At 39.0% G+C, this 144179-nt stretch overlaps 1 protein-coding gene across 1 annotated transcript; it reads left to right on the plus strand.

The window, feature by feature from the left end:
- Positions 1-23347: 23347 nt before the first annotated feature.
- On the plus strand, positions 23348-81188 carry ERCC6L2 (ERCC excision repair 6 like 2). Its single transcript, XM_074166373.1, has 19 exons — positions 23348-23366; positions 26432-26856; positions 29925-30044; positions 31535-31728; positions 33230-33391; positions 34622-34829; positions 36261-36401; positions 37952-38065; positions 39325-39444; positions 45536-45607; positions 46768-46913; positions 51864-51959; positions 53335-53434; positions 56678-56830; positions 58153-58233; positions 59868-61062; positions 61781-61935; positions 78181-78365; positions 80213-81188. The coding sequence occupies exons 1-19, from the start codon at positions 23348-23350 to the stop codon at positions 81186-81188; spliced, it is 4662 nt and encodes a 1553-aa protein (XP_074022474.1).
- The last annotated feature ends 62991 nt before the right edge of the window (positions 81189-144179 follow it).

Consider the following 144179-nt stretch of genomic DNA (forward strand, 5'->3'; position numbering starts at 1 on the left):
ATACCTCTTACAAATAAAGGTTCACCTTTTAGAATCACATACTTCATGAATGCAGGGTCATTATGAGTGAACCTTACTGCATTCCTTTCTTCTGTCTTTCAGATCCACTCAGTAAACAAAGTAAATATGCATAACAGAAAAAGGACATGTAACTTTAACTCCAGTTAAGGAAAGCATATAATTTGTATCTTCATTACTGTTTAAATAACACACTAGGTTTTATATAAAGTACAGAATGAGCTCTGCTTCATACCAATTTTTAGTATTTTTATAGCACAGATCTTTTCCATTTTTCCTTAGGAAATGTTTATGTTTCCAACAATATTGAAACTTGTTCAGGATGGCCAACTAATTTTTGTGTAAACAGTAAAAATAATCATAAGACATCATGCTGGAGGTCTGAATTACCACCCAGTGCGTATCTTATTTTTAGATGTCATTACTCATGCATTTACATTTTTTTATATATACTTTTGGATTTACTTTCAAATTCAACTCTGCCACTCGACTTGCCTGCCATTTTTGTATGTCAACTGAACCAAACTGCAGTTCTCTCTCTGACAGAGAAACATCTTAAAATTTTTCAAAATAGAGCCTTGCTTCAAATGTTTTTTTCTCCTGAAACCTCAGTTCTCATACTGTTGAGAGGTAAGGGATTTTTAGGCACTATACCCTGCCTGGAGCATTGGGCAGTTTTTAGCAATTAGGGTCAATTGTCCACTCCTCCACCCCAGGAAAACTACACCACTAATAAAACCTGTCCAATGCCTTTTGGATTTTATGTGACAATATAGTTTGAGAATGACAGAAGAAAGACAATGGTGATAAATTCAATCCAGTAACATTATTTGCCAATGTAGGTGAAAACAGAATTCACACCAGTTTCCTACTAAAAGTAGTAGGAGATCTGACATGAGGATGGGGACCATTGACAATCTCTTACAGTATTAAGCATGAGGAATAATACTGAGAGACTAGGCTTAACAGTGAGTAAACACTTTCAAAAATGAAACTTGAAGGCACAGAACAAGTCACAATTCTTGATCAATATAAAGCATAAATATTTCTACTGTATATTCAGTTAACAACGGAGAATTTTACTTCTGCAGAATTTTGAAAAGCAAACTTTTTATTTCCTAGTGTATGGTTTGTAATAGGTAGGGAAGATGTTAGTTGAATAGTCACAGATGACTATTTTTCCCATTTTGTTGGATATAGTAATAATATATAGTTTTTAAAGAATAATCAATTTGGGAAAGTTCACTTAAGCATATAGATGTTTGCACAGCATATACAACACAGAAATGTTTCATGGCATATTTTCATATCCAAGGATTCAGATGTTTTCTGTGTTTATCTGTTCCATGTAGTGAAAAGAAAGAAGAAATCATCAACGATCCTTTTCATTAAATGTCACTCACATGCAGCTGAGACGGGTATGCACAGCACTCTAAAATGATACTAAAGAAAGGTATGAATGCTCACTCTTGGCAGGTCACTGCGAGTACTTCTTTTTTCCCTCTTGATATTTCAGCTTACACATCTGGCCTCCAGAGCAGCTCTCTTACAGGGTCATAGAAAACTCTGTCCCTTTTTGGATACTCCCCAAAAATAAGTCCAAAATAAGCACAAAAGCCCAAACTCTTTTACCACTCTTGGGCCCAGATTTTTATTAGACTCATCACTACTGCTAGACTCTAAAAATGCTTCTGTCCTGCCCAGGTTCAGGCAAGCCTAGGTTGGTTTTTGGCTGCTAAATAAGTAATCATCACCTATCAAGCTTCACCTTTCCACAGGGCGCAATCTTCCTTAGGTCCTGGCACTCAGCCAGTGCTTTTACTCACACAGTAACAGATTAAAAAACCTGTCTTCTTCCCATTCTTAAAGAAAAAAAAAAACAACAAACAGTGCTAGGCTTTTCCTTTTGACTCCTCCAAGAAGCTTAATATTGGTCTCAGCCACTCCAGAGCTAATTAAGACCTCCTGGGGCTCGTCGTGTACCTCTTACATAATGGTGATAAATCCACTAGAGTTGTCTGAACCTTGGAATGCCTAATTCAAGAAACATTAAGATGGGATGTATTTTTTCTAAAAGAAAAAGATGTTTCTATGAGAGGTAAAAATGATCCACTATGCATGGTTCACAACACAGATTTTGAAGCAAATAATTTCAAGAAGCATCTTAAAGTGTATAGATTGAATTTATACCATATATACAAACATACTGGGGGAATATGCAAGAAGGCATGGAGGAATAAGCATTCCAAATACTTCACTGTACCAAGGAAATTACAAAGACAGGTGGCAGTAATTAGACCAAATAGCTTTGATCCTGGTGTTAGCTGAGACTGACAGGAAAGCTCTAACAAGTAAGAGTATGGGGTCACAGAGTAGGTGTACAAAGGCAACAGTCTAATAAAATTTTCTGACATTGTGATTGTTGCTTGCTGTTCCAATCATGGTGTAAATTAGAACTAACACAGAAACGTGGTCTGGGAAGCTCCAACTCTGTGCAAAAACTCTGGCAGCATAAAACTCCATACATAGCAACAACTCCATAAAGCACAGCAAGATCCACCTATACTGGCATTTGTAGACACCAATGTGCTGATTTGCCCTAACAGATCAATTTTTACTATCAATGTTTATCATGTAAAACAGTGCTTCAGGCTGTCAGTACCTTCCGTATCCAACTTACTATGCATGTGGCAAAAAAAAGTAAGTATCTCCACTGTAATCTCCATTGTATATAATCTTTTGTTTGTTTATTTTGCTGCTTACTGAAGAATTACTACATATTGGCTTTGCCAGCTCCACTGCAGATCACAGGATTATGTCACTTGATTCTTAAATGCAACTGAATGCCTCATATGCTTTTTCCTATTGGTGGACAACTGTAATGACAGGTACCTTAGCAGGAAGCATTGCAATTGTAAGAACAAGTACTGAGAAGCCATGAACATTACTATTAAATGTTTTGCCAAGCTACTTCCACATGACGCATGCATCATTCAAATAAAAGAACAAAGCCAGAGGTTTAAGTACTGGCCCTCCAGTGTTGGCTGGCTGCTTCCTATATGTGAAGTAATTGTGGATCATAATATATCATAAAGTTACTCAGTAACAGAACAGCTTCTTTCAAACATGTTGTGAATCTATATAGAAAAAAAAATAAAACCAAACTGAAGTTCTTGGGATATTCTTAGCCAAAGAATGATTTTGTATAGATCAAAACAGCTCCTCACCAATACTTGAAATGGAATGCCCTACAGCAATTCATACTTACAACATCTTGCCTATACATTGGAAATATTGTGCCATTGCAGACTCCACTTTTCAAATATGACTAAAACAGTACATTATGAACATAATGATAATTAAAGAATTTATTAATTTTTTATATTTTTCTTGCAAGAGTTGGCATGGCTGCTTCTGACCAAAATCCAGTCAAGAGTATCTAATTATCTGATACATACTAAATATTTTATTCAATTTGATTAGCTGGATATCATATGGACTTCCTCACCTATATACTTGGTTATAGCAAGGAACTTATAAACACAGTTAAGGAAAGACATATATATGAAGCCTTTTGCTTTCTGTGATATGGTATTCATGCAGTTTACTGAATGGATTTCTCAGGAGAAATTTATGTCTGCTTCTAGTCTGTGTTCCCAAGAGAGGTCCTGAAAACTAATACATCAAAATAACCCAGGTTTTTTTAACCTGGTTAATTAATAACCCCCTATCCTCTATTTTTGTCAGTTATCCATCCCTCCTGGAAGCAGATCCTGGCTTTATTCTTCCATGTTTTCCATGGCTAACAATGCTACTTTTGAATATATAATATGCATATCCATGTGTGATAGGATTATCCTACAGCTGTATATAATGTACCTAATGATTCAAGCTCTTTTCTCCCCTAGAATCAACAGTCTTATATCCAAACAAGAAAAGACCATTTCAGAGACAGACAGCATGTGTTCAGTTGTTGCTCTAAAATACATTGAAGTTTGTGGAGACAGTCTGAAATCGGTGAACATTTTAAATGTGCAAGTTTTCCCTGAGGAAGTAGGCAGGAACAGCAAATATCAGATGAATACACTGAAATGGAAATTATGGCTGTGCCAAAGGTAGGACCCTTATCCAGAGAAAGAAAAAAGGGAAAACAGGCTTGAATTATGCCATTAGTAATGTTTTTTTCTTCTTGGTTTAAAACATTGTTAATATTAAAATGATCCTTTTATTTCTATATCAGACTAAAAGGAAATTAAGACTGAAGGAACACTCATGTCTGAGCAATCTCTACATCTTCCATTGCACGTTCCAGATAAAGCTTTTGGGTTTTCCTCCCACTTTTCCCTTCCACACATTTTCATGGTTGGTTTATCATTTAGTGTCTTTCATGAGAATAATGTGGCATGGATCCATTGGAGGATTGCTTTCAAGCCTTTTCTCTTATCTTCCTGTACTTGGGTGGTCTCCATGTTAAGTCACCAAGGATAGGAAGGCTTTCTTCTTGAGCCTAGGCATGTGCTTTAGCACTCCACCTTCCAAGTGGGAGTTTTTTATTAAAGAGAAGGAGCAGACACTTCAAACCAAAATTGAGAACTTGCTTGACGAGAAGCAGAAAAGAGACACAAGATTGGACAGTGCACTCTATCTAAATGGGGTGTTGCCATTTCCTCTCACTCGACACTTAGGTTGCCCTCCCAGATCTTGGTGTTAAATATCAAGCAAGTGTAGAGTGATTTCTTTTGGCTGCTTAGTTGGATTCTTCTGGAGGCTATATGGCACAGAATATGAAAGATGAGTTATTTGATGCAGAAATAATCTGTATGTCTTCAGTTTCTAATCTGAAAAAAAATCTTTAACACTTGAATTCACATCTTTATAAATGTGTATAGCCATAGGTATTCTAACAGTATGTATAAAGTTTGGGTCTAGGGTCTGATAAGATTTCTAATGAAACACACCTAACTGAAATCAGTAGGAGTTGGCCCTATGTCTTCCAATAAACTTTAGATAAGAGTCTGCTTCAGCTGCTGACAAAGCCATGAAGAACTTGAACAATGCTGACACCAAATGTTTAATAATTATCAGATCTTCTCAGGCTGCTTTTAATTTCATATTTTAAAAGCACAGAGCAACTTCAAGCCCTTCAACCAAAAAAAGTTTAAGGAACAAAATGTAAGCTGAGCCACAAAAGACTACAAAGCTTAGCATTGCAAAAGGTAATAGTCAAACTTTGGTAAATTGGATAAACAACAATAGACAGCATATTCTCTCTAGTTAAAGCGCCAGCAAACACTTCAGTAAATTGCAGAGACCACAGATGTGCTAAGTTTTAGGGAGGCCAGAATGGGGTCTTGGGGCTGAATTTGGCACAGCAGATCCTTCTCCCTCTTCCCACAGCAGTGTCAGGATCCTGATGAAGGCTGCAGCCCTTTTCCCCAACCAAAGCAAGAAAAGGGGTACAAAGTACTCCTGCTCCTCATGTTTCAACGCTTCTATTGCCCTGTTTCTATTGCCTCATTTTGTATAGCCTGCCTCTGACTGTCCTAAAACCTTACAATCTTTAATGTTTTTCCTACAGGTATTCAGAAATAAACTGTCCACTACATAGTCCAATGTCAAGTCAGGGCTTACAGTCTCGCTACTTAGCCTGATTGACTAGCCCTCACAAGATTAAGGTTGGGTGGCCTTCCTATGAACTTGAAAGATATAACTGAAATAATAAGTAACAGTGCCTCAGGAAGTAAGGAGAAGGAAAAGCAGTGTTTCCTTCCTCATATTCAGGCACTATTGCAACACAGAAAAAAAGTATTCCTTAAACAAAATACAAAGAACTCCAAAGCAAATATCTCAATTGCACTGTATACCTTTTTTTCTGGGCAGCTTTCAGTTGAGCTGGGAGATAGCACCAATTTTTGTTTTCTGAGAATGTCGTCAGTTCTACATTAGGAGCATGTCCCTGGGGGATAAAATTTTAGTATCATTTACATAGAAAAGGAGCCGTTATCAACACAAGCTGCCTTTCAAGAAGCAAAGTACATAATTTTTTTTACCATCAAATCTTCTTTGGTTTATACTTTTGATAATACCTGTCAGATAATACCTGGTGCTGGCAGCAAGTTGAAATTTTAGTGTGTGGTCAAAAGGAAGAACTGCCTTAACTCATGATATGTGGCATGGAATCTATGAAATGGACTTTGTCTCCTCAGCACCTGAAATTTCTAAAAGTTATCATTATACAAAACTATAATTATCAACTAAATCACGGACCACTGGTGATTCAGAAATTCAGATATTTTGTGATTCTGTCCTCGTTTGAGGTAAAACAGAAATAATTTTCTGTTCAGTAATTTTACCTTTTTAGCTGGGCCTCTTCTAACTAACTAAACTCTGAAATTAACAGCATATTGTTCAGAAACTGCTCACTCTCATAGTGATAAGACCTGATTATAGCAAGGAATGGTATGCAGAGAGGTCCTTGCTTATACTTATTGCTATAACAACCAAGGTCAGGTAAATTTGTTATTTGCCCCACTGGAGGGTCAGAAGTGGAAAAGCGTAGAGGGAGGCCCTACACCTGTAGGGAGGAGCGGACAGGACAGGTGACCCAAAACTGACCAACAGGGTATTCCATCCCATCTGCATCATGCTCAGTATAAAAGCTGAGGAATCAAAGGGTCAGCTCTCTTTCTTCAATGGCTGACATCTGAGGAGGACCCTGTCTGTTCATCTGCCTTTGATCCCGACCCGAGCATTCCTAACTCCAGATCCGGAATCCAGCTCCTGTCCATCACCGAGTCCAGCCTGGGACTTTCCCCTGTGCCTGCTGGTGACGTGATCATCATCCTGAGAGCTTGATACGGTTTTGTATATACTGTATACTTTTTTTTTTCACTTTTTTTTTCCTTTTTCTTATTTATTATTTCATTATTTATTAATATTTTCATTAAAGTAGTTTAGTTTTTTCTAAACTCATAAACCTCTTTTATCTCTTCCTCTCCTCTCTTTTCCTTAGAGGGGGGAGGGTGGGGTCATTTGTCGTTCTGATTGGTCAATCTGGTCAAAACCATGACAGATTCACATCTTGAAGGGGTTGTTTTTCCACAGAAAATAATTTCCACTTTCCATAATATTTCCAAGTGTTATTCTATTTGGCACCATGAGCACAAGACTAATAGGCCCATATGCCCAATTGGTTCATATGTGCTCCACTGAAAAGAATTTTTGTTACTTTTAGTCACAGAGGCCTCTTTTGAGGCCTACCTTGCTGGACAAGAAGCATTTCCATTGTCTGGAGAATGCCAGATGCATTGAAGTTGGCCACAAATAGATCATCTTCTGCAGTAAGACAGAAGCATTTACCATAAAACATAATGCAGCCTAACATTACCAACATTGTGGATCATAAATTCAGCTAGAAGTGATTCTCCCTGTTATTCTTCAGGCCCCATGCCCATATTCTTGATCAGCAAGAATCTCTCCTCCATTCCTGAATCTTGCCTCATTCTTCAGGTTTTTGGCAAAACTAGCAGTTGCCCAAAATGGACTCCTAGAGCCCCTGGCAGAGGATTTTTTACTTGTATTTTGCACATGATGAACAAAATATTATCTCATAGAAGCCAACACTAATAAAAAGGAGCCTACCTTCATATGCAAAAAGCTTTGATGAGTGGCACTGTGTTATGCTGCAGTGCTTTGTTTCAGGGCTGAGGACCACCTCATCCCTATCTACTCGCACAGGTCTTGCAGGTGTGGCTGGTGTAGTGCTGTCTGTGCCTAAGAAGTCCTGGTGTATCAGCAAAGGGTCTGCAGCCAAAAGTGTGTGATAAACTGTAGAACATGAAATGGATGACAACAATAATTTTAGGGCACACACACCACATGCGCCCCTTCTTATCTTTTTTTCAGGTCAGTGAGAATAGCTAATGCAGTGATGAAGTTCCAGAAGCTGTGTTTGAATTATAGTGTCCTTTGGGGACAATAAATGTCTTCCAGCTCAAATCCGTTTCTCAAGAGGGAAATAAAAATTGAAGCCTCCACATGCCACACGAAGTGTGTCTGGATTCTGCCTGCCGAGATCTAGAGCGGTATGTGTTTATTAGATGTAGCAATGGAGAACATTGCAGGAAGCTGAAAATGTGTTTTGGAGGGTAAAAGACCACTAACAAAAATAAAAGTCCGCCAGTATCATGCTACAAGATTGATGTTTACTATTATTCTCAGATTATGTGGTAGGGAATATGACTGCATCTTTCAGCTACCAGTTGTCAGTTTGAAACTCCCCCAACCTACAGATACTTCATAGAAGAGGAACTGTTGTTTTTGTCCTGTTTTGTGGTAAGAATTATCCATCCTCAAAATCTAACAATGCAGCTAATTTAGTTAACCTAATTAAATAATTTAAACATTTTAGTTACATATAAGTAAGATCTGTTAGGAATGTATAGTCTACATTCCTTGCTAGGATGGAAGCTCCAGCCACTTCACTGGGCGCCTCTGTCCATGGTGCCAGTCCAGGCACCTCCTTACTCACAGTCTGATAGGTAAGTGACAGAAGAGAAAATCAGAAAGTATGGATACTTGCGGATAAAGTATCGGAGGAGTCTTAAAGACACAATTTAAGATGTCTCTTTAACCTTCTGGAGATTTAAAGAAAAATAAAATTGCAGCCGTTTGTCTTCTTTTTCTACAACAAATGCTTTAGAATAATGTTCATGTTACTCTGCATGCGGTGAAAACGGTTTTGGTCCAAAAAGCCTACAACATAAGCAGATAACAGAAAAGGCCCAATAACAGATGACATGCAACAAGAGTAGAATGATACAGCAATGACACTGAGCCTGTGACTGTTTTCTTCAAACAAGTTCTTTGGTTTTTTTCTCTTTCCGTATTAATTGCCATATTGAAGAAATGATTGAAGTAATAAGATAAATGCAGTAGTATTAAATGGGAAGAAAATGAAGCTCAGCAAACTCAAAAGCCACCTTTCTGCATAAAACTCAACGTAGCAGAAGGTGTAACTTTTAAACTAACCTTTTTCTGGAAAGTTCTTGCTCTAATAAAACAGAAGCAAATTGGCAAGACAACATAGGCATCTAAACAACAAGCCCACTTGTGGAGATACCATCCCTTCATCTTCTGTGAAAGAACACAGGCCCTTAAAAACTGCATTATAGCTCCATCTGTAGGAAGCTTGGACATAAATAATTTTGTGAGTCAGCAAATATATGTACGGATATGTCTCTCAGCTGTGGAATTTCTTGTACCTATTTTTCAAAGCCTGCAGTCTCTAATCCTAGCTTTCCTCTGGTCCTGAGAATCCTTCCTGAAGGAAAACAGGCAAAAGGGAAGGCAAGTAAGAAATAAAAGTGGGATCATAATCTATGTCTTTATCCAGTTAACCGAACTGTCTTATATTACTCAAAGTTAGAAAAAGACTTATGAAATACAGGACTGTGCTGTGACTGGAACTCTTTTCAAGGTTTAGCTCCTGCACCTTAAGCACTTTTATTTGTCAATTCCAATGTTAAGGCAGTGTTTTAAAGTGGCAGCCAGTTATGACTGTTCAATTAGAATAAATGTGGGTTTTTTTCCTCAGGGAAAATATGAGTTCTGTAGGAACCAGGCACACTGACAAGACTTTTCTCCCTCTCTGAATGCCCGGGCCTTCACTTACTCTATGAGGTCACAGCTATGATGTAACTGAAAGTAAATACGCAGCAATATCAACAAACTAGATAGGTATTAGCATACTGATCTAAGAGTTTCACCTGTGACTGGATACTGAATAATCTAAGCTACCTTTAAATTGGCTTGCTTGGGTGCAGTTATCAGTATCATTTCAACAAGACAGAGAACAATGCAGGCTGCAAAGCCTATTGGAAAAAATACAAAAGCCCACCATTGCTGGGCTCTTTTCTGGTGTGGCTGAACTGCTACTTGATACAAAGATTAGCTGATTTAAAGCTAGGTCACTGTGGACAAGCTGAAGAATGTATTTCCCAGTACAATTACTATAATACAGCTACATGTGGGTTCTCTTCTAATTTAAATACAACCCATACTGGCAACAGAGTACTTTTTTGGGAATAACTTATCCTATTTACCTAAACAAATTTATTCAGTAATTTCTTATCAAAATATATTGTTAGAAATCATAGCGCTTATATTACAATACTGGGAGAAGTTTTCTGTATACATGTAGATGAGCTGTTTTTGTCAAATGAAACTGCATTTGTTAAATGACAGTGGCTACTTTCGGTGTTGTACTCATTGAAAATTATCTGTAAACTAAGTAAAACAGTACTTCATTTTCTTAATCTTTTAGGCACATTCAATCCCAAACAGAGTGCAAAGTCAGTCACTGAGCAATATAGTCTTTTCTGGTTGTGTTATGGAAATGGCTACACACACTTTAGTTGATATAGGAGAATGACTTCTCTGCTTATATAAGATTGTTTTCTTGGCATGAATGATGTTGTTTCACTGCAAATTTTTATATGATGTATTTCTGCAGGTAAGCTTGCAGCTGAGTTTGGGGTCCTTTGACTTCTGTTTGAATCTCAAACTTTTAGTAGAAAACAACATACAACCAGTAAAAGTTGATCTTAGAATTTGAGTTTAGCAGTGTAAATCTGGAGTTTAGGAATGAGAAACTAAGAATCAAAGGACATTTTACTCCTGGTTACTGTAAGAATTCTTTTTTCTCTGGGACAAGTTTTCACACAACCTCCTCATATTTGATTGCTTAGTTGTGAAATACTTTGCTGCTCTCAGTATGTGCTGCAATATATTACTGATTAGGTACCAAAGATGCTGTGACAGAAAGTATTGTTACTATTAACTGAAGTACTTGAAAAAAATTAATTAACAATTTCATGCAGTTTATGGTATATTTGGTTTTCAGTTACAGGTTTATCCTGTTACCTATTTTGCACTAGTACTTTCTGAAGTTGGTAATATAGCAAAGTTGTGTGGTAATCACATAGTTGTTTTCATAACATACTGCAGTTTGTTTGGCATTTGTAAGCTACAGTGTCTGACAGCAATTTGAGATTTCCTGTAGGCATTTTTCCCAGTGGCTAGGTTTGTTTCTGGTGAGCAACTCAAAGGCACAAGATCTGTTTCCTTTCTTATTGCAATGGAGACAGCACATTACCATCAATCCTGATCCCTGAGAATACTGTAATCTAGATTTACCCTGCAGGAAATCCCCTCTACTGAATAAGATGAAAGCAGTTCATTTCTCATGAATAATCATTCCTCATCATTTATGAAGGGGGAACAGAGTGCCAAATATGATGTATGAAACAAATTATACACCAGGAGATTTTGACTGGCTTCCACAGATCACAACTTTAAAGGACCTCCGATAACAATGAATTCTGGTTGTTTCAGTGCGAGCTGCACGGTGGTTCATAGGATAAATTAGTATTCAGCTATGTGAATGAAAAAAACCCACAATGGTAAACTGAATTTTCATTTTTCAACTATTTTTTCACTCATGAAATGTAATTCCACTTCATGAACAGCATTTTCACATTAGAGATATAAGAAGCATACACACAAAACTAGGCCAGATTAAGAAACCTTAATTGCAGACCTCTTTCAAATAAATGTAAACCACTTAGATGGATTTTAACTAGAATTCAGTTTATTTCTGAAGGTAGAATTCAGCTGGGCAGGTCTGGTTTTCTTATGTCCTGTCTAATACTGAAATTCTTTCACAAGTCCATCAATTTGCTTGATGTAGTAGAATTCATTTAGAAATGCAGGAGGGGAAGAAAGCATCAAACGCTACAGAATGGATGTCAGCATCTCTAATTAGATTGTAACACTCATAATTCTGTGGATTCATACAGATGTACTCAGAGTCTTCTAAATCTAGGTATACCTAGATTTATAGGCAGACTTCATGGAAAAGGCAAAAAATGGCTGATTGCTCTGTTTATGGTTTTCATCTGAAATAAAAACATTATAAATGTAATATATTCTTATCATACCTTAGAGACTGTAGGCTTCCGGACCTCTGAATGTCCCATTAGAGTACGAAAATATACAAAAGTATATTGAGCCGGTGAGTGGCACGCCAGTTGTGTAGCAATGGAAGACAAAAATCTTTCTAATGCAGTTTTACCTGCACATTTTATTGCACTTTATCAAACACATCTGTCAATAAAAAAACCCATAAATTATTTTTCAGACTGATTTCATTGCTGTTTAAATGGTACCTAGCCTGGAAGTATTACAGAAAAACAGCTTAAAATTACAGAAATAAATCTCAATATAGAGGTAAAGGCTTACATTCGAACAACCCCAGGAAATCAGTTGTACATAAGCATGGTACATCGTTTCTGTTGTTTCTGCAAACCAGCACTGCATCCAGCAATGCTTAGCAATTCAGCACTATATATTCTTGAAAGAGAGGGTCACATCAAAACCGCTGAGCATTTCAGGGATCCAGTAATACAGACTGATTTCTTCTTATTTCAGATATGGTTTGTTTAACTGACAAATTGGATTTTATTTCCTAGTCAACTATATCTTTCAATGACCGATCATCATCCAGCCCTGAAATAAATGTTACCTGATTAAAGTAGTAAAGGTTAAAACATTTAAAACACATGCTGCAGATCTCAGAAATCAAATCAAGATGTATAAGGGTAAGAATTATTAGAGGATTTATGAAATCTGCCCTGAACAAGTTAATTCATCAGTTTAGCCAAAGGCCTGTCAATGAATTCAAGCGCTTTAAAAAAATGGAACATCTGTTGCATATTTAAAGGTTCTGTTTGTATGTGAATGTAGCGGATTATTCTTTCTGAGGCAGGATACACAGTTTACATAAATGTATTTGGAAGTTAATTTGGAATTGGTCTCATGTCCTTGAGGAACAGGGGTAATCCACGGAGGATTCCAGCAATCACTAGTCCTCGAGCCTTTGGAGTAATTGAGGAGAATTAGATCTTGAGTGAAGCTGCAAGATACATACATAAATCTGACATTGTCAAAACAACCTATTACCTCACAAGAGTTGAGAGCAGCCTTCCTTTTTTTTTTTTTTTTAAGGAATCAAGATTACATGGCTTTTCAGAAAGAAGGTGGAGGTCTTTCTCCCTGCTGTGATCTTTCTGAGACGACATAATAACCTAGGCTCTCATTTGTGCTAACATTACGTACTATACTCAATCATGTTTAGAAAATCACTTAAGCTAAAGCCTAAGTCCACTCAGCTAAGTCTGTTGTGAAAGGATGGTACTGATCAGAAAAATGTGCATTAAGCAAAAGTTTAAGCCCTTAGGTTTTTTCTTCTGTATACAGATATTCTATAATACAAATATTCTGTTGTAAATGAACACCCCGGATTCTGTAGAAAACTGACTTGACTGTGCTACTTTGTAGTGGGGATATTAACTTCATATACATACAAGTATAAATTAATACAGCCACCTACTAATCGAAATTTTCTAATATTTCTATATTTTGCCTAAAGTATTTTTATAAAACATTACAAGAATGCACAAAAATGCAAATGCTATTCATACCGTCCCGACGATGCAGAACCTCCAGAACCTCAAGGCAACAATTTGGCTTAGAAGATCTCTCCTCTGCCTCATCTTTATGGTGGCTGCTGCTACTCAATTTATTTTTATGGCTCCAGTAGTTGTAGTAGTTAGATTATAAACATCAGTGAAGTCATAATAACAGCACATCTGTCTTAAAATAAAATTATTCCCTCCCACCTACACACATAAAGCTGGGTACAAGTGAGAAGTTAATATCTTCTTTAAGACAAAAAAAAAGACATGCAATATGAGTGACTGCCTGTGATAAGAATGCACTTGGGAACATTTTTTCTGCTATTTTTTTTCTCTTTAATTAAACCTATGACTGCAGATATGGATTTTTTTCCATGTCCTTCTTTTTTTTTTTTTTTCTGTGAAGTTGATGGAGTACATATGATAACTGGACTGCGGAGTCAGTTACTTGTGTCTTATACTTGCAACCCAAGACCCACACGGGCAGAATCAGCCCCTAGGACTGACCCAGAAAGGACTGCTGAATTTGGAAAGGGCTTGTAACCTCTGGACTGGCAGCAATCATGAATGTTGTGGGAGTACCTTGGTAAGCCTGTACAGAAGCACAAGCAATTGAATCCTGTGGTTTTGTCTTTCTCTCTGGATTTTTTTTTTTTTCCTTTTTGGCTTTATTTACTTACTATACTTAAATCATGACTCTTCTTTGGTTTTGGAGGGCAAAATGAAGCATTCAGCATAAGAAAGCAACATGCTGAGGAAGGCAGGTCCTTTGCTCAGTGCTGCCCTATTGATTACAAGTCTGCAAGCAATCATCTTTAGAAGCACAATTATTCTTCCAAAACTCCAGTAAATGCTCCCATTCTTTGACCCTGGTCTGTTTCTTAAACTGTGCTAGCAAAAATAGTAATTTAAACCTAAATTAATAGCAAATATTACCAAAAGGATAGCAATCTGTTCTGTTCAAAAATAAGAAAAACACATTAAGGTTGGGGTCCAATTCCAGAGTAAGACTGAATATTTGGGTTTTATTTGGTTTTAAGAATTATTTTATAAGGAAGCCTACTACCTGTCTTTGAGATAAATTAAAGCTAGAAAAAACACGTATGTTTTTAACAGTAGCAGTAACTCCTTTTGTAAGCCATATTGTTTTTTTCTGTGGTTTACAAATAACTTACTCTGTATGTTAAGTCTTGAAAAAAATCTGGTATCAACTCAGATTTTACTGGATAAAGTGAATCAGAGAAAATAAGAGGAGTTCAAAGTAACTGAGAATTTGCTTACATCTGAGGAAGCCATGTATATTTGATTTGGACAGTAGAAGCTATCATGGGATATGAATCAAGTTTACTATTCTGTGCCTTTACTAAGTTTTAATTGTTGATACTTGCATTTGGAAGCCTTAATTACAAACTTGGAATGGGCTTCAGTTTGTGTGGGAGCCAGTGACACCACATACGCATGTACTGATAGATAGGTTGTTTTAAATAAACCTAACAGAGATGTTACCTATTACAATGATCAGATTGTAATTGTAAGTGTCACAATTGTAAGTGACATTAACCAAATAAAAGATATGCATTGCAACTTGCTTTTTCATTTAATATTTAATGTATTTCTGATTATTCCTTTTAATTAAATTAAATTTAAATTTAACTGGCTTAGTAATTTATTTGATGCTTTAGTATTTTAACTTCAGTGTTATCCATAAGCAAGGAACTGGAAAAGTCTACCAGTAGTATTACTAGTATTGCAATTTGTTGCTGGTGTCACAAAAAGTTGGGGTTTTGTTCGGTTTCGGGTTTTGGTAGTTGGGTTTTTTTTACATAACAGTAAACAATGGGCAGGAGCTCAGACTTTCTCTAAATCAAAGATATGCTTCACAGTGCAGCTCCCATTATGTTATGAAATGTCTCTGTGCTTGGGTTACTGGTTTCATTTATTTGTTATATTGAGAGTTGATTCAGCAGAAATAGTCTCTGACATACTGGCCCCAGACGTTTGTGGTTTCTGGCACCAAAGACACTAGGATCCTCCTAGTAAAAGAGGTTAACTGAATTCAGAGTTGGGGAAAAATCCTCCAGGAACAAAAATATCCCTGCCTTCCACATGAACACGTACCATTTTTACATGCTTTAGGGGAACTGACCGGTGAATTGTTTGACAAGCCCCCAGTTTAGCTTTTCTAGCTCCAGTTTACATCTTTAACATATTTGTACACAGCTGTAATATTCCCCTAAAAACTACCACTTCACCAAGTTACCCTGTTTTGCTGGATGTGTTGTATAGATAACAAAAAGCAGCAGCACAGGAAGTAGCTGGTATAAAGCACTGCTTTCTACTCAGTATTGGAATAGGATTTTTTGTATAAACAAGAGTCACATCTTTTTAACTGAGCTTCAGAGTTGCTTCCTAATATGGTTTTTTGTGTTTGTGTGTATGTCTCTGCCTGTTTCCTCAAAAGTGTAACATGAGGTAATTAATGGGGTAAATTGCCTAAAACAAGTGAGAAAGGAAAAAAAAAAAAAGATGTATGTTTAAGAGGATAACTACATACAGTTTTTCTTTATTTTTGGATCATCATAGGAGCCTAGCTGGCATCACATTTCCAAGATAACCCTACAGTTTCATTTGATTAGAAATGAGCTTTGGCTCAGTTGGACCTGGTGATTAAGAAGGATGGCTGTTTACAAGGGTTGTGTGTTCCAGGTTTTGTGATTTTAGTTATGAAAGCTGCATGTCCCAGTCTCCCAAATCAGATCACATTTGCATCTTATCTCCTTAGGAGGCTTTAAATCATTAGTTGTTTATCTTTTAAGGACAGCTTGCCAAGCTACACCCCCCAAAAAAAAAGAAAATAAAAAACTGTGTCTTTCCAGTTTTAGTAGATTTTCCCCTCTCCTTCTGCATGTGTGGTGCTTTTAAGTCTTTCCCTTCATGCTTTGCCGTCAATCAAAACTCAAAAATGTGAAATTAACCCTGAGGAAGCAAATACTTCTTATTTTTTCCTCAAGGGAAAAAGGGATTACGGGAACCAACCTCAACTGTAATCTCCATAAACCATTTCTATGACTGCTACTCCTAATGGAAAGCTCTGTTCCACTTCTGAAATAATTTTTATTTGTAAAGTGAAATGTGTAACACATAATAAAAGATCCTCTGAAGAACAATTATGCTGATTTGGTTTAACCAGACCCAGAGCATAACTGAGACTGGTCCACAGGCCTTTCTAATGTTCACATAATTTTCTGAAACATTCAAAACTGCCCTACACAAATATCTGTTACAAATCCAATGGAGCTGACAAACCTCATTATTCAGTTCCCACTCCAGACAATCATGAAATCTGAGTGTTGCTGACATGATCCATTTATATACAATATTTATTTAAGGACAAAACTTTGCATTTTCCTCAAGTCACTCTTTAACCAGACACTTGAAGGAAATGAATCAATACTTCATAACACTTGTGGAATCAGTCTCTGAGGTTTATTCAAGCTGAATAACACATCATCTGGCAGACAAACTTTAAAGGACAATTTTGCAGCAGGTTATAAGAATTATATTACCCTGGCTTCTAAGAGTTAGTAAAATTTAGGACTGGCTAGACTCTTTTTTGAGAATGAGTTAACAAGACAAAGGACATCCGATTTATTGAGTTAAATTCTCAAGGTGTTATCTACTTTTTATGTGTTGTGCACATGCTAAAGTATTGTGCAGCATCTCCAAATGTCCTTAATCAGAAATTTCAAGCTTTTATTTTACAATTGATGACATAAAAGAGACTTGAAGATCTTACCAGTCATTAAGAATAACTGGAAGATGAGACTGGAAATATGCATATAGCTAGGTAAGTACTGGTGCCATGTCTTTTGGCACTAGGCTACAGGATAAACAAGACTCTGGCTAGTCAATCTACCTGGTATTTAAAGCTCTTAATTTTTAAATAATAGACAGCATAAGCAGTTAGCCAGAACTCAGTTTGTCCTACAGACTTCTTCAAAGAATCACAGAATGGCTGAGCTTAGGATCAAATAATCATATAATAGTTTGGGTTGGGAGCCCTTTAAAGGTCATCTAGCCCAACCTCCCTGCAATGGGCAGGGACCTCTTCAACTAGATCAGGCCCTGTCCAACCTCACCTTGAATGCTTCCAGGGATGGGGCATCTACCACCTCTCTGGGTAACCTGTTCCAGTGTTTCACCACCCTCATCATAAAAAATTTCTTCCTTATAGCTACTCTGAATCTACCCTCTTTTAGTTTAAACCCATTACCCCTTGTCCTGTTGCAACAGGCCCTGCTTAAAAGTTCATCACCATTCATTCAAGAACATCTAGTCCAATCTCAAATTAGGGTCACCTAAAGCAGGTTGTTCAGGCCTAAGTCCTGTTGGGTTTTGAATATCTCTAAGGATGGGGGTTCCATGACCTCTCTGAGCAACTGTGGCAGTGTGTGGCAGTGTTTGGCCACCCTCGCAGCTTTTCCTGTTTGATGACATTTCCTGTTTCAATTTGCGCCCATTGTCTCTTGTCTTGGGCACCAATGAGAAAAGTATGACTTCATCCTCTTTATACCCTCACATTAGGTATTTAGGCACACCGAAAAGATCTCCCTTGAGACTTCTCAAGGCTACACAATTGTAGCTCTCAGCCTCCTCTGGTATGGTCAAATGCTCCAATCTCTTCATCTTCATGATCTTGGACATGATCATGGACAGTATGTCCATGTCTTTCTTGTTGTAGAGATCCAAGAACTGGACATGGCACTTCAGCTGTGGTCTCACCTGAGCCGAAAGGAGGGGAAGGATCACCTCCCTTGACCTGCTGGGTAAGAGTCTTCCTAGCACAGCCCAAGACACTACTAGCTTCCTGTGCTGCCAGGGTGCACAGCTGACTCATGGCCAACTTGCAACCCGCCAGGACTCACAAGTCATTTTCTGCAAAGTTGCATTCCAATTAGCTGATCCCCAGCCTATCCTGCTGCATGGGATTATTTCACCCCCAGTGCAGTACTGAATTTCATGAGATTTCTGCCTACTCATTTCTCCAGCCTGTCACAGTCCCTCTCGGATGGCAGCACAAGCATCTAGCCTGTCAACCACTCCTCCCAATTGTGTATCATCTGTAAACTTGCTGAGTGTGCACTCTGTCCAACCATCCAAATCATTGACGAAGTGGCCAGTAAGTGGCTCCAGTATCAGACTCCAAAATACTCCACTAGTAATGGGACTGCAGCTGGACTTTGTGCTGCTGATAATATTCCTTTAAGCCCTGCAGTTCAGCCAGTTTTCAATCCACCTCACTGACCATTTATCCAGCCCATACTTCATCAGCCTCTATATAGAGGATGTTACGAGATAAAGCAATGAAAGCCCTGCTGAAGTCAAGATAAACAACATACACTGCTCTCCCCTAGCCCACCAAACTAGTAATTTCATTGCAGAAGGCTAATGGGTTGGTCAGTCATGTGTCTGATCTCCTGAAGTCCAGGGTTATGATCCTACTATTTGTCTTGTTCCCCTCTCAACATCCTGGAGTGCACCTGGTCACTACAGACCAGGCAGAACTCCATGCATCCCTGCTGCTCTTACATAAAACACCAATTCTGCTCCCCACTGTCCTGCCTCATCCTTCCTGATCCAGGTCTGTCTATAGCAGCACTTCAGTCATGTCAGCTATCCTCCCATGTCTCTGTGATCGCAAAGAGAGTAGCCTTGCAGCAGCACACAAGGGCTCAAATGTCCCTTCTTTGATCCCTGTGGGGCATGCATTAGTGTACACACTTCAGAGCACCATTGGCCTGATTTCCATGACAAACTCTGAGAGTTTCTTGAATACTGAGTAATGTGTAAAATACTGTGGCAAACAAACTGCTGGAGAGAAAAAAGGCCTTCCAAAATGTTAATTCAGTCACATCACATTACTGAGTTTCTCTTTGTAGCACTTATAATGCCACCATACTTAATTAATACCACTCAATTGAACCACTTCTTCTATTTTCTAGTATAGAATTAAACAACTGACTAACCTGCATTTTCAAAAATTCTAGGTGCCTGTACTTTCCTTGGGTTTCAATTAGACTTGCAAATGCTGAGCGCATCTGAAAATCACCAGCTTTGTCTTCAGACATACTGACTTTGGAATATGCTGTAAATGTAACTAAACTGCCCTTTTTAGATGCGCATCAATTAATTTATCTCTTCTCTCTGTCAAAGAATAGAACAGGAACGCCACAATGTTACATGTGAAATGCTTTCAGGGATATAGCACATATTTAAAAAGTGCTTATCGCCATTATCCTATTCATTTTGGTTGTTATTTGAGCCTAACACTTCTCTTGTGAAATCTACACTGAGTCAAATATGAGCAGAGCTCAAATTTTCATATGGCGTTTGGATATATTCAACTTTTCAGTAATGGTAATGGCCTTTCAAAATTAAATCCTTCTACAAACCTTTCCCTGCAGAAACATGGTGTGAGATATTTTTGACATACTAGCAAATAACTTCTACCTTGAGCTAGAAAGATTTCCTGGAAGAAGGACTTTTCTACTCCAAAAACTTTCGAAGATACATGACCAAAGTCATTCCCTGACTGAGTTATGAGTTATGAGCCAGCTTGTTTTCTAGCTTTTTTTTTTTTCAAAATGGAGTAAAGATACAGAAATGTCTTGTAATCTGTGAGAAGAATTTAAATGGTCAGAGGAAAATTACCTGTTGACATGGTAACCAACTGCTCCTGTTAAGGGTGTGTTCCTCCCTTTGTTCTGCCTCCTTGAGGGAAGAGTTATAATAGTGTGCCTAACTGTAGTGGGGACTCATCCTAGTACCTTCACTGGGATTTTTAGGTGCAATTCAGCTAAGCCACTGAGGTTTTACCACTGACATAAAAGCAGAACAGGATCCTTGGAGTGTAGGCAGATTTTAGTGCTTGTTTATTAGAAAAATTTAAGTGTTTAAGCAAGAGTTTAATCTGTTTCTTATGTCTGTATATTTTGAAGTCATAATATTGTATTTGTGACTATAAAATAACAGCTGTACTCTGCATGAAAGAGTCCTTAGTAAGGACAAATATCTCAGCAAGAATCAAATGCAACATAGTATTTGTTAAATAAACACCTTGTGGTATAAATAACCATTTATCTTTAAACATGGTCCGATTTAAAAGCTTGCCTTAGAATCAGAGCCTATATTCTCACTGATTTTTCTAAGATGCTTTGTGGGCTGCAGTGTATTAAGTATCTGAGATCATGATACTGTATATATACAGTATTTTGCCAAATTTTTAAAATTGGAAATGTCATCCTCTTTTCAGCTTTGGTATTGTGATGGTATAGTTCTTGCACATCATTCCTTTGGAATGAATACAGTTAAGTACTTGACTACATGTACATTTTTAAAACAATGTAATTTATTGGTTCTATATTACTTTTTATTTTTGAACAACCTCCTCCAACATATATGATGCCCGATATTCATCTAGTTTATTGTTGCAGCAACTGTATTAATGCTTTTATGCCTGCTATTCTCCCATTACTCTAATATAACTGGCTAATCAAAACCCATACATTTTTCATTAACTTCTGTTAGAACAAGATTCTGGCTAATAGCACACAACTTAAAGAAGCAACTTAATATTGCTCCAGGTTGCATAAGCTTTCATTACTCTTAGAACTGCCTGCATGTCAGCTGCATGCAGAAACAGCACGTAGACCCATGAATTAGAAAATTTATTGGCTTGCCTTGTTTCTGAAAATATTGTAGGATGTAGAATTTTGATTAGCCAGTCTGACTATCCATCTTCATTGTATGGAATTTTACTGCACATGCCAAAAAGATGTTTTCTCTAATGCTTAATCCTTCCTTAACATGTCATTAAATTGATTGAAGTTATCAGATAATTACAATGACAGACACTCATCCCAAACTTATGTCTCCTGCATTAAAAAATAATAAAAGCTGCTTTAAAAAAAAGATTTTGTATGATATTTATAAATTCTTAATTTTCATAAGTGGTACTACTTAGTATTGCACTATTAAAGGCACATTAAAGCATTTTGACAAAGTAATAGCAAGGATCTGGCAACTCACGCCCTTCATGCAGCATTCTATTAAATTGCTACCAAGGTCTGAGGCAATCTGGATAGATTTCTTGGTGGGTCTGAATTTTTTCAGCAAGAATATGATGGTTGTTACTGATTGAGTTTACAGTTTGCAAAGTACTACTGCATTCAGTTAAGCTCTTCTGAAAATGGGCAGAGGTAGAACGTGGGCCGCTCTGCTTCAGCCTCTTCTCCAAATATAAAAACTTGCTGCGCATCTGCTTCACACCATGCTGAAGAAAAGGAGACTCAGGGGTCTCTTTTGGCTCTCTACAGCTACCTGAAAGGAGGTTGTAGAGAGTTGCGGGGGTCAGTCTTTTCTCTGAAGTAACAAGTGATAGGACAAGATGACATGGCCTCAAAGTATGCCAGGGGAGGTTTACGTTGGATATCAGGAAAAATTTCTTCACTGAAAGGGTTATCAGACACTAGAACAGGCTGCCCAGGGAAGTGCAGGAATCACCATCGCTGGAGGTATTTAAAAGATGGGTAGACGTGCTGCTGAGGGACATGGTTTAATGGTTGTCAGTCTTAGGTTGATGGTTGGACTCTGCAAGGTCCCTTCCAAGTTAGACAATTATATGTTTCTGTGCTCCCATTACAACACTGCAGCCAACTCCTCTCTACTACACCAGACAGGAGGCCACTGCTTGCCAGCGCACTAGTTCCACCTTCTGTTGCACCAGCTGTTCCCCCTGCTTCTTTACCTGCACAATTTCCCAGAAAACAACTTTAGATTCCCTTTTTTTTCCCCGTTCTCTACAGACTGGTACAAACAAGGGTTGCATTAGGAGGAAACCCAGTTGCAGTATGGGTAGTACGGGTCAAGATCCATTCATTCCATCTGGAGTGGTGATGCTCCACACAGGCTACATTCAGGGCCACTGTACCGCATCTGTCCCATGGAGCACATGTACTCCACCACCACACCTACCACACTCCACCTCGGTCGTTTCTGTGCAAGAAACAACTTAATCTGGGGCTCCTAACACGGCCCCAGGGCGCCCTCCCGCCTTCCTCCACGCCCTACGCTGGCCTTCCCTAGGCAGTCGCCCCACCAGCATCTAGGGCCGCCCTCCGGACCGCAGCTCCGCAGCTACCGCCTGCCCCAGAAAATTCCGCCACCGCGGGGACGTCAGGCTTGACAGGGCGCGGGCCCAGCCCCAGGCCCCGACTCCTCCCCGCTCGCCTCTCGCGACACCGCCAGCAAATCTCGCGATACTTCCCTCTCCTTCCACTTCACCGCTGGGTGCCTGAGAGCCGCGGCACCGCTGCGCAGCTCGTCTCGTGCTCCCCGCCCGGGGGACTGGCGGGGCCCAGCCTGCCGCGGCGGGTCGGGGACCAAGGGGCCGTTCGCTCCTGTCCCCGGGTACAGGTCCTGCCCTCCCGGCCCTGATCGGGGCCGGCAGTGGCGCGGCGATGGCGGGGGTGGCAAGCGACGGTTTCCGTCCCTGAGAGGCCGTGACTGGTCGGCGCCACCCTGGGCGTCCTCAGACCCTTCCCCGTTGTGCCTTGCCCCCCGCGGGAGCGTGTGGTCTCCAGCGAAGGGGTGCGGGCGCTAGACCGGCCCGTGCCCCCCTCTTACTGTGGCGGTAGGCCCCTAGAGCGGCGGGCCCGGCTGGCTTCTGGTCCCCATCTGCCCCCAGGTGCCCTCGCTCACCGGCTCCGTGGGGCCTTGCATGGCCATAAGTTAAAATGGGTGATGATGTCCCAGGTAAGCATCTTTTGTCTGTCTTTCCAGAGCGATGTTCAGGCGCTTTTCGCCTATTCGCGCTTGCCCAGGTGGAAAAGAGGGCAGGTGTGGAAATTGCTGGGTATGCCTGAGCGCATATCTCTGTGCCGTGGTCCTGCGAGGCCTCACCAAAGAGCGAAGCGGAAGTGCGTGCGTGTCAGAAGTCTGGTGGTGTGTATGTGTTAGAAACGTTCAGTCAGAGAACTCTAAATCGGTTCTGTTTCTCAGAAGCATTTGTTTCTTGGGACAGGTGGAAACACGTGGTTAAGTGAACTTAAAATGTCTCTTTTTGGAAGACAACATTTTAGGGTTTTTTAGCCTCTCATGTAACAATTTTGTAGTTAAAGTTTGCAATTTAAGAAGGGCAATGTTTTTGCTTTATAGTAGCCTTGAATTTTGCTTTTACAGCCATTTATTAGAGTGTAAAAAAACCTTTGTACTGTGCACTAAGTGGACAAACCTCAATAGTTAGAAAGCATTCATGGTACTTCTGCGCTCTCTTTTTGTAGAGGAGTACTTGTTGAAATGAACTAATGTGTGACTAGGCCATTAGCAGCATCATTTAGTACGGTCGATATATTAATGGCACGTTTTGTTCAACTGTGATAAAAGGGGTAAGCAGGCATCTTAAATACCATCTTTCTTCATTGATGACAAGTGTCCAGTACCCATGCTACAAAGCCCAAGAAGTTAGTGAATCAGGCTAGTTAGAGGAGCCATTTTTTGCTTTGACTTACACAGTACTTTCTGGGGTCTTGCAGCAGTGGTGTTCTCAATATAATTTGTTTGCTTTTTTCTTTCCCTTTTTTCATTCTCTTGTTTCTCACTAGGTTTGCAGGTTGGTAATACTGAAACTGTTGTCCAATGTGATTTATTCCGCTTTGCACCTGGATCCCTAATTTTGACAAGTCATATGCAACTCATTAAACTCAAGTAAATGCTTAGTTAAAAATAAAGGCACTGTCATCTTAAATTGTAGTTTTAACTTGAGAGTCTTTAATGCCATCTGCCACTTCAGATATTACTTGAAAAGAAAATAATTATGGAAACGTTCCCTTATTTTAAACTTTGTTTTGCATATTTAACAGTGTGCTGCATATAGTTGGTTTCATTGTTTCCGTCTTATTTATTTTGAAAAATTGCTTAAAGACTTAGATGCTACTGGAAGAAGTTCATGTGCACATGTTTTTGCACAGATTTGAGCATGTGTGAGAGACAGTACAAACACCTTAAAATTTAAATATTAGTTATGTATGATTTGTTGAATATACTGTCTGTACTTCACCCTTTGCCTCAAAAAGGTACATTTGAGCTTCAGGGTCTCTGAGAAGGTGTGGAGCAGCTTATGTACAGGTCACAGAGCGTGGGGTTGAACTTATCAAGGATGATGGGGCCATTATGAAAGATCACTGAAAAAAATTTGAGACTACTGGAGAGGTCATGGTTTATGGTCTTATTAATATAAGAACTAATGGGCCATCAGTGTAGGTTATGGGATCCAAGTTCATAGCAGGCAAAAGCTTGTCAGGTATTGGAGAGCAGACCTGTGAAATTCATAGTCAAAGACACTGAATGCAAGAAATCTGCATGTTGATGAAGGTGGAATACAGCTACTTGAGAGAGAGAGGTCCACTGGTGTTTGCTAAACAGACAAACTGTACCTGGCCCAGGAAATCTCTGTTGCTAAAAGAATACTTTAAGGACAAAGAATTTTAGAAGAGAGTTATTCTGTATGCTTATACTATTTTTATTGTTACCTGGATGTCAACTTACAGCCAATGCTGGTTGCAGAATAATGGGCTATATGAATACTTTTATTTTCTTTTAGCATATATAATTTTGTATTTTTTCTTAAATGAAGTATAATTATCACTGATTTAACTAGTATGTTATTGGTGCAAGATTCTCTTCCTCCTTCCAATAAAAATCTTAGGTGCCTCTCACTCCTGATAATAACTTTCTCAAAAGTGGCAGAACTTACTCCAACAAGTAGATAAGAAACAATGAAAGTTCTGAAGTGAATCATCTACTTTCCTCACTTTTTTTTTTTTTTTTTTTTTTTTTGGGATGGCTTGGAAGGGGAAGGTTGGAAATTGTTTCCACAAACACAAAAGACCAACAATTCCTCAGTTCAGATCTGGAAAACTTTGTGTGCAACTATTATTTACTATGTCTTTCTCTTTTTACTGTGAAGGCCTTTTTTTTTTTTTTTTTCTGATAGAGCTATTTTGTTGGGTTTTTCTTTGTCAGTACAATGTGGATTCATTTGATACACTGCTGTTCTTGTCTTTCTCTGTTAGCACCCATACATACCATTTAAAAAATAATTTTTGTGTATGAAATGTGAAACTGAGCTGAAAACGAAGCATTTCAGTCATCTCTGTTGCTAATTATTTGATACGCTGTATTAAGGCTGTAGTGAGACCACATATAAGAACAGATTTTAATAGTTCCAGACTGGACAGCCATGTACACAGTTTACTGAGTAACTAGCCACTTTGATGAACAATATCGGCAAATTATATGTTACTAATTGTTCTTAAAGTACACTTGTGGTGTTTTTAAACATAAGTTTTTTTAACCTGTTCCAGACTTTGTTAGGAGAAAGGTGATGTTTTCCTATGTGATTATATTTGTAACTGCAGTACGAATATAATATCAAAAGTGTATCTAGTATAGAAGGCATTTTTTGACCAGTTTGTGGTCCGTTTACTGGACCCTAAACCTGCAGGCATCAGCTTCTCAGTGTTTGATTGTGTGAAAGCACTGTGGAACGACAATGTATCAGAATATGGCTTTTACAGGATATTTTTTTGTATAGACTTTCAGATATTTATAGAATAGCAGCACTTCAGCAAATTATAATTTAATATCTAACTCAGGATTTTGTTCTCAAAAGTAATAAGTATCCTAATTCTACTACTACCTTCAGTAAAATCTTTTAAGTTGTATGTATTTTGTCAAATTAATTTATATGCAATGTTTTTTTAGTGTGACTTTCTACATTTGGCCAGTTTATCACTATGTGTGTGTGTTTCTCTTTATAGATAATTGGCATATTGGGGAAAAATGCCTCACCCCTTTTTTTGAAAATGGAGAACTTCACGAAGGAACAATAACCTCTATTGAAAAGGACAAGAATGGAAAAACATTTGCTGTTGTATCATTCTTGGAGTCCAAAGAAAGGAAAATACTAATAACTGAACTTTGTAGAGTCGAAGCCAGTAGAGGATCCTGGAAAAGCTTGATATTTGATGATGGTGATTTGGAAAAGCCTTGTTTTCCTGACCGAAGTCTTCCATCTCCTGCAGTTCCTTTTAAATTATCCGACAATGGTGATTTTATCCCATATACGATTAACAGATACCTGCGTGATTATCAAAGGGAAGGAGCCCAGTTTCTGTATGGACACTACGCTAATAAAAGAGGGTGTATTCTTGGAGATGATATGGGCCTTGGAAAGACAATCCAGGTATTTTTTTTTATTTTTGCACATTGAGAGACTAGATTTTTTGCGTTTTTTTTTCTCTGAGATGTAAATCTTTAAAAATAATGTATAACCTTAGTGGAACTTAACCTTCCTTTTCTGTTGTGGAGTTGGAGGAGGCAGGATGCAACCATCCAGGACAGCATGTAGAGCCAGGAACCATTGCTGTACTTAAGATTCACTTCTGATAGGCCACAAAACTGTATGTGGACTGTTTTAGTGTAAGCATGGGCAGTTATGGTAGTTAGAATGCTAGTATTCATTTTATGTTGAAAGTTTTATGATACCCAAGTAGCAATCCTCAAAGTGATTTGCATTGGAGTATGCCCAAAACTACTTACAGCTCTTATCTGACTGTAGTTCTTTTTCCTTTTTTCTATGGGAACCGATAGTTTGACTGTACTGGGAACCAGAAGGAGCAGACACACTTACTCCCATCTCTGGAAAAAGTGCTTAGATGTTCCATGTTATTTTTATTAGTCTTTTGGAAATACGACTTGGGTTGATGAAAGGACAAAGTATAGCAAAGTATTTTCCATTATGCTTTGAATCAGTGTGGCCCAAATGATTTATTTATTTGACTAAAATTAGGGGGGTTTTATGTTTGAAAATTCTTTTTCAGCTGTCTAAGTTTTAAGTAAGCAGCATGAATCTTATGGTGGCTAGTCTTTGTCCCCCTCTGTCTTCTTCCATGTGTCAAATGCAAGCTCATTCCTACACTGACAAATTCTGGCTGTAGTGTCTATTGCCCTTGTATTTAGGAGAATGTTGACAGACACCCATCAGAGCAAAGAAGTGTTATTCTGTAGCAAACTTGACGAAAGGAATGAGTGAACTAAACTGGCAAAACAGCTATGTACAGAGCGTTTAGAAGTGTGTCATGGATTTGTGTAGCTGCTGATGATCTGTTAACAGATGTTTACTAAAACTAAACTGCATCCACTTACCTTGTGTTTTACTTAACCATGGCCATGTTTCTTGTCCATGTCAGTTTAAGAACCTGGTAGCTGTGGAAGTTTGTTTATGCTCAGAACTGCAAATACCTGATTTCATATAGCAAGAAGCATCTATATAAGGTAGCAGTAAACTGGGGGTGAAGGTGTGGAATTGAGTTGTCTTGCTTCCATTTCTTGTATTTTTTGAATCTCAGAACTGATTCTGTAATAACATGGTCACTTTTATCACACAGTGACTGTGTTCTTGTGTGGAATTCACATCTGACAGTTACTTCTTTTAATAACAGTGTCAAGTTTGCAGAAGGAAGGTAGACATTTTGAATGTCTATATTATTTTTTTATAGTATGAATGTCTATAGTATTTTTTATAAAACACTGTTTTTCAAGTTCAGTATGGAAAAGGCAGTTCAGTGGATATGAAGTAAAAGAGGATTTCACTTGTTTATAAAAGATTAGTATGTATGAAAGAATAAATATTAGTTGAACTTCATCAAGTAGCAAGTAACTGATTTAGTCTTACAAAAAATTTCTTTTATGTTTGTCAGTTGGCTGAACCCTATTCTTTCTAATTATAGGTTGATTTATGAGATAAAGACTTTTCTCAAACTTTTGCATTTTAATATTCTTTGTACTTCTGAACACATTTTTGCTTAAATGTCCTGACTGGCTCTTTCATTTCAAGCTGAAGTTGAGGTGGAGGCAAGTGAATGATGTTGATTCTTAACGTGATTGCAGTAAGTTAAAGTTTCCTATTAAGGCCTTTAGGGTTGTTTCCTGCTTTTTCTGGAAAAGCCAAACGTTTCTCAGCAGAGTTGCCTTTTTACAGCCTTTTGCTATTGTTACAAATTTGTGATGCATAATTCTTCCAAAAATGGAGGATCTGGAGGACACATGGAGATTTTATGTTTAGTTGAATTTTATTCTTATTCTAGAAAGGATTTAAAAAAAAATAAAGTCAAACAACATGTGCAAACTTGCAGTTCCCCTTAGCCTCAGTTTATATGAAATATTATGTATAAAAATATTTGGCTTTCTTTTCTTCTACGTATCTCTTTCCCACCCTGCGGCCCCATATCTGATGGGTTTCCTCTGTCTTCTGCTTATCTACCTTTTTTCAGGTGTTTTACCTGCATTTCCTGCACTCCTGGCTGGTTCTTTTCCCAGCATCGTTAGAGGGGGAAAGCTCTGGAAATTTCCTCTTTTTTAGAAATTAACAGATGACAGCTTTACATGTGCCCTGCTATGAGCAGCTGTGTAGCAGCTGCAAAAGGAAGTGGCTGGAGCTGGCTGCTGAGAATAAAGGGGGCCTGTTGAATTTTCAAAAGAAGGGCACCTCTGATGATGCGTCTGGTTCTTGCTGCTTAGCTCCATGGATATGAAGTGGATTTTATGGATTTGAGTGTTCTGGCCAGATATCTCTGTGCCTTTTTCCCATTTTGTATTACCATGGGAGCAGCCTGTGCGGGGGTGTTTGTCCCCACTATGATATATTATAGTAAATGTCTCCTCATAATCAAAGAGAGATCACGTTGACTGGTTTGAGGCAATTGAGAGAATGTAAGCCTAAACACAACAGAAATAACTGGCTTTCAAGTTAACAGGAATTGGAAGGAATGGAACATACAGAAAATGACATATTAGTTAAAACCTCTAGTTTAAACCTCTTCTTCCTTTTGCAGAAGTAGTGTTGGGAATATGGTTAGCAAGTATATCTTCCTTCTGTTTTATCATTGAAGACTCGGGTGCCTTGAAAATGGAGGAAAATGGCAAGGCATGCCACATCTCTAATTTTCACTGGTTCATTCATAATCTCTTCTGTATTTTTGGGACTCCTCCACTTAGAGTGGAGGGTGAAAGTGTAAAATAGAGCAATTAGTTGCTCTTATCATGAATTCAGGATCCTCCAAGGGAAGGGGTTTCCATTTTAAAAGCAGATTGATTTAAACAAGCAAACAAAAAACCCCAAAAAACCAATCCTCCAAATCCTTTCGAAATACCATTCAAATTTTTGTCCTAAATGTTTATTTTTGGTGGAACTAATTCAATTTCTGTTTGTATTTTTCTACGTAATCACTAAGAATTGTTTTCTTTCTCAAGGTGATTTCATTTTTGGCTGCAGTGTTGCACAAAAAGGGAACACGTGAAGATATTGAAAATAATATGCCAGAATTTTTACTGAGGACAATGAAAAAAGAACCAAAGTATAACCCCAAGAAGGTACAGCTTTTAGTGATACAAGCTTAACGATTTTCGTAAAAGGCAATACTTGGATTTGTTTGTTTGTTTGTTTTCTTTAGGAGTTTTATGTATATTCCTTTTTAATATTCAACTACTTAGGTAGATTAGGGGTTCATGGCCTTCCTAGTAGTGTTAGGGAAGCCTGCAGTTTTCCAGATAGTCAAGTGCATTATCTAGCTGTTATTGTCTAATCTGTTACTACTGTTGATCTGCGCTAATACAAAACGTTTGAAAGCACCTGGATGAGATTTGTGGCTAGAGTACTTTGAAAAGCCCATGTCAGTAAGTAGAAAATAATATTTTTGTGTGATTCTATTTCTAAAGTACCAAAAGCACATGTGTATATATTCACATGATATTTAAATAATTAAGGCAAATGTGTATTTTTGGAAAATTTATTGCTAGTGTTCGTGTGACGTCGCATATTTTCTTGAATGACTGTAATAATGTCAGAAATAATGCTGACTGATAATCTAGGTAATTAAATACAGCAAATAGATACATGTAAAAGTTCTGCGTGAACGAGAGAAATCTGGAGATCATTTTAGTTTTACTCATCACAAGACCCAGGCAATTTCTGTTTTCCATGGCTATCTTTTATTTTATTGGAATAATTGGAATATTTAACTGGAAGAGTGGTTCATGTGACATAGCTTTGTGAATAATGGATACAGCTTCCTCAGGAAAGATAGGCAGAGAAGAAGACATGAAGGGTTAGCACTTCACTAAAAAAAAAAAAAAAAACCCAAACAAACAAACAAAAAACCAGGAATACTTCTGACTGGGAATAAGAGAAGAATTTAACTTTGAGGATAATTAAGTATTGCAACAGGTCACAGAGAGGCTGTGAACCGCCCCATCCTTGGGGTTTTTGAATACCTGAGGAGAGAAAGCACTAAACGTCTGAATTCAGTGTTGCCCCTGCTTTGACCAGGAAGTTGGACTAGAAACTTACTGAGATCCTTTCTTGCCTCATTGATTTTATTATTCTCTGATATTAAATGAGTTGTGTGAGCTGTCTTAACTTTTTAAACCCTTTTCAGGTCCTTCTATTTTGAAGTCATATATTGACTAGACTTGTGGATTGAAGGAAGCTGCTTACCCTCTTCATCCTTTTATTTGCTCCATATGTAAAACATTTTATGGTATACATATGCTATAGCAAAGCAAAGTCAAAGTATCTCATGTGCAGTTGTTAGAGTATAATTTGATTAAGTTGTACTACTTTGGTAGCCTTCATAGTATTACAGTATTTTTTCTTTTGGACTGTTTACATAATCTGAGTAAAGTGATTAACTTTTGAATTTATATTGACTCCAGATATTTTTTTCTACGATGCTTTGAAGTGACAGAATTAAACAATTCAAACTATAAAGCAGTAAAATAAATCTCAAGATTTTGACTTTCCTTATCGAGAAAGCACTGTGTTGTAGTTTTTCGCAAATACTGTAACAGCTATTTGTTTTCAGACTTTCCTCATAGTGGCCCCTCTTTCAGTGCTGTACAACTGGAAGGATGAGTTAGACACATGGGGGTACTTTAAGGTCTCTGTCTTACATGGCAGTAAGAAGGATAATGACTTGAGTCGCATCAAGCAAGGGAAATGTGAGGTTGCTCTTACAACGTATGAGATACTTCGCCTATATTTGGATGAATTTAACAGGTAATGATTTTAATGTATTTTTCTACACACAGATTTTTAACTGTCTGTCTAATTTTGCATTGTTCTTTGCAAGTGCTTACTCTTTCTGTGTAATGTATTTACTGTTAAATCCAGTGACTCGTTGTGTTGAAGAGGAGAATCCGATTTAACTATCTTTGCATAGTTTACCTTATCCTACCTATGTAGTGGGATGCTTGGGAGAAGTTTGAGTAGTTTTCATAAAGCTACTTTTCCTGTTAACCCATTCATGAAGTGTTCTCTAAAAGATGCAGGAGTTGCCTGTCTGAAAACTGGCAGTAGCTAAAAGATACGGAGAAGATATTTCTGTCTTTCAGTGCAATGTAAGGAGAAAAAATCATGGAATTTTTAGCAAGTGTTCAAAAGGTATTTTCCTTGTTATTTGCACTTTGCAGCAGCTTGATGAAATTCGAGTCCTAAAAACTTTGAGATATGTGTATATTTGTCTCTGTGTGTAGTTTTAAATACCTGATGCACTTAGCAGAATCAAGGTCTTTCTGACAGCAGATTGTATTAGAAATCCTACTTCATTTGCTCCATATCTGTCGGCATTTTCAAACTAGGAGTGTTGCCTTTTCTTTGGTTATGTTCAGAAGTACTTAGCGTCTCGTCTGATCCTAGTGGTCCTCTTTCCTTATGTCATCTCAGAAGCAGGATACAAGTTGCATGAATATCTAGTAGAAGCAGCCTGCCCTTAGCAGCTGCTGTTGTCAGTGGCTCTGCAGATCTTGTTGTTTTAGGTGTTGGGAAATGTCCTGGCCCCTGTGAGTGTCCTAGTGTTCTGGACAGGTGTCACCAAAACAATAGATCTCCGTCTCCGTCCACATGCTGGTCTGGAAAAGAAGCACAGATAGGAGAAGACTAAAGGAGTTGTGTTACCAGTACCCTAATTCTTTCGGTCCCTGCTTCTAGATACGTTCCTCCTAGTCGCAAAATCATGAAATACTAAAACTCCTCTGCATATTGGTATCATATAGGTACAAAAGAATTGAGTGATGCTTTCAGGTAGGAAGCCATGCATATTGAAATGCTTTCAGTATACTTGCGGTTACGCTGGATAGGTTTTGTTGGAAAAATAAGCATGTCTCTGTTAAGCGTGTTTCAACAGCTTACCTTCAGAGATTTTTTTTTTTTTTTCCTAAGTCTTACAAGTGAGTAGAATTGGTGTTGGTAAAATGTGCTGGAATGATTGCTCCAGAGATTGGAAGCTACTTTCTTCACAGAAAATTTGACAGTTAATGGTAGTTTATTTATTTGACTATATAGTTTAGCCATTATACCCAACTATGGCAACTGAATTTTCTAAACAAACAGAAAATAAGGATGCTGAGTAGTATAATACAATGTAAAACAGGAAAACACAAAAGTAATAGTGTTTCGTAATAATTACGGCTACATGTATGGCTCACTTTACTTTGTATGTCTATGTGGGTTGATAAGATAAGTAGTTTCAGTCAATACAGTATTTCTTCTTGTTCTGCAGTGTAGAGTGGTCTGCTGTGATAGTGGATGAAGCACATAGAATCAAGAATCCAAAAGCTCAAATAACTCAAACCATGAAGTCATTAAAATGCAGTGTTCGCATAGGTCTTACTGGAACCATTCTTCAAAACAATATGAAGGAACTTTGGTGTGTTATCGACTGGTAAATAAAGTATCTTTTTTTATGATTTAAACACCTCTGTATGCTAACCGTGCTGTGGGACTGGGATGGAGCTGGGTGACTTGTACCCATCTGTGTCAAAAAACAACAACAAACCACAACCCCCCCCTAAAACCTCCCAATGTTTTGTGAGAATTTAAGTATGTTTTTCAGTAGATATATTGCAGGTAAGCTCCTGGTAGATACATCTGCAGTGTTTTGCAGTTATTTAATAAATTTGGAGATCCTCTTACTGTCTGGCTTCTTTGGGGAATTTGAGAAGCAGTTATAATTATTTTCTTCCCCCCCCACTGTGTTTACCATTCTTTAAAGACACGATTTTCTTCTTCTTTGTCTCTCCTCCCCACAGTAGACTGAGAATCATTACACAGTTTCGAACAATGTTGTGCCTTTACTCCGTCCGATATGTGCAGGTCATTCTGACATATTTGGAAGTTGAAAGTACTAGTATTTTGCTGTTTTTCAAAACACAGAAGTGCACATATTTGGAAAGCAACAGTCTCGTCCAGGAAAACTTTTAAAGAGGGAGAGGTGAAAATAACCCTGGATATAAAACTAAACAGAAGACTTACTGGGGATGATTTGTAGAGGGGGCAAAAAACAAACATGTCTTAAATATATTAGGAAATACAGACTGAATTGAAATACCAGGAAAGAAATAGTTTAACAGTAAGCTTAGTGTTGTATCCTATGCTGATATTAATAGATTGTTCCAGTATGTAGTGCTGCCAGTGATTACCAGTTTCTTTTTCCTGTTGTGTTTCTTAAGATTTTATATAGTAAAGTGCAATATCTGCATAACCTGATTTTAATAAAAACAGTAAAAATTGAAAACATGACTGCTTAGCTTCCAATTTAGGCTCCTGAACAGTAGCAGCCTTGTAGTTAGAGGTTCTGTATACTTGTGACTTCTGTTGCTCTGCTGAGCTTTAGTTTTTCTGGAGATAGCAACCCTTTACTAAGGAGACTGTCTTAACATTTGAGGATCACAGTAAGTAAATGAAAAAATGGCATGTCTGAAAGTAGTTTATGTTTCTATTTACATACACAATTTTTATTAATTCCTCTAGTGATTGTTAATTTGAGATCTCTTGCTGCTAGCCAGAAACAATTTATGGTATGCTTTTAATCAATGGAAAAGGATAAATTGCCTTCGAGTAAAGAAAATGATCTTACTCCTTCACACCCTCCCCCACTTTTGTTTTTTAATAGGGCTGTACCAGGACTTTTGGGTAGCAGACAATATTTCAAGAAGAAATTTTCTGATCCAGTGGAGCATGGCCAGAGGCACACTGCAACTAAAAGACAGCTAGCAACAGGTCGTAAGGCCATGGTGAAGCTAGCAAGAAAAATGACTGGCTGGTTTCTGAGACGTACCAAAGCACTTATCAGTGATCAGTTGCCAAAAAAAGAAGACAGAGTAAGAGCACCGGCACATTTCAGATAGAATGCTGATGGATATATCTCTTCTTTTTTTTTTTTTTTTTTTTCTGTTTCTTCATGCCTTTAATAGTTTACCTTTTTCTTCTGGACTTATGAATTTAATAAGAATCCAGAGCCTTGCAAAAAAAATGCATATGCAGTAGTGTGCTTTTTCCACATAATTACTATGATTGCTTGTTCAAATGGAGTTAAATCAAGCATGAAAATGCTCAGCTAGACTTCTGACAAGGGATTTACACGTCTGTTTTATGTGCACTTTTGTATTTATCTGTGCAAACCCAACATATGTAAATCTTTTGAAATTCTATGTAGGACTTACGAATTTGCAGCTTGACACCTCATATATAGAACATTGTGCTTTTCATTTTTAACTCCCTCATTTTTGATCACTAAATAAAAGAAAATCACCAGATCTAAAGCTGATTGTTGATAGGTCTCTAATCCTGTTCATCTAATGGTATTGTAAACATTATATAAAGTGATGATACTTAGGACTATAGCTAAGAGTTCTGATAAATTCCTATTAGATATATTGATGCTTTTCTTCTAGGTGTACAAAAACATTAGTTTGCACCTGGTTCTGTTTTCAAAATTTGGTATTTATTCTTCATCGATAGTATATAATAATGCCATCTAAACTGTCTTCTGAAGGAAAGATTAACACAAATGTCAGTCAGTTGCTTTTCTAAACCTAGCAGGTTTTATTCTTTTCATTCTCTTGTTAATGTGAGTATATGTTCAAGTTACTGCTGTATTATTATAGCTCAGCGTGGTGCTGCAGCTGTGTGGGTGGCCTAGGTTAAGGAATGATCTTGGGATTTCTGTCTCCTGCTGCTTAAGACTAAAGATGTCATGCAGATGCCACCCATGGCCTCTAAGAAGAGGGATAAGAGTTTTGGCCAAAGCAGTGTATAGATCCTTGCCTTCCCATTGCTTATTCTATTTGTCCTGCCTGTGGTAGTGCCCTGCAACAGCTAGTGCCTAAAAAGAGGAAAGAAAGGGTAAATCAAGCAACTGGCAAAGCAGAGGGGAATACTTAATTACAATTAAGCATTTATTTCTCTCATTTTTCCCTCCTCCTATCCCACAACAAAAACCATACTGGAAGGTTTGTAGAAACGTAACAGCAAGTTGTTGTAGCTTGATACTGATAGTCTTTGTAAAATTTTGGAAATAAATAACTATATAAAATAACTATACACACATTTTGACTACAATTTCATATTATTCTGGTGTCAAGGTCCAGATTTTTTCATTTGGTAGTAGAATAATTTAATGTAACTGTTCGAGCAAATATATTCTTGTTTTCTACTTATTTTCAGTGTTTTAAGTTTTTTGATGCAGTGCCCTCTGCTTTTTGTTCTGTGCTGCACATAATTTTCTTCTGGGGGTTCTCTCTCTTTGGCAGATGGTATACTGTTCCCTGACTGAATTCCAGAAAGCGATGTACCAGGCTGTGTTAGAGACAGAGGATGTAAATTTAGTATTACGAGGAGGAGAGCCCTGTAGCTGTAACAGTGGCCGTAAAAGGAAGAACTGTTGTTACAAAGTAAGAGCTTGCACTTTTTGGATTTTTGAACATAGTCTTTCTGGTTTGAGTGGTAGGTTTTTCTGAAGAGACTCTGCCAATGAAGAACTTACTGGAACAGCTGCATAGGCCGTCTGTTCAGGAAATCCCAAGTGGAAACGTGGGTGGTTACATCACAAGCATGATGGAGTTAGGCACTTTGGGATTACAACAAAGCTGCTTTGCATACCCTGAGCAGGTGGTGCTTATTTATGCAGTAAGTTCTGGATTTGTTGTATTAAATGCACCTATGAAACACTTGATGTTGGCAAGGATATAGCATTGGGATGTTCATGTATCAGGCATGCTGTTCCCATACACTTTAGGCGGTCAGTGCAGAATTTGCAAATCGGAGGCATCCTGGACCCAGCAGGTTGCCTGGACTTTGCTTGTGTCATAACTGCAGTTGCATTGTGTCTTTCTGTGCCACTAAATGGGCTTTGCTTCATTGGAGGGAGAACTCCTGACAGTAGCCATAGAGCACAAACAGAACTTTGTTCACCAGTAGCAGCTCCGTAGATTTCTTCTATTGTCTCTGGACTTCATTAACACTCAGTTAGTCTAGCTTTATATTTGTTTTGTCTGTATCCCTCGGTAGGCTCAGGTTAAGCATGTCTTCTTAACGTTTAGAAGCATATGTCTCTTTTAAAGTGTTTGGTTTGTTGTTTTTTTTTCCAAATGATGTAGCTTATTCAATCTTCTGCATATTTCTTTAAAAACAGTCCCTCTATCAGCCTGTTTAATATTCCAGGGATAGTAGTGTTAGTTCTTTGCAGGTTTCGGTTTTCGTGATGTTTTGTAGAAAAAAAGTAAAATACTGTTGAACTTAATTCACGAAGGACATTAGGCAGGCCTGCAAATACTTAAGTGCTCTTACAGACTGTCTTATTCCAAAGTTAACTGTGAAATTTAGTAACACGAGAAGGGAAAGGAAAATTAATGTTGGTCTAATAGGCCAACCATAACCAGAAAAATAGCTGATGCTGTTGCTGCTGCTGCATTGTAGAATGTTTGAAGTTGTTTGAATTATATTACTTGAGGTGTTTATAAAGCTTTATACTTTCCTATTGTAAAGTATACTAAAAGAAAGAAAACTAAAGAATTGTAAAGAAAACTAAAATTAGCGGTTACAGGGTAGGAAGCCATTCAGACCTGGTTTGATTTATATTTAGATCAGTTGTAAAGTTACTGTCTTTTTGTCTACCAAGGAATTCATGGTTATCTTAGTAATTTCTGTAGATAGCATGCTATCTGAAATGTTTAGCAAACTATGAATGTCACTGTGGGTTTTTTCTCTTTTTGAAAAGATATTTTCTGTCAATAGGATCACAAAGCTGAGGAAAAAAACATTGCTAAATTTTTGTTAGAAATACATGCACAAATCATGTATCATATTGTATCTCTTTGGGATCAGTTATAGTACTATTTAGAATGGCTAAGCCATTAAACCTTGCAAGAATAGCACTTACAGATTATTTCTTATTTTCAGGAGTATCTGTTTGCATAAGCATTCTCTTTTTTTTTTTTTGTAGGTAAACGCTCATGGTGAAACAATTAGGTCACTGCGGTTTAGTTACCTGACAATCCTACAGAAGGTTGCAAATCATGCTGCACTGCTGCAGACGGACAACAGTAGCAAGCAGCAGGTTAGTTTCAGAAGTATCTAAAAAATACTTATGGAAAGTGGGATGAAACACTTGCTACTGGCCTCCTTTTTAAGTTTTAACTAACTTAAATTAAGATATTTTGCAAAATTCCTTTTCCATGCAGTAATTCAGAATGTAGCCCCTATTTAATTGATAGAGACTTTACACAACAGTATGTTCATTTAGTTCATGCATATCTGAAAATATGGGTTATAGAAACATTGAAGAGCTTTAGGGGGAAGAGTTAATTTCTAGTGGTTTCTAATAATACCATTTCTGTTCCATTTATGACGAGTGCCTAGTAAGAGGAATGTCTTTGTGCAAATAAATAAATAATAAGCAATTAGAATGTGTTTTTTTTTTTCTCTAGTATTTTATATTCACTGCTGATTTTTTTTTTTAAATAATAAGAAACATGTTTTAGTAGAAAATGCTCAAGAGAACAGTATCAGTTTACCTTGTTACTGTGGCGAGTAACCTACAGGATCCATAAATGACAGTTTTTGTTGTAATAATATTTCAGAGTTTAAACTGCCACTGAAATAGAAATATATAAGTATTTTGAGACTTACTGTCTTTTATGGCATATATAATTACTAACCCCTCAAAAATCTGCTGAAAAGAACTACTGTTTTGTAGTATGTTGTACCTTTGCTATTAAAGTCCATCACATGCATTGATATTGGGTGAGCGATGTGATCTTTTCTGCTCTTCTGGAAAAGTAGACTTAAAGTGTGTGGTTCTATTCAGGTTCAGAGCTATGCAAATTCTAACAGTGGAGCTTTAATGTGGCTTTTGAACAGTTTAAGTGCATTTCCTGCATTGTTTTTTGTCACACCCATGGGACAATATGCAATTTGCATATTGGCTTACCATGCCAGAGGGTCAAGAAAAATGCTGGTACACAACTGTTGGGTAGTGCAAACCTCAAGCCAACAGTGTTGCTGAGACTGACAATTCTGTCTAGTCTGATTGCAGTCAGTCTGTGCCCAGGAGAAGACATCTTGGGCATCTCTTACTCTAGTACCTGAACTCTATTGTTTCAGATTAGGATCCTCTTCCTTTTTCAAATGAAGCAAACCAAAACACCCAGATGATGTTTTATCTGGCACTTGTGCAGTGAACTGAATAAAAACACGTAACTTTTTCTCCTTGAGTTACTTCATCAGATTACTTGTTGAACTCCTTGTATGGCTTACTGATGTACCGATGTAGCTCTGATTTTTAATGCCTGTTTAAACTTTCTCCTTTTCTTACAGGAAGCACATATCAAACGTGTGTGCAGCCAGGTGTTTTCCAGTTTTCCAGATTTTGTGCAGTTAAGCAAAGATGCAGCCTTTGAAACCATTTCAGATCCAAAGTACAGTGGAAAAATGAAGGTAAACCGGTTCTTTAGAGGGAGAACAAGATCTGCAGCTGTAGTATATGGATATAGGAAAATGTACACCTAATAGTTGTGGGTTTTAATCATTCTGTTTATGGTAGTGATACCACAGCAGAGATCTGTTGTCTTGGATCAGGGTGCCTTTGGGCAAAGACTTGATAAGAGTGATCTGTGATGCTAAGATGGCTTAAGATGTTAGCTTCACATATTTAGTCATGGAAATGAACTTTGTAGTCAAGGAGGTTCCATGAAGCCATTGACTCAGTGGCAGACAAATGTTTGGGGAAGAAAAAGAGAGCAAAACAAAATCCTTATGGACTTAATGATTTGTGCACACCTTCAATATTGTGGGTTGTTCCCGTCCCTTCTCTAAAAAAGCATGTGTTAGACATTGAAAAGGTTCAGAGAAGGGCCACAAAGAAGGTCAGTGCTGTAGGACAGAAGCAACTGAGTAGGCTGGGACTCTCCAGCCTGGAAACAATGTCTTAGGATGAATGTGAGAAGGACAATCGTGTAGCATGGAACTAGTGAAGATGTGCTGAGTGCTTACTGTCTCTTTTAACCTTTTGGACATCAAAACAAGCTAATGGGAGCCAGGCTAAATATGAACAAAATAAATATGTTAAGTTTAAATCTGCAAAACTTTGTGCCGTAGAATCTGGTTTCAGAGGGGAACAGGTTGAATAACTGAAAAAGATATCTAATGTAGCTAATTAAAAGGAAAATGATATTGGGTTTAGGAACACCTGAGCTGAGGGTAACTGGAAGGTGAGAAGCTATGCAGAATGGAGTATACTGTATTTTTGATTATTTTCTATAAACCTGGATATTCAGTTGATGGTTGGGACTGGAGGGAGGCAGTGACCGGACCATGTTTTTTGTAACAGTAATGGTTGTTACCACTTTATTGATTTGTTATGCGAGTGACATCTTCCTTTTCTATTATTACATACATGTGAGAGGCCTGCATATTACCTTTGTTATATACACTTTGTTCTCCAGTGAAAATCAACTTCCTTGCTAAATTAGCTATCGGCAAATATGTACTGCATACCTGTAAAAATTAAGACCATGATCTTCAGTGGTGCTTATGAAGCTCTTCTTTTATTGGTTAAAACTAATTTTGCTTTCTCTAGAAATTTTTCTCTTCAAGTATGCTATTGCATGCTTCACTCCAGCACTGCCTTATGACACTCGATTATGTGTTTTTTGACACAGTAGTGAATAACACAGGAGTGCAAGAATGCCTGAGTTAAGGCAGAGGTTCCAGCATTATGTGACTTTAAAGTCTGCTGTTTAAAGAGCTGCCCGTTGGGAGGAATCTGTTCCAAACTGTGGCCCTAAGTCTGAGCTGCTTCTGGGACAGCATAGACTGCAGCGTCTTCTCAGGAATGCAGCTGGCTGTGGCTGTGTGGGTTGGGTGTGACCTTGCTGGTAGCAGTAAGGCTCTTGTCATGCTTGTGTGGAGTGGCCTTGGGTGGTAAGGAAGAAGGTTCTGCTATATTGCAGTGCCAGAGTAAGAGCATAACCAAGGTGGCAAAAGAGCAGAGGCTATAATCTTTTTAAGCATACTGAGCTTGTGCTGATGGCTTCCTATTTGATGAGATGTTAGACAGGTTGAACGTTTACTTTTGATGTTGAGAGATCCACATGGTTCGAAAAATTTGTCTCTGAGCTACTGGTAGATAAGCGCTAGGTCAATTTACATTCTGGATAAATTGCCCAAACATAAGTAGAATCATAGAATAGTTTGAGTTGGAAGGGACCTTTAAAGGTCATCTAGTCCAACCCCCAAGTAGACGAGATGAGAAACGCGTGATTAAAAATAATAAGCTGCTAGCATGTTGGGTTACTGCTGTTGGGTTTTTTTATTTATTGTTAGTGAATCATCTGATGCTCATCTTCATTCTGTCTCGCTAGAGGATTTCCTGATTGTGCTTTTTATTTAATTTTTGATCTTTTAGTTTGTTATCAGTCTGTACTGATGAATATTCTTGTATTTCAAGATTATTTTTTTTTGTAGATTGTAGGTAATTGGGGAAAAAAAAAAACCCCAAACCCAAAAAAGAAGAAAAAAAAGAACCCACAAGCCTCCCCCCCCCCCCCTCCAATAACCGAAACCCAAATCCTAAATAAGCATATATTCTTGAGAAGAGCTTTGGTATGGATAATTTCCTTTTTAAAAAAAAAAAAAAACCACAACACAAAACTGCAGTGTATTCATGGGAAAAAAGTAAGAAATGAAATGAAAGAATTGCTATACTTCTTTCACAGAACATTTTATTACTTGACCTTTAAAAAAGTCAGATCAGACATTACACTGCAGCAGTAGTAGGCAAAGGTACAAAGCAGTATGGACCTTTCTTTCCTACAACATAAGAAACTATGATCTGGTATTATTAGGAGGGGTTCTGCTTGTTTGGTTTGGTTTTTTTTCCTTTTAATTATAGAATGAAGCCTTTTCAAATGCTACATTTATGACAGCCCAGTAGACTTATGGAATATTTTTTCACTGTTGGTGACCTTTGGTTTTATATATGTGATGCTTTATTTTAGAAATCTATGGTGTCTATTTCAGTCCCTTGCAAACTGGATAGAATTTATGTAAGAATTATTGAAAGAATTGCTTACTTTGAGGGAAATTGGTCTTCAGTCTCTTTTAAAGGGAACTTGAATTTTGTCTCGGTTCATGAAATATATCTTAGTATAAATAGAATATTCTGAACTGTGTGCTGATGCCTCTGTGCCTGGAAGGAGGAGTTTTATGTCATGGGCCAAGTAGCCGTCAATGAAAAATAAGGTGGGTTTTGAGTCCTTTAAATTTGACTGTAGAATAATTACGATGCCAAAAACTGGTTCATAAATGTCTGTGTTATAGTGGCTTTTTTTTTTTTTTTCTCCTGCTGACTGCATTGGAGGTTTGTCTTGTGAGAAAATATTGTCTAACTCTTATATCTTCTATTCTGAATTTTAAAACAGAAGCTGTTTGGGCTGATTTTTAGTTTTGTGCTCTGGAGGCAAAGTCATTCAAAAGGTCTTCCATTTAGAATGTCCTCTTGCCATCAGAAAGTGATCAGAGGAGAGTCAACAGAAACTAGAATTTGAAAACTACTTTATATATTTTAACGTGTTTATTTGGAAATAAATAGACAAATTTTAGTAAAATGTTTTTAATACTCTTGTCCCACTACATATACTTTACATTTTCTGTTCTATAAATAAATTCTAGAAACCAATTGGAATAATTTTGTATCTTTAAACTGGTAGTGTAGACTGAATAGGTATTATTTAGTCTTTTAAATTAAAATTCTCCACAGGCTACCCAGAAATTTTGGCACAGGTGATTATTCTTTTGTAGATGAGCATATTTGCAGAGGAAAAGTTCGTGGTGTTTATTTAAATGTATTTGGGGCAGGGGAAAGGCTGGGATTTGTCAATTAACTTCATTAGCTAAGCAGCTGTAACTATCTTGAAGGGCTGAAAAGGTTAACTTATCTCCTAAAATACCTTCTATTCTCTCACCAAAGATAAAACACATAGAGAAGCATAGCTTTTTGTACTGTGGAACATGCCAACTGCCGCCAGTAAAACTGGAATTGCTTGAATGGAAGTGTGAGAGTGTGACATTCTGGTGTTTGTGTCCTACCTTGTGTTGTGGCTGCAGTCATCTCTACATGTTTTGCAAGCTGTAGTGTTTAACTGTGTGCCACTCCAGGTTTCCTGTTCTGAATTTAAGTTTATAACAAGACCCTGGAAAAAACAGTTCCTATAACTCAAATGTAGGTATCCCATCAACACTTATACGTGTACAACTAATACATCCTCATTATGGTGGGAGGTGAGTGATAATACAGTGATGTGATCTTAACTTCAGCTATTTTTGTGGAATTATCCCTTCATTTTCAATTATACTGCAGAACATACAGTTTTCAGAAGACTTTGCTTACACTTTATATTGCAAGGTCAATTTCATGTCTTGATTTTAAGCTTGGAATACTTGAATATGTGAAAGTTGCATGAAAGGAGTGTGCTACCTTGTTGGGAAACCACTGTTTTCCATCATGCAGTAAGAAAGTGGGGACCTGCAAAGTGTGAGGACAAGTAATTCCTGCTTTTAAAACACAGATTGGAGACTGCTCACACAGAAATATTAGGGACTGCTTGGAAATGAATTAAGAAAAATGATTATTTCTACAGTTCTGTTAAGGTTCTGGCTCAGAGAGAGTCTATATGCTAAGTGAAAAGTGCTATTAAATGTCTGGGCATTTGAAATAACTTTATTTTTTTAAAACTGTGCATACAATATTTCCACAGACATCCATTTTTTGAGTTTTGGAATACTGTTCTTAATTAGTGTAAATCTCATAGGAATAACTATATTAGGTTGATTTATTTATTTTGCCTGGGATGATATTATTATTTCAGTAGAAAAATGGAAGGCTCTTGGGACACCTTGCAAATAATAGTAACTTCCACTCTTAAACATAACCCTGACCCAGGCAAGCATGGTTTAGAAGTCTTAAAAAAAAATAATTGGACATCTGTATACAAACAAGGTATTCTCAGATGTGAGAGGTAAAATTTCATCACAGTCAAACAACTCACGATATGTAGCAATGGGGAGATATGCATTCAAATCCATGTGGACTCTTACATGTTACTCTTGCTTGAGTATGATCAAGTATTTCTTCTCAGACTAACAACTTTCAGGCTAACACTCTGGTGTGCAAGCATAGAATTTATTTCTCTTTGGTGCAAAACCATTCATTACTTTTCCTGTTCATCACAGCTCTTCTTTTCTCCAAAATACCTAAAATCCCAATGGGCATGACATTGATCCATTTTATTTGAACAGACTGGGTGGATTTCTTTGTGTGTTCTCCTATAGGACACTCATTATTCAACCTATACTTTACTGTAATAATAACAACAATAATACAGTAGCCAAATTCCTTCTACTTTAAAAGCATGTCACTGTTTTTCTTCTGTTTCGTAATATAGCTAAATAAAATGCGAATACAAGTCATTTAGCTTTTGTTAAATTACCTGATACGGACTTTTTCCTAAGGAAATAAATTGTGCTTTATATGTTGTTGTACAATGAAACCAGGCAAAAATTACCTTGTTTGTACCTTGTTTTCACTTGTAACTGGCTGGCTAATACTTACAAAAGGGCTTATAAATGATGTAGAATTACTGTTTTATATTCTAGATATTCTCCAGAACTGTAAATTTAATAGAAACATTCCTTATTATTTGGTTGTCAAAGATTTGTTAGGCTTTTAGTGAAATCAGTGTTGATTAACAATTTATGTATTTATCACTAAATAATTGTAATTTTTAAATATTTGTTGCCCGGTGGGAGAAAGTTGCAGACACAGTACAGAAAATTCCTCTTTCCCCTTTGTGTATTGCTTCTGCTCTATACTCTGGAGCTGCCATTGCCAGATGTGGACATGGTTCTTTTGAAAGTAACAGTATCAGTATTATACACAAGGCCCTGGATTATTTGCTTCCCCACCAGAAGAACATTGTGTGTGGGCGGATTGTTGGCATTTCAAGGTCCGTGCAGAGGCTGGGAAGCTGGATCCTACTGTAAACAGCAACAGATGAGAGTGGGAGTGGGGAGGAACATACATCTCACTGATTATTTTAAGAAGACAAGTTCCAAGGAGTTTTAAACTCAGATGTAGTACAGAAAACTTAAACAGACCTTCCTGTTTTCAAGGAAATTGTGTGCATTTACTAAATGCAAAAATTCACAAGCTGAGCTAGTGCGTAAGATAAGTTACATTTTGTTGCAGTCTATGCGCTGACACAAGTAGCTTCTGGATTTACCTGTTAGTAGTCTTGATTGCCTTGTTATAGCAGGATTTCCATGTAGATGACTGAAAAATGCATGAGTCTGGCACCTCCATTACCTTTGGCAGATTTATTATGTTCGTGTGTTTTTTATTATGCCTCTGTTTGGCTTTGCAAACAACTAATGACAGTGTGGCCTGTTCAAGGCTGAAAACTCAACTAAGTGTACATGAGATGACCTGAAGATAAAACCTCTTCATTTGTATTCTGTGGTTTCATTACAGGTCCTTCAGCAGCTTTTAAATCACTTCAGAAAAAACAAGGATAAAGTTCTTCTTTTCTCCTTTTCCACGAAGGTGAGCTCCATGTGATTTTTATCAATTAATTACAGCAGTAGGTTCTGAAGCTTAAAGCACTGAGGTGGCAGCTGCCAACCACACTTCCTTTCTCTCTCTGCTGTGGGAAATGATAGAAGACAGTGTGCTGTACTCCAAAAGCATGTTGAATCCTTATTGTGATGGGAAAACAAATGTAACACTCTGCTGCCTTTCTTACAGTTTTTTAAAGTTTTTGTATTACTTCAGGTGTAGATAGCTCATAGTGAGCTCAACTCTTATGTGTTGAGTTAGAGCAGTGTCACAGTAAAATACAACTGAAGTATCATACGACCTTTGTGTTAGCACTGAAAGTAGTTAAATTACCTCTGTTCTACTGGCCTTTGAACATCACCAGTGATGAAACTTCAGCTTTGAGACTTGTTACACCAGATGGTTTGAACTGAAAACAGTGTTTAATTGGAGCAAGAGATGTATGCACACTTCACTTTTAAGGGACTTGCGCCTTGATTTTCATGTTAGAGAATAATGTGTTTCCTGCAATGGTGCAAAAGGAATATGGTTTCATTTTCTTAAGTATTTGTAATGATAGCGTTAAAAAGTATTAAAAATAATAGTGTGAATGACAGTTCAGATTCTTAAATATTCAATAATTTTGTGGCTCTAAGGCAGACTGCAAGTTTAATATTTAGATGTTTTAATAAAATGCTCATGTCTTGGGCTGTATTTCACGATATTTAAGACCAGACTGACTGCTAGTTACTGCAATCTCTTTCCCTTTCTCCCTTTGAACTCTGGCTGTACATACTACCCTGTTCTCTGTGCTGGCTGTGTTGCTCAGTTACCATACTTCAAGTCATTGTAACTTGCTAAGATGGTAGGAAACAGTTTAAGTTGCCTGCCTGCTTATTGGGCTGAACTCATTCAGCATCACTTAGAGGTGTGGCAGGGAGCCAGGGTTGGAGGATTGAGTGAGACCACAACAGACCAACATTAACCACTTGAGTGCTGTAGAATCACAGCTAAAGAGTGTCAAAGATGTTGATATTAGAATGGGGAAGATTACTCTTATTTTCAATGCTTGGTCTATTGAAAATATATTTGAGAAGCATGGCCTGTAAGATTATGTTTAATTTAAAAGGTAATGGTAAGCACTTAACCTTTTTTATTTTTCCACCCAGTTGCTAGATGTGCTGGAACAATACTGTATGGCTTCTGGGCTAGATTACCGAAGACTTGATGGAAGTACAAAGTCAGAAGATAGAATCAGAATTGTAAGAGAGTTCAACAGCATTCAAGAAATTAACATATGTCTTGTATCTACAATGTAAGAAAATTTAATTTGTCTGTTTCCCTCTCCCTTTTTAGTGTTTAGTAAATAGGTTACTCTACATTTTACTTGATGACTTGTGAGGGATTACTTTGAGAAAGTGTGTTGTTCTCTTGTCTGTTAGTAAATGTAGACTCACTGCTGTGGACTGAAGCTTCTTAAAGTATCTGAAGACTTCCTCTCTTCCCCTCTCCTCTGCTTTATGAGGATTGCTAAGATCTGAAACAAGTGGGTCTTCTGAATCCTAGTTTTAAATTTTCACTTGCTGTAGGAGTGAAGAAACATGAAATGCTATATTCAACTGAAAAATTATCTCTTAGTGTTACTGTAATTTAATAACCACATTAATTGATGTATGTCTATTTAAAATACTTCAAACAATCCTTTGTCTTTTAAAAACATTTGCCTATGAGATCTGCTTATCAATTTATGATGGATAGTGATGTTTTTTTTAAATAGAGCAATATGTTCAACTGAAATTTATGAAAATATGATAGCCCTTCCCCTGTTACTTCCATGTTTCCTCTTGGATGAAGTTTGTTTCCAGGCAAGGGCAGAAAGCAAATAAAGAAAAGCTTTAATCTTCCTGTCCAGCGGACAACTCTATGAAACATGGAAACTTGCTGTTCTTGCCTATACGGTCACTTTGGTCCTTCTTTACTGAAAATGCATGTGTTGAAGTTAGATAGGAGGATCCACTACCTCTGTTTAATTAGAAGTTAGATATAATCTTAAAGGCTGTTACATGTGAATATCAGAACTGTCTTCAGGTACATTCTGGTACATGTGGGAAGAGGTGTTCTGTTGGTCACGCACATTTGTAATCTCTGTCAAATGTGGAACCTGGCCATCAGTTTCCCTAAGATCTTCATGGGTCCCTGTTCTTGGTCCCTGAAGACCACAGGGAATTACTGCATCTGCAGCATTAGGAAAGACTCTAGTTTGTGCCTCTGTCAATCTAGTTTAGTTGTGTAATTATAACCTTTTCAGTTCTCTTCCATTAATTTACACAGAAATAAAAATGAAGATCAGATAAACAGAAAGGACTTTCTCCTTTCTGCTATTAGAGTTTGTGATTACAGAGATTGGTGAGCTTTCCATGCCTGCTGGTGGTGCTTGAGATGAGACTTTATTCTATTGTTCTTAGAGTTTCTTATCTTAGTGAGTAAACAGAAGGAACAAACAATGATGGGATTGCAGTCATTATAACCAGTGTTTACTAAGAAAAACAGAAGGTGCCGTTCTTTGTGTAGTTTATCACAGATAACAAAAAATTGTCTTTTTGCTTGCTCAATAAACAGTAATGGAAGCAGCTTTAATTTTGTAATCCTTTAGAAATCAGAAAGTTATTTATCCGAGTTTTACTCTACAAGAGATTCATCCTTCCTCTTACTTACATTAGGCGTTAGGACTTCACAGTATATTCTTTATTTCTCAACACATAGTAAGTTGACAGTATTGGGTCATACTCTTCTGTCTGTACTTTCTTGCACAGTTTTTGGCTGACTGTTCTGTGTAGTCAGCTTGTATGTATTTGGAAAGTCCCATTGTTCAAAGAGGCAAATGTTGATTTTCAGCTGCAAGTACTTGCACAATCTTTTGGCTGCAAAGATGCATTCTGCAAAGGATGAATTCCCTGCATAGTGATCTTGAGTCTGCTATTACATTCCACTGGTGCAGTTAACATGCAACTTTAAACAGGAAGCTCGAATCTATAAATTAGTGAGTTACAGTGCAGACAGTGGTGATCACTGTTAAATTTATAATATTCCTGTTTCATATTACATTTTTTTTATACCAGTAAAATGCTGTTTCTGCCTGGAGTTGCCTGTGTATAGTCCACAGGCATTTGGCAATCCTGATTTTAATTCTTGGTGAGTTTTTTGAGAAATAGGACCTTAAACAATACAGAAAAAAAAAGCAACCCAAACCAGAAACCTGTCTGTCTGCATCTATGTAGCTTAACCTCAAGTATTGCAGTTAATGTTAAGATCAAACATAGTCATGTAGCTATCCATAATACTTTTATGAATAGCTATGATTAATATAGCTATATGGATAAATATATTTTATGGCTCTTGAGGGAAAATAAAAATTGATTTCATCAGAGCTTGTAAATTCCATCAAACCAGTAGGTATAGACTATGATTTTGGCCTTGAGCTTTATGGCAAAATAGGTGTGCATCTGTTGGAACTTCTAGGGTTGAGGAAGTAAAGTCCGTTTCAGAATACTTCAGTACTGTGCTGGTATTGCTGAGAAAATGTATGATTATTTGGAAGAAAGGAAGGGGATTTTTGGTCATGCTTAGAAACATTAAAATAATTGCTAGAGTTGCTATAACTTGATAGGAAAATGTCAGAACTTGCAACTCCATTGATGCTGCTTAGCCTCAAGAAGGGGAGCTGTGTATGTACAATACTGAAGTCTACACAATCCTGTTCCATTGCAGTGCTCTGGAAGAAATAAGAGCAGTAAGAGTTCCCATCTTTAAAGCTAGAGCACTGGGTTTTTCCCTCTAGTCTTTCTCTAGATTAATTCCTACAGATTACATAATAAAACTGAGAAACAGAAATAAATTTTCATTTATAATTAAAAAGAAGTGCTTAGATGATGAAGAGATGATGGTTACAGAAATTTGTAGACAGCTTTTATTGTGAAACATTACAGTATGCACTTCCATTATTCCTGTAGCGTTCTCAATTACTGTCCATTTCTGGAGTGCTGTCCATTACTTCGTACTTTTTCAGGGCTTCACGGGAATTCTTCACAGCTATGTTTTAAATAATTTTTAATGTGCATGTAGACACATTCAAAGAACTCTCAGCCACAAGATTTCACTGAAGCAGAGAACTTATAAACCATAAAAAACTTAGCTCAGTAAAGAGAATTACATAGTCACAGCTTTCATGGAAACTTTGCTAATATGATACTGTTTTGTAACTTCTGAACGTTGTGGTATTAAGTTGTCAGTAACAGGATATAAAACCAAGCTATTTATTTAACAAAGTGTGCAGTTTTAAGATGATATTTTGAAAACTGTTGCTTGGAACAGAACTGTTATGAGACATTTCATGTAGGGCTCTTCAGCTGTGTTACACTAATTTGCATGGACCATCTTGCAATAATGACTTTAACCTCTGGTTAAAATGATATTTAAAATGGAAGATACACAATGCACAAACTACTGCATTCATTCTGCCCCTGAAGGACGTAGGAGCCATTCTTTTTCTGTTTTGGAGTATCTAAATTTTTGTGGCATACCTAAAAATATTGAAAAGTAAAATCTTCATAAAGCTAAGTATCCTGTTTAGTTAATTTTCATAATCTGTCTGTCTTACTGACACTAAGGCTTTGCACTGAGGTTTAATTTATGTTTCAGTTCCAAATATTGCAGTTTTTTTATGAAAAAACATTTGGAAAAACATCTTGACTTACGTTCAGTGTGACTGCAGTGACAGTTTGGTAAGATGAGAGGCTGAATTCTCCCCTCATGAAAAAGAAATACATGAAAATTTCAAAATACAAGGATTTTTATTCAGCATTTCAAACTTTGTCAGCGCTCATCCTCTGGAAACCTCTGTTAATATTGACAGGTTCCCACATCCTCTCCACTTCCAGATTTAACTAACCCAACACCACACCCCACCTGGAAGGAAGAGGCCACAACTGTATTTACATTAACAAGGATTCCAGGAAGACCAAAAGGTGGCGGGGCTCCATAAGCTTTTGGTTTCTGTCTTCATTTATTCACATCCCTGTAAATGTTAACTTTCCAATCGCTTTAAACAAGCAGAATCTAAAGTAATCTGTTAAAACCAGGTGCTTGGTAAATTAAATTGGATTGACGTTTTCAGTTTTGTGGTACCTCATTCAGAAAAAAACCCTTGAAATTAGTGCTATATGTCTATGTCAGTGTAACAGATTGTTGTAATAGTTAAATTAACAGTAATATTTGCCATGTGCTTGTATAAGAACTTGTTTTGTAGAAACGTTGGTTAAGCCAGCTGAAAAGAACTTTTAGTATTTGCTTGTTTTGCAGCTAGAGAGAAGTGGTATTTTCCTCACTTTTGTTCCTGACAAATAGTCCAACTGTGCACATGCCAAACTCCGTGTAACTGAGCAGTTTTGTTAGATTCAGCAAGGGCATTAGTTAGCTACCTCAGGTTAAGCATATCCTCAAATTCTTTGCTGGCTTGCAGGCTTTACCCAAAAGCACAGTACAGCTGTTGAATGTTTGAGACGATGTAGCTGGCATCTCTGTGACTCCTTACCCCCGCAGGAGACAATTTTCTTACAGTCATTTTTTTTCCTTGTAATGACAGCTATGAATGTTGCTGATAGGCAGCTCTGTGATCAACTGTATTTTTAACAGTTACCTCGCATGCTGTACAAATATACTTGTGACTGCTGTTAATTCTTAAAGATTTTAACACTTATACTAGACTGTGACTATTTTAGTGGAAGCTGCATAGCATTATGGTCAAAGTCATCTTCTGGGTTTAGAGGAAGCAAAATTTAATGCAGACTTTTTATGTAAACTATAGTTTTCCTGCTTCTAGAATGTTAACTAGCATAAAAGTAGTTATGAACTTTAGAATAGTTATTGGGGGAGTTGGCCTGTGTAGGGTTCAGCGAGTATGAAATCAGGACTTTTACTATAGTAAGGTGATAGCAGTCCGTTATGACTCAGCTGGTCATACAGTTTGTAATTGTCTTGCTACTTAGGTGAGATGACTGCATTTTACAGCAGTGGTTATTTAAATACTTGGTCCTTATTAATGTTGAGAGTAACACAAACCTGTACCCCACTATTTTCAGTATCTCTGTTGTGCTCTTTTTTATGTTGGGGAAGGGTATGCCAATATGGACTTAATACACTGGAAAAAAAAATTGTTCTGTTTTCCTTACTGTCAAATATTTCTGTGTTTTCATTTCTGTGTTTTTAGGGCTGGTGGACTGGGTCTTAATTTTGTTGGTGCCAATGTTGTTATATTGTTTGATCCTACATGGAATCCAGCAAATGATCTTCAAGCTATTGACAGGTACACCCCCACATACAGAATCTAACCCACATCATACTCTTCTTTTGCTTTGATCCTGCAATTTAATTGTCCAACTAAATTTTCCTAAGGGAAGACATTTTTTACATAGTTTGACTTGCCCACAAGACAGTAAGAAATGTCTAGCTAGATTAGTTTTTAGCCTTGTTCTTGCTTTTAACCCTGAATTTCACTACTAATTTTCCATTTTATTTTTGTGGCACTGTAATGGTGGGCTCATTAAAACTAATATAAAAAAAAAAAAGGCCATAGTTACTGTAACTTCTTCGTAATCTCTGCAACAAGTATGTGTGTGTATGGCCGGATGGCATTTTTCCTATGTTTATCAGGAGAGAGTAGATTGTAATTGACCCTGGTTCAAGTGATGTTTTGAATTCCAGAATCCTGTAAGAAAATCACTTGCGTTCTTTTCTGCTTCACCCTTGTGGAGATCAGTGTCTTTTCAGCACTCACTTCCATCTCAGATATTACGCTATTGGAGGATTTCCAGGAATCTGGATTTTTCTTTCAAGGTTTTTTGATCATACGTTTCCGTAGGAATTCAGGATAGACTTTTGAATAGCTAAAGTAAAGAATATTGGAAGCCTTCAAAATTCAGTAGATTTATATATTATCATGACTAGAAATAAACTTCTTTCTGTTGTCCTGTGCAATTATGTAATTCCATTTTAAGGGTCTTTCTAACTTCGAAGAGGTGTTTCACCTGTTCTAGAGAAATAGATGTAACAGAAATGTGTTTTGTTCAAAGGGACTGTCTTTAAAGAATCTTTATAAGACCACATTTCTATAAATTGGTTGACACTCTTGAATTTTCAGAATATAATCTGTTAGAAGCCTTGGAATTTGTCTTTTAGATAGAACACTGCCTGTTTTTTAGGTGTTCTTACTATGCTGTAACTTGCAAAGTGCTTTATAAAGTTAAGAAAAAACACACTGCCTGAAGTAATCCATGATCTAACTCCTATATAATGCAATTAGGAGAATATCTTGTGAAAGAGCAGATGGAGACAGAGGGGGGGAAAAAACAACTGAGAAAACATAATGCAATATGGATTTTCAAGAGATGGGAGACAGGCCTTGAGATACAAATTGAGGAGACAGCTATTTCAGCCAGATAGGCCTGGGAAGAAACTTGGAAAACTATGGGTAAAGGAAAAGGGAATGAAATACTGAGGAAAATTTGGAAAAGTAGGGGGGAAAAACCCCGAAAAAACCACCAACTCATAAATGAGTTGATTTAGAGTACTCCTGCTTTATTGGAATGCATTTATTTTTATATTTATTTTACTACCCCTAAGAGCGCTTTTTTTTTTAACTGATAAAAAATACAGTTTTAAATATTCCACTGTTCTTGCAGAGCTTATAGGATCGGCCAATACAAAGATGTTAAAGTGTTTAGACTGATATCCTTGGGAACTGTGGAGGAGATGATGTACTTGCGACAAGTTTATAAACAGGTAAAGTTCCCAAACTATTTTAACTGGGAGCTCTTTTTAACTCTTTCAGTTACTGAAGGCTCAACTAGCCTGTAGCAAGATTGTAGTTTACCTTGGGTTTATGATATATGATGTTACCTTAACTTATTAAGCGGAGCTATTTCATTTAGCAATTGTTGAAGAATAAAAAAGAATATTTGTGTTCAAGTTTTTTTGTAACATTTGACAGTTTAGTTGTGCAATATGCATTAATCAGGTTATACAGAGAACTATTTTATTTCAAAACTTGTAAAATATACAAGTTGTATTTAATGTCTGCATCAGGTTGATTCAGGCAGCTTTTTCTTTTTGAAAGGCTGGAGAAAGCAGAAATCTTGCTGGTGCTGTAGAAGAAAAGCAAGATGACGTTAGTACTCTCTTGCCTTTGAAAACTTGCTTATGAAAGGAGAGGGGAAGCAGCTTGTAGTTGGTGCTGTTATGAAGATGATAAGTGATACTGTCTGCCAGAATATTCAGCTTGAAACAACTGCTGTCTCTACATTTTGCTACTTCTATTGATAGGTTTAAAAACCTAAGAGTGGTAAAAACAAAGTGTGTGGTTTGAGGAACACATAATCTAGCAACGGCTTCCTAATGAGATCAGAATTAAAACAAAAAATAATCAAACATGAACAATGAAGAGCAGGCTGCAGAATACGAAACTAGGTGAAATATGAATGTGTCTTTCTCGATACAAGTTAAGAAATAAGATGATTGGCTTTAAGTTAAGATAGGCTTATAAACTTGGAGAAAGGGAGAAAATTAGTGAGACAGAGTTGTCCTGAAGAATGCGTTGCATAGAAAAGGCAAAGTACGTCACCTCAGCGGGCTTCATGAAATTTGATTAATTAACCTAGTAATTTTAATTTTTGGCCATAAATAGGAAAAATTTGGTACTGAGTCTTCAGTGACAAGCACCCTCCTGTAGCTGGGTCATTTACCGAGGAGGAGGTTGGAGGCTGAGCGAGTAGGATATGCAATAATAGACAGATTGTCATTATCCTCATTCTTACTTGTCACTTAAATCTGTGTAAGGTTCTAGGATCAAGTATTTAGACACAGTATCTGATTTCACAGACCACGAAGTCAGAAACCCCAGAGCTGGAAGATCAAATCTTGAGCTGCTCTCAGTAATGTCTATGGCCTGCTTTAAAATACCACTTTCAAAAGTGTAACAGTGGTATTTTACCTGACATACATTCAGTGTGTTGTAGAAGGCAAAACCAATTGAAGTTCTGTTTAATTTTGACAAAATTATCTAAACAAAAAAGAGGAAACTTGTTAAAAAGAACTTAAAAGTAGTAGGTGATGGCGTGATGTGCTCACAAGTAATTGAGCAATTTTCAGAGACTGTATCAGAAGCTCAGAATGAAGAAGACTATTGTATTAATAGTTGAAATCACATAGTAATGAGGTGAGTTAAATATAAAACACAGTAAGTCCAAAAACTACTTTTGAGGGACAGTGGTTTAAAAACATAAAAGCTAGTAATTTAGTTTTTGAACACATCAGGAGCAGGAGTTGTATTGCTCTATGGGCATTACTTTAGCAAAGCTTAAGGAGTGTTCATTGCAAAAAAACCCACTTGATTTGTTCTTTATGTCCACGTTCATGGAGAAGCTTAGAAAGCATTTTGTTCCAAAGGTTCTCTTGTGTGAAGAATGTTTGTGGATTCATTTCAACAGTAAGTATCAGTAGGAGAGATCTCTGAAAGACTAACAAAGTGATCAATAGGAGGTTATGATCAACTATATTCACTAAAATCATGAAGGGGCGAGTTGTGCTTCACAGAGGTCTTCAGAGTTGGCTATCTTGTAGATAAAGACGTGGATTATATTGTCTGCTTAGATTTCTAGAAGGTATGTATGAAACTTCTTGAAAGGCTCTTGTTTTGTTGTGTGTGTTGTTTTTTTTCAAGTTGACTTGTGTTTTTCCAAGTCGAATAAGAACCAATAAATGGGGTAATTTTAAATCTGGGAATTCATTTTTTTTCTTTGGTCTACACTTGGATTTCATTCTGTGCTACTGATACTTGAGCACAGTTAGGAAATTTCCAGTAAGTTGTGAAGAGTTACCTGCTGTTGAAAATTTCGGAAAGCATGAGTACATGTGGATGTGTGGCTTTTAGTGAGCTATACAAATGTGCTCTCAGAGCTAAATGTTGTCATCCGTCCTTTTCATGAAAGGAATTTATCTGAAAATGCTTTATGTTTGCAATATGTTCTTACTGAGGGATCTATTTCCTTTCAAGATTGCTGAATTTCTTTTATTGGTGGTGTTTAGTTGTGTGACCTAGCCATATGGAATTGCAGAGTCTAATATAAATAAAATTGAAATTTAACATAATAGAAACCTGAATAAGTTATATTTGTAGCCCAAAGTATGCTTTTGTAAATACCATGCATAATTCAAGAAAGAGTAAACTATGCTTAGCTAAAGTTAAATTAGAGTTTGACTGTATAGTTACTAGTCTGCATAATTCAAGAGATGTGCTGTCTAGGAAAATACCTGTTCAGTGCTAGAACTAGAAGCGAGTAGAAGTGAAGAATTACCAACTGCCAAGAGACAGTTACAGAAAAGATTTCAGGTCTGGTGTCCATAAAACCATGTTTTTGACGTTCTTCCACTTAAAGTCAAATATACCAATAATGTATGTGTTGAAACTTTCCAGTCATAGGAATGCAGCTAAACCTGCCTGGCTTCAAAATGTTTTCATTCTGGCTGACAAACTATTTATTTGTCTTTCCTTTTCACCTGGAAGATTTTTAAGTCACTTCTGTTCAATATATTTAACAAGAATGCATGATAATTAAAACATTCATAGATAAAGTAATCTTCTGGCTTTTATGTAGTCCTTTCCAAGTAAGCATGCAAGGCAAAGGACTATGAAAACATATTAAGAATTTAATGTTGAGGAGAGATGAGCAGTCAAGATACAGAAAAGTGTCAGTAGTGTGTATAGTGGGTATCTGAAAATAGACAACAGTGAAGTAAAAGACTTGAAATACTTTTTTTTTTTTTTTTTTACTCCTTAAAACCAAGCAGGTTCTTATTATACCACAATCTGTTATACCAGCGTCTGCCAGGGAAATTAAAACAAAATATCCTCCCTTAGGAATTTCTGCCTGCTCCAACTAAAGCTGTGTATATAATGTGAATGCCAGGAAATTCTGACATGTTGTTGGCGCAAACACATCTGAAATCTCTTGTGTTGTTCTGTTTTAGCAACTTCACTGCGCGGTGATTGGAAGTGAAAATGCCAAGCGGTATTTTGAGGCAGTGCAAGGATCAAAGGAACACCAAGGAGAGCTTTTTGGGATCCATAACCTTTTCAAACTTAGGATTCATGGGTCCTGTCTTACCAAAGACATCCTGGAGGTGTGAAGTCCTAGCTTTTTAATTCTGGATATTAGTTTTACATTTTTTTTCCTTTCCTCATGAGATACTTCCATTCAAAATTATGACAAAATACTTTATAAACAGAGAAACTTAAACAGTACCTATCTATGTAGTGTCTTAAATGAAATAGGCATGCTAATTTCTTGTAGACCAGATAAATTTCCTTAAATCAAACCAAAAAAATGCAAGAAGTTTGTATTATAATTTCCAAACATTTTCTAATGTATTTCTTTTCCTAATGAAAATGCTGTAACTTATTATTGTGGTACATTCACATACTGTCAACATTGTGCACAGATACCTTTTATTCATCAATAACTCAGAATGACCTTTTAGAGCCAAAATCCTGATCATAAAAATATTTTTTTATGATCATAGTAACCTTTGTATAGTACATTTTGAGATGTCAAAAACTGTTCAATAAAATATATTTTATCATGCTAGATTTAAAAATTTTACACGGTGGAAGTAAGTAACTGAGGCTTCCTATTTTAAGATTAATTTCTTAATGAATCTTAAATCGTCATCTCTTAATGATTAATTTCTTAACAGTTACTGTATAAAGAATGTTGGCACAATTCCGTAGCATATAGTGCACGCTGGTTTTAAGTATATGCGGTATGATACCTTTTTCTGTCCAGCATGTTTGCTGCAGTGAACTTGCATCTGGAATTTATTGCAGCTTTCTTCTTCCCATCCTGCCTTTTATTTTGTTATTTTGCCTATACTAGGAAGAGGCTGGGGAATGTGATATAGCAGTATAGAGGCAGCATCGCCAAAAGAATGATGTGGTGTAAAAACACATACTTTGGGGATATTAAGCTCAAAAGTTCTCTAAATTAAATCTAAATTAAAACATGGTAGACCAGATATTAAAGTTAAGAATAAAGTTAAGAATATATAATATAAAGGGTTTTTTTAATATATATGTAGTAATAGAATATAAGTATATTTATATTAGAAATAGATAATATAAATACTATATAAATATATATGGTATATAGTAATATAATATAAATTTAGTATATATATAATATAATATAATATAAAGTTAAGAATTATTTAAACAGTGTATGCATAAGATCCTCCCAGTTCATGCAATATGTTACTTTTCCGGCAGGTTATGGGTTAGATCAAAGAGCAGTAAGTGTCAAAATGTAAGTCTTAGTCTGGACTTTGCTGATTGTACTTCTGGTGCTTATATCTCTGTAGAAAAAAAGAAAAAATTTTTTTTTTCTGGGCCTGCCTTTTTTAGCTTGAACAGACACAGTTTTTATTCTGTACCTTCTTGATTGTTTTAGAGGGAAGGGCGAGTAGAAGCAGGAGTCATGACAGCAACTACGTGGCTAAACGAAGAGATTCCTCCACAAAGCTCAGAAAAGGTAAAGTGTCTTTGTGGACTACAAACCACAGCATGACAGTCCCTCTAGTTCTTGGTAGTACAGTGGCAAATGTGGACGGTATGTTGTTAGGCTGGTAATGCTTTTAGCCTAGATTGCACTTGCCATCTTTTATTGCCTCCTTGCCCTTGGTTTTACACACTGTAAAACATTAGATAATGACTTGCTGTCTGTCTTTAAAGTGGAATATTCTGAAATCTGGTAATACGGTAATCTGTGATCTTTACAACACTTTGATATCCTCAGTCTGAATGAAGGTGTTACTCAATATGCTGTTATTATAGAGCAATATTTTTTACTAAAGCATTCTCTGTAGAGTCTTCAGAGTGGCAGCCTTATGAGTGACAGCCTTCTGATCAAGAAGTCAGTTGAGAATCTAACACCTACTGTTTAGAAGATATTGGATAAGGACTTATGGAAAGGAGTACAATCGGTTTAGAGGGCTGAAAGCTTGCTTCAGATCTCTGTGGAAGACATGGGGTATTAAGTTAATGTAATCAGACAGTGATTCCCAGCAAATCAGTGATCTGTTCAATGCTGCCTTTTTTTTTTTTTTTCTTTAATATATCTAATAATTTCCTTCTGGCACAAGATTTTTTTTTTCTTTTCCTGTAAAGGCTTGGTTTAATGGGAGCATTTTTGTGAATGTTTTTTGACTGAACACTGTGTGCAGATGATTTGGGAAACAAACAATTGGGTCTACAATATGGTATGGAAAATATCATCAGATTAGATCACACTGAACAACACTGAAAATTAGCCAGTGTCTCTTATGCTTTTTGGAAACTTCTGTGGGTAAATCTCTGTATTAATTTAAATCAGGGTGCCATCGCATTGGTCATAACCTCACATTGCTAATGTATCACTGTGTGGTCGTGCTCTCAGAGTGGATTTGGTGACTAACAGTAACTTTTTTAGCTTGTGTTAAATGCTTTTTAATAAGCAGGGTGGATATCAAAATTAATATATTAATTTTAAAACTTATCTTCATGTACAAGAGTTTAATATTTACCCTTCTGACTTTTCATTTTTTAAAATTCTTAAATCTCAGTAGCACACAGTTTTGGAGTTGTGTTCTAGAATTCTGTAACTTCTAGAGGTTTTAAGGTTCCCTGGAGGTAATTTTGGTTTGATTACAGTAGGCCTTAACTAATTTTAAGTGCGGAATGTTATGTACTCATAGCTCTTTTAAACTATGTTAACCTCTATGTACAAGGAGGTTTATTATTTTTTTTTATGAATATCATTACACACCATTAAGGTTTGAATCATGAAGTCCGTTTTCAAACTACCTTTGAAAAATGACAAGTTGCAACAAGATCAGTATAAACTAGAAAAATAAGGGTGTGGATTGTGAAGACATAGGTTGTTTTAGCAGTGTGCAGCATATACAGTCTCATATTTTTGGTTGTTTTCATTGTTCTGCTAAAAATCTTGTTCTGACAATGACTTTCCTATCATTTCTCTCTCTTATTTGTTTTGCATTTGCTTGCTATTTCTGTATTTTTTGATTGTGTATCATAGCGAAAATCCACTTCTTTACACTGCTTTAGAATTAGATGTCTTCCTTATATTATGTTTTAAATACCTTTGCTGTAAATTACTTTCATTTTTAGCATGAACAACTAGACTGCAAAGAAGATAAAGACCCCAGAAACATTCAAGCACAATTAAAGAGAGAAGAAATGGATTTTTGTGATGACTTTAGTGACGATGATATTCTGGAAACTTCTGTGAAAAAATGTGACAAAAGGAAGCCTTGCAATGCAAATAATTCAATGGTAACAAAAGGACAGCTTTCCTTAATGCAGTGTGGATTCTCTAAGTTGTTGCAGAGAGAAATTGAAACTACCAAAGAAGAGTACAATAGTTATAACTCTTATAATTCAAATTCTGATGATCAGACTATAAGAATAAATGTAAATAGCAAGCTTAGTAATTTTCAGAAATGTCAAAGCCGTGTGCATGTTTTGGAGCATGGGAAAGCTGCTCAGTCACCAGGTGGAACTGATAAACAAGATACGCGTAGTACAGACAGCTTTGTTTTATTGGGCTCTGAGGAGGAAGGGGACAGAGAATGTGAGGATAGATGCATTTCAAAGCAAAGTGATGTCGTCATTGAAACTGAATGGAGTTCTGCAGAGAATGATGATGTCATCTTTCCTACCCAAGTTCCAGCACATCAGCAACCAGTGCTTACTAAAAAAGTTGGAATTTATAGGTCAGCATCTGAAAATTGTGAAGACTTAGCAAAAGAAAATGATGGGTTGGTATTTAAGGGAGAGAGTAGGCAACATGGATTCCATAGTACTGAGTCAAATTTCAGCAAAGTCATGTCTTCAGAAGACATCAAGAACAGCACAAGAGATTTGAAAGGGGCAAGCGACATAAGTGATGAGTCCGATGATATTGAAGTTTCTTATAGTTCTGAATCAAAGCTAAGAACTTCCAGCTTTCTGAAATGGAAAGACAGACGCGCCCATAGCAATGGACTACGTAGCTTCTCCAAATCTCTGCTACAATCAAAGAAGCCCAATAGAAAAGAAAAGGAAAGTGATTCTCAGCGTATAGATGAATTTTCATCCTCTGAAGATAACTTACCAGTTGAGAAAATTCATGCCAGACAGAGAAGCTATAAGTGTAAGAGACAGGGAGACAGAGTTCAGTTTGGGTCTAAAATGCTTCATCCTATTCAAGATACCTCTGTTGCACAAATGAAGTCTAGCAATTACGCTGTACGTAGAACTTCTGCAAGTAAAGCTGAATTTGAACATCAAGAGCAAAAAGTAGAATCAATGGACAGGTATTTAGGTAACTAGTAATTTAATTTAATTGATTTTATTTCAACTGAAATAGTAGCATATGTTTAATTTATCGTTGTTGGTAGGTTTTAAGTTCTTCCTGCTTATATATGTTTTTGTTACAAGATACTAATAAATGCTGTGCTGAATTATTTAGTAATGTCTTTCTGTAGTTCTCTTTTTTACCTCTTAGACTTACTTTCCTGTCTTCTGAGGTATAGGTTACTTTAATATTTTGTTAAACACCTATTGTCTGCTGAAAGATGCTAAGACTGAAGATTTATTAAGAATTCACAACAATTCTACGTATATGAAGTATAAAACCTTAAGTCTTGACAGGACTGTTAAGGTTTTTTTCATGTACATAACTTTCTGTTTGCGTGATTTGGGTATTTGAAATACCATGTAGAAGGTTTCATTCTGTTTGAGACTTAACTTTAATATTACAGCTATTAAGTCATAGATGCTTTGAAATTTCTACTTTATCCCTCTGAAAAAAACCCACATTGAAACAGAAGCAGTATTAAACTGCCGGGATAAATCTGAATAAGTGTAATGATTGTTGTTCATTTCGTAGAGCTGAGAAACTTGGTGCTGAAGGAAATCATAACAAATTTTACAACTTTAATATAAAACCTTTTTAAATTACAATATCCTCCTTCAGTATAACTGTATCTTTCATGATTTTGGAATAAGTCTTTGATTATATCTTTTTCCTACTATATCAGATGGTGTTCAAGAAGTGGCATATATTCATTCAAATCAGAATGTGGTTGGATCCAGCAAGGCTGAGAATCACTTGAGCCGGTGGGCAGTGCGAGATGTATTTGAGTTGAAGCAGTTTTCCCAGCTCCCTGCTAATGTAGCAGTCTGTAGTGCCAAGGTAAAGAGAAATGTTTAGGAAATGTTGTTTTTACTGTTTTTATTCTCTTTTTTCATCTTAGAAAGCTCTAACAAACTTGTTTTTTCTGTTAATGGCCACCATGTATGATCAAAGTCACTGAGCATGGGAAGAGGAGGATGCTCAAATGGAGGTCTAGTTAATTAGTTTTGTCTTTTGTGTTTTGGGTTGGTTTGTTTGGTTTTTTTTTTTTCCTTTTTACATTAGCCAGCTCTGAAAGAGTTGGGAATTAAGCAGCAGAGCACCCTCTGTGGGATTTTTCTGAGAGAAATGGTAGGATTAAAGATTGGGTGTTTGAGATCAAATTCTGTACCAGTTGGTCCTGGATCCATTTAACAAAAATCCACTTGCCACGTTATATGCTTGAATCCCTGTGGCATATAAAGTCAAACATAAATCAGTTTGCACATCACTCTTTTTTTGGGAGGGTGGGGGTGCAGTTGCCATAGCGGGTTAAAGTAATGGTCATTATTTTCTATGTTTAATGTCTGAAATGTAAAACTAGTGTTTACTGGAAGTGCTCATTTGCAGCAACAGATACATTTTATGCTTTTTGTTTGTCATGCATCTTACTTAATTACATTTGGAATACATACAAATCTGGAATAAATTCAGGTACAGCTTCCAGGTTTTTGTTCTTATTTCATAGTGGTTTTAATCTATGATGATTATCTGGACACTTTGTTGTTTGACTTGTAACAAACGTTTGCCATTTCCTAGACTGATTCTTAAGTTAAACCACAAGCACAGAATAAGTAATTGGAGAATGTGCAGTTTAGTATTTACAAACATATTAGTAATCACTACAAAAATTGTAGACAGAACACTAAGTTGTTCTGGGGTGTTGAACATTCACAGTGACTAAAAGAATTTCTTCCAGAGTTGTTGATGTACTGTATTTAATTAAGCCATTAGCAGGGATGCCAAAGAATTTTTGCACTGGGAAGATCAAACCAGACTAACCAGTAAAAGTGAGGCCTTTTCAATTCTAACACATTTGCATTAGAATGTCCCATATTAACAGAAAAATTGGTTAAAAAGAGTCAAGAGTATTGTGGAAAGGTCCTTATTTTATGGCAATGGCAGACATCATTAATAAAACTAAGCATCAAGGAAAGCAAACTTTGAAGAGAGCAATTTGAATACGTGTCTGTTCATCAATGTATGTTCAAAACTAGTTTATAGAACTCATTTGTATTGTTCATGTAACTTACATCTCATTATTTAGAGTTGTGTGACTGCAACTATTACAAATTAACCTCTCTAGTCAATTTTTTGAAGGTATCTGTTTTTCTCTCAGAAGCGACAGTAGTATCCATTTTCTTGGAGATTTAAGTAGGAAGAAAAGCATCAATAATTATGGAGAGGGCTGCCTCTTCCTTTGCTTCCTGTTCTTTCTTTGACGTAGAGGCACTAATCTAGAAATAATCCCTAGATGGTTGCCTATTCTTAAATGTGGAGCTTTGAATTTTTTGTGCTCGGATTAAAAAAAAAGAGAGATGCCAGATCTTCAGAGACAACTTTGAAATATGATCTATTTAGAATATTACTGCTACTGTTTTCCTTTCTTCCTTATTTTATTTTTATTTTAAAAGGTGTTCTATGGAAAACATAATCATTATTGCTTTTCTGCTCATCGGTCTTTGTTGGTCATTTTTCACTTACTTGCCATCAGTTTAAGCCAAGACATTCACTGTCAGAGCAACTAATTGTGTAATAAGGAGAATGCTGATTTCAAATGAAGTTTAATAAAAAAGTTCTTCAACAGATAAAAATAGCATTATGTGTAATATTAAAAATACAGCTGAACACTTTAAATTTCCATCATTATTTTTGGTAAATAAAATTATGGTACTAAATACTGGAATGTTGATTGTAACCTGATAATTACTGAAAGAAAAAGAAAACTTTTGTCAGCTGAAGTTTGTCACTAGTGTTGCTTTCTAGCATCATTGTTCTAACTGTTTCTCAGAAATCTTTTAACTGCTCCTGCTTGCTCTGGGTATCAATGATCACATTCTTAATTAGAAGCTTTTTTTACAGTGTATTTATATTGAATCTTTATTTGATAGCATCATGAGGACTCCTGAATAATGCCCTGATAATATTTGTGTCCCTTTTTAGGCACATTTAAGCAAGTTGTCTTATGTCTAAGTAAGAGTGATCAAAAAGGGATCTCTTCCTCTCATTTCATACATAGATCTTTTGGGGACAAAAGTAAAATATCCTTTGTGCTGTTCAGTTCACCTGTGCCAACTGTCTTCCTGCTTTGCAGTTTTACTCTGCAATCTGTCTATAATAATGCATTTCTGACTTAATAGAGTTTAAATAATTTTTTTAAGAAATGGCTAATATCTCTGGGAAAGGAATGCAAGAACACTTAAAAGCTAGCAAAGTACTTCATTGAAGGGGATGAGCTGTAAATTAGAAAATACAGCTTTTCCTACAAATCTTAGTTGAAGACTGAGTGAAACATTTTTGCTTCTTGCTTATATATGAATCCAGAATGACAGGTGTAATGATGTTATAATAAGTTAGTAGGAGAAAGTAATAAATACTAAGCAAAAGTAATCAATTAAGATAACCTTTTGTAAGAACATTGACATTTTACTGACTTCTTGCTATTGATTAGTCATCTAATCCCACTTTGGCTTCACTAAATGCCCGTGAGCTTTAGGTTAAGTTCTTTAATTTCAGTAGTATATTTATGGAAATGAGGTGAATATGAGTAGCAGCAAAAATAAATTGATGGAAAGCAATATAAAAGAAGTTTTCCTCCTGGTTTTCTACTTGCAGTAGATAAAAGGCATATATATTAGGTTTATTAGTCCTTCCTTTATTGCTGAAGCATGGCAACTAATGTAGTCACTTGAGTTGCAGAAGCTGCTTAAAACTGGAGCAGGCTGCAAAACCTGTGAGGACTCTTCCTTCAAAGTGAGAGAGTTTGCATGGGAAGATCCTTGAGAGCCAAGGTAGAAGGGATGGGAGGCAGGGAGTTTTGTTCCTCAAAAGAGAACTTTGAAGGTATGTAGAACATCTTATTTAAGACCATAAGTAACTAATGAGTACGTAAGCTTTCATTTAAATTGGTTATAAAAAGTGTAAGATTTGAGCTTTGGGATAAGAAAATATCATCTTGGTGATAGTCTTTTTCCTTAATCTGACTTTAGAACATCTGTGTTAGATTTGGACTGTTGGCACTAATGTAATTCATAGTAAAATCTCTCTTAACCTTTTAAACTGTAGGTTTCAATCAAGCATTTTTTTTTTAATCCAGTAATAAGTAGTCTGTCCTTAATGTTACCTGTATTAGTATTCCTATAGCCCAGCTACCTTTTCTCTGAAGTAACAGAACATACTATTTTAACCTGCTATTGTTCTGTACCACGAAAGACTTAAGGAAACAAAACCTTGGTTCCTTGTATGAGAAATAGGTCTTGCTATTATTTCTGCTGTTCTTGCTTGCTTTGTGCTCCAGGTTCCATAACAGTCCTGGTACCTGGCTTCAAGACTGCTGCAGAGCCTTTGACTCTTCTTTCTCTCAAGGTGGTAGGGAGCACAGTTATACTGTTTTTTTTTGTTTTAAAAGGAATTGTGCAAATTGACCAGTTTAGTTAGAATGTTCACGTTTATAATACTGCATGCTTGTTCAATGTGTATTTCCATAAATTCTATATGACTATCGAAAACATAGTTAGGTAACAGCAATCAGAATATGAAGTCTTGATGTCAAAAAATAAAAATAGAACATCATGAGAGCTCTTACAACTTTTCAGCTATGAAAGGTGAGATAAAATCTAAAACTAGTAAAAGTATCAGTATAAAGTACACATAAAGTAAGAAAGAGAATAAACCGTATTTTGGTTCAATATCATTAGTCAAAATAAGTCCTGTCCAGCATCTGAATTAAAGAAAGATAACTATTTGAAGATACTTTGTATATGACAATAGTAGAAGCAAACAAATATGACAGGTTTTATCACATGATCCTGAGGAAACTAAAGTAAATTGTGGTTTTGGGAATATATTCCCTTTACCGTTGCATAGAAGTGCAAGAAGATTCTGTACCTGTAAATGAGTTGGAGTAGTGTTTTCAATTAAGAGAGATACTGTTGTCTTGTTATAGAGGGATCTTTTGTAAATAGTCATCTACAGTAGTGGATATCTGTTTATTTTGCAAGTATAATCAGGGAGGGACTTAAAAGATTAACAACTACTCTTTCTTAGATAGACATGGTATTTATATGCTTAGTATTTAAGGGATATCTAGAATTACAGTAAAAATATTCTAAAATACTACCAGCAGTTCATGAATTGTACATATTATCCTGTGTCTGAAGATTATCCGTATTCTGACTGTTTACCACAACTCATAGTGTCAGATCAATTTAGGTTTTGAGAATAAGGGACAGAAGAGCAATATGCTAATTGTCCCTCAAACAGTTGATGTTTCTGGTGGTGTCGCTTATGTGGAGCGCACTGAGGCATCAATAATTAGAGATGTTTAAGAGCCTTGGTAATCAAAACAAAGCCAGGGATTTTTTTTCCATGCAGAGATGTGGCAGACAACGATTCCTGAAGAAATTTTGGAGATACAGATTACACATCTTACCTTCCTCTGTAGTCCTAAAAATGTATTGTACATCCCAGAACCTAAGTGTCTCAGAAGGCAGTCAAGTGTTTCTTTTTGCCTCTATTTGTAATCTTTCATAGCAATTCCTAAGCATTAAGGCAGAAATTATGGTCAGTTCTGCGATACCTCCACGCAGAGATAATCACACCAGGCTTCAGTATTTTAAACATCTGAGGGTAGAAAATGTGTCTCATTTAGTGTGACAGATATGCACACCATTAAAAATTACTGAGAGTTGGTCCTTATTGCTTCCTTATGCATATGACTACAAAATACACTTGATCTGCTATTTCACAGAAGATTATTAGTAGCAGTGATTTTCTGGTTTCTTTGTAGAAGTCTGAGTGAGGAAAAAATATATGAAAAATTAATCTATTGGAATAAATTACTTGGTTTTCTGCATAATTTTGTGTGTAGTTTTTAGGCTTGCTTAATGTCATTGAGTCATCTTTGTTCTGAATTTTAGTTTCAACTCAGGTCTTCTGTTTGCACATGCGTTTGCTTAATGCAATGTTTGCACAAATGTTTTACGTAAGTATAGAATTCTGGAATAGGCTTTCTCTAGTCCCTATAAAGCTGAATTTGTGTAGTATTTCTTCAACAGAAATCGGGGGGGGGCTGGTTAGAGAATGGGGAAGACTTTAGAGAAGGCTTGGAGGCTTCACAAAAACAAAAAATGGGAATGGGAGACATACTAAATTTAAAAAACTGATGATGTCTCGCATTAGAGCTAATTCCACTTTTTAATATGTGGAAAAGTATTAGTCACAAGAACTTGTACTGTACCTGTTGAATATGTGGAGTCTTTTTTCAGTCAACTGCATGTTTTCAACTTAAGTTTACTTGAAGTTTTACTGAAAAGAAATGTACAAAGACAGCCATTCAATTGAGGATTAATCACTATGGCAACAGAAATGTGGTGACTGAAAAGGGGGAGGATGTATTCTCCCTTCAGCTTCCTGCCAGCTGTCATATTCAACCTCTGCGGCATGAATTCAGGCCAAAATATAGACTGTGACCAGCTCTAAGAAACTATATCTGTATTTTTATAAATTGGTACAAGAATCGCACTATAAAAGACGACTTAATCCTCTGAATTGGATGACAGACATTTGGCACTCTTGCCAGTGTTTGACGGAGAAATAACAGGATGCTTTGTAGTAAAACCTGGATTAATGGTGAACCCCTTTTTATGTTATTGCAATGTGGTGTAAATGAGAGAACTAAGCATGCTGTCAGCCTAGGAAAAAACATGCCCTTTGTATCTCCAATGCAGATTTAAGTGCTGTTGAGAGTACTGTAAATACAAAAGTTGTGTTATTAAGAACTCCTCTTTATCATATTTGTATTACATTGACATTTTGTAGATCATTTAAACAAAGACTTTCTATCAGTTACAGTAACTCTGATTGCAGTGTGTTTGCACAGCTTTCAGATTCAACAAGTTCAGATAGTTGTTTACAAAGAGTAGGCTTTTGGGAAATAACATTCCATTATCCTTGCTTTTCTAGGATGGGGGATGCTATTCAGTTTTAAAATAATTGTTCCCAAATGACTGGTCTGTAATGCTGCTTTGAGTTTACAGTTTCAGCTTACAGTGGGATTAACCATTTCAGTATGGCTTTTGTGGTGTTGTTTTTTTAAATGCTGCGAGCTCGTATGTGGCATTCTGTGAGGCATATAGTTGTATACCCATTGTGGTGTACGTGCATGGCTTTTGGTTTTGCTGCTGTTTGACGGAGGGATGAGAGGGCGAAAGAAGATAGGTGCAAGTCATAGAATCATAGAATCTTCTAGGTTGGAAGGGCCTTCAAGATCATCTAGTCCAACCATCAATTTAACTCTGACAAAAACAAAACAAAAACAAAACAAAACAAAAAATCACTAAACCATGTCCCCCAGCACTATGTCAACTCATCTTTTGAATACCTCCAGGGATGGTGCCTCAGCCACTTCCCTGGGCAGTCCATTCCAATGCTTAATAAACCTCTCAGTGTAAAAATTCTTCCTAATATCCTACCTGGACCTCCCCTGGCTCAACTTGAGGCTGTTTCCTCTTGTCCTGTCACCTGTGACTTGGGAGAAGAGACCGACCCCTGCCTCTCCACACCCTACTTTCAGGTGGTTGTAGAGAGTGATAAGGTCTCCCCTCAGCCTCCTCTTCTCCAGGTTGAACAACCCCACCTCCCTCAGCCTCTCCTCATAAGGCTTACGCCCCAGACCCCTCACCAGCTTCGTTGCCCTTCTCTGAACCTGCTCCAGCACCTCCATGTCTTTTTTGTAGTAAGGGGCCCAAATCTGGACACAGCACTCGAGGTGGGGCCTCACCAGTGCCGAGTACAGGGGGACGATCACCTGAGTCCTAGTCACCACACTGTTCCTGATACGGGCCAGGATGCCATTGGCCTTCTTGGCCACCTGGGCACACTGCTGGCTCGTGTTCAGCCGACAGTCAACCAACACCCCCAGGTCCTTTTCTGCCAGGCAGCTCTCCAGCCGCTCTTCCCCAAGCCTGTATCACTGCGTGAGGTTGTTGTGACCCAAGTGCAGGACCCGGCACTTGGCCTTATTGAAACTCATCCCGTTGGCCTCGGCCCATCGATCCAGCCTGTCCAGATCCCTCTGCAAACCCTTTCTACCCTCCAGCAGGTCGACACTCCCACCCAACTTGGTGCCATCTGCAAACTGACTGAGGGTGCACTCAATACCCTCGTCCAGATCGTTGATAAAGATGTTAAAGAGAACGAGTCTGAGTACCAAGCCCTGTGGGACACCACTCGTGACCGGGCACCAGCTGGATTTAACTCCATTCACGACCACTGTCTGGGCCCAGCCAGTTTTTAACCCAGTGGAGAGTACTTCCATCCAAGCCATGGGCAGCCAGTTTCTCCAGGAGGATACTGTGGGAGACTGTATCAAAGGCCTTGCTAAAGTCCAGGTAAAAAGCATCCACAGCCTTTCCCTCATCCACCAAGCGGGTCACTTTGTCATAGAAGGAGATCAGGTCCTGGCTGGGCCGTCCTGGCTGGGCCCAATCACCTGGGCATCCTTCATGCGCTGCATAATGGCACTCAGGATGATCTGTTCCATGACCTTCCCAGGCACTGAGGTCAGACTGACAGGCCTGTAGTTCCCTGGATCATCCTTCCGACCCTTCTTGTGGATGGCCATCACATTTGCTAGGCGCCAGTCAGCTGGTACCTCCCCAGTTAGCCAGGATGCTGGTAAATGATGGAAAGTGGCTCAGTGAGCACTTCTGCCAGCTCCCTCAGTACCCTTGGGTGGATCCCATCTGGCCCCATAGACTTGTGTATGTCTAGGTGTTGGAGCAGGTCCCTCACCACCTCCCTTTGGATTACAGGGGCTTCATTCTGCTCCCTACCCCTGTCTGCTAGTTCAGGGGTCTGGGTACTTAGGGAACCCCCTACTCTACTACTAAAGACTGAGGCAAAGAAGGCATTAAGTACCTCAGCTTTCTCCTCATCCTTTGTCTCTACGTTACCTCCCATATCCAGTAGAGGATGGAGGTTCTCCTGAGTCCTCTTCTTGCTACTAATATATTTATAGAAATTCTTTTTATTGTTTTTAACATCCAGCGCCAGGTTAAGTTCTACAGGGGCTTTGGCCTTTCTAATCTTTTCCCTACATAACTTTACTACACCTTTGTAATCTTCCTGAGTGGCCTGCCCGTTTTTCCAAAGGCCATAAACTCTCCTGTTTTCCCTGAGCTGTGACCCTATCTCTTTGTTCAGCCAGGCTGGTCTTTTCCCCCAGCGGCTTGCTTTACAGTGCACAGGGATGGCCTGCGCCTGAGCTTTTAAGACTTCCTCCTTGAAAAACACCCAGCCTTCCTGTACTCCTTTGCCCTTCAGTGCTGCCTCCCAAGGGACTTTCCCAACCAGGGTTCTGAACACGCGAAAGTCTGCCCTCCGGAAGTCCAAGGTGGAGGTTTTGCTAACCTCCTTCCTTACCTCTCTAATAATTGAAAACTTGACCATTTCACGGTCACTAAGCCCTAGATGGCCTCCGACCACCACATCTCCCACTAGTCCCTCTCTGTTTGTGAGCAGTAGGTCTGGCGAGGCGCCCCCCCGGTTGGCTCACCTACCAGTTGTGTCAGGAAGTTATCTTCCATACACTCAAGGAAGCTCCTAGCGTACCTTCCCTCTGCTGTGTTGTATGTCCAGCAGATATCCACAGGCTTCTGCTGAAATAAGCAACTACCTTAGCTTTGAATTCTGAGATAGTCTGATTGTCTCCTCTCATTCTCAACAGTAATAATAACTATATTGATTTTTGGTCAGATATATGCCATATCACTTTCTTGCACCAAATAGGAGTTCTTTTTGTTAAAGAGTCAGCAAATTAAATAAAGCTACTCCCAATGAGAAATTCTTGCTCCGTTACCTGATTGGAGAAGAAACAGACTCAGAAGTAAATGCAAAATAGAACACAATCCATTCTCAGTTGACTTAGTAGTCAATTCTTCACTACCAAGCAAAAGATTAGAGTTTATGGAATGTCCTCAGTCTTGGTTTATCCAGCAGAAAAGCTGGATATGACAACCAGGGGAAAATAACTACATATTACTCTGATAAAATTTATTTACTTTTATCAGCAGGTATAGATAAATATTTGTCTCTCGATGTCGGCAGAATATTTTGGAGTAATTTTTACCCAGAATAAGTCTTACATTTTTCATAGCTTGAAAAAGATTTCGGGTATTCGTCTCCTATGATACAATCAAGTATTAGATACCTTTGTATTCAGAGTGAACATCCTGAGTAGCTTTGTTCAGTTCAGAAAGTTTGGGTGTAAGTGTGATTGTCCTGGAGCGTTCTAGAATTTTAAGGTAGGTTAGCTTCATTTTCTAAGACAATTGAGGTACTGACCGTTAGCTATGCAATTACCTTTAATTCTCATTCTGCATTCCTATTTTGTTAGAACCGTAGACAAATGTAGTCTGAGAGAGACTGCTTTTCAAGGGAAAATTAATGTCTACATCAGAAATAATTCTAAAATATGATATGATTCAGGCTTATTTCAAACTGTGAAATGTGTAAGTCGCCATACCCCTCTGAAGTACCTAGTTTCTTCAGTAGTCTACACTCTGTAAGTAGAAGAGCAATTATGGTTTATTTCAGGTGAAGGTGAAATCAGGTGAAGGTAGAGACATTCTCTATTTGCTAACTTTTTTTGTTTTGTTATCTTGACCATATGGACCTCATTTTTAGAGAAACTACATGAAATTTTATGTGTGCACTATTATACTTTATATTCCTTGGCATGCAGAATAATTTAGGAAGAAATTCTTGTTTGATGTGTGTATGTGTAGAAGAGAGAAGGAAACAAGACCACATATGAACAGTCAGGTAGCAAACATTTCAAGGTATTTATAGATGTACTGACAAGTAGACATAGGTAAAATAAAAACAATATCTAAGAATACCATATGTTCAAGAAAAGCATATAGAAAGATCTTAGTCATTCGTAGATATTATGGGGGGGGAAGGAAAACTAACAGGGAAAAAGATTAACTAAAATAATTTAGACTTGTAATTTGGTTCACTGTAATGCAGTAATTATCACCTGATGGAAATAATGGCAATCATCTGAAACCCACTGCAACTCAGTTATCTGGAGAGTCATGTGTTCTCTCAGGTTTTGAGGGGAGTGGGAAAATACAAAGTATAATATGGCATAAGGGTTTGTTATTTGCTTGCAAAGTATGTTTTAAGAGGACGGACATAATGAATTCACTGTTTCATGCTTTTGTATGATTTAGGTGACACGGCAGCTAGAGATTTGAGAAGGCCTTTCTTGTTTGTTTTAGAAATGAAAACAAACAGTGAAACTGTGCAATGGAAAGTATCCTGGATATCTGGCAGCAGTGGTTTCATGCGTGCCTGAAGAGAAAAACCTCTTAACTCTGTTTCAGCTGTGAGTGGGGAAGTGCTGAATCTCTTTCTCCTTTTTTCTCTACTGTTCTTACTCTTAGCCTCTGCTCAGTTGCTCTCCCTTATGTTTTCATCTTGCTATACGTACAAAGATGAATATTGTTCTCTTTTGCTTTGCTTGAAGGGGCTAAAGAGAGGAAAAGGGAAATCACAGGCTTAAGGTGACCGGTCATCTCAAGTCATGTCTGAGGATGCTTGTATGCGGATTAGCATTCATTGCTCCAGAGTGCAGAGCCACCTCTTTATGCCTGTTATAGGAAGAACAGATACTGAAATTTTGTACCGTCAAAGATAGACAAAAATTGGTAGGTCTATATAATTTTTAAAACCGCTGTAACGGTGCGGCAAGAGACAGATTGTCACTTGGAGCTAACAGATCCAAGAGTTGTTGCAGATTCAAGATGGAACCTCTAAGTAGAAGTTAATGCTGGATTGTGGCACGTAAATTCTTGCTTGATGTTCAGCTGCATGTCTTCATTCTTCTTGAAGAGCGCTACCCTTAAATGTGAACTGATGTGGGACTCTAAATCTGCAGATTCTGCCATTTTTGCTGGACTCTTGATTACAATCTGTATTTGATATGTAACTCAAATGGAAATTTGTTATTGGTATTCAAAACTTGTTATATACTTTTAAGAACTAGGGACATCCCTGACAGAAGAAGTAGTGGTGGAGGAAAATATCTTCTGTGGTAGGAAGATATAATGCATTTATGTTGAAAACCTGATAGACTAAATGGAACATAAAAGGTGAAAATGAATGCTTTCTCCAGTGTATTTTTTTTATGTGCGGTGAGAGTCCCTAGGTGTTTTGTGAATATTTTAAAAACTATTTTCTGCACAACTATGTAGTAATCGCTCTTGTTTCCCATTGCAATATATAGAAAGCCTCTTCAGAGTAAGTGCAGCAAAAGAAAAGGGAATAGGTTAAGACAAGTGTAAGACAGGAAGGAATGACTGCACTTCTACATGTTGTATTCCTTAGTTTGCAATAGCACTTCACAAATACATTTTACTGCACTTTCATTAACTTTATTTCTTTCCATTTACTGGGGTATTTTCTGTACTGTAACCTTTTTTCACCTAGTTTTTTGAATCCAGAAAATGTTGCCTTCTACTATCCAACTTTCATCTGTAGCCCTTTGTTTTATATGTATGCCTTTGAAAAGAAATTGTTAATTTCTTTTGTGCGCTTCCACATTGTCAAGAAAGTCTTCATACAGAGTCCAAAGTTGAATAAAACAGTAAAAATGTTACATTCAGTAAATCAATAGAATTTTTTTGGTTTTGATATCAAAGGAATTATCTTGCTGTACTTTTTTTCCCCTGCCAAGATACCAGTTTGAGAAAGGAGAAAATGTGAAGAATGCACAAATGTATAATGGTGTTAAAGATAATTCAGTATAGATGCACCTAATTTATCAGGTGACCAGTAAGTATATGGTCAAGTTTAAGTGAAAATTTTCCACTTTGAACAGTGGAAATTTCATAACATGCACTGCAAAGGCATAATGTCTTCAATATAGTTAAACATTTAGTAGACTAATTGCTTTCATGATTGCTGACAATCTTTTTGTAAAAATTCTTTTAAATACAGGTAGCAGGTACTGTATGCTATATTAAGTATTTCCTTACCTTTACATCATGTGTATTTCAGATCGCTAATCAGAAGATGTGCTATGCAGTGCATGAAGAGTATGTTTTAACACAGAGTATGTATGTATGTGATGGTACAATGTCTGGAAAGAATGCCTTTGGATTTCTATGCTGTGATTTTTAGTTGTCATTCAGAATAATTTATTCATAAGCATGTATTTGAAACTTTTAAGCATATTTACATTTTAAAGTGAGAGAAAAACATGCTATTACTCATTTAGGCACCAGATGGAATCTTAATTCCAGCAGAAATAATTCATGTTGCTATTTGTGCAGTTTGATTAATTTTTTTTTGACTATTTTTCTTCTCCCTGTGTTAAATTGGTTAACATTTTTCAGTAGTTACATGGCTGAGCCATAAAGCAAAGCCAGACTTGCTTTTTGGCAAAACAGTTGGATTTTTTTGACAAAAAAATGTGTCTTGTTCCTCTTAATTTTTTTCTCTCTCCCCCGTCTCTCTCCCCCGTCTCTCTCCCCCGTCTCTCTCCCCCGTCTCTCTCCCCCGTCTCTCTCCCCCGTCTCTCTCCCCCGTCTCTCTCCCCCGTCTCTCTCCCCCGTCTCTCTCCCCCGTCTCTCTCCCCCGTCTCTCCCCCCTCTTTCTCCCCTCTCTCGTCCTCAGATATGCTTATCTACTAATCACTACCGTCTTTTCAGTTTTCCAGTAATGATTTGAAAATGCTGTAGTCAGATCTTACATCATTAAAATGCTTTTTCAAGAAGTTCAGCAACGCTTATACTTACCTAAGTATATAAATTAGTACACAGTACTTTAAGTTAAACAAAGTATACTTCCACATGCACAGAACACATCATGTATGAAGAATTTTTGTTTCCTTTATTATTCCATTCTTTTGGTTGTAACACTAGTTCATAAAGGGTATGACATTCAATAATATAAATAGATTGTTAAATGTGCTAGTATCAGTAGTGTAAGAACAAGAGTCAGCAGCTCAGTCTTGCTTTGCAAGATTGCCTTATGCGTATGGTATACCTGATAATTCAAATGAACAAGACCAGTGCAGTAAAGTCAACATGGAATTTCATGTAGGAGCAAATAATGGGGGCACACACACACACGCTAGTTTGGTAGAGAAAGTGCTTGACAAATTGAAAATAAAAAAGTGAAATGTTTATCATGAATTAGATGTCAATCAGTGAGTTAGAAGGCAAACATTGAATCAGAAAGCAGTTAGCTCTGGGAGGGAAGAATTAAGGCGAGTAATACATGAAGCCAAAGTCATAAGGAAGCAAATAGTGTGGGATGTTGACAGTGCTGGAACGCTGACTGAAGTTTTCACCCCTGTCTAATGGTAACGTTAGTAGAAAGATACGGGGAATATTTTCATCTATACATGTGTCAAGTTTATCTCTATGTAGAGCCTCATCTGTGTATCACTCAGAGTAACAAACTTGAGGTTTGATCTTTAACAAACGTAGAGACGTCTTAAGGAAAACTGAAATAAGTGGTTTAGTTTTACTGACAAAATGTTTACTGTTTTTTATAAAGAAATTATTGGATTTGGGATTTGGGTGTTAGATTTAAGTTGGCAAGCTTTCAAAAACATTTACAAGTTCAACAGAGCCAATTACTGTGTTTTAACCTAACTGGGTGCCATTGAATCAATTGGCTTTGCTCCTGAGAAGCTGAGAAGTTTTTGAAGAGTAGCTCACAGTGGCCATGGGCTTTCACTGGCATTAGCTCCTGAGGCTCTTGGGGTAACTTGTTTGTAGTAACTTTTTCTACCTTCAGAAAAAAACTTTGAACAGCCAATTTAGGTAAAAGAAGAGGAGCTATTTGTGTGTATATGGTGGTATTTTGCTGTTATTCTTTCAGGTTTGGCAGTGTGGGTCAATGCACTTAAAAGTTTTGTACTTCCAGAACTAAATATGCCATTTGTGACTTTATTTGCAATTAGCAGTACTTTTTACATTATTCTAATTCTCTGTAAAGACAAGCAATTTTACAACTTTCAGTGTGTTTACAAGATTTGGCTTTTTTCCCAAAGAGATTTTTAGTCTTCTGTGTTTGAACAGATGTGTAAATCAAAGTGTTACTGCCTCATACACTTCGGTCTTGTTTAATAAGAGGTAGATGGATGCACATTTATGGAGGTCTAAAATACTTTTAAGACAGGCATTGATATGGTTAGGCTTGTATTCTACACAAATTGTGCTTGCTTGAATTAAACTCCGCAATCCTGATTTCCTGACAGAGTGACAAATATGCTGGGTCTTATAATAGTGAGATCTGGACGCTATAAATATTTTTCATGCAAAAATTCCATCAAAATAAATATATTTTAAAACTAGCATTGCTTTCTCCTTTCAAAATACATTTTTCAAGTCAAGTTCTATATTACCTATGTGTATCTTTAAAAAAACCCAAAACCAACAACAAAAAAAACAAACCAAAGGCATTTTAAATGCCTACAGAATTAGTAAGATAACTGTAGAATATGCTATATATCACATCTGCTAATTCAATCTTAATTTCGTTACTATCGTAACATTATTATTGGGAGATGAGTGTGGGTTTTTTTTAAATCTTAATTGGGGCCTTGGTCTCAGTTTTGTATAGTAAAACTTTTAGTAATGCAGTGAATTTTTAATCTTTGAAGTTGAGCATTTAGCTTAAAGAATGAAAACTTATGCCTGTAGGTCCCTTACTATTAACATCTCTCTCTTTATGCTAGTTTGAGGTTACTTGCCAATGTAATGGATTGAGAACAGATGTGATATCCTAAAGCTCAAGAACATTGTGAATGGCCCATGGAAATAAAGGAAGCGGACATGGATCAAATAGAAACACATTGGGAAGAAAAATTGTAGATCTAAAACCAAATTTTGAGCTGCAGATGACAAGGTGTGAACACACTTTGTGTTTTCATCTCTCAAGTAGTGTTTGTAGGGGGATTCAGGATATCACTAAGCAGTTATTCTTTCCCCTGATCTCACTTGTGGGGGGAAAAAAAAAAAAAGTAATACTGCTTTTCTGTTTTTCCCCGCTCTTCAAACACATAATTTAATTTTCCTGTATCCCCTGGCTTGCCTTTTGGGAGAGGCGAAACTTTGTCAGGAATTTGTGAGAATTTCTGAAAAGTAACTAAGGTATAAATAGGATTATATTTTTGTGCAAGTTGTTGATTGTCAATGCATGATGAGTTGATCTGTAACAGGATCTTCTTGAATTTGATAGAAATATTAGCTTTCTTTAACCATTACATTTAAAAGTGTAATCTTACCAGTTTTATCAGTACTATAATGGAAGTGTAACGTAATTTTTTTTCTTGTGTTCAGTTACAGGTAAGTATAGTGATACTTCGTCAAAAGCATATTTACAACTCAGAATAATTGTGTATGTGCATGTAGAGATTGTGCTATTGACAAAAATAATTCTACCTTAACTTTGGTATCTTTGAATGGTGTTGTGATTATTTACAGTTTTTCTTTTAGTGTTAACTTGTTAAAGTACCTGAAGAGTTCTGAATATGTACCATGCAAAAATTGTGTAACATACAGTAATAAGCAAGCAGGAAACAGTGAATCCAAATAGTTCATTAATTTTGATACAAGATATCTTCCTGCATTAATTTATCTATTAAGACTGCATTAACACTTTCTATTTTATAGTAATATTTGGAGGTTGTAATATTTATAGTAATATTTGGAGATTTGGATCCTGTGGTGCAGAATTAAGTGTTTGTATAACCCCTGTTTATGCATTTAGAGAGCTTATAGAGCTCTTTCATTTAGCCTCACAACCCATTTGGAAACATCCCAGCTTATTCTTAGAGAAGACTTTCCTTCAGTGTCCCTGGAAGTTTGTGACTGAGAAGGGAGTTTTACACTGCAGTTCTGAATCCCATTCTTGGCACTATAACTATTGAGTGCTAGCTAAGAGTAACAGAATTGGACACAATAGAGCTCATCACTATGTCCCAGACACAGCTGTTTTAACAATTTCCATGTCTGATTTTACCAGAAAAATGAAGAAAACCCAGAAGACACAGCAGAGAACAACATCTTTAAGGGAGGGCAAGAAGTGTTGGTGAACAGTAAGCAGCACCACCTGTATGTTATGCATCCTGTGACCCAGAAAACCAAAAAAGTACACAGAGTAGGTTCAACCACCTTCTTGATTGGAAAGACACCCAAAGAAATCCGCAGGTGAGACTACTTCAGTGAGATGGAAGTGAAATTCTGAGCTTGAAATGAACTTACCTATGGGCAGTTGCTTTTATCTTTGTTTCACCCGTACTCAGACGATATTGATGATTTTCTGTGGCAAGAGCAGAACTAATGGGAAACTTCCACTCACTATACAAAGAGTACCATAATTGATTAATAAAATCAGTTGAACCCACAAATCACTTTTAACTGTTGACTTAATGTGTCATATATTACATAGCTGTGCAGATGTCATCACCACCAGTATTCGTGGTCCGTGCACCATGCAGTACTACAAACAAATGTTTAAACTGTATAGAAGCGAGAAATTTTACAGTGAGCTTCTGACTGCCTACTGGTTTTGCCCAGCTCTCATCACTTCCATTGAAAGACTGTTAAAAAAAATTGACTTTGTATTTATTTTTTAACTTGAGGCTCAATATTTTTAATATGTTGTTTCTCTCCTTATGTTTGGAAGGATAGTAATTTTTATGTCTTCTTTTTTTCCTTTTTTCCCTCCATACTATTTCTGTTATTAATATAAATACTGAAATTCCATTGTTACCTAGATAGAAGTTCAACAGCAATAGCCAATGTAGAAATAGAAAGCAGAAAGCTGTAGCTAACTAGGCAAACCTATAGAACTGGGATTTGGTATATAATTTTAATTTAGCCATGAGACAAATGAATTACCATATGAGAGTTGGTATCTAGGTAACATCTCTAAGTGTTCGGGATCTGTCACATTAGCCAACTGGCCTCAGCTATCCAAACTGTTCTTGTTGAAGTGCCAGACTTGCTTCCTACTATGCCTACTGAAAATTCTAAATATTTAAGAGGCAGGTAGAGGAGAGCCCCTCATGTTAAAAATATACAAAATTATAATCATAGTTATCAATAATTTCCTGAGGTAAAAATTTTCAAAGGCAGTGAGGTAGTTAAGGGTGTTATTCCAAGATCCTAAGCCATTTCTAGCAAAAAGCTTAAGCACACTCACTTAAAGGCGAAGCAGGTCATCTGTTAGCACCTTGCTCGCAGTTGTACTTTGTTGTACATCTGGATCCACTGCGCAATGAATTAAGATAGTTAGGTGCCTCAGGTTGATGTATTGTAGTTGTAATGCTGAGCGGGAAGCTGTCTGCAGTCACCACACACAAATGATCTAGCTGGAACTAGCCAGTCAAGCAGTGTTTGAAGCTAAACAGAGTTAATTCTCACTGCTACTGGAGCCCTCATACAGGAAAGGCAACATGTTTCATACCCGTTCTCTGACAAGGGAGCATAAACCCACCTTTCCAGCCTTCCATTTAGGTTACCTGATCCCAAACTATGACTGACTTGATTGGGATGTTCTCCTTTAGGTAGAGCTTAGCCTCTTAGCAGAAACAAGTATTCCATAGCTCACTAGATCGAGGACGGAGGGGACAATCCCTGTTTCCTGTGAATGTGTTTATCCAGCTCTTGTTTAGCAAGTGTTTTAAAGGAGTTTAAGCAACTCCTTTGTGGGTTTTTTTCCCAAAGAAGTCCTCTGCTGTCTGTCCATCTGTGTCCTTCTGAACTCTGGCCCTTTGGTTACGAAATCTTACCTACACTGAAAGTCAGTAAATCTTTTAAGTCATAAGCTGAGGAAATCACACTGCAGTTTGGGATTCAGAAGTCACTTCAGTTCTAAGGTCATTATTCTTTCTTCTCTTTGCTAATAAATACAAACAAAGGTACTAATAAGGAAGTCACATTTAGTGATTACTTTCTGGGATATGAAGTACATGAGTTGAAGGAACTGGTTTAAAGCTGGTTTTGTTTCTAGTTAAAGGTGTCAATGCATTTTTCTTTCTTGAAAATCACAGGAGACAATTTGAGGAAATGGTATCCCACTTTAATATGGGATCAGTGGAAGAACTGGCAGAACATATTGCAAAAGCTACATCAGAAACAAGGCAGAAGATGTTAAAGGAGTTCTATGGTTCCAAGCATTCAGAGGTGGAGTCTTTCTTCCCAGTTGAAATACCAGCACAAGCTTCACATGACTATGAGGCAAGAGAATTAGGTACAACACACTCTGGAAAAAGAAAACCCATTGTTAATCTTCAGAAGTCTAAGTCTAGTTCTTCATCAGCTAAAGGTCTACTTCTGAGCGGAACTACAGAAACACAGAGCCAGCAGAGCCATAAGGGAGATGGAGAGCAACTTCACAATGACTCCTACATGCAAGATATGTGTGTTGATGCAAAATATAAACAATCGCCCAGTGTTGCTACTCAACATATTGAAAGGAGAAACAGTCAGGCATTCAAGGATTTTATGGTATCTGGCTCATTAAACAGTAGATTAGAAATAATTGAAGTGCTGTCTCTAAAAAGTTGTGAAGGACAGCAGGACTCCAGAGGAACACAGCTGCCAAGAAAAAGATCCCTGTCTCACTCAGAAAATGAGGAGAGAAAAACTCAGACTTGTAAGAAAAAGTCTTTTGTGGACTTACTTGGAGATACCTCTATTCTCAATGACCTCTTCAGAAATGATGGAGACAGACCTACAGAATCACCAAAGAGATTCCCTTCAGGGCAGGTAGAAAAATCAAAGGAGAGACCAAAAGACTTCTGGGACATGCTAAATGAGCAGAATGAGGAGAGCCTCAGAAAACTCACAGATACAGCAGTCATAGAGAAGCTATGTGAAAGAGCATCTCATCCCCCAGTGACAGAAGAGAGAGAAATGTGTGAAAGTTCTCTTTGGAAAAAAAATGAAAATTTTCTATGGAAAAAATACAGTCCAGACAATTCAGATGAACTATCCACTGCTACATCTTGTAATGTAGTAAAATGAAACTTTTCTATGCAAGTTGCACTATAATTATCTTAGTTAAACATTAAAATGTGCACAACTTCAGCAGTATACAGCAACATGTGATACCTCCTTGAAATTAGAGGTGAAGTGATGAATTCGTATTTATGATGATACAAATTTACATTTTACAGGTGTGAATATATATGTACTTACATATATAATATGTAGTACATATGTGCATCTATAATACATATATGCTATATATTATTGTAAGCTATGATATATTAATTTTAAATAAAACTTTTTAAAATGTTCTGAGTGCACTTTGCTTTCTTGCATCCTGATTTTATTTCTAGACTCAGTAGCAGTACTAAGTAATATTTGCCCTTTACTTCTGTTTGGATACCCTCAGTCATCTCAGCAGAATCTAATGATATTCAAAGGATTTGACAATGGTACTCCATGTATTTTCTGAGCTATTGGAGACTCAGGGACTTCATGAAAGAGAGATGATGTCTTTGTCTAATAACTTTTGATGGATTTTTTTTCTTCTATGACTTTGCTTAGTTTCTCTGATGCTGTGGAGCTTCTAATTATCTTCACTATCCTATAGCAGTTAAGTTTCTCAGCTTGCTTGATGTGAAAAATCACTAGTTTTTGTTTGTTTGTTCTTTTCCAGTGCAAGATCTACAGCACATTAAGTGATGTTAGGTGTCAGATTTCATCTTTCGCTACACTTTAATCTCCCCTTTTTTTTTTTTATAGGCTTTTTTCATGTCTTTATGAGGTGGTGTAGTCTGGACAATACTTAGGTGGTGTTTAGTTTCCTATGCAAGGAAAGAAGAACAGGAATGGTATTTTAAAATAAATAAATAAAAAATACACTGTTTCCTAGTGAATTTCAGGAAGAATCTAATGTCATTCAGTAATTCAGACTTACCATTGTCTCTGTTTCATGTATTTGAGTATCTGATAGGGAAAAAAAAATACGGTTTATCCTGGGAAAACTTAGGTTTTCCTTGGCTTAAATGTAACAAGTTTTGTTTTGAGAACATTGTATTCTGAAAAACTTTTAAATACATTGTTGTATTGCATATGCAATACTACATCAGTTTGCTTCAATATGATACTTTAATCATTTCTGCAGCAGGGACAACCTATGAGTGTGTCTTGGGGACACTTCACCAAGGGTGTTGCTTACCACATTTGAAGAATGCAAATTAGACTAGGCACAGCAGTTAGCTACCTGAGGACATTTCAAGAACTATGGGATCATAGAATTATGGAATGGTTTGGGCTGGAAGGGACCTTCAATTATATCATCTAGTCCAACTCTTGTGCTGTGGGCAGGGACATCTTTCATGAGACCAGGTTTCTCAAAGTCCCATCCAACCTGATCCTGAATACTTCCAAGGATAGAGCATCCACAACGTCTCTGGGAAACCTGTTCCAGTGTCTTGCTACCCTTACACAGAAAAACTTTCTTCCTTATGTCCAATCTAAATCTACCATCTTTCAGTTTAAAACCATTGCTCTTTGTCCTGTCACTACAGGCCCTAGTAAAACATCTTTCTCGGTCTTTCTTATAAGCCCCCTTTTAAGTATTGGAAGGCAGCAATAAGATCACCCTGGAGCCTTCCCTTTCCCAGGCTGGACATCTCCAACTGTCTCAGTCCAGCCCTCTGACCATTTTTGTGTCCCTCCTTTGGACCTGCTCTAATAAGTCCATGTTTGTCTCAGACGCCAGAGCTTCATGCGGTACTCCAGGTGGGATCTCATGAGAGTGAATAGAGTGGGATAACTACCATGCAAAATTGACGCCCGGAGGACTCCTGTAGCGATCAGTGACGGTTAATTATGAAGGCTCAGTTAATCACCCAGTTTCAAGTTGGACCATTTTCTCAAGCCGCTCCATTACCTCATTTGTGCAGATGACCAGCAATTCAAGGAATAAATAATGACCCGAGTACACTGGGTGTGCACAGCATTCATCCCTTCACCACTGAAAGAACCTGTGTTACTGATCATATCCCACTGTTTAAGTCTGTTGCCCTTTGAGCCTACTTTCAGGTAGGCAGCAGGAGGCAATTGTTGACACATTCCTGATGGCATTCTGTTTTTGTCAGCAGGCTATCTTGTGGCACACAATGGGCCTTAATACAGGTATGGACACAGGAATGTCTGTTGGTTCTACTGTGAAGGCTGTTGAAGAAGCAGCTTATGCAGCAGTCTATGCTTGAGGGAAGCACTGGTGCCCGTCCCTGCTTTATGCCACCTCTGTGAGGTAGGTAGATTTCTGTCAGCGCTGGGTATTGTGCGTTCCTCTGGCTTTGGCGTGACAGCTGCTGGGTGCCTGTTTTGGCTGCTGTGATTCAGCCCAAGCGAATGTATTTACATGTCTTACGCATTTGACTTTATCCTCAGCACTAGAGTTGAAACGGGTCTGGTTATGATCATAGCACTTCTCACAACATCAAATTTGTGTGCTATTACTTCACGCTTACAGCTTTCAGGGCAAATAATTTTTATGTTGGGCTTTTTAAACATTAGTTTTGCCCAACAGTTCACTAGTGCTACGCAGAGCTGCAGACCCAGGCTTTCAGAATAAAGATGTGTAAAACTGGGATAAGGCCCTAACTTCTCTCTCTGATGCATGTGTCAAATGCATGTGTTACCAAATAGAATAATGGATAATAATTTTTTTTTTTACCCAGTTGTGAATAAACACAGGCTGCCCCCATTCAACTACTTATATAACAGAACATATGCATTCTTTGTCTTAACATGGTGAGGAACATGACCTCCAGGTTCCACTTAGCATTTTGGATGTAAAACATAGATAAATCTATAAATCTCTGAGAAGATAATAAATACTTTCCAAGATGTACTTGGGGTGGGGGGGAAAGCTGCTGGATCTCATTTTTATTGCAATACTTAATATAATATTAGTATTTCAGAAAGGAAGGTTCACTTTGCCAGTTGTTGAGAGTATGCAATGCATATATGGAGTAAGGAATTTCTTCTACATATTGACAAGTTATCATCTTACTCTTGAAATGCTGGCTGTAACAACATTTTTAAATGAAAACTTCTTCACAGGCTGAAGAAGTGGTTATTAGATAAGCAATGTCATATCCCATTTGCTGAATAGTCTGTCACATTTCTCAGTGTTACGGGATTGTGTGAAGGAGTACCTTATCATAACATATAACCAAAAGAGTCCAAGGCTTCATGTTGCTCTGGAAGCCTTAACCCTAATCTTTGATTTTTGTAAGCTTTGAAATCTCAAATATAATGCTGTATTAGTATAGGGTTTTACATTCGGTATACTGTATAAATTGTTTTATGTGAAGGGTAAATGTTATGAAATTTTCAAAGCTTGGACACTGAAACTGCACAGCAGCAGTCTGTGAACAGTGGTGGTTTTTGTGGTCTGGATGACTGCCCATTGGAAAATAAGCTTAAATTTGATCTGGAGCAGCTTCTACTTTAGGTCATGGGAAGCTGTTGCAGGCTTTGCTCTGTCTCTGTGCTAACCATTATGTGCTTATTGTAAGTGGAAGCCATCTAAAAACTTAATTGGGTAATCTGACTTAACTACCTGGAACAAGGAGCCCAGTATTTAGCATACATGATAAAGCTGTAAGAGGCTTGGTCTTTGCAGACAACTAACATGAGTAAGATAAGTGTGTTCCCTAACTGTTTCTCTTACCCCGAATCTATGCTGTTACCATTGTATTCTCCCCAGTGGTATTTAACATACAAACTGAAACTAAGGATAGTCAGCTGGAGCAGCTTTTAAAAAAAAGTCTCAAATAAGAAAAAAAAAAGAAGCTGTAAAACTGTTAGTTATTGATACATTTGAATTATGTACAGCTGAAGGAAGTCAGCTTAAGAGAGGGAATAGGTGCATCCATCTTGATGTTAAGAAATAGGACTTAAATTAAGGCCTTTTACGGGTAGCATCATTATTGGTTTTCTTTCCAGCAGTCTTCTGCTTTGAGAGACAAACTCCCACATAGCTAAAGAAGAGAAGATTTGGTGGAATGAAGAATATGACCACCAAATACACAAAAAGGCTGTTGTACAAAGTCGCATTGTGTCCAGAGCAAAAAGAGAAGAGTTAAGTGGCTTAAACTGCACCAAAGGTACCTGGTTAGATAACAGGAAAACTCTGAAAGGGTAAATGTTGTATAATAGGTTACATAGTGCCAGTATTGGAGGTCATCAAGAATGGGGAAGAAAAATATCTGTTAGAAATTGCACAGGTAAAAATGATCTTATTTTAGGCCAGAAGGAGGGACTAGTAACTTCTCCATCTGAAGGCCAGAAGGGGCTAAATAAGCTAGTTTATTTCAGTTGATATCAGGGCACTAGAGGGAGGTTTCACCTGAGGCACTAGTTTGTCAGTCATGGTCTAAATGAGTGGATACCAGGGAGGGAAAAATCTGATTGAGTTAGGCAAGATTTCTCAGTTTACTTCTTTTAGAAGAGCCTCAGAATGGCAGAACTGTATAGGTACAAGGCTGAACTGCAGGGCTGATTCCCAAGTACAAAGCTTCATCATTGTTCTGAAGTGATCAGGTAATTATATTTCTCATCTATAAGGTGATGATGTGCATAAATCAAGGCCTCTGTAGAAGTGCATATTTTATTCATATGTATGCCAAGTACTGATAATATTTGTGTAAATGTATTTATCTGCATTTAAACTGAGCTGCAGGAAGATGTATTGAAGTAAGATCTATGTCACTGTAGCTTTCTGTGCAAATTTAACATTTGTACTAAGTAGTGTCACCTAAGCCATAAATTTTGTGTCCTAAAGATCTGTGTATAAAATATTTTTGTCATGTGTGTATGATTTTGAAAAAAGAATCTGAACAAATTCAAAAGGGAAGAATTTGACCTATATTTGAAGGATATGGCTTCCCCATTTGAAGGCATATCCTTCAAATATTAAACAGATAATTTTTGTCTTCTTGGAAATCTGTGGTTATCATTTTGTTTGGCTTTGAAAATGGTGGAGGCATTGGAGGATGCTGTGTTTGGGATGATGGCAGAGCAGAGTTCATACAGCTTCTGTGTGCAGGTTTCTGCGTGGTTACAGGGAGGCACAGGCCATTTCTTTTACTCAGTGAGGTTCCTATGGGTCTGGCTCTGGGTCCCTGACTAGACTATCAATAGTAATGGGTATCAGTAGTTCGCAGTACCTTCAATGGAAATTCTTTGGGAAAAAAACCAGGTTGCCAGTGAAATAGCAAGTAATCTGACCCTGCATATGCTAACAAATACAGCTCTGTCAGCAACCTGTTTACAAAACTGTCACAAGACCTAGTTAAAACAGTGTGTGTCCTGGGTCTGATTTGCAGTATAGTTTGGACCTTAAGCATGTTTTGCAAACTGGAGCTATGCTTATAACTAGATTTGGGGATAGCCATGTGGTACACAGATTTCATATTTGGTCTTGGAGAGGGAGAATGAATAATTTCAGATAATGAATATGTTTGAGAAAGTCGGGGTGTGCATACAAACATTTTGTGAACACAGTAAGACAGTTTGAAAGCATATATTTGCGCAGCTTTAGCAGGTCATGACTTGGAGCACTGGAAGGCAGGCTGACACCAGTACCATGACTTCAGCATAGTAAGTGAAATAGTGTTAACAGGAAGGGAGATAAATTGGTAACAGCATAGTCAAAAGTATCACTGGATAGCTCAAAGATGAGAATACAGTTACTACGTATGAAAAAGATGGTGTAAGTTACTTAAGAATCTTAACAGCAGAAGGAGGAGAGGGTTTTCTTCCAAGGAAGCGTTTAACTGCCTTTGCTGCTAGGTATTTTTCTGTTCATGCAGGGCCCTGCGTATTTTATTCAGTGCATACCTTCCAGCTTATGCAACAAGTGAGGTAAGATTCTTATGAAAACTCTCTGTCCTTGCATTTGCACATTCCATGATTCAGTACATCTTGACTGGTGCATCCTATAGAAAAAGAGTAATTACCGTCTAAGTAGACATCATGCCAGCATGTACATTCCTGATTAAGGCACCTAAAAAGTAGATAACTCGCTTAAGGTAACTTAAGAAGTTGAGTTTCTGGGATCTAAACTGGATGTTTAGATGTGCAGATAAGAGAGGTAGGCAGTGATTCAGAGCATTTAAGAGGAATGCTTGTTTTCCTATAGATCACATGTGGATCATAGAAGGATCTTTATGATGCTAAATATATGCATCTCGTGTGTGATTCTGCCAGGTAATTCTGAAAGAGAAGGAAAGTATGTCTAAACAAGATGATTGGAAGCTTCAGAGTTGTTTGATTGGCATCCTAACCTCTGTTTAGTTGGCATCTGAAAAGCTGAATTTCCTTTTTCAAAGACGAAGTTAAGATTGTGTTCTAAAATGAAAGAAGTAATGGAATGTAGGTATGTTGCATGTGCACGATACATGAGGACAGGTTATCTCAATTGTTCTCTGAGTTTGCTTGAGCTGAGAAGATGGAATCGAGTGGTCAGAACCTGACCTTGTGTCTACATGTTGTACGACTGGATTGGGATTGCACATGTAATTTATACAAACGACCATGAACAGACCTGCTGCGCTAAAAGCATTATTTTCTGAAAATGCACAAACACAGCATAATTACATTAGAATGTGCACCGGTCTATTGTAGCAAGTTCCAATGCCTGAACATTGATAGTATATTTGATATCAACATTAGCAATCCCTAACTCTATACCCATTAAAGACAATGGCAAAGCAGTGGGAACAGCTCAGATGCTAAAAAAATACCAGCTCAACTGAGAATAAATCTGTGTTTTACTTCAACAGAACTGTTTATACTAAAGGGATTTTCTTCCCCTATGGTTTGATACTAAGTTGTTTCCATCAAGTGAACACTCATGTAAACATGATCTCCTATATCACCCTGAAAATCATTCTGTGCCAATTACTCTAAAAACAAATAACAGATGTCTTTATATTGTTGGAGGTAAATGCTCACAACTGTCAGCAGCACTGTCCTCTCCATGATTTGGGCTGCAGTGGAAGTTCCAGCACAATTTCCGGTTGTTCTGGTTTATAATTCAATGGCAAATAAAACAAATTCATACTGTGGTCTAATTGAAACATTTAAGTACCTTGGAGAAAGCTGTTTTGCTTAAAACTTGTCTTTTGTGCTCTGGTCTTATCACCTCCGCAGTAGATTCAGATACGAAATTGGCTTGGTCCTTCTACATACAGACTTTGTGCTGGCATAGCTAGTGTAATTCATGCTCCTCTTGCCTCTCCCTCTGCCCCTCACTGTTTTGTAGTTGCAGTTATATATGTCACTAGATTATAATCCACTACTTCCAATTTAAGAATCTTAGACTTGGAGGGACTATCAAGGAATATCTTCTCTTTAATCAAATATTAAGGTTCTGTTCTGCTTCTGACATGTCACTGTATGCAATATTTGACAAAATCAGAATCTAAGTTACCTTGTAATGGACATTATTACTTTACAATACTACATGCCCTGATTGTTAGGGGTAGATAATATATTCTACTATATACAAAATAAATTGTGTTTATACTCTCTATATATATGTATAGTATAAATTACAATTATATTGTAGATTATCTGTACAATATAATCTACTTCTGACATACGTGGAGAGAAATTAGGATTGTATGAAATGCATATTTTAGGCCTGTGGCAAAACAAATAATAGGTATTTTACCTACTTACTCTTGTTTGAACCTTGTGAACATAGAATAATTTTGTGGTTCTATCAAACTGTTGTAACCAGGTGATTCGCCATCTTACGGCACTTTGTTTCAAACTCTAAAACCTTAGGCTGCTAAGAAAACATTGAGAAATTGTAACTTGCACCCATTACAATTACCTGAGTTATGTGTCATTCATCTCTCTGATTCTTTGTAAGCTGCACACGTTAACAAGGAAGAAAAAATGTAGGAAAAATGTACTTGGCCTAGACATTGGTGTTTCTCTTGAAACATTTCTGGATATGTATGACTCTTCATTAATTGTATCTCATTGAAAGAGATAGAAACAGTAGGAAGACACTTAAAGGGAAAAGTTGGGCTTGCTATTGCTTATGTAATGGAAAGGTTAAAATCCTCAGTAATAGTGAGGAAAGCTGTTTGAAGTTGTTTCTTTAATCTTTACCCTTTGGTTCAGGCACTCTATATATTAACATTTGTGAATACCGGTAAAAGGAGGAATATCCTAGCTAGTGACTGAAAAAGCCAGAGACATGGAACTTGTTTGGACCTCAAGATCCTGATGTCCAGAATGTAAAACTGCCACCCTTGCCCCAAGAAAGGTAAAAGTTCAGGCCTTTTTGCAATGCTGCATTGTTTTCTCTGTGTGGTTAGGTATTTAGGCTGTCGTAGTAGGTTCAGTGTGGTTACAGGTTTTCATCTCATACGTGAAGTCTTAGCCTCTACCATGAGAAGAAACAGCTGTCTCCTGGTAGACTTGAGGATGATGTGTCTGAAAAAAAGATCATGGTAAGAAAATAATTTCAGAAAGTTTAACGGAGTTTAAAAAAATAGAACAAGACATTTTTATTTTGCTTTTGGAAATCCCAAGAATCATCTTAACAGAAGACTGTGTTTAAGACTCAGAGCAAGCAATAAAACCCTCTGTAATTGAGTTGCTGTAGTTTAAGCATGTCAACAGTTTATCTTTTGTTATTCCATTCCTTCAGAGGCGAGAAGTGGGTGTTCAGAAACACTAGGAAGCTGCAGTGAGTGCAGAGAACTTCCATTTTTAGCCTTGCAGGATTACAGGGTAACAGACATGAAGTCTGTGATATGCATCTGGCTTTATCTTTTGGTTTTTTTCAGGCAGGGAACAGGAAACTTTAACTAGAAAACTTTATAGCTACCCAGTAGTTTGGTTTGGGTGAGTTGAAATGGTAACCACTGTATAGCTGTGGCTTCTTCACAGCTGCAGAGGCTGCAGCTGATCTAGAGGTGCAACCTTGAATTTCTTCATTCTTGGCTCTGTGCTGGGACAGTTATCAGGAAAAACTGCAAGTCTGAAATGGAAAGAAATAAAGGAATCTTTCCTGAAATATGGTGTCCTCTGCAGAGGAAAGAGGTGATACCCTTGGGAAAATGTATCAATGACCATACAGTTAAAGACTATCATAATGCATTTACACCAGTTTGTGTAAGCATTTTTAATGCTGACATTTTCTAACTTTTGAGTGTTTTTATAAATTTAATACTTCTAGCACAGTTTTCACAATATGTATTTTGAAAATTTGAATATAAAACCGAAAAGAAAAGGAATTCTGTTACTCAGAAGTGATTGATCCCAATGTGGATCATCATCAACATTTAGAATCAAAATTTCTGTTACTTGACTGATTGGAGTCGCTAATGGCAGGAAGTAGTAGGTTACAGTCTCTTCTGTGGACCAGCCAGTTAGGGGAAGAAAAGATGTAATTGCTAGTAAATGTCCCAGAAACTAGTTGGAAACAAAAGAGCATTCGCATTTGTGAATTCTTGGTTCTATTCTACAGTATGGGGCAAGTGTGTATTTAACACAATGGATCATTATGCTCTGGCTATTCTGCTCTCCTGTTGCATCTGTCTCTTGGGGTCTGCTCTGCTTTTCCATTTCTTTCTTGTTACCCCAAGATCTTCGGCTTGTTTCCAAGCTAACCAGTTTCCTAAAATGTACTGCGCAGGCACCATCAGCAGTACAACAGGCAGAATTTCTCAGCTCTCAGTCCTGGTGCCACAGCAGCTCCTGGGGGCCAGGGCTAGAAATTGCATGCAAAATCCCATAGTGTCCCATGGATCCTTTTGTAATTGGGAAACTGCTCGGTTGATCTGTTGGAAGGATGCATACCCAGTCTGGTTATACACATGGAGGAGGTGTGCGAGGCTAAGGTCATCTTCTATTTCAGTGGAACATTCAGAAAATAATGGTGCTACTCTCTAGGAGACTTACATGGAGATGGAACACAGATTTTAGAATGTGGCCAAAATCTGTCACATTTTCCAAAGGCTAGAACCAGGCTTGACCCTGACAGTTTGATTCCTCACAGTATGATAACCCCTTTTCCCTCCCTCACTATCTCTCCCGAAGCATGCAGACGAAATAGATTTTCAATGAAATGGCTGTAAGAAAAACATGGGGAAAAGGGATATTGCTCTCCTTTAACCCCATTTTCAGAACAGCTGTACTATTTTAGTTGAAACTTACCACAAAAATTAAGCCTGACGAAGACACTCAGCATGGAAAATTTCATCTTAAGCACTTAGAGTTTGGCAAAGTTATAAACAACTGAAAGAAGGGTCCTATAATGGAAAGTGCTAAGCAAGCTTAACTATTGGTGGAAGTAACAGCCGTGCATGTAATACAAGTATAGATGTGCACTTGTATGTGTAAGCGGATATAGAATATTCAGGATGATGGAGGTAGATATCCATGTTTCAGTTGAATGATGATATTACTGATCAGGTACAAAGCAACAAATGAGGTACAGAAGCCAAACTTTGCCTGTTCATTTTAAGCTCTGCAGAGGCAGTTCAACAGGCATGCTACAACTGTAATATGGGAGAACTCCTTACCAGTTGAACATAATGAAGCCACTTGTTTTAGACCACTATAAAGGAAATACTTAAGGTTAGTTGAGCAGGGGTTTGGCCAATGTCAGTGTTTTATGTGTACTTGCTTGCTGTAAGGCTGTCAAGAATTAAGCTCTGGAGATGACACTGATGCAATGGAGTAACAGCTGTGGAAAAGTTTCCCCTTTGCCTATTTTGTGTGTAGTTTGTTCTCACCAGCCATGCAAAATAGTTCCTATGCTTGGGAGAAGACAGAATGTGAGTTTTTTATATGCAATAAACTTATCTGTCTGTTTTACTTCACTAGATTATAATGGAAAGTAGTATTTGAAACATTCACTAATTTTATCTTAACTAAACAAGGAGTGACAGAACCAACATCATTCTTTAGGAAAATTGTGGGGAGGGCTTTTCCTCATCTCCCTATGCAGTAAAAATAGCTTTAATATGTCAGCATCAGCAGTTTCTCCTCCTGAAAGCTATGTTTAGATGGCATAGACTTCTTGCTATTTCTCTTTGGCATGGTATGCACATACTGTAGTAATCCATTTTTTCATCAGCTCGTTGCTAATAATGAGCCATCTAAGCTCTGAAAACCTCCCTCTGCCGTTAGCTGTAGAAGAATGCTTAAAGGATTTAGGGATGTCAGTCATCATCTTGTTTTCTAGCAGGAGTGTGTGTATGTGTGCGTGGAGATGAGGGGAAGAGAGCGTGAGCTGGAGTTCAGAAATTACCCTGTGTGTGTGGTCTGAGGTTATTTCTCATTTCATGAAATGCACGCTTCATTCCTGGCTCAGGCAAAACTTGCACGTCACTGAATAAGTCCCTTATCCACTTTCCAAAACACTGAAAAGATTTGAAAGTGCTCTGTGGGTGGACTGCTGCTATCAGCAAAAGCAAATAAGCTAACCTATTTAGCTAAGCATTTTTAATACTTAAATAGAATAACCTTCAGCAATACATGAACAGCTGTGGCCAGCCAAAGGAAGAGAAGGGAAAAAAAGGCAGAAGTTTAAGCAGTCACACCTTAATTAACATTAATGGCTGGATTATAGCCCTTGGTGTGTGAAGGTGCTGTCTGATCAGTCCAGGGAGAACACTGGGGAATGATTAAATGAACTGACTGTGCTGCTATGAGTCTCCTGCGGTGTGCTGGTCATAGTTTATTCAGCATTTCACCCTCCTTTAATCAAAAGCAGTGCAAACTCATTATAGTTAACCCCAAAAAGATGAATCCCAATACTCCTTGTATCAAGCTGTTTTGGTGTCCAACATAAGTAAATGGTTCTACCCTGGAAAACCATGGGTGTCGAGCAGCAAAGAATTAAAGTAGCAGATGCTATATCTGTGCTAAATCTCAGCATCCAAAATAAATGATGGTTTATTTCATGGCATAAAAAAAAAAAAAACCAAAAAAAACCCAACAAAACAAACCAAGAACAGAACCCCAAACAACAAAAAATCCCAAAATCCAGTCAGGATGCTAATGAACCAAACCAGCAACTGTGGGTGGGTGAGACCTAAATGACAGGACAGCACCAGGGAGCCTTACAAAGTGTTACTATTTATCTCATTGGAAATTATTTGGCCAGAACAGGGTTGAGTACTCCGAATTCTGTTTTCAGTCCATTACGGAGTGATCAGCATATCATTGATCTTGATAGATTTACTCTAAATTAGCAGTGGTAGCTAACACCACAGTGTCCGACACATGTATTTACAGGATTAACTTCCTAATTGCTCTGAGCTAAATCAAGACGAAAGAACCTCTTTCAAAGTGAGTCTCAGACAGAGATATTGGAGTCTTGGAGATCTTGGGGTCAGACGGACCTGCCTCCGTCTTCAATAGTCAGCCCAGCTACCCCCAGGGTGTTCAGCCTCCTGGGCTGGAAGATAAGGATGGAGAGAAGAACAACCCCGCCATAATCCAGGAGGAAGCAGTTAATGATCTGTTTATGCACCTGGACATGCATAAGTCTATGGGGCCGGATGGGATTCACCCAAGGGTACTCAGGGAGCTGGCGGGAGAGCTCACCAAGCCTCTCTCCGCCATCTATCAACAATCCTGGTCAACAGGGGAGGTACCAGATGACTGGAGGGTGGCCAATGTGACACCTATCTACAAGAAGGTCCAGAAGGAGGATCTGGGGAACTACAGGCCTGTCAGCCTGACCTCGGTACCAGGAAAGATCATGGAGAGGATCATCTTGAGTGAGCTCTCATGACAAGTGCAGGGCAGCCAAGGGATCAGGGCCAGCCACCATGGGTTTATGAAAGGGAGGTCCTGCCTGACCAACTTGATCTCTTTCTGTGACCATGTGACCCGCCTTCTCGATGCGGGGAAGGCTGTGGATGTTGTTTACCTGGACTTTGGTAAGACCTTTGACACAGTCCCCCACGGTGTTCTCCTGGAGAAGCTGGCGAATCATGGCATAGACAAGTCTACTCTTCTCTGGGTAAAAAACTGGCTGGCTGGCCATGCCCAGAGAGTTGTAATTAATGGGGTGAAATCCAGTTGGCGGCTGGTCACTAGTGGTGTCCCTCAGGGCTCAGTTTTGGGGCCAGTCTTGTTTAATATCTTTACTGATGATCTAGATAAGGGGATTGAGTGCACCCTCAGTAAGTTTGCAGATGACACCAAACTAGGTGGGAGTGTTGATCTGCTTGAGGGTCGAAAGGCTCTACAGAGGCATCTGGACAGGCTGGATCAATGGGCCAAGGCCAGTGGGATGAGGTTTAATAAGGCCAAGTGCCGGGTCCTGCATTTTGGTCACAACAACCCCAGGCAGCGCTACAGACTTGGGGAAGAGTGGCTGGAAAGCTGCCCAGCAGAAAAGGACCTGGGGGTGTTGGTGGACAGCCGGCTGAACATGAGCCAGCAGTGTGCCCAGGTGGCCAAGAAGGCCAATGGCATCCTGGCCTGTATCAGGAATAGCGTGGCCAGCAGGAGTAGGGCAGTGATCGTGTCTCTGTACTCGGCCCTGGTGAGGCCTCACCTCGAGCACTGTGTTTAGTTCTGGGCCCCTCACTACAGGAAGGACATTGAGCTGCTGGAGCGTGTCCAGAGGAGAGCCACCAAGGTGGTGAGGGGTCTAGAGAGCAAGCCATATGAGGAGAGGCTGAGGGAACTGGGCTTGTTTAGTTTGGAGAAGAGGAGGCTGAGGGGAGACCTCATTGCCCTCTACAACTACCTGAAAGGAGGTTGTAGAGAGGTGGGTGTTGGCCTCTTCTCCCAAGTGAATAATGACAGGACCAGAGGAAATGGTCTAAAGTTGCGGCAGGGGAGGTTTAGATTAGATATTAGAAAGAATTACTTTACTGAGAGGGTGGTCAGGCACTGGAACAGCCTGCCCAGGGAGGTGGTGGAGTCACCATTCCTGGAGGTATTTAAGAAACGTGTAGACATGTCACTTCAGGGCATGCTCTAGTGCCCGAGATTGTTGGGTTGGATTTTTTGGGCGTTTTTTGTTGGGTTTTTTTTGTGTGTCTATGGTTGGACTCGATGATCTGAAAGGTCCCTTCCAACCATGAAGATTCTGTGATTCTGAGTCTGAGAGACCAGGACAAAGCATGGTAATGTAATTTGGTTAAGGCATCTAGTGACAGGTATCTCCTTGCCCTAGGTAGCACAGGATGGACCCACGCCTCTCAGAGGTCCAGCAGAGTGCAGGGCTCAGACCTTTGCCTGAGGAGAGAGGTTCCTGCTTCATTGTGGCATGAGAGAGGAAAACGTTGGGTTGAAGGAGAAGGATTTTTCTGAGGCCTTTTCAACCCAAAATGCAAGTTTGCATACTTCTCACCTGTCAGTGCTAATGTTAAATTGGGACCCAAAGGGTCTCACATTCTGAATAAGTAGTGGAGGTATGAACATTGCCAAGAGGCCGTTGAATCACAAGGGAGAAGGAAAAGATATTTGATGGTTTTGCTTCCTTCATTACATTAGCAATTCCTGCTTACTCAATGCAGGACAAAGACTGATGAATTGACAAAGCCATGTCTCATGATGTCTTTGCAGTATGCACAGAGACAGAAAGAACTGGCAACACTGCAGTTCTTGTCTGTGTTCACAGACAAGTGCCAGCAGACCTCCCACATCACATCTTCCATGTGGGACTGAGAGGGTTGGTTTAGCCTTTACTTTGATGTCGGATCTGCATCTGTCTCTAGCTACCTTCTCCCCATAGGGAAACTGAATCATGAGGCAGGTAAATGGTGCATGCAAAAAATCTGTCATGGACCCAGGTTGCTGTAGAGCTGAGCTGCAAAACTGTTCTTCCTCTCTTAGATTGTGTAGCATCCTGCAGCTGATCTTTCCCTGGGCTGGTTGGCAGACCTGCCCAAACAGGGAGCACTTGAGGCGGTTGTGACATGAAGCACTTTGTGTGGTCAAGGATGGTAAGGATATCTCCAAAGCATGTGCAGATACAGTCTAGACAAGTTAGTCAACATAGGACCAGAAAAGATAAATGTGTTGGGGCATGTGTAATTAAAAGTTAAGGGTAAACAAATCTGGACAGCAGAACAACTCAGCTGATAGGGAAAGGTGGGATTTGAAGACATTTTTAGGGTTTACTACAGGCCTATCACAGGTCTAGAGAGAGTTCTGAATAATAGCATACCAATGTGCTACAAAAGTCATTGTATGTTTTCCCTGCCCTTGAATGACAGCAGTTGATGTTGAAGTTCTCTGCATTTTCACCAGCTCCAAAGCTGAAATTTATCTTGTGGTGGTGTTTATTTAGTCTGACTGCTTCTGGACAAGGTGTTAGCCCCTCATTTATTTGTTCTTAATGCACAGCAGCAGATCCAGCTGCTGAATATGGGCCTTTTCTTGGCAGTTGTCTGCATTACTGTCTGGCTACTAAGACCAAGCTGTGCTGCCAGACCTCCACGGCACTGTCCAGACAAGGCTTTCCCAGAGTTGGATGAGCCTAGAAAGAAAAAGAAAAGCAACAACCAAAACCCTCTTTGAGAAACCAATGCCAATTTCAAATACCACACTGTAAAGTGCTTCTCCTTGTGAAGCTAGCAATCAGAAAACCTCTGCCTGGAAGAGGGCTCTGAACCAGCTCCTATTATAGGACCTGACGCTGAGAGCTTGGCGGTAAATGACCACATTACACTTTGGGGCCTGTGGGTGTCAAAGGAAAGATGCATGTGAGAAAAGTCACTGGCTGAAAGCGAGGGCATGTTTTGAACACTAGAGGTAGTTTAGTAGCCCAAGCCTGTTTCTGATTAAAATCAGAGTCCTTCAGATGAATGGAATGTAAACCACATACCAATTATTGGAATCCCATAAAGGAAACTCCCTTTTCCGTCTGTCTGTCCATCCATCCGCCCACCCACACAAGTACAGCGTCTCAGAAATATCCCTCTGTAGAAATGATGGAAAAATTCAGTGCTGGCTTCCCTTTTCCTTACCTCCCAGATGCTGGATGACAACTGAAGAGATGAAATTGCAGTGAAGCCACTTAAACGCTTATCAAAGAAATGGACCTGCTAATTAAAAGGATAATATTTCCTGGCAAAAAGACAAAACGCACAAAGCTAAATCTTGAGGCCTTCCTCAAGCAAAGTTCTGCAGGAGTGTGGCTGTGTGAAGGCTGCAGGAACAAGCCTTGGAGTAAGACCCACTCAAAGTGAAAGTATTATATCAGTGCACTAGTTAGAAGAAAATACTAAGGCATGTGTATGCGTGTTTCATTTGCCACATCTCTCATTGCTTTCCATTCCCATTGCATGCTTTATTGAGGCTCTTCTGTGTAATGAATTACAGTAATTAATCTTCCCATCACTTCTGTGAGGTAGAAGTGTTTCTCCCAGGTCAGCTGTGCATTGTAAGTACCACAGTATCTATTTTACAAATGATAAAACCAATATGCAAAGTTCAGAGACAGCAGATCAGTGCCAGAGTATGGTAGACTCCCATTCCTGGCTCTAACACACTGTTTCTCCCAAGCATGCACTAATCTCAAGCACACTGCTTAAAAAGCAGGTCTTCCTTATACAAGCGAAGGCGATAGATATCTGTTTTGGTGAGCACTCTCTCCTCCTAACATCCATGACCCCATGTAAAGAATTTAGATCCATGATGAATGTGATACTATGGCATGCTTTTTACATTTCTATTGTATTTGCAGGACAGTTCAGTCTTAGTGCAAAATGCAGCCTTTGGACAGCTGGAAGAATTTTTAAATGTTAGTAATTTGGATATGAGTTGGCTCTACAGTGGTATCATGGGCTAGTTCACGGTAACTCTTTTTTGGTACTCTGCTGGCCTCTAGAGGGGTAACTTACACACAGGCTGAAGCAGTAACCTACAGATTTTAACCATTGCTGCCTGCTTGTTGATCTTCTTGCCTGGTAATTCTTTTCTATTTTGCAAGATCTTTAAGTAATGAGGCTTTGTAGCCCTTTGGAAACACTTGTTCACTTCCGTGATTTTCCTTCTCTCTGGGCAATAGATGTAAGATATGTTTCTTCTGCTTGAATAAATAAAGGTAGAAGATCCTGGCAATAATGGCAATAAACACCTCTCAACTGCTGAAGTGAGAAGCACTGAGGAAAATGTGCCAGAGGGATGAGTGAGAGAGGGAGAAGTGCAGAAAAGAAAATACAGCTTTCTTTGTATAACATTTATTAATAATTTAAAAGCTCCTAAACACTGAGAATTCTCATGAATCCTGTCGCGTTCAGTGAAAAGCATAGCTGCATTGTGTTAAAAAATAAAAATAAAAAAATCATGGCTTTGAAATCCCTGGAATGCAGCACATCTTCCTTGGCTTTTTTTTTGCTCTCCATTTCTTTACTCACTGCAAACAAGCGTTTACTGTATTTTCTCCTTCATTCCCAGGCCCCACCTTTTTTATTTCTTTCAGGATATATGTATTAAATCTGAGATAAAACCTAAACAGAAAGGTTGACAATTTTCTGCTGAGGGTAGATAATGGTCTGTAAGGAGTAGTGGTTTTCAAGCAGCATTGTGGCTTTGTTCAGTATTATGCACACATTTTCTTAGTGCTTAAGGTGGAACTTAAGAGCATAGCAGGCATCTTGGTACATTTATGTGAAGGCCTGAGTTATTTTTCCAAAGTCATCTATACCCTTTATCCAACACCAACGGCATATATCCTCCAGGTCCTCAGCTGTGTCCTGGCCCTTTGCCTCCACTCCCCATGGCCAGTTCTCTCCCAGTCAAAATGTCTGTCACCTCGTCAGGGTATCTCCATTACCATCCTATTAGCAGTTTTCCACTTGGGGGCAGGTTGGCTTGCTGGACCCCAACCCAAACTATTTTGTAACTTCTCTGTGCCTAATAATTGTAGAATATGCCTATACTAGCTTCTTCTTTTCCCTTGGAGGTGGGTATCAGGCGCTTTCAGTGTAGCAAGGAATGTCATCTAGAGACCATCTTCACATCAAATGCTATTTTAACATTTAAGTTGGCATACCTGTTGACCAATTTCTCCCACAAAGCCCTTTGCACCATCTAAACATGAATGACAAATATTATCAGGTGCGAAAAAAAGGTCAAGTAAAGCCTTTGCATTAGGGTACACATCAGTCACCAGATTTGCTTCTGTTGAGCCTTATAAAAAACACCAAAGGTAAAACGCCGAAGGAAGTAAAATACTGTAATAATCAAGATCTGTATCTGTAATCCACAGCAGAACTCATTTTGGCTTCAGGAGGGCTAGGCTTCCAGTCCTGTGTGGAAAAACAAAAGATCCCACACCACTCCAGCATGCCTGCCTCCCGTGGAAAGATTTCCTCTCATTCCTCCTCTGTGCTGTTATTCTGCAGATATGTCATCAACATAGCACACTTTGATTTACCTGTTGTTCATCCAAGTCTGCATATACTCTGCAGCACATACAGGTAGCTATCAGGTTAAAAGACTAAAGCATAATGTAGTGACATACAAACTTTTAAAAATTGTCTGAGCAGCTTTCTCTGTCCCATCTGAGAAGACAAGATAGCCTATATAAAGGGAGACTATGTATCTACTAAGTACAGTTATTGGAGATAATGGTGGCTCTATGTAGTTTCTCCAAATGGACAAAGACTGAAACAAAGAAAATTCTGAATGTTTCATTCAATTAAGAAAATTAATGAAGCTGTGTAGAGCTACAGAGTTTCAATGTTGTTTTGCCGGCTTGGTTAGTGTGTGGTGTGCAAAAGGAGGCAATCAAAAAGCAGCGAATGGCTGGCTTAGCCCTAAAACAGCCACTGGAAAATTACTGGATTAATGGCGATGGTGACTACAGATGCCAGGGAACTGCAACAGCGACATGTTGTCTGTGCAACAAATAACTTGGGTCAAAGAGAAAGCACAAAGACCACATTCAAAGACTGTGTCCTTTTGTTGTGGGAAACAGCCTCACAATGCAAATGCTTATCCGTTCAAACAAACCTTGGAGAAACTGCTGGAAATCGGGACACATTAAAAAAATATGCAGGTCAGCGCAAGCCTTTCAGGAAGACAATACCAGAGTATTTGGGATTCGTCAGGTTGGAGGTGACAGAGCAGAACCAGCTGAAAGTGTAGCAATTCTGGAGCTGCAACGTGACACAATGATAATCACCATTTATTAAATGAGATTTAAAGTGGAGCTTGATACAACTTCCATGGTTCCTCTATCTTTGCAGCCAGACTATCACAGACAACCTAGAGGGTGAATAAGCAGAAAATCTTGGTGTTATGAGCAACTTAAATAGGGGAAATCCATCTCTTTCTCTTGGGTGTTATTACATTAAAGTTCGCATGTAGTTGTAAAAAGCTGACACTAAAACTGTGTTGCAAAGCACAGGAGTGCTGCATTCTTTGGCAGAGGGTGGCAAGGTGATATTCATCTGATCTGCTGAAGTACAGGATATCCAGATGGCTTACTATGGAGACTAAATTAGGTGCTGAGTCTCACTGCCTTCCATTATGGCAAATGGATTGACTCATATACACAAACAGCTGTTTTAGCCTTCTCTAGTTGAAAACAAGTTAGAGTAGCTAATTTGTTTTTTCAGATGATTGTTCCCATGAATCACAGGTCTTTTACACTCCAGGTGACATCAGGGTCTTTGGAAGGTGCTGTATCAAAAGTCTTTGAAGGAAGTTATTAGATATTCATATACAACTAAGTGAGAAATTTTATGTTATTAATTGTAATGCATCTGTAACTTTTTAATATTTTTTATAGATTCATAGAGTTTAAAGCCAGAAGGGACCATTAGCTTCCTTCACAACCATGGAATTTCATTTGCTTTGTTTTAGGACATTAAGCACACTTACAGTACAGGAACTTTAAACAGCTTTCACTGTGCTTTAGATTTTCAAGACGGTCCGGAGTAACATATACATAGATAGCTTTCAGATGTTTGTTATAATTACCAAATTTTAGTATCCTAAAGCCAACTGTTCTTATATTTTTTTCCTCATTATTTTGCTGTATCAAGAGCACAAGATAAGAGGGGAGCCATTCTTATTCATCTGCACACACTGTCAAAAACAAGACAACTGATTTGCAGTAAAACTGTTGGATTTTTTTAGGTTTTTTTACTGGAAACAGGAATACAGGGATCCATGCTGTATTTATATCTTCCAGACTCAATCCCACTACTTTGCTTAGGTTAGAAGTTGCTGAATAGGATTTCCAATGGAAATTTCCAGTATGGAGTTCACCTTTTGTGACTGAACTCTTTTTCCTCAGTAAGATTTTAGAAATTCTCCAAGAAAGGGAAGAATCTCATTGGAACAGTAGGAGAAAATGGCTACTTTCAGTTTGCAGGGGAGACTGTTTCTTGCAACAGCCCGAATGGATCTATTCAGCACATTGAATGCCAGTAGCACAAGGGACAGGACTGTTTAATGAAACACATTGTTATCTATTTTTTAGCCTTTACTGTTAAGGAAACTGGAAGGTGTTTAGTAAGTCAAGCAGAGCTCAACTGGTGAAATGCTGCCACTTACAACTGAATTCTCTCTTTCTAACACATTTAAGGTGAAGCATATCACCAAGAATTTAGCAGGTAAATTGCTTGCTGTGTGCAGGGGTCTCACTTGCAGAACAGCAGAGCACTCACAAAAGCCATGGAAGTCAATGGAACTGGTGTCTGGAAAATGTTAAGGTCCTACTAGTGCCAAAAAGTCTGGAAATGACATAATCCTAGGGGCCTCAATTTAGGCACCCAAAAGAGGTGGGCCCCTTGGACATTAACCTGTTTGTGCTTCAATTCCCATCTTTTATAGTCATCCCTCTTTTCATAGGCTTGTTATAAATGCAGTCTGTGAAGCACTCAAATATTATAATAAGAAGGGAAAGAGAGAGACCTGCAAGGAACTTTGCACTTCTGTCTTCAAAGTTGTGCCTGAATCGTGTAAAAGGCACTTGCAGAACACTGGGGACAGGACATGCTGATGACTAGCAGCCCAGTCTGTAAGCCTTCACCATACCCTGAGGCACACAGGCAAGTGAACCCAAGTAAGATTTTGTGAGTGAGGGAAGTTCTGGTATTCTTCATTTTAAATAATTGAATCTGAAACTTTATTGTGTATTTTTAGTTCTACATGTGTGCACCACACATGCAAAATGCTGCCATCCCTAACAGCTTTACTTTTCAGGATCTTTATAGTCCTAATCCTAACTGGAGGTTCCTAAAATTTTCCTTATTCTTAGGGTTCTCTTTCACTAGAAAACTGCTTGTGAGTTTTCTACATCATGTTATCATTTATGTCTAAATCAGAGAAATAAGTATTTATTTGTGCAAAAACACTTCCTCCATCTCTCCAAAATCACAGGGGAATTCAAGAGCTTTGCATTCTGTAGCATTGTCCTGTCCTTGACTGCTTTGGTTCTCACTTCTGTAAGTTATCATTTACTGACCCAGTTGACAATTATTTAACTTCTGCTTTGTTTTTACCTCCCTGCTTTCTGTCTTATCCTTCTGTCTGAGGATGTCCTGTCCAGTATTTCAGTGAAAGGATTTCTCTGATAATGCCAACATTCACAAAAAATTCATCATCCTATGCAAAAATTTCTTTTCCTAACACAGCATGAGTCACTTTCTCATCTCTTCTTGTAAGTGGCACTTAAATGTGCAGTATTTCTCAGTTTAGGTCTATCAAATAGCACAGAGCTTTCTCTTCTACCAGTAAAGGAAACCTCATAAATTTTTAAAGGTGATGTGGGAAGCTGGCGCAGAGCAGGGGGCTTAGTGGAGGATCAGATAGGCAACTGTGCTTGCTAGACAGGGAGGGCTGGGGCGAGCAAGAGCCACAGTCGCAAAGAATACAACATCCTGAGAGATAAGGGAAGTAGCAGCTTGCTAAAGCTGACAGAGCTGAGCAAAATCGCTTTAGGCTGAATCTCGTGGAGCAGACTACAAAGACCACTAGAGTACTTGACGACCCTAGACTTCGCAACACGCATGTGAATAGGTGTGAATAACTATGATAATGAGTTCTCGGGAAAGATAACGAATATGTTAAACAGTTACGGGAAGTAATATGAATATGCATGTACTGCTGAAATATAAGCCTGAACGCCTTGACCATCGATACACGTATTTGGAGGAAATATCCCCTATGTGTCTGGCGCCACAAATAAAGAATGCCTGCTTAATAACTCTGGTTATTGAGTCTTTCGCTGCATCAAAGGCTATCATTCAGTATATTCCTTACTTCAAACGCACTTCTACAATCTTACTGGAATTTCCCTTCTTGAAGATATAGCCATCAAAATTGTCATTACATGTAATCATCACTGGAAAAGCAAAAGGTTGACTAAATACAGTATATACTTACAGTAACTGTAGAGAAATGGTTGAAAGATCACACTTAGGGATCTAAGCCTCAAGGGTGTAAGCTCCCCTTCCAATGCCTATCTATTTAACAAAGGAATTTTTCAGTATACTGCTCTCACAGCCCAAGTTTGTGGGACATTTCTCATTCATCACACAGGAAATGGATTAATTTGTAATGAAGCCAACAAATCTCTAGCTGGTGCATGCTCCTTATTTGACACACTATGCTTCTTTTTGTTCCTTTTCTCTGGTTCATAGAGACCAAATATGGTGTCCTTGGGTGAAACAGGAGACTGGGAGACTGCTGGCATCTTCGGGATTTGCAGCTTCCAGAAGTTTTACACAACTGCTCAAAACTGAGATGTTCGGTGTATGGCTTACATTTTGTTTTTCTACATTACGCTCTTTTGCTCCTTTGCCCCCCCTTCCTTTGTGTGGTATTTGAGGTGATTTAAGGTAAGGGCATGTATTGTCTACCCGTTTTTATTACGGCTCTGGATCCAATCAGGACTGCTTTGGGTTGAGTGAGTTTCTCTACGTAGTAGCTTTTTACAAGCTTCTTTACGCTGTCTGAGTAGTTGTGTCTTTCTTTGGCAAAAATGTTTGATGCTACTGGATTGAATGAAACACAAATTTTCAAATTAATTTCTGAGCTCCACTAATGAAAAGGAATAATGTGAAAAAATAAATCATTACTTTGAAAAGACCCCTATGTTGTGTCTCATAAAAGAGACTTCATATGTTATTTAGTATGAACTGTATTTATTTTTATTACTCTTCTTAATATCTAATAATGAAACTGTCTATTTATGTGCTTCATCTTCAGAGTGCCTTGAAAACATTTGTTATCTGAACATCTGCAGGATTGGATGTCCTTCTACCATTCAAAGTGTCTCCCACTACTACACTAGATAATCTGATGTCTTAAATGATTCCAGCATGACCTTTTCACATGCCAGACTCCTGAGAAGATGATTTTGCTTCAACTTTAAACTTATCTTCTATTTGCCCAAAGGTTTGCAGCATATTTTAGTAATTCTTGGCTATAGATACAAGCATGCTATAGCAAAATTATACCTTTCTGGATGACACAAAAATTGAAGTTGATTCTTTTGCAATTGGAGTTTTTTAATACATACCACACAGGAGCCTTAATCACATGAAAGTCGAGTGCTATAAAAATGTATATTAAGATCGTCAATTCCAATTGGGATTATTTACCTTGTTCTTCCTTTACTGTGACAAATTTGCATTTTTACTGCTGGTTTAATTGTTCCATCACACAATCTAGTTACAAGAGTTTAATGCCCCATCTGTAATGAGCTGGTCACAATCATGTCTTCTGCAGGAGTCAAACTTTGCCTGTATGGGTGCTGAAGGGGAATTTCAAGCAATGTAAGTAAGCATAACTGATTGACTCAGTTGAAAAATGTTCATTCCTCAGACACAGTCTGAGGCTACAGTGGAAGTCTTTAGTATCCAGCAGGTCTACCCGTTGCCACCTGTCAGGGCCACCATTTGTGATTGACCCGTGTCGGAGTTTATTACCTCCCAGCTGCCATGCCAGAATGATAACAGAGTGCTCCCGCATTCCCTGCCAGCAGAGTTGGCTATATTAAACTAACAGTCACTTAGGGTGATTTACTGTGGTCTGCAGCTAAGGGGAGAGCATTATCAGGCAGCAAAGCAGCTCAAGAAGTCCATAGCCTCCTCCACAGGATCTCCTATAGATGCCTGTACAGCAGCGGAACTCAGGAGTAACTCGCTGTATCAGAGAGATCACACTGCTGAAAAAGAGAATTAATGAACAGATAATCAAGTGAACAGTTTTCCTGTGGAACTTAACATTCATTGGAATCTCACATTACTCTTACATAGGGTATGAGTCTAGGTCCAACAAAACAAAAAAAACCCGACCCAAGCCCCCAGTTTGCATAGACTTTCAAAGAAAGAGCATAACGATTCTGCAAACTCAAATTTGGAGCTGAACTTTCATCTTCTGCTCCTGAAAAGTCAGTCTCCTGCCTATTTGTCCTGTTTGGACCTATTTCGTTTTTCTTTTTCCACTTGGATTCTTTGGTAGTTGAGATTGAAAAATGGCAGATGAATGTGTTTTATGGGAAAATTTAAAGGAAGGAGTTCATGCACAGCATGTTATCAGTCGTGTCTTGTAAATATGATTACAGCATTTACACTGCATCATATCAAAAGCCAAATGTTATGAGACATCTCCACCATCGTAAACTTTAAGGAAGCTTTTTTAAAGTATAGTGATGCCTCTCTGAAACTGGATGCCTACTGTCAGCATTGGAAGCAGCAGCACTCTGATCTGAAAGAGCTGGTAGCAGAGAATGCAAATGCCAAGCTGTCAGCAGTGTGCCTGCTTAGGGAAGAACCAGAGATCCACTGTCACCTGCTCCAGTTCCAGTGAGGAAGTTTAGCATCTCTCCAGCAGTGCCTGTGATGAAATCGTTATGGGTGTCTTGCTACAGCATCTGGAGAGTTGTTTGTCTTGAACCTTTGCCTCCCACTATCCTAGTAGGATTAATTTTGGTTAATCTCATTGGTATTTTATTGATAGGATTTGGGCTTTTTTTTACAAGAATTTTACAATGTATGTGACTGTTTGGGTATTTCTATGAAGACTCAGCAAAAATAAGTTTTTCACATTATAGCTGGGCACATGGATCTGAACAGAATCCTTGGGTCTGAATTTTCACTTGTTATTGAGAAGAATCTAAGTGCAACCTATTTCTGGCTTGTTTTTACCTGCTGTCATCATCATCCAGTGTGTACATCTGTACAGCTTTTATGCAAGAAAAAGAACGTGACTTTGAGGAACACACTAACTGTGAGCATGATTTATTCTTCACTCATTAGCTACTCATCAACTCCCCTGCCAAGGATTCTGGGTAATGTAGTCTACATGGCCTCTCCTTGGGGTGAACAGCACCATATGGCTGTGGGAGATCATGCTAGAAAGAGCCCTGGGCACAGGAACCTAACACAATACAACTGCGCTGCAAAGAGCGAGCTGTGTGTCTGTGCTGTCTGCAGAGGCTGTTTCTCAAGAACAGAGCCTGTGAGACTCTACACAGCAGGACTTGTGGGCTTGGGGAGGTGGAATAGGATCACACACTGGAAGAGAAATTTAGCCTCTGGGTGCTAGGATCTGGGATGCAGGAACAATGGGAACAAAAATGGTTGGGAATTGGGATTTCTGTTCTAAAGGAAATTCCAATGGTTTGAAACAAAGCGTAATCCAAAACAGAACAAAATGCTAACATACTCCCATCAAACAAGTCTGACGCGGTTCGATTACTGTGGTAGTATTGAAAAGAATTTTGTTTCAATATTAGTCTTCTAGTTCTACAGAACTTTGAAAATTAAATCAAATTATCCCATGTGGTAGATAGTGTCAATAATGTGTAACTATTTAACATTGTGTATATATAGATTGCAGTGTTACATAAACTTGAGATTTGTTACAGTCTGAGCAACTAAAGCTTAAACAAAATGGAGAAATGTCAGGCACAGTTCTTCCTTTATTTGCTCAAGGGCACCTAGGTACATCTCTTTGGAAACCAGCAGCTGGATCCAGCAATTAAGAAAATGAAAACCATAGTTTTGTGTAAAGACATATTTGTGGGGCCATGATGGTTTGGCCTCATGACTTCTAGCAAATTGGCTAGTGCTCACTTCCAGCAGGCAGTAATGAGAGATCAATGCTTCCTTCCTAATCTTTGGTTAGAACTAAGGAAGATAGACATGTATAAACCATTAAAACAGCTTTAAACATAGTCTCTGTACCTAAACAAAATAAAAACTCAGGACAGCAGTGATTTCGCCCACCTGGTGTAAATACCTTCTGTCCCTTCAGGAAAGAGAAGGTATGGATGCCTGGATCTGCAACTGGAATTCATGTTTGTGCTGGTAATTGCGTACTTAGGGTCATTTTTAAGAGACATATATGCTGTAAACGGCTGTGGTCTCCCACTGGAAGTCACAAGGTATCAATGAAATCTGTACATCTCAAAAAACTGCCCAGCATGTCTGTTGGTAGAAGTAAGCCATTTGCATTTGTGTCTGTCCACCAATGTGAATAGACCTCTTTACATGCAGGTTTCAGACTAGGACTTTTAGTCAAGTCAGCAGTAACAGTGGCTATCTCTTGCTATCAAGAGGGGTAAGTGTCCACTGTACTGCAAGTACACCTAGTCCACTCTACATACTGAGAGCAGTGTACAGCTGTCCTTCTGGGAAGAAATAAGAACAAGTAGTGTTGGGGAAGCTTTGACCTCATTGACAGCCTATGAAATGCAGTCAGACAGCAGAGGTGAGCAACTTCACTCCTGCCAAAATGTGTCAATTGCCAGAGCTCCTTACATGATGTCTTATCATGTGTCCTGCTTGACATCTGTCCAGCACATCTCTGAGCCACATCAGACCACCAGTGCTCAGGCTGGTCTGTACACTTCTGGCACCTTTTCATCACTAAATACTCCTTTTGATATCCTTTTCATCACTAAATACTCCTTTTGATATCCTTTTCATCACTAAATACTCTACTTACTGCTGAAGATCAACAAAATGAGGCTGGATTTATCTAAAGCTGAGGTGGGTATGATGGGGCAAGAGACCCTTTCAAAAGGTTCGACAACTTCAGCTGCTGCTAGCTAAACAGGGTATTTTGTAGGTTGAGGGTTCATCTAGATTTGTCACTGCTTCATGGTAGTCAAGAAACAATGGCTGAGGTAAAGTATCATTTCAGTTCCATGTATTAAAGTACTTTTTGTTTTATCCTTTGACTTTTCTTTGACACGATGGGAGAAATTCAGTTGCTTAAACATAGATGTCTAGCATCATATTAGGTGCTATGGCGTATCACACCTTACCACCAGGTGTTGTCCCAGATGGCTACAGGGCTCCCACAAGTCTTTTAAAAGGGTTTCAGGTGTCTGAGGGTGTCTTAAATCACAGTAGGCTCCTGCATCAAAGCAACAGCAGTTGGCTGCAGTTGGACTATGTCTCCCATGAGGTACCTTAGCTATAACACCACTGCTATGGTGTAGAGGAATAGGTCTGGCTTTTTATGAGTCCCAAGTTTTTATTAGGAAGAGAAAATTCATGTATTATTGCAGAGGAATGAAAAGACCAACAAAGAAAATTTGCATAATTCTCCATGCTTTTAGCTCATATTTGGAGAAGTGACTACTTCAAAACACTGCAAATAGAGCTTGTTAGTCTCAAGCTTCAAGTATTTATTGCCCAGCTTTCTGAGGTGCGGATTGCTTAATCACATCACAAACTTCATCCACCACCTCACTCAAACCCATTCTTGCCTTCTTGGTATGCAAGGGACCCATGGAAATGGCAACCCTCTGCAGATCCACCGAAGTTTACCAGCACCTCTTTGCTAGGTCCCACTCCACAGTACGTACACACATACTGTCTGGTGATATCAGCCCTGCTTCTGCCAGCCAGAAATTGCAGGGAGGTTAGCTTTGGGTGGCTGCCACTAGCTAGGTTCCTGTGTAGCCAGCTTTGCACAGACGTGGCTGACTCTGTCCCTTCTTGCTGTGAAGTTAGCACTGCACCATGGTTGTGGCTTCTCTGTGTGCTTGGCACAAGCTTCTGTGTTGGGAGCACAGAGTGAAACAGAGCCCTCTGCCACCTGTGGCTGAGCTTTTTAGCTTTGTTACTAAGCCAAAAGCTCTCAGTTGTAAATTCAGTGTCCTTCTGTAAGTATACTTGGAATAATAATCTATTAACAATCAAAACATAAACAAGTTCCAGCCAAACCTTCAAACCTCAGCAAGTGAGCTTACCAGTAAGCATGTAAATGAAGACCTCCAGAGCTGTATTTTGTCCTTCTCTGGGAAGCAGAGAGGAGTTTAAAATTAAAACTCTCTCCTGCACCTAAAAGGAGACCTTTACCTTGTCTTCTCTGTCTCTATTTTAAACTCATCACTTCAGACAATGTTTATTCTTTTCTCGTCATTCCTGTCTTGAGCTATTGTCCTCTGCCATGCCTTCTGTTTGTCATGCCTGATTTAAATTTAAATTCTTTGGGACAGGGGAAATATCTGTATTTGTAAAATGTCCAGTAAATTTATGGTGCTGTATAATTTATGATTGTAAGTGCAGGACATATTTCAGTTTGACATTCCAACTTATATTTTCAAAACTATAAATAAAGTATTTATGAGCAAGATCTTGAACATTTTATTTTTAACATGTTATACTTGAATGTTTATTTCAAGGATGGATAAATATTTAAATAATGTGGGCAGAACATATTCCTCACTTTCTCCTTCTTCAGGCAATATTGAGGGGCCAATGCCCTCTTTACTGCCAGAAAAGGGATATTATATTCTCCTTATGAGGATCCAGCATACTGTGCTTTACCAGGGGAGAGTGAGCAGTGATGGCTCTAGCTAAAAATGGCTTCAGAAAGGACAAACAATGACTCCCTTTCAACAGCACTTGTGAACTAAGCTGATATACAGAAATGTTATTTTGATATAGCACAGAGTGAGTATGAATGTTCATCTCTTAAGAAAATATTTGAGTGCAGCTGTTGCGCTCTTGTCCCATATGGTTATGCTTTTAAGCCTGGCTTGAACTTGAAGCATTTTCCAGTAAAAAAAAAAAAAAAGTAATTCTTTAACAAAATCCCCTTTCCCAAAAATAATAGTCACATGTGAGTCTCTGCTTCTGATATTTTTCTAATTACTTAATCTCTTGATGCATAGTTCCCTTGTCCCCCTGCTCTGCTTTATATGCATTTTATACCCATGACGCTGAAATCTTCCTAACCAGTTCAAGAGTATGGAAAGGTTAGGCTGCCTTGTTTTTGCTCCAAATGATCTTAACTTACCTATTATGACAGAGTGTAAAGTCTCAGAAACCAGGTGTGCTGCCTCTTTGTTACAGACTCAAATCAATCCTCCTATGTTCATGTGCTCACTGACAGAATTTCCTGCCCTATTTGTGAGACTCCTAAACTCAGCCTTCAGCGTGGGCAGATGCTGGTGTTAATGTACCGCTTACATCCTTACGAAAAAGCAACATTGCTTTAAACATGGGAATGTGTTCATGCGATGTACTCTGGGCCACCTGGCAACATAGCGGAGATTGTACATTAGGCGGTGGGCTCACATCTGTACTGACTGTGAAGCGTGGCTATAGACAGGTCATTTTCTTTTAAAGGTAATGTTCTGCATGGGATGTTAAACAGACGCCCTTTCCAGTAGCCATGCAGATGGAAGCAAAAATTGCACTGAGCCTCCCAAAGAGGACTGGTAGAATAAATCTCACTGGCAAGGCAATTGCCTGGAGTGCTTGCTGTTTATCCAATGGCCTTCAGCCTTCAGGAATACCTTTTTTGAGCATCACATTATCTTAATGAAAGTAAGGAAAATAAAAGCAGTTTGTCTTCCCATAAGTAGTCTATTACCGGCTGAGCAAAAAAGACTCATGCTGTTTCTGCATCTACTTCCATGGTGGATCTTTACAAGGGAGGTGAGAACATAGCCCTTTATCTTACTGGGAAATGCTGAAAAGGCTATGATCTATGACTGATAAACAAAACCAATACCTGAATTGGGCAATTTCTGCTGTGCAGGCAGTGCGTTCATTGTGACATTAGATACTATATTTTGTTTTACCCTAAGCATCCTGTATAAATAGTCTGTGACAGTTTAATAAATCCACATGTCTGTAGCCCTCCACTATCCACTGCTCCTAACCTTTGCATTCCATGTATGTTTGTTGGGAGAGGGTGGCACGCGGAGTCTCATGATAACATTTCTCCATTACAGACTGGCAATATAAAATGGCTTGTGGTCAGGCAGCTACTGGAAATTATTATATTTCCTCATTTATTTTTGCTTCCTTTTATTTTCTTCTCCTTTTGCAAGTGTCCCCTGCATCAGTTAACACTGTACTCTGAAGCATATGTATATTAATACACCAACTTTTCACAAGTGTTTGATACCTGTAGCTTCAGCTGCTTTCATGACAGAGCTAGGAGGTCAGCATACAGGGCTCTTAGAGTGGTAAGCACCCAGTTTGAAAGCCACCTTGAGAAGATGTGAAGGAGAGATCCCAGATGCTTACTATTAGCAGAAAAGACACTGAAAAGGATGTTGTCACAGTGAGAAGTTAGGGAAAAATTATTACTAGTATTGTTGAGGACTAGACAACAGAAGTTTAGAGAAGAAATGATGCTTTTTGCCAGTTCCAAAAATGAAATGATAATGGCTTGAGCCTCAAACATTTGTGAAACACTCTTAACTCAATGGTTAAAAATATATAATAATGAAAGTCACATTCTTTTTATTTTTCTTTCTTTCTTTGAAGCTTATGACTGCACTGCAGTTTCAAACTTTAGTTAGGGAGTCTGGACACTAGTCACGAAAAGGCTCAGTTCAGCAATTTAGGTGCTTGAGGCTTTAAGAAAGAGGATCCAAATAGCCTGAGGACCTGGATAAAATCATACGTAAGCAACTTTAAAAATATAAAAGCAAGCTTTAAAATACCTGAAAATTCATCACTGGCCCAACTGATTAGATAACAGTTATGCAATCTCTGCATAATTATTTAAAAAAACCAAGGACAGTCTCCATTCTTCCCAGTTTTTATGTGCATTCCAGAGCCTGCTGAAATCATTGGTAGAACAATGGAATGATTTCCATCAGCCTCAGAGCACACTTTGAACAGAGCCTTCAGTCAGAATGACAGGAAGGCTGGAGCCACAGCCAGGGAAGCTGGAGAACATGAGGAAATACAGGGCTTCTATGGTAATTTTTGTGTATGTTTGTCCTTCCTATTCACCAGGCAATTGATGCACATATGGGTTTCAGCTACAGAAGTGAGGTCTTGTTCCAAATTTGGGTCCACTCAGAACTTGCACTTTCACTATTTTTTCTTCAGAGGGAGAATAAATGTTCAAAAGATTTAGTATAAACATGCCTTTGCTATGTGCAAAATAAAGGCATGTAAAATACATGTCCAGCTGAAGAACTACATCCTGTAAGACTGAAAATGAGTGTGACCAAGATTTAAAATGCAGCCATGCTGCTCCCTTCCACTGACACACAGACTCACGCATTACTGATGTGTCTGAACACCGCCCACTGTGCAGGTGACAAATTTCTGCCTCTTGGCTCAGCACAATTTTTTTTTGACTAATTGTCAGGGCAAGTAGTGACCAAAGCATCCAGGTTTTTACAGACCAGACTACCCAGGCATACTGCAGTCTCATCTCAGTGGGCAGTTTTCTTCCCACCACCTGCTGTGGGGAGGTGGCTTATGAAACCGATGCTCAGCTCCTGGTCTTAAGAATTCTATATTTCTGAAATTCTAATCACAGGAAGCCTGTGATAAAATCCTGCTGGCATCAATATTTCCACAAGAGCTAGGAGTACTTAATCATGGTCTATTGACCACAAGGAAGTTCTTTAGCTTCCTAAATACAGTGGTCTGAGAGAGTTTATTTTTCAGTATAGCTTTATGTTAATCCTAGTTTTGATCAACATTGGGAGCAGTGATTGCATGCACCTTCAAATCCATGTAAAAGTAGTAACAATTGTGGTATTTTTTAGAAATCCTGGCTGTCATTGTTCTTCGCTCTTCTCTTTTTTTCTGCTTTCTTCTCTGGCCCTTGATTTCTCAGTTACAATAGTTGTATGTAATGTGTATTTAGGAGTCTAGGAAAAGAGAATTTCTACCCTCACAAGTGATGAATGCATTTCTAAAGAAGTAATATTTAATTCTCTCATGCATGTTGATGCATAGACTTTTCTTAATTCTGAATTTGTGTATTTGGATCTTTATAATCTCTGTAAGAATTAGATCTGCGAAACTAACTGATATTTTTCTCTGGTGCTGTTTGGTCAGATTCCAACTGAGTTTTATTCTGAATGTCTGTGAACCTTTGGTGTTTGCTGTCTACAAATATTGAATTTTTGAGTGTAAGAAGAAAAAACTTCTTACCCCTCGTGAAAGGGAAGGAAAGAATTTTAGAAGAGCACTTGAATGCTCATTCAATTTATGCTGTTATATATGCTCTTGGCTGTGATGTGTGCAACTCGGAACTCTTACCAGCACTAGAAGAATGGGTTTTCAATACGGAGGTTTGGGTAAGCCTCTGTGTGAAAATGCCATGTGAAAGAGTTGCCATCCCAGGTAATGGAGTATCTATGGAGCCAGACAGTCTCTTCCCAAACTGCATAGACATGTAACCAGGGTGGTGTATATCACCTCAGATGGGTCAAGGAGCTTGCACAATGAAAATCCTGCTTCTTCAGTGCACAGAGAGCATCTGAGCTTGCTTCAAAGTCAATTGAAATAAAGGACATTCAGCACTTTGATACTCAGCATAGAGAGGTGTGTGAATGAATGACCTGTGTCACTTTGTTTTCCATTAAGTGTCAGTACAGCAGCGCCAAGGTTGGGTGCCCACAGACAGTAAGTGCTCTCCACAAAGGCTTTACGCAGAGCACCGGCAGAACCAAGAAACATAGGCAAAGGCATCAGTGATTTCTCCAACCCTCATTCCCTCTGCCTCTCTGTGATTCCTTACAGGCCTTCCAGGTATAACAGCCACCATAAAAAGTTAGGCATGTTAAGTGACAGGAAAGATCACAGGCTTGGATTCTTTCTAGAGCGTGCCCAACAACAGCCATCATCTGGCTAACCATCATCGTGCAATAAGTAACTCAGATCAAAAAGCAAGCCATATTTACCATTCTCTCACCTCAAGGCAGACTGAGAAAGAGCTATTTATATACTACTAAAGCTAAAGTAATACAAAGATAATTTAGTTTAACATCAGAAAAAAATCTGTGAGAAATTCCACTCTCAGGAAAGGCTATTATTGTTATTCCTAGTTCAAAGTGCAGGAACACTAATGTATTTCAGCAGCTAATAAAATTACTCTCTGGGATTTTTTAAATTTGCAATCCACTGTGCTTATATGGTCCAGGGATAAAAAGGAAAAATACATCAATGCTTTGAAGAAATGCTGTCTAAAATGGAGTCATTCCATCTGAAAACAAATCAACTCTAATATTATAAATACCCAGCTGTGATACAGTAGACATCGAGGCAGTTCACAAAGAAGTCATTGTACAGGTAGGGAAATTGCATCACAGTCTGGGGAGGTGGCTCACGAAGGTTTCTTGGAGCAGCACTGGTTTCAGAAGTGAACAGCGAGGAAGTGTGCCCAGCAGTACATGCACTTACCAGAACAGTTTATGTAAGCGAGTCTCTTTCCTTGCACAAGTAGAGGAAAGAAGGACAAACACAGAGCAATACCTGGGCCTCTAACCAGACTTTCTAAGACTGACAGTGCTAGGCTAACAAAAATACAAGATTACAATCTGAGCCTCCTGAGCCTGTCACATCCATCAGTATATAATCTCTGCCTGTTCTCAGTCAGTAAATCCACTGATAATGTAGTGCACACATTTTTTTACTTTGCAGTGAAAATGTGATTGAGCTTTTGAGATACATACAGCCTTTTAGTGTGAAACTCTTGCTAAAACAGTAGAAGAATTTTGGCAGGCTAGGGAGAGAGGAGGAAAAGGCATACTGAAACAGAGGAAGGCAGGACACCAAGGTACCCTTCCTGCACTAAAGACCTTCTGAAAATGTCAGTGAGTCTGGGGTGTGCCTGCCTACGCACCCCTGAGCTGCCCAAAGTAGGCAGGTAACAATTTGTGTGATGTTGCTTGGATTGGAGGAAGGCAAGTAGACCTTCGTGTTCTTTTATTTCTTGTTCCTTCTTGTGCATCTTATTTGAGGTTTCCAGCTGGTGTGGCTTGGGGACCTCAGTAGCTTCAGTGCTACCCCAGCAGGAGTGTGGGAGTGGTGGGGAGCCCCCAGTTTCTTTTTAACTACTGTCTTCTCAGTAATATGGCCTCCTTTCTATGCTTAACTCCTGTTTGCCCCTGCAATATACAGTTCTTTCACTCCTACATTTGTCCATTTTGGGGCAATATAGTATTGCCAGAGATAGGGACTCGCCTCACAGAAACTCTGTTTCACCCTCACACTTCACTATTGCTCCTGCAGCTGTTGTTGCCTCCCCCTTCTGCTGTTATTACTGAATAACAAATAATATGCACCAGGGAGTGGAAAGGGCCTTTTTACAGCTACATATTTTGGTCACGCTGTAATGAGATGAACAGATGAAATGAGATGAACAGGACTACTGACCCCCCCAGGTGCGAGGCAGGAGGGTGGCTGCTGCTGTTTCTCCTGGTGTTGCTACAGCTGTTGTTCCCCAACAGGCATATGCTGCCAATATTTTAACTCCATCACTTACACAAGTCTCACTTCCTCTGTGAAATGTACACAGGTCTATATACACAAATAAATATATAGTTCCTGTAGCTCAACTTTGCTCCTCAAATCCAGTGATACTTCTCCCACTTCCTTTCCTCTTTACATGGCTGAAGCTTGTTCTGTTGGTCCCCAACTTCACAATAGCATTTGTGGAAGGTAGGTTTCTGTCTGGCCTGGGGGGAATAACTTCTCCTTGGAGAAGCTGTCATGTTCATGGCAGATAAACTGGCCTTACTGCCTGTTTTCCTGGGGGCTGGGAGCCAGCCTTCCCACCCACAGTGCCCAGTCCCCTGGCTAAGTCAGCTGAGAAGGGAGGTGAAAATAGCTAAGCAGAAGGTGGGTACTGAACCATACAGCTTGCAGCTTTGTGTGTAGATAACCTGTAAGAAATACTACTGTGTGCAATGGACACTAACTAAGGGAACTTTACAATTCAGAAATTAGCATGGAAAGGCAGTGCAAATGTAGCTTGACTGAAGAACAAATCAAGGTGAAAGTATTATTTGCAGCGTGCACACATATGGCCTCAAAAGGAAAAAACATCACCAAAGATTCCTTCACACCCTAACTATTTCTGTTTGCTTAATTACATTGTGTTTTACATTTTTTTTCAGGACACTTTAATACAGAGTCACTACACAGATCATTGTCAGAGTGAGAATAACAGTACTTTGGTAATTATTAAAAGATTGGTTGCAGTAGCGGTTCTTTTGCTTTCCTTTTTTTTAACACTTTTAAAGCTTAACTTCCTAATTCACTTTTATTTCTTTTCATATGAGTAGCAACACATATGTACACTGCAGCCAGCCTGGTAAGAGTTGTAATTTGCTAAGAAACTGAACGTAAAATAATTTTCAAATTGATAGTAATCTCCCTCCCATTAGCTTGACTCTGCACTGTTGTTGGAATTTTGCTTTGACTTGTAAACTAGAGGTTGATGAAAAAGTGTTCACGTCTCACATTTGCATCCTGCAAATATTATGTCTTAAATCCCTCTTTTTTCCACATGACTTCATGTGCTAGCAATTTGACTTAATGAGTAGCTACAATAAATGTACAGTATGGGAATATTGTTATAAGTCTGCTAGAGCATTCCCATGTTTAAACAAAGTGTTGTGTTGAAAGAGATGTAAGATATATAATTACACTGAGGCCTTGAACAAAATCCCACTTCTTAGTTCGTTCTTACCCTTTTTTTGGACTATGTGAGGTGGATCTTGTTTATGACTTCCTTTTGAACAGTATTGCTGAGTTTCTAAGCATCAGAGCTTTACTTTCCCTATCATCATCCGTGGATGCATTCAAGCTATTAAAATGAATAGGTTTCCTTGTGTATTGTTTATTTTATTTGAAGCTCTGAAATATTCCTTATGCAATTCCTTTAATGATGTAAATAAAAAAACCTCACATATGCCAATTTTATCTGGAAATTTAATTAACTGGACGCAACAAACAATTAAACGCAGTAAGATTTCCTCTCTGGTATATTTACAAATACTAGACAAGTTAAATCTGCCTTCCGCTCTGCGTTAGTGCCAGCCTGCTCCCAGTCTGTTTTTGCTTGCTTACAAGAGCACAAGTCATGGCTGCAAGTGTAGATTCCACATATGAGGATTGTGATTTCTTTTTTTCCCCTTGCAACCCACATCTTTCAGAAGTTAAGGAAATAAGCTAGTGCTAACTTATCACCTAAACAGCTCCAGTCTGTCCTATCCCCTGCCTCCAGGCTTCAGAGAAGTGCATCTGCCTGATGCATTTCCGGGGGTGCCTGGATGTCATTTCACGGAATCATGGAATTGTCAGAGTTGGAAGGGACCTCTAGAGATCATCTAGTCCAACTCCCCTGCTAAAGCAGGATTGCCTAGAGCATATTACTCAGGACTGCATCAAGGCGGGTCTTGAAGATCTCCAGAGAAGGGACTCCACAACCTCCCTGGGCAGCCTGTTCCAGGGCTCTGCCACCCTCACTGTAAAGAAGTTTTTCCTCATATTTGAATGGAACTTCCTATGTTCCAGCTTGTGCCTGTTACCCCTCATCCTATCACTGGGAACTACTGAAAAGAGTCCGGCTCCATCATCCTTCAACCCACCCTTTAGGTACTTGTAAACATAGATAAGGTCTCCCCTCAGCCTTCTCTTCTCCAGGCTAAAGAGTGCCAGCTCTCTCAGCCTTTCCTCATAAGGGACATGCTCTACTCCCTTAATCATCTTAGTTACCCTATGTTGGACTCTCTCCAGTAGTTCCCTGTCTCTCTTGAACTGGGGAACCCAGAACTGGACACAGTATTCCAGTTGTGGCCCCATCAGTGCAGAGTAGAGGGGGAGAATGACCTCCCTCGACCTACTGACCACATTCTTCCCTATGCAGCCCAGGATCCCATTGGCCCTCTTGACGACAACGGCACATTGCTGGCTCATGGAAAGTTTGCTATCCACCAGGACTCCCAGATCCTTCTCAGTAGTGCTTTCCAGCAGGTCCACCCCTAACCTATATTGGTGCCTGGGGTTCTTCCTCCCCAGGTGCAGGACCCTACATTTGCCCTTGTTGAACCTCGTTAGGTTCTTCTCTGCCCAGCTCTCCAGCGTGTCCAGGTCATGCTGGATGGTGGCACAGCCCTCAGGAGTGTCAGCCAGCCCTCCCAACTTGGTATCATCAGCAAACTTGCTGAGGATACACTCGGTCCCCTCGTCCAGGTCATTGATGAATTTGTTGAACAGGACTGGACCAAGTATTGACCCCTGGGGGACACCGCTGGTTACAGGCCTCCAACTTGACCCTGCTCCATTAATTACAACCCTCTGAGTTCTGTCACACAGCCAGCTCTCAATCCACCTCACTGCCCCTTCATCTAGCCCACACTTCCTTAATTTTCTAATGAGGTTGTTATGGGAGACAGTGTCAAAAGCCTTGCTGAAGCCAAGGTAGATGACATCTGCTGCTCTCCCCTCATCCAGCCATCCAGTTATAACATCATAGAAGGCTATCAGATTGGTCAAGCATGATTTACCCTTGGTAAATCCGTGTTTACCACTTCCAATAACTTCTTGATCTTCAATGTGTTTGGAGATGACCTCCAGAACGAGTCTCTCCATTATTTTGCCAGGAACAGAGGTGAGACTAATTGGCCTGTAGTTCCCTGGGTCCTCCTTCTTGCCCTTTTTGTAGACTGGTGTAATATTTGCCTTCCTCCAGTCCTCAGGCAGTTCTCCTGTTCTCCAAGACCTCTCAAAAATGATGGAGAGTGACTCAGCAATAACATCTGCCAGTTCTCTCAGCACTCATGGGTGCATCCCATCAGGGCACATGGACTTATGGATGTCTAGTTTGGCCAAGTGGTCTCTAACCCCGTTCTCCCCAACAGAGAGAAATTCTTCCTCTCTCCAGACCTTCCCCCTTGTTTCCAGGGTCTGGGATTCATGAGAGGCAGCCTTGGCAGTGAAGACCGAAGCAAAGAAGGCATTCAGCAACTCCACCTTCTCTGTGTCTTCCACCACCAAGACACCCACCTCATTCATCAGTGGGCCTACATTTTCCCTAACCTTCCTTTTTTTATCGATATACTCGATATATACTCGATATACTTCACTTTATATTGATATACCTCTTCTTGCTATCTTTAACTGTGGTAGCCAAGTTAAGTTCTGCTTGGGCTTTTGCCCTTCTAATTTTTCCCCTGCATATCTTCACTACACCTTGATATTTCTCATAAGTAACCAACCCCCTTTTCCAGAGATTGTAGACTTTTCTTTTCTCCCTGAGATCCAGCCAAAGCCCTCTGTTTAGCCAGGCCAGTCTTCTTCCCTGTCGGCTCATTTTATGGGACCTGGGGATGGCCTTCTCCTGTGCTTTTGAGAGTTCCTCCTTGAAGTATGACCAGCCTTCCTGGGCACCTATGCCCTTCAGTTCTGTCTCCCAAGGGACACTCTCAACTATGCTCCTAAACAGGCCAAAGCCTGCCTTTCGGAAGTCCAAGGTGGCAATTCTGATGGCTCCCTGTCTTGCTTCTGCAAGAATTGAAAACTCTATGATTTCATGATCACTCTGCCCAAGACGACCTTCAACCTTTACATCCCCCACAGGACCTTCTCTGTTAACAAGCAGCAGGTCCAGTAGGGCGCTTTCCCTGGTTGGCTCGCTCACCAGCTGTGTTAGGAAGTTGTCTTCCACACACTCTAGGAACCTCCGGGACTGTTCCCTCTCTGCTGTGTTATATTTCCAGCAGATATCTGGGAAGTTGAAGTCCCCCTTGAGAACATTTGCAGATCTCTTACCTGAGTAACTAATGAACTGCTGTGCTCACATTTTGTATTTTCCACTGACCTGCCAGTGTTAGCAAGGATTTCTCATCTAAGCACAGGCTCCCTCTGTGAGCCATGTTTTCCCTCCTGCATCCCAGCCTTTTTCTTGCTAAGACACAAGGTGAGCAGTAAAAATCCCTGTCTATAGTATATTATGGGAAACAAAACATGGTTGGGGCGTCCTGCCCCCATGGGCCATGAGACAACCCCATTTCAGCCCTCATGCTATCAACAGCATCTCCAAAACGGGAATACTTCCTGTTGACCCAGATGTTTTGGTTTGTCAGTCAGAGATTTTTATTGTTTCTAATGGAAATTCAATATTTTGTTGGTTAAAATTTAATTTTTCCTTCCAGAAAGCTTAGAGTAGAATTCCCCTGAGCTACCACCACTCTGCTCCCCCACCCTGTTAGTTTTAGACACTATTAAACCACCTTCTTTACTTCTAGGCTAGGAAGCTCATATATGTTTTTATCATGTTAGCATCTTAGTGTGCTTCAGAAAAATGTTTCCTTTCAGTATTAGTATTGTAGGGAGGCCTGGGCAGACTACATAAGGCAATGCATTTGGTAGCAGTGCTTAAAACCAGTTAGCTAAACTGTCCTTGATCATGACACCCTGGTTCATTCTCCTAAAATTGAGATAGCAGTTTTTCTCATGAATTGTCTGGGTTCTGTTCTGCCAGAAGATGAGAAAGGGCTGAAAATCCCACAAGAAAGGCCAGCAAGCTCCAGCCTGATGCTGGTCCAGCCCACCACAAGGAATGGCATGCAGCATCATGCTAGGTCCTGGTTCATGGACGCCTTTCCTGAGTAGACATGCATTACTCTGAGGTGTCCTGCTCTGCTTTACACTAATCAGCATCACAGACTGTCTCACCTGATCAGCTCCTGGAATATTTTGAAAAACTTATTCAAAACTCTATTTTAAGCAGTTTGTAGCACTAGCACAATAATAGCACTGTCACACTGTTTTATAAGGCTGTAGTTTGGTTCCCCCCTTGGCATGATCCAGGAGAACTTTAGTCTGGTAGTTTCTCCACTTGATGACTGCCTTACTGCTTTGTAAAACAGCACAACGGGACTATTACTACTGGAAGAAGGGACAGGCATCAGGAGATCCGATTGGTCAACACCTCTTTTACATTTAGCATATTTTTCTTCTTAGAAGTAACATATAAAACAAAATGTTTGCCACTGTAACACCTCATAATTTACTTTGTCCCCACAATGCAAAATCAATTTTAATATAGTTTGCTTAATTTATAACCAACCTACCAATACTATTATTCATTGTTTGTACAGTGCCATAACCAACGGGGATGCAGCCACCACGAGAAGCTGGGGGGTTGAGGTGGCCATGCTGTCCCACCACACTGAGTGGTGGCAAGTGGAAGGGCTGCAGCTCCCGGCTTCTTCCTGTGAACCCTTCCCAGCTGGAGAGGCACGGGACATTTCATAACACTGTCAGTGTTTTTCTAAGTACCCTCATGGCTCCTTCTAAAAAATTGGTTCACTTAGGTTTGCAAGGCTTCTGCGTGGTGGGGAAGTGCCACCTATCCCGGTTTGATGTTGTTGTGGTTTGGGCCAGACTGGCCACTGAGATGATGTCCTCAAACCAGGACAGACATATGAATATTTCAGGCAGAGAGGGGCAAAGCTGCACACCAACTGGTATTTGGCCATCATCACCAGTACAAACCCTGTGGCCCAGTGTACTGGTTTGAGCGACGGAGGACTAATTTCTCTACTAATGTCTGGGAAAAATGCACTTTTAGAAGACTCTAGTGTCTGAATTTGTGAAAATATTTACTTTTTAGCCCACTAGGTTATGTGGGTTTCAAGGTCTCAGTGGTTTTGAGTTAGCTGGGTGCAGGGATGAGGAAGAACAAGGCTGGCCTGTTGACCCAAGCTGGCCAAGAGGATTACTTCGTAACGTGAATGTCACAGAATCACAGAATCACAGAATTTTATGCAGTTGGAAGGTACCTCTGGAGATCATCTAGTCCAATACCCCTGCCAAAGCAGGTCCACCTAGAGCAGGTTGCACAGGAACATGTTCAGGTGGGTTTTGAATGTCTCCCGAGGTTGAGAATCCACCAACTCTCTGGGCAGCCTATTCCAGTGCTCTGCCACCCTCAAAGTAAAGAAGTTCCTCCTCATGTTTAGATGGAACTTCTTTCGTTCAAGTTTGTGCCTGTTACCTCTTGTCCTGTCACTGGGCATCACTGAAAAAAGACTGGCCCCATCCTCTTGACAGTATCCCTTTAAGTATTTATAGGTGTTGATCAGATCCCCCTTCAGTCTTCCCTTCTCCAGGCTAAAAAGACCCAAGTCCCTCAGTCTTTCCTCACAAGAGAGATGTTCTAGGCCCCTCATCTTTGTAGCCCTCTGCTGTACCCTCTCCAGCAGTTCCCTGTCCTTCTTGAACTGGGGAGCTCAGAACTGGACACAATACTCCAAATGTGGCCTCACCAGGGCAGAGTAGAGGGGGAGGATAACCTCCCTCGATCTGCTGGCCCACAGTCTTCTTGATGCACCCCAGGATGCCAGCCCACCACTTCTGCTGCAAGAGTGATTCCCTGCAGCCAGAAGCAACAACTGCAGCTAATTTCCACATAAACTTGAGTCGGATCCCTTTAGGGAGCAGCGTGCTAATATATTTCAAGCCGACTGGGACAAGCGTATCAGAAAAAAGCATGTGTGTGCATTCAGTCTTGAAAATACCCTGGTAGCTGTATATCTCTAATTTAAATCCTTCTCAAACCCCACCGGCAAGTTTTCCCGTTAAACCCTCTCCACTGAATGTCTCTTCATGGTGAACCTGCTGAAGACATGTAAGGTGTGATCAACGCAACAGGCCTGAGGAAGACAGTGAAGGGGCTCCACGCCATGCCCTGCCTCTGCGCATCAGCATACTGGGGGTTGCATCTCCTGCCATGGCCGTGCCCTGCCCGGCACACCAGCTGTGGAGCTGCCGAGGGGGAGGCCCGGGAGGCACAAAGGAGGACTCCAGGAGATGTTGTCAATGTCAATATTTTTCCAGGAAAATGGAACTTTTTTATTTAAATTGTGGAATCTGTTTCTCTGAGGGGAAGCATGGAAAAAATTACATAAGCTCACAGATCAAAATCTAACAAGTTTATTCAAATCCCAGATCCCTTTTTTTTTTAATTGAAGAAAACATTCTGTACTGAAAAGAGAGCCTAGTTCCTGCTTGGTAACGTTCCCAACGCGCTGCATGCGTCTTGGCTGTATCTCAGGGAGACACTTCAGAGTGCTGCTGACAGGATTTAAAGCTTACCAGTGGTGCTGAGCTGAGTTTAAAGCCGAAAGCCAGCAGCCATGGGAGCTATCTGTGTTTGCATACATAGTTAATCAGACATTGATCAGCACAACAAATCCCTGTGAATCACACTTTAATGGATCCCTCCTTGGTCCTACAAAGGCAACATGGTGTGGTGCAGTCCATGTAAGTGTGCAGGAAACTGGCTCCTATCTGAGAATGGGGAATGTCTCTGGTCATATCATCAGTACTTTAGATGAGTTTCTTCCTTTTATATATATGTGTTTGCGGCTCAGTTTTGGGGCCAGTCTTGTTTAATATCTTTATTGATGATCTGGATGAGGGGATTGAGTGCACCCTCAGTAAGTTTGCAGATGACACCAAGCTAGGTGGGAGTGTTGATCTGCTTGAGGGTCGAAAGGCTCTATAGAGGGATCTGGACAGGCTGGGTCAGTGGTCCAATGGGATATGGTTCAATAAGGCCAAGTGCTGGGTCCTGCATTTTGGTCACAACAACCCCAGGCAGCGCTACAGGCTTGGGGAAGAGTGGCTGGAAAGCTGCTCAGCAGAAAAGGACCTGGGGGTGTTGGTGGACAGCCGGCTGAACATGAGCCAGCAGTGTGCCCAGGTGGCCAAGAAGGCCAATGGCATCCTGGCCTGTATCAGGAATAGCGTGGCCAGCAGGAGTAGGGAAGTGATGGTGCCTCTGTACTCGGCACTGGTGAGGCCTCACCTTGAGTACTGTGTTCAGTTCTGGGCCCCTCACTACAGGAAGGACATTGAGCTGCTGGAGCATGTTTAGTTTGGAGAAGAGGAGGCTGAGGGGAGACCTCATTGCCCTCTACAACTACCTGAAAGGAGGTTGCAGAGAGGTGGGTGTTGGCCTCTTCTCCCAAGAGAATAATGACAGGACCAGAGGAAATGGTCTAAAGTTGCGGCAGGGGAGGTTTAGATTATTATTAATTATTTATATTATATATATTATATATATTATTATATTATATATTATATTATTATATTATATATATTATATATTTATTATAATAAATTAATTATTAGATTATTAGAAATAATTACTTTACTGAGAGAGTGGTCAGGCACTGGAACAGCCTGCCCAGGGAGGTGGTGGAGTTGCCATCCCTGGAGGTATTTAAGAAACGTGTAGACATGGCACTTCAGGGCATGCTCTAGTGCCTGAGATTTTTGATTTGTGTCTGCTCGTGGGTGGGTGTGGTGTGTGGTTGTGGGTATTTGTTTTGTGTGGTTTTTGTTTTTGTTGTTTATTTGGGTTTTTGTTGTTTTTTGTTTTTGTTTTTTGTGTTGTTGTTGGGTGGTTTTGTTTTTGTTTTTTGTGGTTGGACTTGATGATCTCAAAGTTCCCTTCCAACCAAGAAGATTCTGTGATTCTATGTTTGAGGGTGGAAACTTTTATTTATCAACCAGCCCTCCCCCCAGAAAAAGTTCCACATTAGTTTATTCACTGCTAATATTTTTTTCCCTCCTTCTTCTTTTCTTCAAAAATTTTCAGTTAAAACCACAACTGATCATTTTATTGGCCCAGTGTTTCTAGTCTGAGAGCTTGCACACCTGGAGGTTTTTACAGGAGTTTAGTTTTGGTCTAATTCCTATGTGATTTTGTCCCCCTCTCTTACCAAGAATCAGAATAGCTTACATTCCTGCACCATGCCTTTCCTCCCAAAGGATCCTAAAACCATTTACAAACTATAAAAGCTGCTTTTTCTGTAAACAGAAATCACTTCACCCATCAGCGAAGTGCAGCCACCTGGAGGGGAGGGGAAGACGGAGAACAGCAGCTGTTTAAAAGCACCCCGTATTGTTACATTTTAAGCTGGAAAGTGATAAGTACTGTATCCAGCTGGAATTTAAGACGGTAGTATAATTTTTCAAACTGTAACTTGACCAAGAGAACATCCCCAGCTCTTGCCCTAAGTGCAAAGACACATTTAATTTTAGCATGCAGTCAGGACAGCATCTTATGATTTATCAGAAAGAAAATCAGGACTTCTGTCAGGAAATTATCTGAAAGCTGACTCAGAACAGATACTAAGCTCTGTTAGAGCAAGTTGTGTACTGAAAGGTACAGTAAAATTAACACCAGTTATCATGTGAATCTTTCTCACCCATTTGAGGATGATGTGCCAAGGGAGAAACCTATATGCATTTTAAAACACACTGGCCAGAGTAAAGATTTTAAATTAGTATCCCACTGAAAACAACTTTCACAGAAGACATTAACAGCAACTGAAGTTGCAGTTTTATGATCATAACAGCAAGAATAATTACTGCTTATTTAGCACTCTTTATCCAGTGGTCTGTCAATGATCCCAAGGGACTACATAAGATACAGAAAAGGCTGTTACTCCAACCAATGGGATAAAAAGGCATCATTTCCCTTTTAATTAATAAAACCAGATTTTTTAAAGTCAGAAGAGACTGTTAAATCACCTATGCTGTCTCCAGGCTGTCACAGAGCAGGCAATTCCTGTGAGTCACTCCTTTGCTGGTCCTGGTACTTAGATGTGCTCTAGAAAGAGGCACTTCTCCCTTTGACAACAGGAAACAAAGGAGTGTCCACCACTTCCCTTAGAAATATTTTTCCACATTGTCCTAAAACAAAATGGTGTTAAAGCACTGCCATCCAGGGAAGAATGTAACAAACAGAAAGCAGGAGTGGAGAGCTGCAAAAGGACAGAGTGACCTGTGATCGCATACAGGCAGTGACTTGAGCGACTTGGGCCCAAAGGGAGTGACTTGAGCCCAAAATGGCAAAAATTATGAACTTGTGCTGTTCCCTCTGCATTTGCCCCAGAGGTATCCGAACTCCTCATAGAATCATAGAATCATTGAACGGTTAGAGTTGGAAGGGACCTTAAAGATCATCAAGTCCCAACTCCCCTGCCATGGGCAGGGGCACCTCCCACTAGAGCAGGTTGCTCAAAGCCCCATCTAGCCTGGTCTTGAACACTTCCAGGGATGGGGCATCCACAACTTCCCTGGGCAACCTGTTCCAGTGCTTCAACACCGTCACAGTAAAGAATTTCTTCCTAGTATCTAATCTAAATCTCCCCTCTTTCAGTTTAAAACCATTACCCCTTCTCTCCTGTAGTCCCCCTTTAGGTACTGGAAGACCATTATAAGGCCTCCCTGGAGCCTTCTCTTCGCCAGGATGAACAACCCCAATTCTGTCAGCCTGTCTTCATAGCGGGGGGTACTCCAGCCCTCTGATCATTTTCGTGGCCCTCCACTGGACCCATTCCAACAGGTCCATGTCTTTCCTGTGTTGAGGACTCCAAAGTTGGACACAGTACTCCAGATGAGGTCTCACGAGAGCAGAGCAGAGGGCTAGAATCACCTCCCGTGACTTGCTGGCTACAATTCTTTTGATGCAGCCCCGGTTGGCTTTCTGGGCTGCCAGCACACACTGCTGGCTCATGTCGAACGTCTCATCCACAAGCACTCCCAAGTCCTTCTCCTCAGGGTTGCTCTCCAGCCATTCTTCGCGCAACCTGTATTTGTGCCTGGGATTGCCATGTCCCAGGTGCAGGACCCTGCACTTGGTTGAACTTCATGAGGTTTGCACGAGCCCACCTCTCAAACCTGTCCAGGTCTGTCTGGATGGCATCCAGCATGTTGACTGCACCACACAGCTTGGTGTTGTCGGCAAACTTGCTGAGGGTGCACTCTATCCCACTGTCCATGTCTCCAACAAAGATGTTAAACAGCACTCAATGACATATTATTCCTGCATCCTGCCTCAAATCAAACCTGCATCCTCCTCCATACTTGTCTCTATTATTCATGTGAAATGCCAATGTTAATGCACTTTGACCAGGGTATTCATTGTTCTGAAGTGCTCTTGGCAGAGTATGAAGAAAATAACACATTTTTTAAAAAGATAGAAGAGGTTCTTGGGTATAATAGAAATAGGACAAATTTTTCCTGAATTTCTAAATATACCGCAAACTGTAGAAGTTAAAATAATTTTTAAAATAGGAAGTTCCCTATACAGCTCTTCTTTTTTCATTTCTTCCCCTCTGGCCAATGAGTACAATCTGGTTTCACTCATGCTGGTGAAATCCATGTTGAGGTCAGAGCAGCACCATCATAACAGAACATCTGTACTCAAATACCAAACAAACAAGTTTCCTGCAGCTTGATTCATCTTCTTCTTGATCTAGATTTTATGGCTCGGTTAACATCTTCTCTATAAATTTGTACCTTTGTTCAAAGGGAAATTAGATTTTCACACTGTAATGACTTCCTCAAAAAAAAAGCCTGCTAGATGGTAAAGTTAGAGTTAAGGTGGGTTGACTGTAGCAGTTGGTACATCTAATTTATTTTTGTTTATTAGCATTAATTGAAGATAACCTTTTTAATTCCATTTGCTTCCCACATGCTGTTTCCACGTTAGAAGGTCATTCACAAGGTGTAAGTCATAAACAGGTTCACTCCATGGAAAGACAGAGCATGTAATTTTTGAAAGGAGATCAACTGATATTTCAACCCTCAGCAATAAAAGTCCACAACAGGATGAAGATAACATCAGAGTCATTGAGGAAAAGAGTAACTGTACCTGAAAAATATATCATGATCAAACCTGTAAAGTATGTCTGCAGGAAATCATAGGAGGCCTTTATATTTTTATCAACTCTATCTTTTTCAAGTACTCAAGTGATATAAAAACAAGGGGAAGTGATTATAGAATTTCAGTTCCTTTATTTCTTTCAAGGCTGTGGGTCAAGTAGAAATATACCAAAAATAACACCAATCAAGTTTATTTTAGAAGTATAAATGCAACCAAAACCATTGGGGTTTTGGAGGCACATTATTTTAATTATGAAGTGAAGTTCCTTATCCAACAAATATTTACACACCATCTGATTTTGAGAGTATCACATGAAGTTCAACAAGCCTAGTAGGGTGTATAATTTGAAGCACTCCTGAGTATTTAAAGATATTTTTTGTCTCTACTTCAGCTTTGTTCAGCAAAACATATTTTGAATATATACATAGAAGCTGGTTATGCTTTGAGAAGCCTGCCTAAAAGTTGTGTTGATTTATATAATGGACAAAAAAGAATTTGTACCTTGGACATATGAGTGAAATGTGTATGTGAAGGTGTGCTCTAATATGAGGAGAATCACATGGATGGAGGAATAAAAGTCTTGTAATGACTTTATATGTTAGCCTGACATTTATGTGAACTAAGTAAACTATTTGGGCAGTTAGTGCCATATTATCAAAGCTGTGTTCTGAATGTATTTGAAAAATTACTTTTTGGCAACCATATAACCCAGATTAAATTACAGCATTAGCATTAATAATTCTGGCATAGATAAAGTATGGCAATGGCTAGAGTTTGAAAATGTGCATCCAAGTATTATAGCTTGAGGGTAAAAACAGAGCCAAAGAGAACTGTTTTCCTAGGAAGAGATCTCTGGCATCTGCCATTTATTTTTTTCTGCTAAATATGAAAGGAAGCTTGTGGATATGAGAAAGGGCTTTGACTTGGTTAGAAAGCTTGCTCAAAGAGTAATTTAACTTATACTTTGTGTAAGTAGTATTTATTGTGCAAGTATATAATATCTTCTGTAATAACTTTAATATGTCCATGTGATTGTTCAGTAGGATGTACCAAATGAAAGGGATATTTAACAGGTCTATTTTTATCACTGCTTTTACCTAACAATCCACCACATATGCATACCATGTGGAAGACATGGGGCCCAAATAGGCAGACTCTGAGTAGAAAGACTACAATATTTTAGGCAAAATTGGAGCTTGGATTCAGGAGTAGATTCAAGGTCAGTCTGAAATGACCTTTTCTGTTCTTGCAGGACTTCACATCTGCATGGCAGGCAGAAGGCATGAGAGAACTGTTCTTATAAGTTTTTAATACTGGAAACCTCTCTTGCTAACAGTTGTCCTTGTGATTGTCCACTACTTGTCCCCATAATTTAAGTAATAAAGTTATTTTCAAGAAATTTTAGTTGCATTTTTATCCCATGCAGAAGAAAAAGCCATCTCAGATTTCAGATGTGATCCAAACCTGTGGAGGAGTTTCTGATCTGAGAAACTACCTCTCAGGTTGTCTCTTCCACCTAATCCCCCATGATGGAAATGATCTGTTGAGCTGAGTAGGACCTTGGCTCTGTAGCAATGTGATATGGTTATATAGAAAGGGATAATATAATTTCATTAGACTTGTGAATCTTTCTATTCTGTAACAAGGATATAATCCTCTATTAGTAGAGGATAATGCAGAAAGGGGTCTATTACATTTTATGGGATCTTTCCATAAAGGTGTGTTCTCTTCCCTCCTTTCCCCTGCAGAAATGCAACGTGAATCCAAATTGAGTCCATTCCTCAAACTTTTTAAAATTAACTGGATGGGTTGCATGATCTGCAGTGGTCTACAGTACCTTCATTTAAACCTGACCTAGAATCAGAGGAAGTAGCTGGGCATTTCTGAAAACACAAACTTTCCTCATAGCCATCACAGGGCTTTTAAATGTTTTAAATCTACATCACAGGATACTAATGCCACTAATAGTAGGAAGTGGCTCCCTTTTCTGTTCGGGTAGATGTTTACTCTTAGGACTGTATTAGTATTAGTATAGATTGTATGAGTGGTTCCAATTCTAGAAGTGGTTCTTCCATGGTAAGTTTTGGTACGCACACTGGTAAGGAAATGCCAATATTCATGCAGTATCCCATACAACAGTCCAGTTCCTATTTGTAGGTTCTACCCATCAGCTGAACCACTTCCAGGCACATGAACAACAAGAAGGATTTTTTTTTTCTGATTTCTAACATGAACTGTCTGATTTAAATTTGATACTGTAGATGCAATATAGTTATTGAATTTTCCTACCTCTCTACATTGTAGAACAAAGACACTAGTTTCCCAGAGGAACTTGCTGTTTCTTTTTCTAAGGAGTCCAGGTATGTATTCAGGTGAACCTATTTCATATTTCATGCTTTGTTGGTGCTTTTCATAACTTTAAATAGAACTGAGTTCACAGCATCCCATGAAGTCTAAACCATATCTTCTAATGATTAGTGGAAAGACATCAGGGTAAATTCTCCTATGGACTGCGGTTATCATCATTCAAACCCAGACCTCAGAATTGAATATGCAGACCTACAAAGATGACTTAAATGCCGATGAGGTTTTTGGGTAGTATTGGATTGGCTTGGACATTCTTGTGTTTTCCTTCCCTGCTGTCCCCAGCATGAGAAAAAGGGCCAGGCCAAAACTGTCCTTTACCAAGTTGTGGGTATGGTACAGCTGAGAGCTGTAGTTGGTGTTAGGTTTATCCAACTGAGCACAGAAAATCAGAATGTAACTGAAACAGGAAGGTGATTAGAAGGATGGATAAAAGGGAAGGGACACAACCCCAACCCCAAAAGAGGTCCTACTGCATACAATTTAACCCACGCCTATTGTGCTTAGCTGCCTTTTCCCATGCACTTGTTTTTGATCTACAGCACACACAACAGTGGTAAATACTAAAATCAAGGGAACATTTGCAAGCTATCAAAGGAGGTGGAGTCACTCAGGCAATTGGAAAGGGAAACTCTGCTATTTCTCAGGATATTTATAGAAGGGTACCCCCACTGCCATTTGTACTTCAGGGAGGTCCTTCCCTTAATTGCTGATAGTGTTTACTTTAGCCATGTGTGGTGCAGCAGATCGGGCTCAGCACTGTGAGCCACGGTTCCCCTTTCCCAGAGCTTCCTTTGAACTTTGCAGCCCTACGCAATAAAGTTATGTGTGGTGCTAGGCTGGCCCACCCAGAGAGCAAGATACTTCTTGGAAGCTGCCTTCCACTTCCCTATGACAAGCTACTGTGAAAATATTATGGGAGGCTCTCCGTGTCAACACTGCTTCTCCCCCTCCTCACTCCAGCCTGCCTGCCGGAGGCAGGCTACGACTACCCCAGCCCAAGCAGCACCGTTTGCTCAGTGTTTTCTCTGATTTGAGACCTCTCATTACTGTCCCACTCCCTGTGACTTGCTTGCAAAGCAGGATGTTCAGTGACAACACCACATTTGCCCAAAGCTATTGTTTCAGCTTTTGTTTTTAATTGCAGCATTCTCAATAGATGGCCTTTTTTCCTTTTCTTTGATTGTGAGAGAAACAGGGCTATGTTACATGTGTTTCATTAGTGACAGTGCCTTTTAAATCTCTAACCCATTCTCAAAACAACAGTTGGAAAATACTTTTCAGGTCCCTCCTCAACAGCAGCTGGTGGATTTTCAAGGACTTTGGTCTAAGATGAGAGAAGGGAAGTGAACACCAGAAAGGGCGAGCAAGCTTGTCAGCTTTCTTATCCAAACACACTGTCATTCCCATGATTGATGGAGTCCTTGGCCAAACCCTGGAAGACTTTCCAACACACTTTGTTCTGGGGTGGTGTGTGTTTCAGAGGGTCATTCTGGCAGGTGTGACTATACGCAAATTAAATGTTAGCTCCCCAAATAAGTACTGACTCCAGGAAGAAAATAGGTACAATTTTCACAACTCACTACCTTTGAGCAAAGCAAATTGTCTTAGAGCTTAGGGTTATTCAGGAAAGACTGAAAAGCTTACATTTCACTAGGCACTGGGTGTTAAATCAGACATTTACTACTTCCGCTGACAAATATGTGCTTCACACCCAAAACTGTGAATGTATGTTTTTATTCTGTGGCTTTGAAAAAACTAAAACAAAACCAAACCATATATTCAAAGTAAAATTTTAGTCTCGTATCCAGGAAAATATCCTGTTTACTGAAAAACATCTTCAAGGACTAGCTTATCAGCAGGAAGAGGCTTGTGATATAGTGATCTTTTCACTGAGAAGAAAAAACTCTAACCTCGAATGGCCTTAAAAGAGTCTCAAACGTGATATAGCGATCTTTTCACTGAGAAGAAAAAACTCTAACCTCGAACGGCCTTAAAAGAGTCTCAAACTTGAAAAGAAGCAGCCTTATGTTCATTGTTGATACCATACAAAGCTAAACATTAAGTGACTCAATTTGACAATTTCAAATACACTACCTAAACGGAAAGGTCAAGTAACTATGCACACCTTTTTAAATTGAACTCTCAATTTTGATATCCATAAAAAAGGAAGACATGTTTTTCTAGTGTTTTCTTCTACTGTGAACTATGACTAAAAGTGCATATCAGCCTATGAGTGCACTGCCCAGACTCCTGTTCCAAATGTCAAACAAAAGTACTTCCTTCTGTTTCCAGAAAGTTAATCACGATCTTTTTTCTTTCATAAATAACACTGCACATACAACACCTTCCACCAAAATTTCCAGAAGTGGGAAAAGTCTCCCTACGCCTTTGGGGGACTGGAAGGTGTGAAGTGAGGAAGAGAGAAAGTCAGAGCAGATGTAAAGAATCAATTCCAGGTCATTCCTCTGCTAAAATGTTGCTGTAACTATTAAACCTTACCCTCCTCATACTAATAACAGGAAGTCAGTGGACAGTTACCCACCCAGCTAATGGATCTATTTGGAAATATGCTTTTTCATTGCTTTCCCAGGGTTCTCTGGAGAACAATAGACTCACAGGTTTTTCCCTGGAATTGGCATAGGCAGACTAAAAGAAAACCCCAAATATTGTGTGAAATTTATGGATCTTATACATTTGGTGGGGCTCTTGGTTTTGCCAGCAGGCAGATGGGTAGAAATCAAAGACTGTATTCAGTCACTGTATGAGCTTTGCCACTGCTTCCAGATGAAATACTTTGGGAATTTGTCTTTATGCTGGAAAATGCTGGAATTAATTTTGCTTTTTCAATTGCACTAACCACGGTCAGTGTTCACCCCCTGTCACTGAAGGACAAGAGAAATTGTCTGCCATGGATGGGTCAGATTTGTCATGTGCAAAAGTCTTGCTCTTGGCAGATCTTCATAATCAAGCCCATTAGAATGGATGCTGCAATATTTTTTCCTCTGCTTTGCCAGCTGCCTCGGATCCATGCCTCTTTAAAAGTCCCAACTAACTTGTTGCAGGGGCCCAAACTCCTGCACGTGTCTAAGACTGGAACATTTTCGCACTTTACAGCCTACTCGGATTGGATCATTGTGCATGTACCTCTGGTCTGCCCTGGCACATGAATCATCCTTTAAACAAGAACTCTTATTTACCATTATACCACTTTAATGGTATAACGGCAACTAGATGTTTCATTTACAACTGGGTTCTGAATCTTCGCCTTGAGGTTCTCATTCTGGTTTTAATTTGTTGAATACTTTTGTTTTCAATATATTGTAAGTGATTGAAAGCATATACAGGGTGGGAAGAGGAAAGATAGCAGAAGAGTCACCACATTACATAGCTTGTGAAAAGCTGGAACAGGACGGCTGCTGTAGAACAATGTGCATTTAGAAAGGCACAGAGCCTGTGCTGGCAACTCTAGGGAGCTTTAATGTCATGTGGATATAATATGTCCCCAGCGTGAGGCTGCATTACTGTGCCAGAGTACTGCAATGGAGAAGTACTGCCAAAGCGTAAATGCAGAGAAGTTCCCAGTATCTCATTGAACACTGGAGCTATGAAAAGCAGTCATAGAGGATGCTTTGTTGTTGCAAATACAGGAGGGACACGGCTGATAAAGGGAGGGAATTACTCTCTTCCACCACCCCTGTCCCCATATATATTGACAGTGTTGTCTCTATGGTTCTTTTACGGATAATGGAGAGAAATTGGCCATCTGCGGGAAATACCAGACTATTTCAGAACCTACGTTAAAAAGGAATAAATCATTCCCTACTCCACGCTGTATATTGACTTGATAGTTACTGACTATTAAAAGACTCTGCAGTGACTAGCTCATAGGCAGACTGTAGTCAGCCATATAAAATCTTGCCCAAAATACCTCAGCAGTGCAAGGACATCTTCTGGTATTACTTCATATACTCCTTGACCTCACTGAGTCTTTTTGGAGGGAGTGCCTTTGATGCCAGAATGGCAAATAGTAACTTTTGTATTGCTTGAGCTCTTTGGACTGGCCTTTCCATAGGTCTTCATAAACAGATACTCCTGTGGCAGAGGCTGAATGAAAAAATAGACATATACACACATTTATATAAAATACATACAAGCATGTATATATACAAATATGGAGCCGAAAAGTCAGACTTTTGTTCTGACTTTGGAAAAAGGGTTGTTAATGTGAGGTAGGTGAGCTCATTTATCCCTTACTAGTCCTTACTGGTGTCATTACGTTGGGGAGGTGGCACAGTGTTAGCACTGCATGATTACAAGTGGACCCACTGTGAGACACGGGTTGCAAAAAATGAGAAGATTCATACTGAGTGTCATGTATGTAAAATTAATAAAACTGAAGTGCTGTTTCTTGTCACTTTGCATACATGACTACCAAATTTCTGCTAAACTAGTTCCTTATGTGTGACATATTCCTTTCAGAGAGTGAACAGGGTCCAGTCTTGAGTTACCATTCTAGAGTTCATCATGCTATGTTTTAGTTACTTGTTAATTTACAGTAAAGCTTTAATTATGTTATATTCACAGTTTATTTTGGGGAAAAAAAAACAATCCAAAACCACCCACCCTCAAAAAAAACCCCAGAAATGTGAAAATTGAATTGGTTAGATCAAAAAAATCGATTAAGTGGTAGCAGCACTATGGATATTCTTTTCTTTCTTGTTGGGCAGTTGCCTAATAGATTGGATTATTTTGAGGGTTCTTCTCAAGTATTGGTTTTGATCTGTGGCAGGAATCCAAACTAAACTTACATGTTTCTAGTAATGTAGTACTACAGCTATCAGTTAAAAAAAGAAAATATGTTACCTAAACTTGTTATGTACTCTGAAGGTGAGCTGAAGCCTTATGAAGATGATGGGGGTCAAGCCTCTGTTAATTTCCTTATACACTCAGTTTCATTTTCTTCTTTACAGCAGACCCACAGTATACTAAAAGTAGGGTGTCGGGGTTTAGTTTTCCTTTGGTTTTGTTTGGGTGGCTTTTTTGTCTTCTTTTTTCTTTTTCAAATAAAGAGGATGTTATATTAGAGTTTTTATTCACCCAAGTGCAGGCAGAAAGGGAGTAAGTCAAATAACAGTTTCTGAAGAGGAAATCCTACCGAGCATCAACCTTAGAAATAATGAAGTTAGGTGGAGAAACATTTGCCAACTTTTCCATAGTAGCCCAAAATAACTGAGCCTGAAGGAGAGGTGTGAGGAGCAAAGAGGGCACAGAGGAAGGAAAACACACAAGCAAGGGAAACAGGCTGTTTGGAAGGTTGATATTTTAAAATGGCCTCAATACTATGCTTCAAAGAACAGTTCAGTGCTACTATTAAAAGAAAGGAATAAAACTAGGCAAAGAGTGAGGAATTAGGATGAGAACAGCTTCTTCTTGCTCTTACTTATGTGTCATCTACTTCTCTGAAAGTACCTACTTCTCGGTTTATTTAAATATGAATGTCTATCTCGAAAAGCATGTGGCAATGACTTTGCTCTTAAGCCTAACATTAATAGATGTCAATAACTTATATGACTTTAGTGAAAACTGTTATTGTTTAGATCCCACACAAATAAAAAGCATTGCTATCACGTGTCATAATACACTGTATTGTTGTAGGTTAAGATAAAAGTCCATTAGAGTGATTGGCTGACTCACTGCAAGAATTCAAAGGCTGTTTATCTCGATTAGTTAAAGACCTGTAATTATAGCAGTACGACCTCGAGGAAGGTAATTACTCTACAAAAGCTCTCTACAGGAAACCAGACATTAGCTTTGGCTAATTAGCTTGACATTCACAAGCTGCCCGTATCAGAATGCAGATGGTTTGGCCACACTAGCGTGCAAACAACATCTACAAGTGCTGCATGAGCAGCCACCAGAAAGCAACTGATTGTCAATGATGGCTAAGAGTGAAATTATTTTCTTGATGGCTTTTATAACTTGATTTGAGAAAAAGCCTTTCCCAGAGACTATTTCCCATGGATGAAGATGGAAGAAGTGGATGGCAGCCTGGGAGACTGACTCAATTTATTATGGGAAAAAGCAGATGAGGCTGGTTCCGTAAAGTTTTCTATTATTCCTGGTCCTTCTGACAGTGATTAGTCTTCTCATGCCTATTGGCACATTCTTCAATCTTTCTTTTCACTCTCTATAGGGTTTATATTTAGGCTGCAGTAGGCTCCTTCCATATGCTCCAAATACATTTCAACAACAATCAAAATAAAAAATAGCATTTAATTTACACTAAAAGTTGCATCATTTGCACACAAAATAAAGCTGAGCTTTGGTTTTGATTTACAGTTCCAACTTCCATAGATATAAAATATGATTCAATTAGTCCTGTGGAGAAGTTTTAACATGTACTCAGTGTGTAGCTCAAAATAAACTCTAATTAGAGGTCAAACTTTTTTAAGAAAAGAATTTAGAATTATTTATTTAGTGTCCATCCTAAGTGACAGACAAATTTTAACCTATATTTTAATTTATTTTTTTCTCCAACACAATGATATACTGTGTGTCTTACCAGGTTACTGATCTGGTGTCATTTGTGTGAGCACAGTATAATGAAAGGAAAGAAAAAATAATTTGGCAGCATGGGAAAGTATGGTGAGCATAGGCACTGAAATGCCAAACTTCTTCATATTTCTCCAGCAACAACTACAGAAGAAGGTTTTTTTCTATTATGAACAAGTGTTTCAGCAAATGATCAGCCTGTGAATTTGGGTGGTCGCCCAATAACCCACATCAGCAACCAGAATGCCTTGGCCTTGCTCCGAAGGCATAACTGTGAGAGGTGAGAGACTTGCTTATTCCTCTGCACGTTCAGTGTGCCCTGCCACGCTGTTGGGGTGTCTGTCCTTTTTGGAGTGGTGGCAGATTCTGCCAGCTAGTGGTTGCAGTGGCATCACATCTCACCAGGACGGGCTGGCACAAAGCAGGCAGTTTGTCATGTCTCTGATTAAATGGTAGACTCTCATAGGTGTCTGGATCAAACAGCAGTTTTGCCCAGACCTTGCTAAGACCTCAAACACGTGAGGCCTCTTTCATGGCTCTAACCTTTCTCCTAATGTCTTTGGAAAGCCTGACCTCATCTTCACATTGATCTGCTCTGAGCATTGCATACAATGGACAGGTGGTCTGGTGGAAACAAGAGCCAGCATGCTGCCTCCTGGTGCCACTAGGTAGTACTACTCTCTGAACCTCAAGGAAAAAGTACTTGAGATGGCCTAATCTCGAAATTGCCCTAAACTATTCTTCTTTGCAGTTTTACTGGAAGACACACGTGTCACACATATAAATGGTATTAGGATCAGATCCCATGTCAAAATTGTCATATGTATTACTAGTGACAGAGTGGACATTCGGAGAATTAATTTGGAAATTTCAGTTAAAACTTCTCATGTTATTTAAAAAATATTAAAATATTAAAATATTATTTTTAAAATATTTTATATTAAAATAACATTTTATAATAGGTAATAATATAGAGAGAGGTTTGAGGATCTTACTACTAAAAATGTAGACACAGAAGTTAAAGCTATAATGAGACATATTCTTACAGCATGCCTAAAATTTATAATATGGTAACTATCCTGGTGAGAAGCAAGACCATTGATACATATAAATAAGAGAAGTGTACCTGTTTTTCCTTTTTCATTTTTTGTATTTGAAAAAATTATTTGATGTCAGAATATTTTATTATCTCAAATGTTATTTTAAAAGTAAAATGTTACCATGTCATTTTGTTCTTCCTGCCTCAGACATTTTTTGTGACGGAAGACACAATATCAAGAAAGGATCCAAAAGGAGGATGATTCAGAAAATGAAGTCAGTTGTTGAAGTGCTGCTAAATGAGGGTTCATGGGTATTGCTGGGAACTTTTCTGCCTGCTGCTTCTGTCTGTCTCTGAACGTTGCAGTGTTTAGCTTTCCACCAGCTAAACTGCTTTTGCTGTGCCTTCTGCAGTTGTCCATAAACTTAATAGAAGAAAGAACTAGATTATCTTGTAACTTCTATGAGATGCAGACGAAATAAGGAACAGGGAAAAAGACATCCCCCCTGTGGAGTTAAATATGTTCTGCAGTCCTTTTTTTTAACTATTTTTTCCCCTCTTCAAGATGTGAGATAGATGAAGAACTTTGGAATAAATATTAACAAATGTACTTCTCCTGTATTTATTTGTCATTCATTTATATTCCAGTCTCAGCACAAGCAGTGTTTATTGCTCAAATAACTGAGAAATATCTACATTTGTTAAGTGTCGTTTGAATCTCCCTAAAAGTAAAAAACAAAAGAGAATACATATACAAAGAAAGCTTTTGTTGCACTGAAAAACATCAACTAGTCCCGTGGAAGAACATGCTAATCTAAGAAGATTTGCTGACATGTAGGGAATAATTTGATAGAAAAAATGAGTGTTCTTCCTCTCACCGTTCCCAACACCTACTCTTGTCCCAGATTTACCTCTGTTATATGAAGGAGTCTTTAGAAATGTCATGAAATTGTCCATTATGTTCACGGACATTCACAGCGTATCTCCAATTGGATGCATAAGCAGGCAGGTCCAGAACCTGCAGAGGGACATTTACATTGCTCCATGGAAGGCTGTGGAAATGCAGGCAAGGACCTGGTCCTTTTCTGGGGCAGCTGCATTTTTCTGCTGAAACAATTCAGCGTCACTCAACATGGTTCTGGTGGTGTTACACTGTCAGCACTACCAGAGCTAGCTGGTCTAAACCTGACTCAGGCATGTCTCATGATGTTCAACTATTTTTCTGGTTGTAGCACAGATCAATCTCAAAGAAAATGCAAGGATTGCAAAAGAGAGAAATTTTGACAAAAAGTAGCCTGCCCACGATCGCTCTCAACTTCCCCCCACAAATGTTTCTGGTCTGTTGGTCTGTCAGAAATACCTGCTTCCAAAGCCATGTACAGGCTTTGTGCTGGAGTACACACAAGTACATCAGTGCAGTCACAGGACACTTTCTTAGGGTAGAGAGAAAATGAAGATCTGTACTATTGACAAAAACACACAGGAAGCATAGCAAATAATTCCCCCTTTTCCACCATTAACTCTGTCTCTTGCCTTAATTCTGACTTATTCTTGCCTTAATTCTGACCCATGGCAACTCCCCTTGATGTCAGAACATCCTAAAGTAAATGCTGTTATGGTTGCTTGAGATTTCTGTGTGAAGCCAAAGGTTAGGGGTGGTCCTCAAACATCAAGTGGTGGATTCCTCCTAGCGTGAAGCATTTCAGGAAAGTGAAGGGGTAAGAGAAACTACAGAGGCTCAGGACTGCAAAAGGATGACCTTGTGTGAATTCCTGATCTTCTAGGTAGCATTCCACCTCTTATAGTTCCCTCACCTGGCCTTCAAATCCTATGATATGTCCAGAACCATGAATGATGTCCCAGCAAACATGCAGACATCAATCCAGTCTTGTTGTATGGCACTGAAAATCCACAGAGCAGGACTTACAAATTCCAGCGTGCGCCAATGTTGGAAATGAATTAGCTAGTGAAGGTACCTTTTTCAATTTCTCAGTTCCGTTACATGCCATGAAGTTTCACAGGGCAGAGCACCATCCAAGCTGCCTCCAAGGCCTAAGGAACAGTATTACAGTGAAGTGAGAAAAGGACACATGTCTACTTTCCCACTCCATGCAGCCATGGAGTTTAAGCCTCCCTGCTTTCTAGATGCTTCAGCCCATGGAAAAGGGGAGAAGCAAGCAGCTGCTGTTTTCCAAACCCATTCAGTCTTTATTCTTGACAATCTTTGCCAAAAAGGCTATCAAACACAGTGGTAGGGCATAGAGGACTGGGAGTGGGGGAGGCAAATCAGACATGACTATTTTTCCTTCAGGAAATAGGCTAAATCCCAACGAAGAGCCACTGGACCCGAACCAGTGACCTTGAGTGTGATGCCTCCCAAGTCTACTTGTGGAAAGGTAGTTTGTTATGCATATAGGATAAAAACTGCATACTGGAAAAACACAGAACGTAAATATTTAAAGAAAAAGAAACACAATGAAACAAATGCGTTGTGTTTATATTTCCTAGGGCCACTGCCAAGTACTTCTCCGCCTGTTACCCATCTAATGTTTAGTGTACCATATGTTTTTTAAACCAGTGGATTAAACTCCTACAAGGTTGTGAAAAACATCAGTGTATTTGCTCTGGCCTTCCTCTCCCTGCATTTGTTGTTAATTTACAAGTTTCTCACATCCCTCTCACAATTTCTGTCTGTTTACATGTTTTATGTTTCTGATGGAATGTCTATAGTGCTCTTACCACCACCCAGGATCTGTTATCCCCAGGAAAATCACATGTGCCTCATCCATATTTTAGGGGACACCTGAAAACACAGGCCAGGAGTATCTGCGATGTCTTTTCAGTCCCAGGCTCCTTGATGTCTCCCTTCTAATCATAGAATAGAATAGAATAGTAGAGTTGTCTAGGTTGGAAGGGACCTTTAAAATCATCTAGTCCAACCATCAACCTAACTCTGATTAAAAAAAACCCCCATCATTAACCATGTCTCTAAGCACTATGTCAAGCTGTCTTTCGAATACCTCCAGGGATGGTGCCCCAACCACTTCCCGGGCAGCCCATTCCAATGCTTAGTAACCCTTTCCGTGTAAAAATTTTTCTTAATATCCAATCTGAACCTCCCCTGGTGCAACTTGAGGCCATTTCCTCTTGTCCTATCGCCTGTGACTTGGGAGAGGGGACCAACTCCCGCTTCTATACAACCTCCTTTCAGGTAGTTGTAGAGAACAATAAAGTCTCCCCTCAGCCTCCTTTTCTCCAGGCTGAACAACCCCACCTCCCTCAGCCTCTCCTCATAAGGCTTACTCCCCAGACCCCTCACCAGCTTCGTTGCCCTTCTCTGGACCTGCTCCAGCACCTCAATGTGTTTTTTGTGGTATGGGGCCCAAAATTGGACACAGCACTCGAGGTGGGGCTTCACCAGTGCTGAGTACAGGGGGACGATCACCTCCTGAGTCCTAGTCACCACACTGTTCCTGATACACGCCAGGATGCCTTTGGCCTTCTTGGCCACCTGGGCACACTGCTGGCTCATGTTCAACCAACAGTTGACCAACACCCCCAGGTCCTTTTCTGCCAGGCAGCTCTCCAGCCACTCTTCCCCAAGCCTGTATTGCTGCATGAGGTTATTGTGACCCAAGTGCAGGACCCGGCACTTGGCCTTATTGAACCACATACCACAGGCCTCGGCCCATCGATCCAGCCTGTCCAGATCCCTCTGCAAACCCTTTCTACCCTCCAGCAGGCCAACACTCCCACCCAACTTGGTGCCATCTGCAAACTGACTGAGGGTTCACTCAATCCCCTCATCCAGATCATTGATAAAGATGTTAAAGATGATGAAGATTGATAAAGAGAACCGGCCCCAGTACCAAGCCCTAGGGGACACCACTCATGACCGGGCACCAGCTGGATTTAACTCCATTCACCACCACTCTCTGGGCCCGGCCCTCCAGCCAGTTTCTAACCCAGCAGGGAGTACTCCCATCCAAGCCATGGGCAGCCAGTTTCTCCAGGAGGATACTGTGGGAGACTGTATCAAAGGCCTTACTGAAGTCCAGGTAAACAACATCCACAGCCTTTCCCTCATCCACCAAGCAGGTCACTTTGTCATAAGAGATCAGGTTTGTCAAGAAGGACCTGCCTTTCATGAACCCGTGCTGGCTGGGCTTGATCGCCTGGGTGTCCTTCATGAGCCACATAATGGCACTCAGGATGATCTATTCCATGACCTTCCCAGGCACTGAGGTCAGACTGACAGGCCTGTAGTTCCCTGGATCATTCTTCCGAACCTTCTTGTGGATGGGCGCCACATTTGCTAGACGCCAGTTAGCTGGGACCTCCCCAGTTAACCAGGATGCTGGTAAATGATGGAAAGTGGCTCAGTGAGCACTTCTGCCACCTCCCTTAGTGCTCAGGGCACCATCTCCCTTCAAAGAGAGGAAGACTGTCAGGTCTCAAATTCTGTTCAAACCACAGCCAAAGCCTTAATCCAAATCTTTTTTGAGTAAGAATGAGAACCAGACACTCCTAATACTAACTTAGCCTCCATCACAACTACTTTAGCTGCATACTACACTTTGTGAGATTTGGAGGTCAAGCAACATATCAGAAGCCAGCTAGGGAGATGGTTTTTTGCACATCTCTGCACAGCTGGAGATGCACACTTCTACTCAATCTCAGAAGCTCAGCTCTTGAAGACAACAACCACCAGGGCCATCCATTTTTCCTCCTCTCAGCTCTCTGATCTGTCGAGTGGAGAAAGAAGTTCTATTAACTCTCATTGATATGGGCCTATGAATTACACAGAAACATCAGTATAAGGCACAGCTTTAAAACTCTTTAATGTTAATGATATGTGTGCTGAGGTTTAGGGAACTTGGTTGAACCATAAGCTTTCTTCTGTGTGGTTTCCATTTTCCCTGGAAGCAGAAAATATGACGTGCAAACAGCACTGGAGTAAAGACTAGCAGAACTGCTACCAGCATTTTGAATGTATAAACTATTAGTGGTGCATTTGTCACGACCTGAATGGAGCAACAAATCACATTTTGATTTATAAATGTGAATGTTCTCTGCAGGAATCCCTTTGTCGGAGGGTCACTCACCCTCACTGGAGATGTAGAGGTATGCCACGTGCAAGTCAAACATCACAAAATATTTCACTCTGGGTGCCTGCAAGGGAGGGACTTGGTCAAAAGCAATCACTTCCACCCCTGAGAAAACAGCCTTGCCCATGTATTTCCTATGCAGTCGCAGGTGTGGTGCTTGGATAGATGTTTGATCACCTCTGCTCTTGGATGTGGCTGAACAGCTCACGCTGATACTGAACCCCAGCCAGCCCACAGAATGCCAGGAACTTGATCATTCATGGTGGGAAAAATGACGAGGATGTCGCTTTAAATCAGAACAACCATCTTTTTCAGTGTTACATTGTGGGCAAGAGCTCATTTCTGATGTGAGGGCAAGCAGTGAGCTGTGTCTAAATATTCTGAAAACGCATTTGTTTACTTGAAGAGCTCTGACGCAGCTTATGCAATGAGATAAATGTTTGGTTGTCACATTACTTAACCTGGAAAAGTTTGTATTCCTTGCTGGGAACCAAAGCAAGGGGAAAAATGTCAAGAATTCATTGTTTCAAGTACAAAACCAAAGTGAAAACCTTCTCACAGATTGTGGCTAGGAAGAACATTAACTAGTGCTCAGCTACTCATAAATGGATAGTACCAAACTCCCATTGATTTCAAGGACATGACCGATATCAGTTGGAATTAGACTCCTGGATTTTTTTGAGGAGGTGGCCTATCTTTCTTGTAGCTTGAGTCTTTGACAGAATATGAGGCATCAAAAACTGTTTTGGCATGAGCACTTTGGTTTGTCTTTTTTCCTGCTGCTCTTCAGGAAGGGCTGGGAGTGCTCCTGCAACTGCTAGTCAAAATCCAGTGCCAAGACTGAATGACAAGTCTCAGTGATAGGTCACTACCTAGTTCCCATTGTTTCCCAGAGCAAACAGCAGCCCACATGCCTCTGTTAACCTGCTCTGCTCAACCCGGACCATTGCTTTCCATCAGATGGATGAGAACTGTGGGGGAAACCATCTTGTTTAGACTACATCAAGCTCAAAGTCTGCTGCTGTCTGATTTAGG

Source organism: Numenius arquata, chromosome Z (genome assembly GCF_964106895.1).
Source record: "Numenius arquata chromosome Z, bNumArq3.hap1.1, whole genome shotgun sequence".
NCBI lineage: Eukaryota > Metazoa > Chordata > Aves > Charadriiformes > Scolopacidae > Numenius > Numenius arquata.

What these genes read in the sequence shown, in the direction of transcription:
- ERCC6L2 (XM_074166373.1), top strand. An exon ending in GGAAGAACTGTTGTTACAAA is followed by an intron (nt 36,402 to 37,951) that starts GTAAGAGCTTGC and finishes TTTTTTTTGTAG; the next exon opens with GTAAACGCTCATGGTGAAAC. An exon ending in TTACCAAAGACATCCTGGAG is followed by an intron (nt 56,831 to 58,152) that starts GTGTGAAGTCCT and finishes TGATTGTTTTAG; the next exon opens with AGGGAAGGGCGAGTAGAAGC.